This window comes from Ranitomeya imitator, chromosome 10, assembly GCF_032444005.1.
Source record: "Ranitomeya imitator isolate aRanImi1 chromosome 10, aRanImi1.pri, whole genome shotgun sequence".
Taxonomy (NCBI): domain Eukaryota; kingdom Metazoa; phylum Chordata; class Amphibia; order Anura; family Dendrobatidae; genus Ranitomeya; species Ranitomeya imitator.
Window position 1 is genome coordinate 117,450,459 of NC_091291.1, and position 144,179 is coordinate 117,594,637.

The 144,179-nt window shown below is 46.7% G+C and overlaps 3 protein-coding genes across 5 annotated transcripts; all 3 read right to left on the reverse strand.

Annotated features, from left to right (window-relative positions):
• Positions 1 to 9,088: 9,088 nt before the first annotated feature.
• Positions 9,089 to 23,550, reverse strand: CCNL2 (cyclin L2). 3 transcript variants are annotated; one of them, XM_069741583.1, is made up of 11 exons: positions 23,247 to 23,550; positions 14,334 to 14,408; positions 14,101 to 14,210; positions 13,897 to 14,017; positions 13,699 to 13,763; positions 12,099 to 12,198; positions 11,316 to 11,420; positions 11,080 to 11,221; positions 10,562 to 10,679; positions 10,211 to 10,291; positions 9,089 to 10,043 (listed from the first exon to the last, which is right to left on the reverse strand). In XM_069741583.1, exons 1-11 carry the CDS (start codon positions 23,463 to 23,465, stop codon positions 9,698 to 9,700), a joined length of 1,482 nt encoding a protein of 493 aa, XP_069597684.1. In that variant the 5' UTR covers positions 23,466 to 23,550; the 3' UTR covers positions 9,089 to 9,697. The 3 variants fall into 3 exon arrangements, with proteins under 3 accessions (XP_069597684.1, XP_069597685.1, XP_069597686.1); XM_069741584.1 differs by lacking the exons at positions 14,101 to 14,210; positions 14,334 to 14,408; positions 23,247 to 23,550 and adding an exon at positions 12,900 to 12,913 and having other exon boundaries at positions 13,897 to 13,915; XM_069741585.1 differs by lacking the exons at positions 9,089 to 10,043; positions 10,211 to 10,291; positions 10,562 to 10,679; ... (1 more) ...; positions 11,316 to 11,420; positions 12,099 to 12,198 and adding an exon at positions 12,756 to 12,913.
• A 17,845-nt stretch (positions 23,551 to 41,395) lies between these two features.
• Positions 41,396 to 50,037, reverse strand: MRPL20 (mitochondrial ribosomal protein L20). The gene is made up of 4 exons (XM_069741185.1): positions 49,881 to 50,037; positions 43,505 to 43,615; positions 42,000 to 42,077; positions 41,396 to 41,850 (listed from the first exon to the last, which is right to left on the reverse strand). The coding sequence occupies exons 1-4, from the start codon at positions 49,965 to 49,967 to the stop codon at positions 41,677 to 41,679; spliced, it is 450 nt and encodes a 149-aa protein (XP_069597286.1). The 5' UTR covers positions 49,968 to 50,037; the 3' UTR covers positions 41,396 to 41,676.
• Positions 50,038 to 57,733: 7,696 nt separating this feature from the next.
• Positions 57,734 to 79,628, reverse strand: ANKRD65 (ankyrin repeat domain 65). Its single transcript, XM_069740935.1, has 4 exons — positions 78,385 to 79,628; positions 65,472 to 65,670; positions 60,796 to 61,345; positions 57,734 to 58,597 (listed from the first exon to the last, which is right to left on the reverse strand). Exons 1-4 carry the CDS (start codon positions 78,470 to 78,472, stop codon positions 58,349 to 58,351), a joined length of 1,086 nt encoding a protein of 361 aa, XP_069597036.1. The 5' UTR covers positions 78,473 to 79,628; the 3' UTR covers positions 57,734 to 58,348.
• Positions 79,629 to 144,179: the final 64,551 nt, after the last annotated feature.

Consider the following 144,179-nt stretch of genomic DNA (forward strand, 5'->3'; position numbering starts at 1 on the left):
TGGGAGTTGTATTCAGCACCCACTGTGTACAATAAAGAATTATTAAAAAAAAAAGCATTTGCCCCGGCTTAATTTTCATAACCAGCAGAGGGAAAGCTCATAGCCAGGGACTGGTATTAATAATCTGGGAAAGGGGACAATATCCTAAAGGGTTCCCAGGCTATTAATAACAGCTCACGGCTGTTTGCTTAGCCTTTACTGGTTAGTTTAAAAGGGGACCCCAGAAAAAAAAAAAAAAAAAAAAAAAAATATATATATATATATATATATATATATAGCATCCCCCTATACATTCAAACCGCTAAAAAGACAGTTGTTGGTTGATATTAAAAGTCTGGGAAGGGGCCACAGATATTGTACCCTCCCACCCCCAGGCTACCAACATCAGCCCTCAGCCGCCTCAGAAATGGCTCATCTGTAAGAGGCGCCAAACCTGGTGCTTAGCCGTGCGCCCTGCGGCGGTGACACGGTGGGGTAATAGTATTGGGGTTGATGTCATCTTTGTATTGCCCGGTGACATCAATCCCAGGGGTTGGTAATGGAGAGGCGTCAATAAGATACCCCCATAACTAACCCCATAGTAAGTTTTGAAATAAACACACTGCAAGAATAAAATCCTTTATTTGAAATCAAACAAATGGCTTGTTTTTTATTTTTAAATAAATGTGTAAAAGTTACACTCACCTTTATGGCTATAATCTATCAAAGCCCACGTCCCCCGTAAAAGACCAAAAACAATAAACAACCATATTCCTCACCTGTTAGACGTGATGATAAGCCATACTGTCCCCCGCCGTAATCCATCTCTGCGACATCTGATTTTCAAAATGAAAGGCGGCATGAGGCGACCGTTCACGCTGAAAACCAGGAGACACTGACCTGCTGAGAACGCAGCTTCAGTGACGAGCGGTGATGTCATATAGAGGTTACTGCCGGTCACTGATGCTGTGCTCCCACGCTCAGTCCGCCTGTGAGCAGCCGGATGAACTGTGCTGACCTCAATGAGATCACTGAAAGCAGTGAACGATGGCGCTGATCTCATTGAGGTCACTGCAGTTCATTGGGCAGCTCACAGTGAACTGAGCGTGGGAGCACAGCGTCAGTGACAGGCTCATTATGTCCAGGTTTTCATGAACGGTCGCATCATGCCACCGTCCATTCTGAAAATCAGATCTCGCAGAGGTGGATTAGGGCACGGGACAGTATGGATTATCTGTTAGGTAAAAGCTGTGAGCTGTTATTAATAGCCTGGGAACCTTATACGATATCGTCCCATGTCCCAGATTATTAACGTCAGTCCCCAGCTATGAGCTTTCCCTCTGCTGGTTATGAAAGTTACACAGAAGCCCACATACGTTTTTATTTTAAATCCTTTATTTTAAACAGGATGTACACAGCAGGTGCTGAATAGAACTCCCATCATTGGCTCCTTGTCAATCAGGGAGAGCCACCTTCAGAAGCCGGCGCCTGGGAATAGCGCAAACTGCACTGATTTTCCCCAAGCGCCAGTACGTGTCACACGGATGTCACATACGGACCACCGATCTCACAGTACTGGTTTTTCCTGTACAGAAATCACCAGGACATGTGAAGGAAGTCTTAAGGTACCTTCACACTTAACGATTTCGTTAACGATATCGTTGCAACGTCACGCTTTTTGTGACGTAGCAACGATCCCGCTAACGATCTCGTTATGTGTGACAGCGACCAACGATCAGGCCCCTGCTAGATTGTTGGTCGCTGGGGAATGATCAGGACCTTTTTTTGGTCGCTGATCACCCGCTGTCATCGCTGGATCGGCGTGTGTGACGCCGATCCAGCGATGTGTTCACTTGTAACCAGGGTAAATATCGGGTTACTAAGCGCAGGGCCGCACTTAGTAACCCGATATTTACCCTGGTTACCATTGTAAAAGTAAAAAAAAAAAAAAAAAAACCTACATACTCACATTCCGATGTCTGTCACGTCCCCCGCCGTCAGCTTCCCGCACTGACTGTCAGCGCTGGCCGGCCGTAAAGCAGAGCACAGCGGTGACGTCACCGCTCTGCTTTACGGCCGGCGCTGACAGTCAGTGCAGGGAAGCTGACGGCGGGGGACGTGACAGACATCGGAATGTGAGTATGTAGTGTTTTTTTATTTTACTTTTACAATGGTAACCAGGGTAAATATCGGGTTACTAAGCGCAGCCCTGCACTTAGTAACCCGATGTTTACCCTGGTTACCCGGGGACTTCGGCATCGTTAAAGACAGTTTCAACGATGCCGAAGTCTTTCCCCGGATCGTTGGTCGCTGGAGAGAGCTGTCTGTGTGACAGCTCCCCAGCGACCACACAACGACTTACCAACGATCACGGCCAGGTCGTATCGCTGGTCGTGATAGTTGGTAAGTTGTTTAGTGTAACGTTACCTTTAGGCAGCAGGGATCTGTCTGGCAATCAGCACGACCTCGGCAATCATCACAAGGAGAAGTTGACGAATCGCCATCAGGAGCCGTCTGTGACCTCTGTGCCGACAGATATCAGCAATGGGCACTACAGGCAGGAAGTTTGAAGCAGAAAATGCCCAATTTGATTACCTTGGCTTATCTATGGACTCATCACACTTCCCACCCCCTAACAAATTTCTTAAGGCCCCTTCACATTAAGCGACGCTGCAGTGATACCGACAACGATCCGGATCGCTGCAGCGTCGCTGTTTGGTCGCTGGAGAGCTGTCACACAGACCGCTCTCCAGCGACCAACGATGCCGGTAACCAGGGTAAACATCGGGTTACTAAGCGCAGGGCCGCGCTTAGTAACCCGATGTTTACCCTGGTTACCAGCGTAAAAGTAAACAAACACTACATACTTACCTACCGCTGTCTGTCCCCGGCGCTCAGTTTCTCTGCACTCCTCCTGTACTGGCTGTGAGCACAGCGGCCGGAAAGCAGAGCGGTGACGTCACCGCTCTGCTTTCCGGCTGACCGACGCTCACAGCCAATACAGGAGGAGTGCAGAGAAGCTGAGCGCCGGGGACAGACAGCGGTAGGTAAGTATGTAGTGTTTGTTTACTTTTACGCTGGTAACCAGGGTAAACATCGGGTTACTAAGCGCGGCCCTGCGCTTAGTAACCCGATGTTTACCTGGTTACCAGTGAAGACATCGCTGGATCGGTGTCACACGCCGATCCAGCGATGTCCACGGGTGATCCAGCGACGAAATAAAGTTCTGGACTTTGTTCAGCGACCAACGATCTCCCAGCAGGGGCCTGATCGTTGGTCGCTGTCACACATAACGATTTCCTTAACGATATCGTTGCTACGTCACAAAAAGCAACGATATCGTTAACATATCGTTATGTGTGAAGGTACCTTAACTGTACTATTCTTTAAATGTGCTCGTTTCTTATTAATCTATTTGTAATCTTAAATACAACTGCACAATCAATAGGATATAAATATAACAGGTATCACCCCATGTAACTAAATACCTCCTCCTCAAACAGAAAGGGTGAAAAAACAAAATTACAAAACCAATATGGTAAAAATATGTAAATTTTATCTAATAATATTAAAATACACATTAAAAAAGGGGAAGAAAAACAACAGAATACAAAAAACTCCTAGTGCAATAATTGGAGTGGGCTTATAGACAAAATAGTAAACATAATAATGCAAAAAATATATCCCATATTATAGCCTACATCTGTTTTGCAAACCTGCATTCAGAAAATCAAAAAGGCAGAGGGGTATGGGACAGAACAAGTATCCTATAACATTAAAAAGTTTACAAGACTGCTGCTATCATCCGGTTTTGTTGCTTTATTTCACTTTTTTTTTTCCACCGTTCGCACGTGTGTTCACAGCACTTTTATTTATATATTATATTAAGTACATGTTTATTATATATACGTCCTTGGATGTCTTTTATAAGCTGTTATTTATGTGTCTTGTGTAGTTTCTTAATAACTATATATTCACTTGTAATTATATTACAAAACTACTACCCTCATCCACAAAGCACTCCATGGCTCAGCACCACCCTACATCTCCTCCCTGGTATCAGTCTACCACCCTACCCGTGCCCTCCGCTCCGCTAATGACCTCAGGTTAGCATCCTCAATAATCAGAACCTCCCACTCCCGTCTCCAAGACTTTACACGTGCTGCGCCGATTCTTTGGAATGCACTACCCAGGTTAATACGATTAATCCCCAATCCCCACAGTTTTAAGCGTGCCCTAAAAACGCATTTGTTCAGACTGGCCTACCGCCTCAATGCATTAACCTAACGATCCCTGTGTGGCCTATTTATAAAAAAAAAAAAAAGGTTCCTCGCATCATGTTCTCATTCACTTTATGCAGTATTAGCCCTCTGTGTCTGTACTGCTACATACTTAGGCAGGTAACTGGTTCATGCAGCTTTACATGAACACCCGAGCCTTACACTATGGCCGGTCCGAATAACTATAGCAATTGTTACCATCCACCTCTCGTGTCTCCCCTTTTCCCCATAGTTTGTAGCTTGCGAGCAGGGCCCTCATTCCTCTTGGTATCTGTTTTGAACTGTATTTCTGTTATGCTGTAATGTCTATTGTCTGTACAATTCCCCTCTATAATTTGTAAAGCGCTGCGGAATATGTTGGCGCTATATAAATAAAATTATTATTATATTATGAGAATGTATGTATATTGTCATTCCATTGTTCACACTGTAATTATATATTTGCGAGTGGATGGTTATCCATTGATTTTATTATTTTATATTTTGTGGATTTGTAAACTGTTCTGTACACACTTGTCATTTCTGGTGTGTGACGTTACCGTGATTTCCTTTGGTATCCTGATGCGGCCAGCGCTTTATTTCAGAGCGCGCAGGACACTTCCGGTTGAGACTATTCCACCTTAGACATGGCGTCTTCACTCTTCCATTGGCACATATTATTTCCGGGTCATGGGCCGGCGATGCTCCGCTATGGAGCGCATTATACTGATGACTCGTGATTGAATATTTTGATGTTATAATAATAGGATATACCTTCACTGCTGTTACATGTAATTACACACCTTTTATTGGTTTATGGCTATTTTTAATTTAAACAGTGTCAGTATATTTTTTGTTATTTCCGGTTCGTAGGTCGGATGCGTCCCGTTCGGCTTTCGTACCACGGGTTTTTGATTCATTTTTTGATGACTCAGTTTACTTTTAGGTATGGTCACAGCGGTTATTTGCTTCTATTATTCTTATTTTTGCACTAAGTTTTATGGAGTTAGGCTACGTTCACATTTGCGTTGTCGGCGACGCAACACACAACGCATGCAAAAACGCATGGTTTTGTGACGCATGCGTCCATTTTTGGCTTGCTTTTGGACGCAAAAAAATGCAACTTGCTGCGTCGTCCTCTGCACCCTGATGCTTGCGGCAAAAATGACGCATGCGCCACAAAACGCAAGACAACGCATGTCCATGCGCCCCCATGTTAAATATAGGGGCGTATGACGCATGCGTCGCCGCGGCTGCGCCCGACGCAACGCTAATGTGAACGTAGCCTTATCAGCAGGGTATCCTGCGTTCGGTCACTTCCGGTTTTGATGAGTGCAGGACGTATAATACAGTTTACCAACTTTATTCAACGCGCGATTTCACATTCATGCTCTTGTGATGGGATTCGGGTCTATTCCCTTATTCTTTTATTTGGGAGGTTAGTTATTTTCATTTTTATTCAGATGACGATTACACTAATTATGTTACAGGTGTTTTGTTGTTACCTTGGCCTCTTATTGGTCGGCTTCGTATATAAATCTTTCCCCTTCACTCCTTGAAAAAGCCACGTCCAGGCGAAACGTGCGTTGGAGCTAGCAGGATACTATTGGGCATGGACGGTTTAATGTTATAGGATACTTGTTCTGTCCCATACCCCTCTGCCTTTTTGATTTTCTGAATGCATGTTTGCAAAACAGATGTAGGCTATGTAATATGGGATATATTTTTTGCATTATTATGTTAACTATTTTGTCTATAAGCCCACTCCAATTATTGCACTAGGGGTTTTTTGTATTGTTCTGTTGTTCTTCCCCTTTTTTAATGTGTATTTTATTATTATTAAATAAAATTTACATATTTTTACCATATTGGTTTTGTAATTTTGTTTTTTCACCCTTTCCGTTTGAGGAGGTGGTATTGGTAATCTTGCCTGAAGAAGGAGCCTCTGTGCTCTGAAAGCTGCAAACATTTTCTGGTTAGCCAATAAAGGTATCACTCCTAGAATACTTCTGTCATCATTGGGCAGAAAAATATTCACATTGATTTTTCTGGCTAACACGGTACCACAATATTTTGTTATTGTACATCAAGCAGAAACCTGGAATCACCTAATGTATGACTCATTTGACTTGTTAGAAACTAAAAAAAAAAAGTGCAACCAAGAAACATTGTTGCTACAAAACACACACCAAACCTGCTACAAAATGGCCCCCAAAAATTCTGGCACTTATACCCTGCCCATCTATTTTATACATGCCCCCAACAGATGGATTATAGTAAAGTTGATTATCTTCCCCAGATATTGGGAGACCGGATCACCTGGCTACAGTAGGGTGGAAGTCTAGGCGTTGGACCCCCCCATCTACCACTTTTTATGGGGATGCCATAGAGCAGGAAAAGCCTTCTAATAAATATGCACCATTGTAAGTAACCCTTTCACAGCCATGTGTAAATGATTGCGAAGAAAGATTATGAGGGGGTTACAATTTGGAGTTACATAGTAACATAGTTCGTAACATAGTAAAAAAGACATTTGTCCATCCAGTTCAGCCTATATTCCATCATAATAAATCCCCAGATCTACGTCCTTCTACAGAACCTAATAATTGTATGATACAATATTGTTCTGCTCCAGGAAGACATCCAGGCCTCTCTTGAACCCCTCGACTGAGTTCGCCATCACCACCTCCTCAGGCAAGCAATTCCAGATTCTCACTGCCCTAACAGTAAAGAATCCTCTTCTATGTTGGTGGAAAAACCTTCTCTCCTCCAGACGCAAAGAATGCCCCCTTGTGCCCGTCACCTTCCTTGGTATAAACAGATCCTCAGCGAGATATTTGTATTGTCCCCTTATATACTTATACATGGTTATTAGATCGCCCCGCAGTCGTCTTTTTTCTAGACTAAATAATCCTAATTTTGCTAATCTATCTGGGTATTGTAGTTCTCCCATCCCCTTTATTAATTTTGTTGCCCTCCTTTGTACTCTCTCTAGTTCCATTATATCCTTCCTGAGCACCGGTGCCCAAAACTGGACTTAGTACTCCATGTGCGGTCTAACTAGGGATTTGTACAGAGGCAGTATAATGCTCTCATCATGTGTATCCAGACCTCTTTTAATACACCCCATGATCCTGTTTGCCTTGGCAGCTGCTGCCTGGCACTGGCTGCTCCAGGTAAGTTTATCATTAACTAGGATCCCCAAGTCCTTCTCCCTGTCAGATTTACCCAGTGGTTTCCCGTTCAGTGTGTAATGGTGATATTGATTCCTTCTTCCCATGTGTATAACCTTACATCATTCTATAAATGAGAAAGATTGTTCAGGTGTATAAAACATTCAAGACAATATATAATCTTCCCAGGAGTGAACGTCTCAGCAAAGACACCCAAGAGCTACAGCTCAGGACACTAAAGGCCTGTTCACACGTTATATGTTCATGACAGAACCATAAGACTGACTGGAGCGGAGGACTGTACGGAGAGAGAGGCCGCGCCCTCTGGCTGGGGAGTATTTGTAATGCATGCATACCCATGGGTCCCGGGTCTGAAAATGTTGAATCCCCGCAGTGCACAGTGCGTGTGTTGGGGGGGATTCATAAGTCTGCAGTCACAGTGGCTGCACTTATTTAGACCTTTAATCATGAACTCCACTATATACCCAAGTATTCCATAATAAAAATCCAAAGACTAAAGCAAGGTCAGAAAGGGGCTCATGTAACAGGACACTGATCCCAAGCAACAGTACCTACATCAAAAATGTAAGAAAAAGTTGTAGTGGATCAGGCAAAATCCAGACCTTGACCTAATTGAAATGCGCGGTGGGATATTAAACTGTTGTCTGGGCTCAGGCGAGAGATCTACAGTTACTCTTTGTGACTGTAGACTTCAAAATCCTCACATCATGCGCACTGAGCCTGAGGATTCTCCAGTGCTGGGAGCGGGCAGTCACATTCTAACTAGACTTGTCCTGCCTTGCTCAATACACTTGTATAGAGAGAAGCTACGCACGACTAGTTTGCATGTGACCGTATGTTTTCAAGTCACATATTTGTGACATGTGTTTGCTGATCTCAGCACCAGAGAATCATCACAATGCAGCGTACATGATTGGAGGACTTACAAGTTAGCAGTCAGAATTGACAGCATACTTGTAGCCTAAACAATGGAGCATGAACAAATGCCCACAAACCAACTTAAAGGGTTTATCTACTCAAAGTGTCATAGCGCCATCAGAATGGATCTTACCCATATAAGTCCAACCCCAACGCGCGTTTCACGTAGGCTTCCTCAGGAGGTCCCCTGATGAAGCCCACGCGAAATGCACGTGGGGCTGCGTGGTACATTGGCGCATAAGGACTTATATGGGTAAGATCCATTCTGATGACACTATTGATTCACAGTGATTTGCAGTGTCCCAATTACAAATATAGCACTAATGGCAACTTTAATTTTATGAAATGTATTTATTTGATCGTTTTTACTATAGTTGCTATTGTGCAGTGGGACCTGAATTGTATAATATTTATTGGTGTCCATTTGTGGACCAGGAAATTAACCCCTGATGATTTGTGTTTGCTTTTGACCTTAGACTGTTCGTTTCTTTCACTGTTTGAATTCTTGGGTCCATATAATTGTTTTCTTTTTGAATGTGACGTAATTAAAATTATTTTGATACTTTAGACGGGTTTTTTTTGTACTCTCTTTTTCTGTGTATATACAGATCATTTGTATGTTGTGACTATAGTATTCAAAGAGGGTGTACTTAGTTTTTCTGATGACTTTGTACCAGTGGCCAGCTCTTCCCAAGTCCTACATGGCTGTAAGGAATAGAAAGACACGAAGACGACACGTTAAATATAAAATCCAATACTTTATTGAGTAAAGAGGAATACAGCTGGGATATACCAATAAAACTGATACAGCCGGGCTGTGGTTGGTTTCCGTAGACCTGGTAAACAAGCAGAAAGACTAAACCTTCTTAGATATATCTGAGCCATCAAATATCCTGAGTAGAATGTCACGCACGTCCTGTAATCGATAGGGCGGTCCGTGGGTGGGCTGCACGTGTCCAGCACGGGCATGGAAAGATATAAAATAATCTATGGTACAGAAGTGTCCAGGTCCATCACAGATATGTACAAATGTCCAAAATGCTACGGCCGCTCCCATAACGAGAACCCGAAATATTCAGCTCTGACCTAATGTAGGTCTACATAAGAGAACGTCTACATCCATAATGTACTGTTCAAATACATCGCGTTACTATCTATTCAGACTTCAACTTTTGGGAAATGTCGGGTCTTTTTCATAGGTGGGCTATAAACGTTAGCACTCTGCTTTCCAAAGAAATATAAAATAAATGCCCCTTAAAATTCCGGTTTTGGGTTCTCAATTAGCACAAGAATAATCCGTAGTCATGGCCATGGCTCTGATCATTATCCATCCAGCAGACGTTATTTTCATCTTCGGTGATGGCTGTGACCCGGGTATTCGCGGTCGTAATGCCGATGCGGCACTCGCTCATAAGACCGGGAACGCTCTCGCCGCCGGTCGCGGTAGTAGTGACTTTTCTTCTTGTACTTCCTGGAGCCTGGACTTCCACGTGAACGGCTGTGAGGGGAAGAACTTCTGCTGCGGGAGCGTCTTTTCTGCCCCGTGTATTTGAAGTCCTTGTCCTTCCCGTGTAACTGGCTTTTGGAACTTTTGTACGAGCCGTGGTTTGCTTTTCGAGGTGGCGAGTCGCTTCGACTTCTGGAGTGGCTACGAGACTTTGAACCGCTGGAGGTAGAGTAGCTTTCACTTTTCCTGGGGGGGTAAGAGACACCTGGGTTAGCAACAGACTCCTTGCTGGCACAACATGAATATCTGCCTCATTCTACAAAATCTGGCTTGGCACACTACATATTGGAAGTACACGGGCGTACTCCCACCGCAGACGTAGAGAAACCATACAGCGATAGTCATAAACTCACCTTCGTTTTGGAGACCCAGATCGCGAGTGGGAACGGGAGCGGCTTCCACTACCACTGCGGCTTTCTCTCCCTTTTATGACACTGTTACAAGAAACAAAAAAAATGGTCAGAAAAGTCAATAATTGTATAGGACTTTGAGCTGAGTGGGGGGCGTCATCAATTTCTACAAACTACTTATATGAATAGGAACAGAGCTGTAGTTTTATGCAATGGACAGTGTACAGAGCGGATCGTAGGGGTGATGAGTGTCAGACCCCCACTGCTCTGCTATTAATGACCTAACAGGTACCATCATAAATATACAAGTCCCTGACAACCCCTTTAACTGTGCGTTCATGAGTTACTACTCACCCATTCACAGGGCTTGACGACGTGATCCTTTTTGCATCCTCCACTTTTCTTTTGACGTTTTTCAGTGCATGTACAGTGTCGGGTGAAAGTTTGTTCAGTTTTCCTTCCTTAGGAGACACTATAAAAAGAAATAGTGTCATCTCAGTTGTGCAGGAAACAAAATAAGTTAGAAATAGTGATGAGCGAATATACTCGTTACTCGAGATTTCTCGAGCACGCTCGGGGGTCCTCAGTATTTTTTAGTGCTAGATTTCATTTTTCTTCCCGCAGCTGAATGATTTACATTTTACATCTGTTGGCCAGCATAAGTACATGTGGGGGTTGCCTGGTTGCTAGGGAATCCCCACATATACTTATGCTGGCTAAGAGATGTAAATCATTCAGCTGCGTCAAGAAAAACAATCTCCAAACACTAAAAAAAATACTCGGAGGACCCCTGAGCATGCTCGAGAAATCTCGAGTAACGAGTATATTCGCTCATCACTAGTTAGAAAGCTTCTAAGTGCGTGCAAACATACCAGTTTTCACATTAGGTGAGAACTCGGGGGCATTATCGATACGTGGGGTCCCGTCGGGTAGTAACCCTTTCGCCTTGGCTTTAGCCTCCTCCAGCATCAGCCTTTTCTTCTCGACTGTACTGTCCAGAGCAGTCACATCAGCCTGTAGCATAGGAGAAGGGTTTTATCAGGTCTCTGACATACACGGTTAGAAGTCGTGGTGAAGGGGGGGAGGGGGGATTTGACATCCTACATACCTTCTTTCTCGTGTACAGCCTTAAAATCTGAAGACAGATCTCCCGAATGTTTTCTTCGGAAGCACCAAACAGAAGGAACCAGTGAGGACGATTTGGGAGGCAGATCTATATGAAAAGAGAAAAAAAAAAGTTTTCCATAAGATACTTTATCATCTTCACAGCGCCTTCATCCCCCTTTAACAGTAAGGCTTAAAGACCACAATATCCTTACCGGCCACGGCACCTCACTTGTCAGCCCCATGGCCAGTCTGAAAATTGTACTCCATGTGAATTCCGTATTACTCCTGTCATTGAAAGTCATCACCTATGGATTTTGTGGGGGTCCGAACTATGATACCCTTAAATACAGTGGTGGATCCCCACTGATGACTTAATACCATGTTTAAAAGTTAACCCTTTAAAAGGGGGTTTCCAGGATTCAGAAAGCCACTGGTCCCCCAGATGCAATAGGTTTAAAAACCACTGGGCTTTACTCACCCTACCCAGGTCCAGCGCCAAGTCTCCGTTGCAACGGCGGCTGCACAACCAGCGCGCTGCAGCCTATAAGTAGCTCAGAGGCTTTACCCAAGTCGACGGCACGATCCACTGGTCTCAGATTATTAGAGGCAGCGCTGCCGCTAATAGATGCCAGGAGCCGCAGGAGACTCAGCGCTAGAACCAGGGAAGCCAAGTAAAGCACAGGGTTATTTTCAAAGAAACCACAGCCGGGGAATAGACTGGAGTTTTCCCAAAACCAACAAATACTTTTAACCCTACGATGAAAGATTCTTGGCGTATACCAACCTCCAGTGTTCTTGCCGCCAGGTAGATGCAGGCGCACGCAATCGTCTCAGGATCGAACCTCTCGAAGACATCGGTGCGGAGGCTGTCATTCATATAGTTCCTGAAATGGCACAAAAGGAAGCAAAAATATTGTAGCCGCGACATAACGAACAATCATCTGGTCATTAGGTGTTTCAGGCATACAAAAAAAGTGTTCAATTGTGAAGGATGGAGAACATATTTTAACTTCTTCTGGGTGTGCCAAAAAAAGGCTTTGTATATAGATTGTGTGCCAGACTAAAAAAAAAAAAAAAAAAGGCCAATAAAGAGGTCAATGTGGCTTCATCCAGATGGAGAGTCCTAATATCATCCACCGGCGGTGTGCGGCCAGCATTCAACCTCCACGTGGTAGAGACATTCTGCTGCAATGTGCGGCGTGGGGTTCTCACAAGGACGGCAGATCTAGACAAGGCTAATCAAAGTTACAGAAAGAACAGAATAAAAACTATTACAAGTCAGAGGTTAATATACAGTCTATGGAAATATATTGGTACTTCAACTACAAAATAAATGAAAGGCAAATTAAAATAAAAAATAAAAAAAAAAAACTACTGTTCATTGTAAAATAATAGGTCATCAAAGAAAACAAAGAAAGAAAAAGGAAACCATAAGGAGCGGTGAGCCCCCTTACTCCGCGGGATGTATACCACCTGGCCAGAGGCAGCCTTCGTTTCTGGGGAACCTGCTTGGGATTGACTGAAGACGGCAGCCATCCCTGCACCGAAGCGCTTGGACAGCAGAGGAGAAGTCTTAGTCACTTACCCTCAGAGGCTAGCCTTTGATCAAAAGAGTACAGAAAACAAAAGTTAATATAGGTTCTCCATCCATTGAACAAGTAAAACAGCACCAGACATTTGTTAGCATCCCCCCTCCCCCCATAAAACATGATATTCTGATGGAGTATCTCTAGGATGTGCCACCAATATGATCGTGAACCAGAAAAAAGGGGAAGCAGCACTGATTCAGGGCTGGGCTTTTTTTTTTTTTCTTCTGAAAGTTCGGTCGTTTTAGAGGATTGCACTACAACTGCCAGCACGGCGGATGATCCTGGAAGTGACCATTGCTGCATTACCATCACTCTCTCCTAGTGATATTCCATCACTTTGTAAAACAAGAAAACCCCTTTAATACCAACAAAGTACAAGAGACCGAATACATTTTTATGTAAGTGCACTGTAGTCAATCCACACATTTCATTCACCTATGACATTTTTTTATTATTTCCCCTTAAAGAAAAAAAAAAAAAATAGAAAACTAGGATTGAGAGTTTCCGCTTGATCTACAAAACCACGAGAGGAGCCTTGAAAATGGGCCAAGGCAGTCGGCGGCACACAGCAAATGTCTCCCAGCTCTTCGCTCCAAAGAGGGGAAAGCTGAAGCCATTTCCCATGTGTTTCCCCTTCAGATCTTCTACAGGTCAACAGTAGATAACGGCTGCAATTGACTGATCTGTTAAAAATTGCCGTGATTCCCCAGGACGCGTACGGCATCGCTTTGGCAATGCCCTACAGATCCTGCAGCTTACAGGCTACATACGAACTACAGGGAAGGCGACACTCACCATGAAGTCTGGACCAGATGCTTATTGCGTTCACACTCCAAAACTTGTAGGTACATCACAATAATCTGAGAAAAGACAAGAAGCGGGTTATACTTTCATGGCGGCCACCACGGCATCTAGTAAGAGAAGGGATCCCACGTCGGGCTCCTAGGAGTTGGGCATAACGTAATATCTGCAAACAATGCCAAAAGCACTCACTTTATGGGGGTGTTTCACGTGCACACAAAAGCCCAATTCCTTCAGGACCCTCCTCTCCGCTTTTATTATTTGGTTCTTCAAGTTCACGTAGTCCTGATCCAACACCAAAGGTGACGGCTTCCTGAAAAAGAGTCAGACATGGAAGGTTAGATTAAGCTCAGTCTGCGCTAAACCCCGGCCGAGGGCAAAACCCCGAGAACTTACTGCTTCTCCCTTAACTGTCGGAGACGGTGAAACACGTTGATCACATCCCTGATGCGTCTCGGAGCCTCTTCGATCTTGGATGCCAGATGAACGCAGGCCATGGACACGTGCTAAAAAAAAAAAAAAAAAGAAGAGCAAATACGACACCCTGAAGATGACCGGCGACACTGTCCATGAATAAAGAGACCCCCAAAGAACTAAGAATGCAGCAGAACATGGAAGATGACGCTTACCTCCATTGAATGCTTTACAAACGACTTGGAATAGAAGAAACGCTGGAATAATACTTGACCCGAGGCCATCGCGACCTGAAAAGCAAGACGTGACACTAAGCACTGCAGAACTGACAGGTGGAAAGACAGGGACAGACCGTGATCGACACCTCATGTCAAGCGCCGGGATGATCTGGAGGTGACCACACGATAAACTGTAATAATATGGTAATAGAGTAATCACATGGTTCTTCATGACTTATCTAAAGTGAAGACACTGTACAATAAGTCCGCCATGTAACGGCTGCTAGGCTCGCCCATACACGCTTCCAAGTCTCATAACTCCTTGTATACTCATTGCTTTTGCTTAAAAAGGTCAGCGACAGCAAAACTAAAAAATATAAAAAAAAATAAAAAACCCTCCAGATTCTTGATGCGTCTTCTGCTTCAAAACCTTGGGAAAGTTCACCCGAGTAAGCGTCGTGACGTTGGAAACTAGGGCAATCAATTTTAGAACATGAAGCAATAAATCTAATATTACACCCTTCCTTGTGCTGATCCTCAGGCTCAGCCGTGTCCTACTTGTGCAGGGAGGAAATATTGAGTAACAGCAGACGACAAGAGTCAGGTACAGGTGTCCGGTCACATGCGGAAGGCACGGCGCCCCCCGCAGGGCAGATCTGGGCAGGAACGTGACGCCAGCTCCACAGAACAGGACTGCCTGGGGTTCTCAGAAACAGAACAAAGGAGCAGCTGGCTGGGAGCGGACGTCATGTCCCCGAGATCAGCAGGGCGGCCGCCTCTTACGGGACCGCTACGTCAGCTGCGACCTCTCCTATTAACCCCAAAGTGGAAAAACAAAACGTGCAGGTAACCATAGAAAACCAAATACGCAGAGAACCAGACATAAGCAGAGGGGCATATGTCTGACATTGGGGGCAGAATGGAGCAGACCGGTACATGCACGACCACCGCTTCGTACCAATCCTGCACCCACAAATACATTAAGAAGCCAAGTGTCACGTGTTCCCCAAAAATGGCACCAATAAGACCATCAGCTCAAAAACAAAAGCAGATTTCTTTATAAATAAAAAAATACAACTTCTCAAGTTGGGTGCTGCGGTAATTCACTGCCAGGTCACCTGTACTGCAGAATTACAAACAATTTCACAGCTCTTATGGGGTTTTGGGTTTTTTTTCAGTCCCATTTTCAAGAATATTGAAAGAAAAATCAAAACAGCAACAAGTCTAAAAACAAACAAAAACAACAAGACTTTATATGGCTCGGACTCTGGAGAAAAAAAAGTGTCATGGCTCATGGAAGGAGGGAAAAAAATAAAATAGAAAAAGGCAAAAAGCTCAGACAGGAAGGGGTTAGGTGGGAAAACACAGATTGTGTTGGGAGCAGCTGATCAGTGTGAGGCAGCCGGACGGGGAGACTGGATTCACCAGGTCTGATCCTCACTCCCATTGGAGGGGTCCCAGACCCCCATCTCACACATATAGGGGGGAGTGAGTCCCTGGTCAATTTCTGCTGTCACCCCAGAAGACGATGACATGGCCGCCAGTGGCAGGAGTAGGGGGCTCGGGAAGAAATTATTAATCACAGGGGCTGTCAGTGATCGGCACCTCTCGCCCCCATTAGTGTAGAGCGGCCGTGCCCCGTCATTCATTCCCCTGGAGCTTTCTCCATCAGCCCCACTGAGACCAGAGCTGTGGACACCAGACGATCCATTCACACTGAATACAATTCTGAAAACCCCATAAAAGAAAATAAAATGGACTAGAAGTGTATTTTTCCTAAACTTCTCCCTGATCACCCAGAATTCCACAATCCCCCGCACTCCACAGTCCCCTATAGCCCGGCACTTCCCAATCCCCTATAGTCCGGCACTTCCCCGCACTCCACAGTCCCCTATAGTCCGGCACTCCCCCGCACTCCACAGTCCCCTATAGTCCGGCACTCCACAGTCCCCTATAGTCCGGCACTCCCCCGCACTCCACAGTCCCCTATAGTCCGGCACTTCCCCGCACTCCACAGTCCCCTATAGTCCGGCACTTCCCCGCACTCCACAGTCCCCTATAGTCCGGCACTTCCCCGCACTCCACAGTCCCCTATAGTCCGGCACTTCTCCGCACTCCACAGTCCCCTATAGTCCGGCACTTCCCCGCACTCCACAGTCCACTATAGTCCGGCACTTCCCCGCACTCCACAGTCCCCTATAGTCCGGCACTTCTCCGCACTCCACAGTCCCCTATAGTCCGGCACTTCCCCGCACTCCACAGTCCACTATAGTCCGGCACTTCCCCGCACTCCACAGTCCCCTATAGTCCGGCACTTCCCCGCACTCCACAGTCACCTATAGTCCGGCACTCCACAATCCCCTATAGTCCGGCACTCCCCCGCACTCCACAGTCCCCTATAGTCCGGCACTCCCCCGCACTCCACAGTCCCCTATAGTCCGGCACTCCCCCGCACTCCACAGTCCCCTATAGTCCGGCACTTCCCCGCACTCCACAATCACCTATAGTCCGGCACTCCACAATCCCCTATAGTCCGGCACTCCCCCGCACTCCACAGTCCCCTATAGTCCGGCACTCCCCCGCACTCCACAGTCCCCTATAGTCCGGCACTCCCCCGCACTCCACAGTCCCCTATAGTCCGGCACTCCCCCGCACTCCACAGTCCCCTATAGTCCGGCACTCCCCCGCACTCCACAGTCCCCTATAGTCCGGCACTCCCCCGCACTCCACAGTCCCCTATAGTCCGGCACTCCCCCGCACTCCACAGTCCCCTATAGTCCGGCACTCCCCCGCACTCCACAGTCCCCTATAGTCCGGCACTCCCCCGCACTCCACAGTCCCCTATAGTCCGGCACTCCCCCGCACTCCACAGTCCCCTATAGTCCGGCACTCCCCCGCACTCCACAGTCCCCTATAGTCCGGCACTCCCCCGCACTCCACAGTCCCCTATAGTCCGGCACTCCCCCGCACTCCACAGTCCCCTATAGTCCGGCACTCCCCCGCACTCCACAGTCCCCTATAGTCCGGCACTCCCCCGCACTCCACAGTCCCCTATAGTCCGGCACTCCCCCGCACTCCACAGTCCCCTATAGTCCGGCACTCCCCCGCACTCCACAGTCCCCTATAGTCCGGCACTCCCCCGCACTCCACAGTCCCCTATAGTCCGGCACTCCCCCGCACTCCACAGTCCCCTATAGTCCGGCTCTACCCTTATAGTCCGGCACTTCCCCGCACTCCACAATCCCCTATAGTCCGGCACTTCCCCGCACTCCACAATCCCCTATAGTCCGGCACTTCCCCGCACTCCACAATCCCCTATAGTCCGGCACTTCCCCGCACTCCACAATCCCCTATAGTCCGGCACTTCCCCGCACTCCACAATCCCCTATAGTCCGGCACTTCCCCGCACTCCACAATCCCCTATAGTCCGGCACTTCCCCGCACTCCACAATCCCCTATAGTCCGGCACTTCCCCGCACTCCACAATCCCCTATAGTCCGGCACTTCCCCGCACTCCACAATCCCCTATAGTCCGGCACTTCCCCGCACTCCACAATCCCCTATAGTCCGGCACTTCCCCGCACTCCACAATCCCCTATAGTCCGGCACTTCCCCGCACTCCACAATCCCCTATAGTCCGGCACTTCCCCGCACTCCACAATCCCCTATAGTCCGGCACTTCCCCGCACTCCACAATCCCCTATAGTCCGGCACTTCCCCGCACTCCACAATCCCCTATAGTCCGGCACTTCCCCGCACTCCACAATCCCCTATAGTCCGGCACTTCCCCGCACTCCACAATCCCCTATAGTCCGGCACTTCCCCGCACTCCACAATCCCCTATAGTCCGGCACTTCCCCGCACTCCACAATCCCCTATAGTCCGGCACTTCCCCGCACTCCACAATCCCCTATAGTCCGGCACTTCCCCGCACTCCACAATCCCCTATAGTCCGGCACTTCCCCGCACTCCACAATCCCCTATAGTCCGGCACTTCCCCGCACTCCACAATCCCCTATAGTCCGGCACTTCCCCGCACTCCACAATCCCCTATAGTCCGGCACTTCCCCGCACTCCACAATCCCCTATAGTCCGGCACTTCCCCGCACTCCACAATCCCCTATAGTCCGGCACTTCCCCGCACTCCACAATCCCCTATAGTCCGGCACTTCCCCGCACTCCACAATCCCCTATAGTCCGGCACTTCCCCGCACTCCACAATCCCCTATAGTCCGGCACTTCCCCGCACTCCACAATCCCCTATAGTCCGGCACTTCCCCGCACTCCACAATCCCCTATAGTCCGGCACTTCCCCGCACTCCACAATCCCCTATAGTCCGGCACTTCCCCGCACTCCACAATCCCCTATAGTCCGGCACTTCCCCGCACTCCACAATCCCCTATAGTCCGGCACTTCCCTTATAGTCCGGCACTCCCCCGCACTCCACAATCCCCTATAGTCCGGCACTCCCCCGCACGCCACAGTCCCCTATAGTCCGGCTCTTCCCTTATAGTCCGGCACTCCCCCGCACTCCACAATCCCCTATAGTCCGGCACTCCCCCGCACGCCACAGTCCCCTATAGTCCGGCTCTTCCCTTATAGTCCGGCACTTCCCCGCACTCCACAATCCCCTATAGTCCGGCACTTCCCTTATAGTCCGGCTCTTCCCTTATAGTCCGGCTCTTCCCCGCACTCCACAGTCCCCGCACTCCACAATCCCCTATAGTCCGGCACTTCCCCGCACTCCACAATCCCCTATAGTCCGGCACTCCCCCGCACTCCACAGTCCCCTATAGTCCGGCACTTCCCTTATAGTCCGGCACTTCCCCGCACGCCACAATCCCCTATAGTCCGGCACTTCCCCGCACTCCACAATCCCCTATAGTCCGGCACTTCCCCGCACTCCACAATCCCCTATAGTCCGGCACTTCCCCGCACTCCACAATCCCCTATAGTCCGGCACTTCCCTTATAGTCCGGCACTTCCCCGCACGCCACAATCCCCTATAGTCCGGCACTTCCCCGCACTCCACAATCCCCTATAGTCCGGCACTTCCCCGCACTCCACAATCCCCTATAGTCCGGCACTTCCCCGCACTCCACAATCCCCTATAGTCCGGCACTTCCCCGCACTCCACAATCCCCTATAGTCCGGCACTTCCCCGCACTCCACAATCCCCTATAGTCCGGCACTTCCCCGCACTCCACAATCCCCTATAGTCCGGCACTTCCCCGCACTCCACAATCCCCTATAGTCCGGCACTTCCCCGCACTCCACAATCCCCTATAGTCCGGCACTTCCCCGCACTCCACAATCCCCTATAGTCCGGCACTTCCCTTATAGTCCGGCTCTTCCCTTATAGTCCGGCACTCCCCCGCACGCCACAGTCCCCTATAGTCCGGCTCTTCCCTTATAGTCCGGCACTCCCCCGCACTCCACAATCCCCTATAGTCCGGCACTCCCCCGCACGCCACAGTCCCCTATAGTCCGGCTCTTCCCTTATAGTCCGGCACTTCCCCGCACTCCACAATCCCCTATAGTCCGGCACTTCCCTTATAGTCCGGCTCTTCCCCGCACTCCACAATCCCCTATAGTCCGGCACTCCCCCGCACTCCACAGTCCCCTATAGTCCGGCACTTCCCTTATAGTCCGGCACTTCCCCGCACGCCACAATCCCCTATAGTCCGGCACTTCCCCGCACTCCACAATCCCCTATAGTCCGGCACTTCCCTTATAGTCCGGCTCTTCCCCGCACGCCACAGTCCCCTATAGTCCGGCTCTTCCCTTATAGTCCGGCACATCCCCGCACGCCACAATCCCCTATAGTCCGGCACTTCCCCGCACGCCACAATCCCCTATAGTCCGGCACTTCCCTTATAGTCCGGCACTTCCCTTATAGTCCGGCTCTTCCCCGCACGCCACAGTCCCCTATAGTCCGGCTCTTCCCTTATAGTCCGGCTCTTCCCCGCACTCCACAGTCCCCTATAGTCCGGCTCTTCCCTTATAGTCCGGCACTTCCCCGCACTCCACAATCCCCTATAGTCCGGCACTCCCCCTGCACTCCACAGTCCCCTATAGTCCGGCACTTCCCTTATAGTCCGGCACTTCCCCGCACGCCACAATCCCCTATAGTCCGGCACTTCCCCGCACTCCACAATCCCCTATAGTCCGGCACTCCCCCGCACTCCACAATCCCCTATAGTCCGGCACTTCCCCGCACGCCACAATCCCCTATAGTCCGGCACTTCCCCGCACGCCACAATCCCCTATAGTCCGGCACTTCCCCGCACTCCACAATCTCCTATAGTCCGGCACTTCCCTTATAGTCCGGCACTTCCCCGCACGCCACAGTCCCCTATAGTCCGGCTCTTCCCCTATAGTCCGGCACTTCCCCGCACGCCACAATCCCCTATAGTCCGGCACTTCCCCGCACTCCACAATCCCCTATAGTCCGGCTCTTCCCCGCACGCCACAGTCCCCTATAGTCCGGCTCTTCCCTTATAGTCCGGCACTTCCCCGCACTCCACAGTCCCCTATAGTCCGGCACTTCCCTTATAGTCCGGCACTTCCCCGCACGCCACAATCCCCTATAGTCCGGCACTTCCCCGCACTCCACAATCCCCTATAGTCCGGCACTCCCCCGCACTCCACAGTCCCCTATAGTCCGGCACTTCCCCGCACGCCACAATCCCCTATAGTCCGGCACTTCCCCGCACTCCACAATCCCCTATAGTCCGGCACTCCCCCGCACGCCACAGTCCCCTATAGTCCGGCTCTTCCCTTATAGTCCGGCTCTTCCCCGCACGCCACAATCCCCTATAGTCCGGCACTTCCCCGCACTCCACAATCCCCTATAGTCCGGCACTTCCCTTATAGTCCGGCTCTTCCCCGCACGCCACAGTCCCCTATAGTCCGGCACTTCCCCGCACTCCACAATCCCCTATAGTCCGGCACTTCCCCGCACTCCACAATCCCCTATAGTCCGGCACTTCCCTTATAGTCCGGCACTTCCCCGCACGCCACAATCCCCTATAGTCCGGCACTTCCCTTATAGTCCGGCACTTCCCCGCACGCCACAATCCCCTATAGTCCGGTACTTCCCCGCACGCCACAATCCCCTATAGTCCGGCACTTCCCCGCACTCCACAATCCCCTATAGTCCGGCACTTCCCTTATAGTCCGGCACTTCCCGGCACGCCACAGTCCCCTATAGTCCGGCACTTCCCCGCACGCCACAGTCCCCTATAGTCCGGCTCTTCCCCGCACGCCACAGTCCCCTATAGTCCGGCTCTTCCCTTATAGTCCGGCACTTCCCCGCACTCCACAGTCCCCTATAGTCCGGCACTTCCCTTATAGTCCGGCACTTCCCCGCACGCCACAATCCCCTATAGTCCGGCACTTCCCCGCACTCCACAATCCCCTATAGTCCGGCACTCCCCCGCACTCCACAATCCCCTATAGTCCGGCACTCCCCCGCACTCCACAGTCCCCTATAGTCCGGCACTTCCCTTATAGTCCGGCACTTCCCCGCACGCCACAATCCCCTATAGTCCGGCACTTCCCCGCACTCCACAATCCCCTATAGTCCGGCACTCCCCCGCACGCCACAGTCCCCTATAGTCCGGCTCTTCCCTGCACGCCACAATCCCCTATAGTCCGGCACTCCCCCGCACTCCACAATCCCCTATAGTCCGGCACTTCCCCGCACTCCACAATCCCCTATAGTCCGGCACTTCCCTTATAGTCCGGCACTTCCCTTATAGTCCGGCTCTTCCCCGCACGCCACAGTCCCCTATAGTCCGGCACTTCCCCGCACTCCACAATCCCCTATAGTCCGGCACTTCCCCGCACTCCACAATCCCCTATAGTCCGGCACTTTCCCGCACTCCACAATCCCCTATAGTCCGGCACTTCCCCGCACGCCACAGTCCCCTATAGTCCGGCACTTCCCCGCACTCCACAATCCCCTATAGTCCGGCACTTCCCCGCACTCCACAATCCCCTATAGTCCGGCACTTCCCCGCACTCCACAATCCCCTATAGTCCGGCACTTCCCCGCACTCCACAATCCCCTATAGTCCGGCACTTCCCCGCACGCCACAGTCCCCTATAGTCCGGCACTTCCCCGCACTCCACAATCCCCTATAGTCCGGCACTTCCCCGCACTCCACAGTCCCCTATAGTCCGGCTCTTCCCTTATAGTCCGGCACTTCCCCGCACTCCACAATCCCCTATAGTCCGGCACTTCCCCGCACTCCACAATCCCCTATAGTCCGGCACTTTCCCGCACTCCACAATCCCCTATAGTCCGGCACTTCCCCGCACGCCACAGTCCCCTATAGTCCGGCTCTTCCCTTATAGTCCGGCACTTCCCCGCACTCCACAATCCCCTATAGTCCGGCACTTCCCCGCACTCCACAGTCCCCTATAGTCCGGCTCTTCCCTTATAGTCCGGCACTTCCCCGCACTCCACAGTCCCCTATAGTCCGGCACTTCCCCGCACTCCACAGTCCCCTATAGTCCGGCACTTCCCCGCACTCCACAGTCCCCTATAGTCCGGCACTTCCCCGCACTCCACAGTCCCCTATAGTCCGGCTCTTCCCTTATAGTCCGGCACTTCCCCGCACTCCACAGTCCCCTATAGTCCGGCTCTTCCCCGCACGCCACAGTCCCCTATAGTCCGGCTCTTCCCTTATAGTCCGGCACTCCGGCGGGTAGAGGACACGGAGCCGCCCGGATCCGGATTAGCGCAGACTCTTCCCATAATCCGGCTGCCCGCCGCCATTGTCTGCTCACTCCAGGGCAGGCCTCCGGGCCGGTGTAGGCCGCAGCGCGCTCGCCGGTGACACCGCAGCCCCGGGCCCCCGTCCCCACCCCCGGGCTCCGCTCCCGGCTCGGGCCGCTCTTACCTGCGGGAGCCGCAGCAGGATGCCGGCGGACTGGATGAGCTCGCAGCCCACACAGCGCAGGTCGGTCTCCGTGTCCGCTTCCAGGCCGTCCACGATGGAAGGAGTGAGCGCGCACTTGTTCTCCGGCAGCAGGCAGTTCTCCAGAGAGATGAGGACGCCGGAGTACATCTTGTCCCCGATCAGGATGCCCTCGGCAGGGCCGGCAGTCGCGGCGGCCATCTTCTTCTTCTCGTCTTCCTCTCCTCTGAGCTTCCAGCACGGCGCTGCCCTGCGATTTCTTTTTTTTTACAAATTCTTAAGTGCCGAACCCGACCGTTCTGATTGGCTGGCGTCGCCTCGGCTTCAGCTCTGATTGGATACAATGTACGTCATTCAAAGTATGAGCCAATCTTTAGGCTGACGTCAGAGAACGTGCCTGGACGCCCGGGCTGGCCCCGCCCATATCCGGTCGATGACGCAAACCTGGAGTTTTCGAACAAACAAGTCCCAGAATGCAGCTCGGCGGCGGCCATGTTTCTGCCCTATGAATCGGTGTCAGACGGAAAGTGCTGTGTGTTTGTGCTGCTGAGGGCAGGTGGTCTCCTCCCCACAGTGAGGGGCGGCGGGGCAACGTGTATTCATGTACGGTCACATGACACAAATCGCCTACTGTGAGACACAAATAAAGCTCAGTTCACACATTGCGATGTTGTGGATTTCTCCAGTCGCAGCCAGTCCATTATTTAGCACTTCCAGAAACTTAAAGATCTTGCCCTTAAAATCAATGTATTTTTTAATCTGCAATATCTGACATTGGCCGAAAAGGGCAGTGACTACACATGAGAAATGCAGGACCGCGGGCTCATACAGATATTGTACTGCTACTGCACGGACCCGCCACAAATCTACCGCCCTCGAGTGTGCGGGCCGACCCCAAGTATCCCTCCCCGTGAGCGTGCGGGCCGACCCCAAGTATCCCTCCCCGTGAGCGTGCGGGCCGACCCCAAGTATCCCTCCCCGTGAGCGCATGGGCCAACCCCAAGTATCCCTCCCCGTGAGCGCATGGGCCAACCCCAAGTATCCCTCCCCGTGAGCGCATGGGCCGACCCCAAGTATCCCTCCCCGTGAGCGTGCGGGCCGACCCCAAGTATCCCTCCCCGTGAGCGCATGGGCCGACCCCAAGTATCCCTCCCCGTGAGCGCATGGGCCGACCCCAAGTATCCCTCCCCGTGAGCGCATGGGCCGACCCAAAGTATCCCTCCCCGTGAGCGTGCGGGCCGACCCCAAGTATCCCTCCCCGTGAGCGCATGGGCCGACCCCAAGTATCCCTCCCCGTGAGCGCATGGGCCGACCCCAAGTATCCCTCCCCGTGAGCGCACGGGCCGACCCCAAGTATCCCTCCCCGTGAGCGTGCGGGCCGACCCCAAGTATCCCTCCCCGTGAGCGCATGGGCCGACCCCAAGTATCCCTCCCCGTGAGCGTGGGAGCCGACCCCAAGTATCCCTCCCCGTGAGCGCACGGGCCAACCCCAAGTATCCCTCCCCGTGAGCGCATGGGCCGACCCAAGTATCCCTCCCCGTGAGCGCACGGGCCGACCCCAAGTATCCCTCCCCGTGAGCGCACGGGCCGACCCCAAGTATCCCTCCCCGTGAGCGCACGGGCCGACCCCAAGTATCCCTCCCCGTGAGCGTGCGGGCCGACCCCAAGTATCCCTCCCCGTGAGCGCATCCCTCCCCGTGAGCGCACGGGCCGACCCCAAGTATCCCTCCCCGTGAGCGCACGGGCCGACCCCAAGTATCCCTCCCCGTGAGCGTGCGGGCCGACCCCAAGTATCCCTCCCCGTGAGCGCATGGGCCGACCCCAAGTATCCCTCCCCGTGAGCGCATGGGCCGACCCCAAGTATCCCTCCCCGTGAGCGCATGGGCCGACCCCAAGTATCCCTCCCCGTGAGCGCATGGGCCGACCCCAAGTATCCCTCCCCGTGAGCGCACGGGCCGACCCCAAGTATCCCTCCCCGTGAGCGTGCGGGCCGACCCCAAGTATCCCTCCCCGTGAGCGCATGGGCCGACCCCAAGTATCCCTCCCCGTGAGCGCATGGGCCGACCCCAAGTATCCCTCCCCGTGAGCGCACGGGCCGACCCCAAGTATCCCTCCCCGTGAGCGCATGGGCCGACCCCAAGTATCCCTCCCCGTGAGCGCATGGGCCGACCCCAAGTATCCCTCCCCGTGAGCGCACGGGCCGACCCCAAGTATCCCTCCCCGTGAGCGTGCGGGCCGACCCCAAGTATCCCTCCCCGTGAGCGCATGGGCCGACCCCAAGTATCCCTCCCCGTGAGCGCATGGGCCGACCCCAAGTATCCCTCCCCGTGAGCGCATGGGCCGACCCCAAGTATCCCTCCCCGTGAGCGCATGGGCCGACCCCAAGTATCCCTCCCCGTGAGCGCACGGGCCGACCCCAAGTATCCCTCCCCGTGAGCGTGCGGGCCGACCCCAAGTATCCCTCCCCGTGAGCGCATGGGCCGACCCCAAGTATCCCTCCCCGTGAGCGTGCGAGCCGACCCCAAGTATCCCTCCCCGTGAGCGCACGGGCCGACCCCAAGTATCCCTCCCCGTGAGCGCATGGGCCGACCCAAGTATCCCTCCCCGTGAGCGCACGGGCCGACCCCAAGTATCCCTCCCCGTGAGCGCACGGGCCGACCCCAAGTATCCCTCCCCGTGAGCGCACGGGCCGACCCCAAGTATCCCTCCCCGTGAGCGTGCGGGCCGACCCCAAGTATCCCTCCCCGTGAGCGCATCCCTCCCCGTGAGCGCACGGGCCGACCCCAAGTATCCCTCCCCGTGAGCGCACGGGCCGACCCCAAGTATCCCTCCCCGTGAGCGTGCGGGCCGACCCCAAGTATCCCTCCCCGTGAGCGCATGGGCCGACCCCAAGTATCCCTCCCCGTGAGCGCATGGGCCGACCCCAAGTATCCCTCCCCGTGAGCGCATGGGCCGACCCCAAGTATCCCTCCCCGTGAGCGCATGGGCCGACCCAAAGTATCCCTCCCCGTGAGCGTGCGGGCCGACCCAAAGTATCCCTCCCCGTGAGCGCATGGGCCGACCCCAAGTATCCCTCCCCGTGAGCGCATGGGCCGACCCCAAGTATCCCTCCCCGTGAGCGCATGGGCCGACCCCAAGTATCCCTCCCCGTGAGCGCATGGGCCGACCCCAAGTATCCCTCCCCGTGAGCGCATGGGCCGACCCCAAGTATCCCTCCCCGTGAGCCGACCCCAAGTATCCCTCCCCGTGAGCGCATGGGCCGACCCCAAGTATCCCTCCCCGTGAGCCGACCCCAAGTATCCCTCCCCGTGAGCGCATGGGCCGACCCCAAGTATCCCTCCCCGTGAGCGCATGGGCCAATCCCAAGTATCCCTCCCCGTGAGCGCATGGGCCGATCCCAAGTATCCCTCCCCATGAGCGCATGGGCCGACCCCAAGTATCCCTCCCCGTGAGCGCATGGGCCGACCCCAAGTATCCCTCCCCATGAGCGCATGGGCCGACCCCAAGTATCCCTCCCCATGAGCGCATGGGCCGACCCCAAGTATCCCTCCCCGTGAGCGCATGGGCCGACCCCAAGTATCCCTCCCTGTGAGCGCATGGGCCGACCCCAAGTATCCCTCCCCGTGAGCGCATGGGCCGATCCCAAGTATCCCTCCCCGTGAGCGCATGGGCCGACCCCAAGTATCCCTCCCCGTGAGCCGACCCCAAGTATCCCTCCCCGTGAGCGCATGGGCCGACCCCAAGTATCCCTCCCCATGAGCGCATGGGCCGACCCCAAGTATCCCTCCCCGTGAGCGCATGGGCCGATCCCAAGTATCCCTCCCCGTGAGCGCATGGGCCGACCCCAAGTATCCCTCCCCGTGAGCCGACCCCAAGTATCCCTCTGTTATGGCTGGCAATCAGGCAACACAGCGTGCAGTAATCAGCGCACATACAGAGATCTGGCAATAACCAAAAACAATAGGACGAGCTCTGAGACGTGGAATCTCTGTAGACTGCAGTACCTGATCTATCCTCACACAACTGTAAGCAGCAGTGGATTGCGCCTATCAACTACCTATGCAACTCGGCACTGCCTGAGGAGCTGACTAGCCTGAAGATAGAAATACAAGCCTGACTTACCTCAGAGAAATACCCCCCAAGGAATAGGCAGCCCCCACACACAATGACTGTTAGCAAGATGAAAAGACAAACGTAGGAATGAAATAGATTCAGCAAAGTGAGGCCCGATATTCTAGACAGAGCGAGGATAGCAAAGAGAACTATGCAGTCTACAAAAAACCCTAAAACGAAAACCACGCAAAGGGGCAAAAAGACCCACCGTGCCGAACTAACAGCACGGCGGTGCACCCCTTTGCTTCTCAGAGCTTCCAGCAAAAGTTAATAGCAAGCTGGACAGAAAAAACAGAAAACAAACTAGAAGCACTTATCTAGCAGAGCAGCAGGCCCAAGGAAAGATGCAGTAGCTCAGATCCAACACTGGAACATTGACAAGGAGCAAGGAAGACAGACTCAGGTGGAGCTAAATAGCAAGGCAGCCAACGAGCTCACCAAAACACCTGAGGGAGGAAGCCCAGAGACTGCAATACCACTTGTGACCACAGAAGTGAACTCAGCCACAGAATTCACAACAGTACCCCCCCCTTGAGGAGGGGTCACCGAACCCTCACCAGAACCCCCAGGCCGACCAGGATGAGCCACATGAAAGGCACGAACAAGATCTGGGGCATGGACATCAGAGGCAAAAACCCAGGAATTATCTTCCTGAGCATAACCCTTCCATTTGACCAGATACTGGAGTTTCCGTCTAGAGACACGAGAATCCAAAATCTTCTCCACAATATACTCCAATTCCCCCTCCACCAAAACAGGGGCAGGAGGCTCCACAGATGGAACCATAGGTGCCACGTATCTCCTCAACAACGACCTATGGAATACATTATGTATGGAAAAGGAGTCTGGGAGGGTCAGACGAAAAGACACCGGATTGAGAATCTCAGAAATCCTATACGGACCAATAAAACGAGGTTTAAATTTAGGAGAGGAAACCTTCATAGGTATATGACGAGAAGATAACCAAACCAGATCCCCAACACGAAGTCGGGGTCCCACACGGCGTCTGCGATTAGCGAAAAGCTGAGCCTTCTCCTGGGACAAGGTCAAATTGTCCACTACCTGAGTCCAGATCTGCTGCAACCTGTCCACCACATAATCCACACCAGGACAGTCCGAAGACTCAACCTGTCCTGAAGAGAAACGAGGATGGAACCCAGAATTGCAGAAAAATGGAGAGACCAAGGTAGCCGAGCTGGCCCGATTATTAAGGGCGAACTCAGCCAACGGCAAAAATGACACCCAATCATCCTGGTCAGCGGAAACAAAACATCTCAGATATGTTTCCAAGGTCTGATTGGTTCGTTCGGTCTGGCCATTAGTCTGAGGATGGAAGGCCGAGGAAAAAGATAGGTCAATGCCCATCCTACCACAAAAGGCTCGCCAGAACCTCGAGACAAACTGGGAACCTCTGTCAGAAACAATATTCTCAGGAATGCCATGTAAACGAACCACATGCTGGAAGAACAAAGGCACCAAATCAGAGGAGGAAGGCAATTTAACCAAGGGCACCAGATGGACCATTTTAGAAAAGCGATCACAGACCACCCAAATGACCGACATTTTTTGAGAAACGGGAAGGTCAGAAATGAAATCCATCGAAATATGTGTCCAAGGCCTCTTCGGGACCGGCAAGGGCAAAAGCAACCCACTGGCACGTGAACAGCAGGGCTTAGCCCTAGCACAAATTCCACAGGACTGCACAAAAGCACGCACATCCCGTGACAGAGATGGCCACCAGAAGGATCTAGAAACCAACTCCCTGGTACCAAAGATTCCTGGATGACCGGCCAGCACCGAACAATGAAGTTCAGAGATAACTTTACTAGTCCACCTATCAGGGACGAACAGTTTCTCGGCCGGACAACGATCAGGTTTATTAGCCTGAAATTTCTGCAACACTCTCCGCAAATCAGGGGAGATGGCAGACACAATGACTCCTTCCTTGAGGATACTCGCCGGCTCAAATAACCCCGGAGAGTCGGGCACAAAACTCCTAGACAGAGCATCCGCCTTCACATTTTTAGAGCCCGGAAGGTATGAAATCACAAAATCAAAACGAGCAAAAAATAACGACCAACGGGCCTGTCTAGGATTCAAGCGCTTGGCAGACTCAAGATAAGTAAGGTTCTTATGATCAGTCAAAACCACCACGCGATGCTTAGCACCCTCAAGCCAATGACGCCACTCCTCGAATGCCCACTTCATGGCCAACAACTCTCGGTTGCCCACATCATAATTACGCTCAGCAGCAGAAAATTTCCTGGAAAAGAAAGCACATGGTTTGAACACTGAGCAACCAGAACCTCTCTGTGACAAAACCGCCCCTGCACCAATCTCAGAAGCATCAACCTCGACCTGGAACGGAAGAGAAACATCAGGTTGACACAACACAGGGGCACAGCAAAAACGACGCTTCAACTCCTGAAAAGCTTCCACGGCAGCAGAAGACCAATTAACCAAATCAGCACCCTTCTTGGTCAAATCGGTCAATGGTCTGGCAATGCTAGAAAAATTACAGATGAAGCGACGATAAAAATTAGCAAAGCCCAGGAATTTCTGCAAACTTTTTAGAGATGTCGGCTGAGTCCAATCCTGGATGGCCTGAACCTTAACCGGATCCATCTCGATAGTAGAAGGGGAAAAGATGAACCCCAAAAATGAAACTTTCTGCACACCGAAGAGACACTTTGATCCCTTCACGAACAAGGAATTAGCACGCAGTACCTGGAAAACCATTCTGACTTGCTTCACATGAGACTCCCAATCATCTGAGAAGATCAAAATGTCATCCAAGTAAACAATCAAGAATTTATCCAGATACTCACGGAAAATGTCATGCATAAAAGACTGAAAAACAGATGGAGCATTGGCAAGTCCGAACGGCATCACCAGATACTCAAAATGACCCTCGGGCGTATTAAATGCCGTTTTCCATTCATCTCCCTGCCTGATTCTCACCAGATTATACGCACCACGAAGATCAATCTTAGTAAACCAACTAGCCCCCTTAATCCGAGCAAACAAGTCAGAAATCAATGGCAAGGGATACTGAAACTTAACAGTGATCTTATTAAGAAGGCGGTAATCAATACACGGTCTTAGCGAACCATCCTTCTTGGCTACAAAAAAGAACCCTGCTCCCAATGGTGACGACGATGGGCGAATATGTCCCTTCTCCAGGGACTCCTTCACATAACTGCGCATAGCGGTGTGTTCAGGTACGGACAAATTAAATAAACGACCCTTAGGGAATTTACTACCAGGAATCAAATCGATAGCACAATCACAATTCCTATGCGGAGGTAGGGCATCAGACTTGGACTCTTCAAATACATCCTGAAAGTCCGACAAGAACTCTGGGATGTCAGAAGGAATGGATGACGAAATAGACAAAAATGGAACATCACCATGTACTCCCTGACAACCCCAGCTGGTTACCGACATAGAGTTCCAATCTAATACTGGATTATGGACTTGTAGCCATGGCAACCCCAACACGACCACATCATGCAAATTATGCAGTACCAAAAAGCGAATAACTTCCTGATGTGCAGGAGCCATGCACATGGTCAGCTGGGCCCAGTACTGAGGCTTATTCTTCGCCAAAGGTGTAGCATCAATTCCTCTCAACGGAATAGGACACCGCAAAGGCTCCAAGAAAAATCCACAACGTTTAGCATAATCCAAATCCATCAGATTCAGGGCAGCGCCTGAATCCACAAACGCCATGACAGAATATGATGACAAAGAGCACATTAAGGTAATGGACAAAAGGAATTTGGACTGTACAGTACCAATAACGGCAGAGCTATCGAACCGCCTAGTGCGTTTAGGACAATTAGAAATAGCATGAGTAGAATCACCACAATAGAAACACAGTCTGTTCAGACGTCTGTGTTCGTGCCGTTCTACTTTAGTCATAGTCCTGTCGCACTGCATAGGCTCAGGCTTACTCTCAGACAATACCGCCAGATGGTGCACAGATTTACGCTCGCGCAAGCGACGACCGATCTGAATGGCCAAGGACATAGACTCATTCAAACCAGCAGGCATAGGAAATCCCACCATTACATCCTTAAGAGCTTCAGAGAGACCCTTTCTGAACAAAGCCGCTAGTGCAGATTCATTCCACAGAGTGAGTACTGACCATTTTCTAAATTTCTGACAATATACTTCTACATCATCCTGACCCTGGCATAAAGCCAGCAGATTTTTCTCAGCTTGATCCACTGAATTAGGCTCATCGTAAAGCAATCCCAGCGCCTGGAAAAATGCATCAACATTACTCAATGCAGAATCTCCTGGTGCAAGAGAAAACGCCCAGTCCTGTGGGTCGCCGCGCAAAAAAGAAATAATAATCAAAACCTGTTGAATAGGATTACCAGAAGAATAAGGTTTCAAGGCCAAAAATAGCTTACAATTATTTCTGAAGCTCAGGAACTTAGTTCTGTCACCAAAAAACAAATCAGGAATCGGAATTCTTGGTTCTAGCATCGATTTCTGATCAATAGTATCTTGAATCTTTTGTACATTTACAACGAGATTATCCATTGAGGAGCACAGAGCCTGAATATCCATGTCCACAGCTGTGTCCTGAAGCACTCTAATGTCTAGGGGAAAAAAAAGACTGAAGACAGAGCTAAGAAAAAAAAATGATGTCAGGATTTCTTTGTTCCCTCTATTGGAAATCATTGAAGGGCTCCTTGTACTGTTCTGGCTGGCAATCAGGCAACACAGCGTGCAGTAATCAGCGCACATACAGAGATCTGGCAATAACCAAAAACAATAGGACGAGCTCTGAGACGTGGAATCTCTGTAGACTGCAGTACCTGATCTATCCTCACACAACTGTAAGCAGCAGTGGATTGCGCCTAACAACTACCTATGCAACTCGGCACTGCCTGAGGAGCTGACTAGCCTGAAGATAGAAATACAAGCCTGACTTACCTCAGAGAAATACCCCCCAAGGAATAGGCAGCCCCCACACACAATGACTGTTAGCAAGATGAAAAGACAAACGTAGGAATGAAATAGATTCAGCAAAGTGAGGCCCGATATTCTAGACAGAGCGAGGATAGCAAAGAGAACTATGCAGTCTACAAAAAACCCTAAAACGAAAACCACGCAAAGGGGCAAAAAGACCCACCGTGCCGAACTAACAGCACGGCGGTGCACCCCTTTGCTTCTCAGAGCTTCCAGCAAAAGTTAATAGCAAGCTGGACAGAAAAAACAGAAAACAAACTAGAAGCACTTATCTAGCAGAGCAGCAGGCCCAAGGAAAGATGCAGTAGCTCAGATCCAACACTGGAACATTGACAAGGAGCAAGGAAGACAGACTCAGGTGGAGCTAAATAGCAAGGCAGCCAACGAGCTCACCAAAACACCTGAGGGAGGAAGCCCAGAGACTGCAATACCACTTGTGACCACAGAAGTGAACTCAGCCACAGAATTCACAACATCCCTCCCCGTGAGCGCATGGGCCGACCCCAAGTATCCCTCCCCGTGAGCCGACCCCAAGTATCCCTCCCCGTGAGCGCATGGGCCGACCCCAAGTATCCCTCCCCGTGAGCCGACCCCAAGTATCCCTCCCCGTGAGCGCATGGGCCGACCCCAAGTATCCCTCCCCGTGAGCGCATGGGCCGACCCCAAGTATCCCTCCCCGTGAGCGCATGAGCCGACCCCAAGTATCCCTCCCCGTGAGCGCATGGGCCGACCCCAAGTATCCCTCCCCGTGAGCGCATGGGCCGACCCCAAGTATCCCTCCCCGTGAGCGCATGGGCCGACCCGAAGTATCCCTCCCCGTGAGCGCATGGGCCGACCCCAAGTATCCCTCCCCGTGAGCGCATGGGCCGATCCCAAGTATCCCTCCCCGTGAGCGCATGGGCCGATCCCAAGTATCCCTCCCCGTGAGCGCATGGGCCGACCCCAAGTATCCCTCCCCGTGAGCGCCAGGGCCGACCCCAAGTATCCCTCCCCGTGAGCGCATGGGCCGACCCCAAGTATCCCTCCCCGTGAGCGCCAGGGCCGACCCCACGTATCCCTCCCCGTGAGCGCCAGGGCCGACCCCAAGTATCCCTCCCCGTGAGCGCATGGGCCGACCCCAAGTATCCCTCCCCGTGAGCGCATGGGCCGACCCCAAGTATCCCTCCCCGTGAGCGCATGGGCCGAGCCCAGGTCTCCCGCTCCAAGTACGCAGGCTGGCCCTAGGTTTCCTGCCCCCTGAGTACGTGGACCCACCCTAAGTCTCCTGCCCTCAGGGCGACCCCCATCTCCCTCCCCAAGAGCACGGGCTGACCCTACGTCTCCCATCCCATGTGAGCAGACCCGCCCTAGGTCTCCCACTCCGAGTGCACTGACCCACCCTAGGTCTCCCACCCCGATTGCGCGGACCGTGGCTGCACCTCTGACTTAAGTGTGACCAGCTTCACAGAAGTAGGAGCCCTGCGGCCAGTCCCTGCATTAGCAGTCCAATATCAGACCAAAATCTACAGCTATCTACATGAGCCCTAAGACGCAGTTCACATGCAGCATTTAGGCTCGTAAGAAGCTGCATTTAAAAGTATCTGCAAAAACTCGTTGAGTTTTCAGAAATCTCATGTACACACTTTTTTTTTTGTTCCTGACAATTTGAGAAAGCAGCGTTTTTGAAATCCGCAGTGTGTGAATTCAGGCTGCATTTTTTTCACCCACAGAAAATAATGAGAAAGCAAAGAAACACTTAAGAACAATGCAGCAAACAGGTTGTGATGTGTTTTATGGGGTATATAAAACATGTGCTGAGAACAAAACACATGTTAGGCTACTTTCACACTTCCGTCGTTTGGCCAATGTCGTAATGCATCGTTTTGGAGAAAAAATGCATCCTGCAAAGTTGTCCGCAGGATGCGTTTTTCTCCATAGACTTGCATTAGCGACGCATGGCCATATGTTGCATGCGTCGTGCACTGGATGCGTCTGGTTTTGGCGGACCGTCGTCTCGGAAAAACGTTCAAGGGAACTTTTTCCGTACGTCGCATCCATTGTTTCACACTGCGCATGGCCAGCAGGAAATCTGCTCCTTTTCCCAATTTTTTCCTCGGACCGAGTGGTTGGCAGTAAATATTGGAGACATGTCTGATTTTGTTCCGAGGGTTGGATCAAAGCTGGCAATGCAAGTCTATGGGAAAGCACTCGGATGCCATCAAAGTGCAGTCTGATTTTCATGGAGAGTCAGAAAAGAAGGTTGAGAACTAGCCATGAGCGAATGTGCTGGAATAAGGTGTCATCTGAGCATGCTCGACTACTAACCAAGTGACTTTGGTGTGCTTGAATACTATGTTCAAGTCCCCAGCGGCTGCATGTATCGCATTTATTCGACAGCCACCATACATACAAGGATTGTTGGACAATCCCTGCATGTGTTGCAGCTGTCGAACAGCCACAAGACATGCAGCCTCAGAACATATTTTTCAAGCACACTGAAGGCACTCGGTCAGCATCCGAGCATGCTCAGATGACACCTTATCCCAGCACATTCGCTCATCACTATTGAGAACCTTTTCTCTCTCCACGTACAAGAATCAAACCCTGTTCAAACTCCTTGGTCTGTTTTTCTTAGGGCTCATCTCCACTTGTGAGGAAAATGGACGAGTGCAATCCGATAAAAAAATCGGATTGCACTCGGACCAATGTTAATCAATATGTGACACTCCATTTGCGATTTTTTTTCCCAGCCGAAATCGGACTGAGAAAAATCTGTGTCGGCTGAGAAAAAAAATCGCAGCATGCTGCGTATTGCTGAGATTCTCGTACGAGACTCGCCAATGCAAGTCAATGGGTGCGAGAAAAAAAACGCACAGCACTCGCACCATGCGAGTGCTGTCCGATTTTTACGCACCCGTGTCCTTAGAAAAGCCGGCAATTCAGCGCAGAGTACAGTAAAATCACACTGACAGGTTAGATGAGAGTAGATATATACACATAGAATAGGTATATATACACATATATACAGGTCCTTCTCAAAAAATTAGCATATAGTGTTAAATTTCATTATTTACCATAATGTAATGATTACAATTAAACTTTCATATATTATAGATTCATTATCCACCAACTGAAATTTGTCAGGTCTTTTATTGTTTTAATACTGATGATTTTGGCATACAACTCCTGATAACCCAAAAAACCTGTCTCAATAAATTAGCATATCAAGAAAAGGTTCTCTAAACCAGGGGTCCCCAACTCCAGTCCTCAAGGCCCACCAACAGGTCATGTTTTCAGGATTTCCTTTGCATTGCACAGGTGATGCAATTATTACCTGGGCAAGACTAAGGAAATCCTGAAAACATGACATGTTGGTGGGCCTTGAGGACTGGAGTTGGGGACCCCTGCTCTAAACGACCTATTACCCTAATCTTCTGAATCAACTAATTAACTCTAAACACATGCAAAAGATACCTGAGGCTTTTATAAACTCCCTGCCTGGTTCATTACTCAAAACCCCCATCATGGGTAAGACTAGCGACCTGACAGATGTCAAGAAGGCCATCATTGACACCCTCAAGCAAGAGGGTAAGACCCAGAAAGAAATTTCTCAACAAATAGGCTGTTCCCAGAGTGCTGTATCAAGGCACCTCAATGGTAAGTCTGTTGGAAGGAAACAATGTGGCAGAAAACGCTGTACAACGAGAAGAGGAGACCGGACCCTGAGGAAGATTGTGGAGAAGGACCGATTCCAGACCTTGGGGAACCTGAGGAAGCAGTGGACTGAGTCTGGTGTGGAAACATCCAGAGCCACCGTGCACAGGCGTGTGCAGGAAATGGGCTACAGGTGCCGCATTCCCCAGGTAAAGCCACTTTTGAACCATAAACAGCGGCAGAGGCGCCTGACCTGGGCTACAGAGAAGCAGCACTGGACTGTTGCTAAGTGGTCCCAAGTACTTTTTTCTGATGAAAGCAAATTTTGCATGTCATTCGGAAATCAAGGTGCCAGAGTCTGGAGGAAGACTGGGGAGAAGGAAATGCCAAAATGCCTGAAGTCCAGTGTCAAGTACCCACAGTCAGTGATGGTGTGGGGTGCCATGTCAGCTGCTGGTGTTGGTCCACTGTGTTTCATCAAGGGCAGGGTCAATGCAGCTAGCTATCAGGAGATTTTGGAGCACTTCATGCTTCCATCGGCTGAAATGCTTTATGGAGATGAAGATTTCATTTTTCAGCACGACCTGGCACCTGCTCACAGTGCCAAAACCACTGGTAAATGGTTTACTGACCATGGTATTACTGTGCTCAATTGGCCTGCCAACTCTCCTGACCTGAACCCCATAGAGAATCTGTGGGATATTGTGAAGAGAAAGTTGAGAGACGCAAGACCCAACACTCTGGATGAGCTTAAGGCCGCTATTGAAGCATCCTGGGCCTCCATAACATCTCAGCAGTGTCACAGGCTGATTGCCTCCATGCCACGCCGCATTGAAGCAGTCATTTCTGCCAAAGGATTCCCGACCAAGTATTGAGTGCATAACTGAACATTATTATTTGATGGTTTTTTTGTTTGTTATTTAAAAACACTTTTATTTGATTGGATGGGTGAAATATGCTAATTTATTGAGACAGGTTTTTTGGGTTATCAGGAGTTGTATGCCAAAATCATCAGTATTAAAACAATAAAAGACCTGACAAATTTCAGTTGGTGGATAATGAATCTATAATATATGAAAGTTTAATTGTAATCATTACATTATGGTAAATAATGAAATTTAACACTATATGCTAATTTTTTGAGAAGGACCTGTATATGTCAGGGAGACACATATATATATATATATATATATATATATATATATATATATATATATATATATATATATATATATATATATATATATATATACATACAGTGGGGCAAAAAAGTATTTAGTCAGTCAGCAATAGTGCAAGTTCCACCACTTAAAAAGATGAGAGGCGTCTGTAATTTACATCATAGGTAGACCTCAACTATGGGAGACAAACTGAGAAAAAAAAATCCAGAAAATCACATTGTCTGTTTTTTTATCATTTTTTTTGCATATTATGGTGGAAAATAAGTATTTGGTCAGAAACAAACAATCAAGATTTCTGGCTCTCACAGACCTGTAACGTCTTCTTTAAGAGTCTCCTCTTTCCTCCACTCATTACCTGTAGTAATGGCACCTGTTTAAACTTGTTATCAGTATAAAAAGACATCTGTGCACACCCTCAAACAGTCTGACTCCAAACTCCACTATGGTGAAGACCAAAGCGCTGTCAAAGGACACCAGAAAAAAAATTGTAGCCCTGCACCAGGCTGGGAAGACTGAATCTGCAATAGCCAACCAGCTTGGAGTGAAGAAATCAACAGTGGGAGCAATAATTAGAAAATGGAAGACATACAAGACCACTGATAATCTCCCTCGATCTGGGGCTCCACGCAAAATCCCACCCCGTGGGGTCAGAATGATCACAAGAACGGTGAGCAAAAATCCCAGAACCACGCGGGGGGACCTAGTGAATGAACTGCAGAGAGCTGGGACCAATGTAACAAGGCCTACCATAAGTAACACACTACGCCACCATGGACTCAGATCCTGCAGTGCCAGACATGTCCCACTGCTTAAGCCAGTACATGTCCGGGCCCGTCTGAAGTTTGCTAGTGAGCATTTGAATGATCCAGAGGAGTTTTGGGAGAATGTCCTATGGTCTGATGAAACCAAACTGGAACTGTTTGGTAGAAACACAACTTGTCGCGTTTGGAGGAAAAAGAATACTGAGTTGCATCCATCAAACACCATACCTACTGTAAAGCATGGTGGTGGAAACATCATGCTTTGGGGCTGTTTCTCTGCAAAGGGGCCAGGACGACTGATCCGGGTACATGAAAGAATGAATGGGGCCATGTATCGTGAGATTTTGAGTGCAAACCTCCTTCCATCAGCAAGGGCATTGAAGATGAAACGTGGCTGGGTCTTTCAACATGACAATGATCCAAAGCACACCGCCAGGGCAACGAAGGAGTGGCTTCGTAAGAAGCATTTCAAGGTCCTGGAGTGGCCTAGCCAGTCTCCAGATCTCAACCCTATAGAAAACCTTTGGAGGGAGTTGAAAGTCCGTGTTGCCAAGCGAAAAGCCAAAAACATCACTGCTCTAGAGGAGATCTGCATGGAGGAATGGGCCAACATACCAACAACAGTGTTTGGCAACCTTGTGAAGACTTACAGAAAACGTTTGAGCTCTGTCATTGCCAACAAAGGATATATTACAAAGTATTGAGATGAAATTTTGTTTCTGACCAAATACTTATTTTCCACCATAATATGCAAATAAAATGTTAAAAAACAGACAATGTGATTTTCTGGATTTTTTTTTTCTCAGTTTGTCTCCCATAGTTGAGGTCTACCTATGATGTAAATTACAGACGCCTCTCATCTTTTTAAGTGGTGGAACTTGCACTATTGCTGACTGACTAAATACTTTTTTGCCCCACTGTATATATATATATATATATATATATATATATATATATATATATATATTTAATGCAGCGCTAGATAGCTTTAAAGCTGGTAATTCAATTACCGGCTTTTGCTTTCTCCTTCACAAACCCGACATGATATGAGACCTGGTTTACATACAGTAAACCATCTCATATTACCATTTTTTTTGCATATTCCACACTACTAATGTTAGTAGTGTGTATATGCAAAATTTGGGTGTTCTAGCTATTATATTTAAGGGTTAAATGGCGGAAAAAATTGGCGTGGGCTCCCGCACAATTTTCTCCGCCAGAGTAGTAAAGCCAGTGACTGAGGGCAGATATTAATTGCCTGGAGAGGGTCCATGGTTATTGCCCCCCCCCCCCTGGCTAAAAACACCTGCCCCCAGCCACCCCAGAAAAGGCACATCTGGAAGATGCGCCTATTCTGGCACTTGGCCACTCTCTTCCCATTCCCGTGTAGCGGTGGGATATGGGGTAATGAAGGGTTAATGCCACCTTGCAATTGTAAGGTGACATTAAGCCAGATTAATAATAGAGAGGCGTCAATTATGACACCTATCCATTATTAATCCAATTGAAAGAAAGGGTTAAAAAAATACACACACACATTATTAAAAATTATTTTAATGAAATAAAAACAAAGGTTGTTGTAATTTTTTATTTAACGCCCAATCCACTCAGTGAAGACCCTCGTTCTGTGACAAAAAAAATAATAATAAACCAACAATATACTTACCTTCCACAGATCTGTAAAGTCCAACGATGTAAATCCTTCTGAAGGGGTTAAAACATTTTGCAGCCAGGAGCTTTGCTAATGCAATGCTACTCCTCGCTGCAAAACCCCGGGGAATGAGTCTAAATATAGATCAATGAGCTATATTTAGCTTCATTTGCGGTGAGGCGCCCTCTGCTGGCTGTTCATAGATCGTGGGAACTTTCCTAGAAAGCCTGGGAGCTTTCAAGGAAAGTTCCCACGATCTATGAACAGCCAGCAGAGGGCGCCTCACCGCAAATGAAGCTAAATATAGCTCATTGATCTATATTTAGACTCATTCCCCGGGGTTTTGCAGCGAGGAGTAGCATTGCATTAGCAAAGCTCCTGGCTGCAAAATGTTTTAACCCCTTCAGAAGGATTTACATCGTTGGACGTTACAGATCTGTGGAAGGTAAGTATATTGTTGGTTTATTATTTTTTTGTCACAGAACGAGGGTCTTCACTGAGTGGATTGGGCGTTAAATAAAATATTACAACAACCTTTGTTTTTATTTCATTAAAATAATTTTTAATAATGTGTGTGTGTATTTTTTTAACCCTTTCTTTCAATTGGATTAATAATGGATAGGTGTCATAATTGACGCCTCTCCATTATTAATTAGGCTTAATGTCACCTTACAATTGCAAGGTGGCATTAACCCTTCATTACCCCATATCCCACCGCTACACGGGAATGGGAAGAGAGTGGCCAAGTGCCAGAATAGGCGCATCTTCCAGATGTGCCTTTTCTGGGGTGGCTGGGGGCAGATATTTGTAGCCAGGGGGGGGGGCAATAACCATGGACCCTCTCCAGGCTATTAATATCTGCCCTCAGTCACTGGCTTTACTACTCTGGCGGAGAAAATTGTGCGGGAGCCCACGCCAATTTTTTCCGCCATTTAACCTTTAAATATAATAGCTAGAACGCCCAAATTTTGCATATACACACTACTAACATTAGTAGTGTGGAATATGCAAAAAAAAATGGTGATCTGAGATGGTTTACTGTATGTAAACCAGGTCTCATATCATGTTGGGTTTGTGAAGGAGAAAGCAAAAGCCGGTAATTGAATTACCAGCTTTAAAGCTGTCTAGCGCTGCATTATATATATATATATATATATATATATATATATATATATATATATATATATATATATATATATATATGTGTCTCCCTGACATATATATATGTATATATACCTATTCTATGTGTATATATCTACTCTAATCTAACCTGTCACTGTGATTTTACTGTACTCTGCGCTGAATTACCGGCTTTTCAAAGGAGACCCGTGCGTAAAAATCGGACAGCAATACGGATGTCATACGGATGTTGCGATAAAAAAAAAAAAAAAAAAAAAAAAAAAAAATCGCATGACACTCGCAGACGTTACATCAGTTTTTTCGGTCCGTAAATCGGACCGTTTTTTTCTCACACAAGTGGAGATGAGCCCTTATACGTGGGAAAAAACGGACTTCTGAACAAACCCTTCGGCTGGGCGTATTTCATGGTCTGTTTATGGACCCCGATACCTGGACTAACCGTGGATCTCCCAACCGAAAACTTCGAGCTTCCAAGAACATATATGAGGCTGTACATTCGGGTAGCCAGACCGGGCATTGGCTCAGTATATAGATCATGAAATACACACGTACTGGTAAAAAAACGGTGGTTGCAATCAATCTAAAGAGAGTCCCATGTGCAAATGCCTTCAGGAAGAAAGTCTAGATTCCAGTGTTCCCCTGCATATAACCACCACCGAGGCCGTCAAAAATCACAGAATCTTTTTAATGGTCATAGAAAAGTTATAGGATGTCAAGTAACTAAACCGGACATATACAACATGCAAAAAAAAAGTCTCACTGCTGATGTAACATGTAGGACACACAGGTGTCCTGGGATCTATCCATCTATGGTCCAAGATGGTGAATACCCAACAACCAACCACCTCGGAAAGTGTGTAAAGTTTAGTTGCACATAAGCGAGGCGACAACTTTTATGACTTTGTACAGTTCAGTCAGTTCTCGGCTGCAGATTTGTTTTTTGGGAACTAGTGATAATGAACCACCCGAGAAAATATTCCTTCCGATTCCTTCCCATCTCCAAGTGCCGACACCAAACCTTCTTCTCCCCTCCTCTTAGCCAGAGAAGCCAGCGCTTTGAACGTCTTGGGTTCACAGATGGCCAAATCGGACATCACCTTCCTGTTAAGAGCCACCTGACACTGAGAAATGATTAAAAAAGAAATTAAAAATATGAAAAGGATTAAATATGGCTCTAGATGAGACAACTCACATTATACAGGAGGCATCAAATCTGGAGCTCGAGTTTTATAATAAAAAAAAACAAAAAAAAAAAAAACAGAAAACTTACTTTGGCAAGATTGGAAACAAGGTGCGGATACTTCATGCCGTGTTCCTGGACAGCGGCGGTCATGCGGGCTACCCATAGCTAGAAGGAAGAGAGCACAAATAATATGACCGGAGGGAAGTATGCTCAGTGTCCGCCAGCAGCACGGCCAGCTTCAACCCCTAAAGGACACAGACTTTCTTTTTTTTTCTTTTTTTTTTTTAATTATTATTATTATTATTCCTGCTTTTAGGTTTTTTTTTTCTTCCTGAAATCAAAACTTTTTTTTGCTATTATTTTTCTGTCGCTATTTTTCTACCATTTTTGCAGGACGACTTCTAGGTATGAATGACACCATTTACTTTACCATACTGTAAAAAAAAAGGCTAAAAAAATTCCAAGTGGGGTCATTTTGATGTAAAAAAAAAAAAAAACGAAAAAGTTTCTTCAGATCGGTACAATTAGGGCAATACCAAACATGGATCAGTTTTTTCAGATTTTATTGATTAAAAATAAAATCAACTAGAAAAAAAAACAACAAATTTGATTTGTCGCCATATTCTGAGACCAGTAACTTTATTTTGCCTTCTGTAGAGCGGTGTGAGGATTTTTTTTTTTTCACATATACAATGATCAGTTTTTGGGGGAAGTTGTAGTGACTGGAAAATGACAATTCTGCCTTTTCAAAACATTTTTTAATTTTTGTTTCTTTTACCCTATTGGTTCATTTATTTTAGATTTTCATAGATTAAACTTTTTCCTGTGCAGCAATGCAAAATGTTTATAGCTGGAATGTTTTTTTTCTTTAAAAAAAAAAACAAAAAAACAAAACTATAGCTATGTATATTTTACAAGCTAATTAACATTATCTTTGCACATCTTGAACAATTAAAAATAAGTAATTTCTTGAATAAATTGCATTGCAGTACGTGTCACACGGATGTCATCTGTGTGCGGTACGTGTTTTACGAGGATCTATAGACATGCAAAAAACGGATATGTCTGTGTGTAGGAAACATCAAACTGCACTCAGATGACATCTAAGTGCAGTGTGATTTATGAGGACTGACAGAATGGAGAAGATGGAGAATTTGTTTTCTCAATCTTTTCCTCATCTGGACCACACTCCCGCTTAATTGATCCAATTTTCTCAGATGAAAAAAGTAAATAAAATAAAAACCTTGCACTGCACCTAAGCCCGTTATCCCACCTTTACCATGAAATGATATGAAACAGGTTATGTAGTGTATGAAGAAGGTAACACCCGCGCCCCTGCTGTTCTATTCCATGGGCCTTTGGTTTGGTTTTCACTCAATACAAAGGGGGTCTGCGGCAGCCACAGGTGGTCTGCGAGTGTGAATGGGGCAGGGAGGATGTTTATTGTGGCAACTCAAGTTTTCGGCACCTTTCAGTGATGAAAGTGAATTGATGAATGCACGCATTTTTGGCTTTTGTGATTCGGGAAGGACTTCGTAAATGTCATCCTAGACTAGATGTCTTTACAGATTTTTTTTTTTTTTAAATCTTACCGTTCTCATAATGCGCGTCTTAGTTTTCCTGGCTTTCGTCGAATACACAAAGGCTCGGCGGACAGCTCGTATCGCCAAGCTGAAGCAGCGATTTTTTCTTCCTCGGAAATGCTATTAAAAAAAAAAAAAAAAAAGCAAAATATAACAAAAAAAGAGCAGTGGTCCATGCAAGACATTTAAAAGTATAAACACCACCGATATATAAAGAGGCAAAAAAATAAATAAAAGTCAACAAGTCTTTATAGGGCATGTCTATCTTTGAAACCATTATTTTTATTTTATTTATAACCTATTCTGATCGTGCAGTCGTAGATATACAGGAGGGTATGGAGTAGGGAAGACACTATGCAGACACACAGATATGTATAGGAGATGGATGCACGGAATGGTAAGGTTACGTTCCTGTGATGAGCTTTCGCATACTTTGGCTGCGAAAAAAAATACGGCATCTTAGGGTATGTGCACACGTAGAAAAATCCGCTGCGGATTTGATAAATCCGCAGTGCAAAACCGCTGCAGTTTTTACTGCGGTTTTTAATGCGGATTCTGCTGCGGTTTTCCATCTGCAGTTTTCTATTGGAGCAGATGGAAAACCGCTGCGGATTCCGAACAAAGAATTGACATGCTGCGGAAAATAATCCGCTGCGTTTCCACACGGCTTTTTCCGCAGCATGGGCACAGTGTTTTTGGTTTCCCATAAGTTTACATTGTACTGTAAACTCATGAGAAACTGCTGCAGATCCGCAGCTGCGGAAACGCTGCGGATCCGCAGCAAAATCCGCAACGTGTGCACATAGCCTTAAAGTTCCAGCAAAGTGCATAATATTTACACAAATCTCATGGCAACTTTTTTTTTTTTTTTTTTTTTAATGTAGCGAGGAAATGACACACATCGGACCGGGCTAAAAGTGTTTATATACAGCAAAGTATTTTTGGTGGTATACAGGGGGACAGGAGGAATTAACGTTCCTTGCTGCATTTCATTCACTAATCTGTCTTTAGGGATCGAGTCACTTGTGAGCTACGCGTTTTGATTAATAAAAATAATCTAGAGCTTTTAGAGGTCATTTACACCGGCTAATATGCTTTAGACCCAATTTTCCATTTTTTTTTTACTTTCACATGGGTAACAGGAGAAAATTGACCGCAAAATTGGTTGTGCAATTTCTCCTTAGTACACTGATACCCCACATGTGGGGGAAATCTACTGTTTGGGCGCATGGCAGGGCTCAGAAAGGAAGGAGCGGAGATTGACTTTTTGAATGTAAAACTTACTGGAATAATTAGCGAACGCCATGTCGCGTTTGGAGAGCCCCTGATGTGCCTAAACAGTGGAAACCCCCCACAAGTGACCCCATTTTGGAATCTAGACCCCTCGGAGAACTTATCTAGATGTGTGGTGAGCAATCCGAACCCCCTAGTGCTTCACAGAAGTTTATAACATTGAGCCGTGAAAATAAAAGATCACATCTTTCCCACAAAAAAATGTATTTTAGCCCCAAATCTTGCATTTTCATAAGGGTAACAGGAGAAAATGGACCTCAAAATCGAGTTCACTGATACCCCATATGTGGGCAACAACTACTTTTGAGGCACAGTGCAAAGCTCAGAAGGGAAGTAGCGCCATATTACAGGGCAGATTTTGCTGCACTGGTCACATTGAAAGAGCCCCCGAGGTGCCTGAACAGCAGAACCCGCCCATAAGTGATCCCATATTACAAACTAAACCACTCAAATTAATCTAGGGGTGCATTGATTATATTGACACAAGTGTGTCACAGAATCTTATACCACTGGGAGGCAATAAAAAATAATTTACAATTTTACCACCAAAACTGTGTGTTAGCCCCAAATATTACATTTTCATACTGGGAAATGGGTCAAAATGGCACCAAAATGTGTCCCACAATTTCTGCTGAATGTAAAAATACGCAATATGTTCTGGACAGTACGGCTTAGCCATATGGCGAGACTCTGGAGGAAAGGAGCGCTATTTGCCTCCTGGAGTGCATTTTACTACAATACTTTGCGGACCCCATATACAGACCCCCCAAGTGCCAGAAAAGCAGAATCCCCCTTCAAGTGACCCAAATATGGTGGAGATTCAAAGATCACTTGTGGTTGTTTTGCGGCCTCTGACACTTGGTGCCTTGGCTGTGTGCAAGACATCATGAAATCTGAAGATTACTAAAGGATTTTAGGTCTCAATGTAGGACCCAATGTCAGGAAGCTGGGTCTGCGTCCTATGTCATGGGTCTTCCAGCAGGAGAATGACCCCAAACATACTTCAACAAGCCCCCAGAAATGGATGGAAACAAAGCGCTGGAGAGTTCTGAAGTGGCAGCAATGAGTCCGGATCTAAATCCCATTGAACACCTATTGGCGAGACCCATTGCTGCTGAAAGAAGGAGTCTTCAAATATGAGACCTGGAGCAGTTTTCAAAAGAAGAGGGATACAAAATTCCAGTTGAGAGGAGTAAGAAGCTTGGTGATGGTTAGTAGTGATGAGCGAATATACTCGTTGCTCGGGTTTTCCAGAGCACGCTCGGGTGGTCAACGAGTATTTTTTAGTGCTCGGAGATTTAGTTTTCATCACCGCAGCTGAATGATTTACAGCTACTAGACAGCCTGAGTACATGTGGGGGTTTCCTGGTTGCTAGGGAATCCCCACATGTGTTCAAGCTGTCTAGTAGCTGTAAATCATTCAGCTGCCAGATTGAAAACTAAATCTCTGAGCACTAAAAAAATACTCGGAGGTCACCTGAGCAACGAGAATACTCGCTCATCACTAATGGTTATAGGAAGCGATTGATTGCAGTTATTTATTCCAAAAGATGCAATCAAATATTAAGTTGAGGGCGCCAACAATTTTGTCTGTCTCATTTTTCGGGTTTTCGGTTATGTCCAATTTGCCTTTTTTTTCCCTCTGTTTTGCGTACTTCCAATAAACACAAAGGAAATAAACGTTTGTATAACAAAAGATGTAATTGCATTAATTTTCTGGGAGAAATACTTCATTTTCTGGACCAATTTCAATGGTGCCTATACTTTCGGCCATGACTGTATATCCCACGGATATCTATCTTTACACATCTACAGGTAAACATGCACACCATTCCAGTAGGTGTCACACTATGCCATCCGTGTGCATGTGTGTGTGCGATATGCATTGTCATCCGTGCTGCTGGAAAAAAAACGGACATGTGCGCAGCCCCGTAGATTATAATGGCTGTGTGTGTGAAGGCGACCTAACAATGTCACTCATACTGGTAATATAAATGGAGACACTGAAAGACGGCTCAGTTCGCGTCGTTCTCAGGCGCCGGGTGCTGAAGACCGCTCACATCATTGTCGCCTGCCCTCCCTGCGATCAGCGCGAGCAGGGGACAATGTTGAGAGTTGTATTCAGCCCTCTGCTGTCTACATCGAGTACAAAATGAAGAATAATATAAAAAACCTGTAAAAATAAATTAAAAAAACACAACACTATCCCTCGCCTGTCCGAAGCTGTAAGAATCCATAGTGTCCCACATACAGTAATCCTTCTGTGCGACATTTGCTTATCAGTATGAGCGGTGGCCGGAGGCGACCATGAGATGCTGAAGAGCAGGGGACAAGGACTCGCTGCAGCGAGAGCGGGCCCATGAATTTCGCTGACCTCAGTGGGGTCAACGCAGTTGGCAGCCGGGGATCCGCACGAACAGTACGGCTGATTCCCAGGCACCGGTACGTGTCACGCTGATGTAAATCGTGTGTCATCCATGTGCGGGGCATTTTGCGGCCCGTACTGTTGTTAAAAAACAGACATATCAGGGTATTTTGCCCACGGACGCAGGGTCCGTGGAAACAATAACATGTGCAGAGACCCATTCAATTGAATGGATCTAAGTGTGTAAGTGTCTCCAGTATGTGTGAAAACCGTCACCACATGTACCCGACACACTGACATGTAAAGGGGGCCTAATGCTATATATCTGCCCCCAACCCAACCTGCAAGACAAGAAGAAGAGCTTTTATTATACTCACCTGAGGGATGGTCCGGTCCGAGGGGTGTTGCTGGTCTTGGTTCGGCACCCCCCTTCTTCTTGCATCCCTACATCATCCACATAGTGTTCCCCAGTATCGCACTCCTGCGCAATCGCACTTCTCTACCCTGACTAGTGCAGAGTAAAGAACTGGAGTAAAGCCCCACATAGTACTCCATGCAGTATAACAGCCCCACATAGTGCTCCATACAGTATTACAGCCCCACATAGTGCTCCATACAGTATAACAGCCCCACATAGTGCTCCATACAGTATAACAGCCCCACATAGTGCTCCATACAGTATTACAGCCCCACATAGTGCTCCATGCGGTATAACAGCCCCACATAGTGCTCCATGCGGTATAACAGCCCCACAGTGCTCCATACAGTATAATCTGCCCCATATATTGCTCCATATAGTATAATGGCCCCAAATAGTGCTCCATACAGTATTACAGCCCCACAATACTCCATATAGTATAACAGCCCCATAGTGCTCTATACAGTATAATCTGCCCCATATATTGTCCATATAGTATAATGGCCCCACATAGTGCCCCATACAGTATAATGACCCCCACATAGTGCTCCATACAGTATAACAGCCTCACATAGTGCTCCATACAGTATAATGACCCCACATAGTGCTCCATACAGTATAATGACCCCACATAGTGCTCCATACAGTATAATGACCCCCACATAGTGCTCCATACAGTATAACAGCCTCACATAGTGCTCCATACAGTATAATGACCCCACATAGTGCTCCATACAGTATAATGACCCCACATAGTGCTCCATACAGTATAATGACCCCACATAGTGCTCCATACAGTATAATCTGCCCCATATATTGCTCCATATACTATAATGGCCCCATTTAGTGCTCCATACAGTATAATCTGCCCCATATATTGCTCCATATAGTATAATGGCCCCATATGGTGCTCCATGCAGTATTACAGCCCCACAAAATACTCCATACAGTATAACAGCTCCACATAGTGCTCTATACAGTATAATGTGCCCCATATATTGCTCCATATAGTATAATGGCCCCACATAGTGCCCCATACAGTATAATGACCCCACATAGTGCTCCATACAGTATAATCTGCCCCATATATTGCTCAGCATAGTATAATGGCCCATATAATACTCCATAAAGTAGAATGTGCCCCAAATATTGCTCCATACAGTATAACAGCCCCACAAAATACTCCATACAGTATAACAGCCCCACATAGTGCTCTAAACAGTAAAATGTGCCCCATATATTGCTCCATATGGTATAATGTGCCCCATGTATTGCTCCATACAGTATAATGGCCCCATAGTCCTCCATACAGTATAATGGGCCCTGCATAGTACATTATACAGTATAAAGGACACACACAGTGCTCCATACAGTTTAATGACCTCAAAACCCATCCTCCCACTTTGGTTAATGTGGATTATGTGTCCAGCCGAAAAATCTTGTGCCTGCGCTTTAGCACCTTCGGCTCGCACAGTGCAGGCAGAGCACAAAACATAAGTGTGCCGGGGAAACGTTTCCTGGGCGCAGTTATGTTTTGTGCTCTGCCTGCACTGTGCGAGTAGACGATGCTAAAGCGCAGGCACAAGATTTTTCGGCTGGACACATAATCCACATTAACCAAAGTGGGAGGACGGGTTTTTGGGGAATAAGAGGCACAGATGACGAGGAAACGACAGCCATCAGATGGGACCAAAAGTATTTACATACAGCGCGGGGGTGGGGGGTAATAAAAAGGTATATTTGGTGGTATACAGGGGGGATGATGGACACGTTTGTAGGACAGGCGCTCAGAAAGGTGATGGCAATGGATCACACACTATAGAGCTGCTGACAGCTCCCTGTAACCTGCGCTCATACCCGAACAGCAGAGACTGGAGCGAGCTCTGATCGCTGATCAATCACGGACAGCGGCTACACGTGTTCTGGCGCCAATCTCGTCCCATCCCCCACCTGTCAGAGCACCGATGGAAAATGGCAGCTAGGGGTCTAATGAAGACCCCCATCACTGCCATCTTGGTCTGTGGCCAGGCTTCACAGATGTCCTGGAATTTCCAATATATACTGGAATCCTGCACACTGGAATATACGGCGGGTTCAAGATTTGTGGTGTTTGTCCACCAGAAAAGGGGTGAAGTCCTATGTGTGTGGTCCCTAATGCAACAGCAGGAAGCCATACTGTGCATGCTGGGACTTGTAGTGCAGCTATAACACCAATGCCCCCCACACAATGGAGCGTCAGTGATCCATGGCTGCAGCATGCTGGGACTGTCAGGGCAGACAACCATGACCTCGGACTTTCCTCCACTCACCCTGGCATGTTGCAGCACCTCCTGCACCCGCCAGTAACGAGGAGGCCCCCGGTTCCGGATCCACCGCGACAGGCTCAGGAACACCATGTTGTGCCCTCTATGAAGTTCCCCGGCTGCCCTTAACCAGCATGGACGCCTCTGACAACTCCGTCCTGTGTAATTTACGTCACAACCTTTTTTTTCCCCCGAACTTTATTGACACATAAACAAACAACTTTCACAGACAGTGCTCTGAAAATGGCGCCGTCTGCTCAGTTTTGGCTGCATTACCTCACAAACATGGGGCAATGGAGGTGAAACTGTTGTAAAAGAAATGTGGGATGTTGTCAATGTTTCATGGTTCGCTGACACTGAGAAATGTGTGGTATATATGGCTGTCAAAATGAATAAAATCCATATTATTAGTAATAAAAGGAGCTAAATCTGTGATTATACGGAGACGTCAGCCGTATAAGATTGCAGGTTGCACCCGCGATGGCCCTATGTCTCTCCTTTATCACAGCGCCGTATAAGTGATTGGGGTCGCGGTGCGACATTTTGTTTGCTCCGGCTGGGACAAGTAAGCTACTTTCACACTGGCGTTGTTTTCAATACGTCGCAATGTGTCGTTTAGGGGAAAAAACGCATCCTGCAAAGTTGTTTGCAGGATGCGTTTTTGCCCCATAGAGTAACATTACCGACGCATTGCGACGTATTGACACGGCGCAACCGTCGTTCGACGATTGCGCCGTGTTGTGGCGGACCGCCGGGAGCAAAAAACGTTAAATGTAAAGTTTTTTGCTGCCGACGCACCGCTTTTTCCGACGGCGCATGCGCGGCCGGAACTCCGCCCCACCTCCCCGCACCTCACAATGGGGCAGCGGATGCGCCGGAGAAATGCATCCGCTGCCTCCGTTGTGCGGCGCATCAAACGCTAGCGTCGGAATCTCGGCCCAACGCACTGCGACGGGCCGAATGCGACGCTAGTGTGAAAGTAGCCTAAATTGATTTTTTTGTAGCTCGATTGTTGAAGTCGCTGTACCATAGGGGTCACAATGTGACCCCAATCACTTGCATGTAGCAGCGGCACATAGAAATCATTGGCCACACGACCCCTGCCACCGCCAATGGCACCATATAGAGCCGTACGTATGGTTAGGCCACGTTCACACGTTCAGTATTTGGTCAGTATTTTACATCAGTATTTATAAGCCAAAACCAGCAGTGGGTGATAAATCCAGAAGTGATGCATATGTTTCCATTAGGGCTCATTTCCACTTGTGTGAGAAAAAAACGGTCCGATTTACGGACCGAAAAAACTGATGTAACGTGTGCGATTGTCATGCGAGTGTCATGCGAGTGTAATGCGATTTTTAATCGCATCATCCGTTTTTACATCCGTATGACATCCGTATTTTTTCTCTGCAAATATTTTTATACAGTCATTTACAGGACTATTTACAGTATTCTGTGCCACAGAATGGTAAGGTATCCGTAAAAGACGGATGGAATACGGATGGTCCGTATTCCATGCGTTTTTTTTCTCGCACCCATTGACTTTCATTGGCGAGTCTCGTCCGAGACTCGCAGCAAATCGCAGCATGCTGCGATTTTTTTCTCAGCCGACACAGATTTTTCTCAGTCCGATTTCGGCTGAGAAAAAAATCGCAAATGGAATGTCACCTATTGATTAACATTGGTCCGAGTGCAATCCGATTTTTTATCGGATTGCACTCGTCCGTTTTTCTCACAAGTGGAAATGAGCCCTTATACTTTTCCTCTGATTGTTCCTCTTCTGGTTTTGCCTTACAAATACTGAGGTAAAATACTGACCAAATACTGAGCGTGTAAACGTGGCCTAAGATCAAGACTTCCCTGTTCTACAGTAGTGTTGTGATGCTTCTATGTGACGTGACCAGTAGGCTAATGAGGGATGTTCTGACTTAAATCTAGGTATTTTACTCCAATATAAGCTGCAAAAATAAGTCCAAGTTCACACACGTTTTTTTTTTTAGATGGAAATATCTGATATGTTTTACAACAGGAACTCACTTCAGGAATCATTGATTTTATTTTTATTGTTTTTTTTTTCAAGGTGTTATTTTTCCTGAAGTGTTCTTTTTTAACTTTTCTACCCCACACTTTTTTTTTTTGCAGTGTTTTGACTTGTTTTACTGCATGCCAAAGTAAAAATTGATGCCATTGACATTCTGATCACTTCTTATTGCATTTTTTTTTTGCTATGCTGCAAAATAAAAAAATGTGATTCTGGCATTTTGACTTTTTTTTTTTTTTTTCAATCTTCACAGCGTTTAGCAATCAGGTTAATTTATTTTTATATTTTGATCAATCTGTTTTTTACCGATGGGCAGTGCCAAATATATTTATTTTTTATTTTTAATGAAAAGTGGAAGGGAAAATTCAAGTAAAAAAAAAAACAAGAACTTTATTTTGTAGCCCCCTTAAAGGTCCTGAACCTGCAATCATCTAATCTCTTCTTCTATGTAATGTAATATCTCAGTCCTGCAGTTTATAGTGAATATCACGGTTATCTAATGGCAAAGGGGTCTTCAGCAGACTCTCATCGGCTACAGCATTCTTCCTGATGTCCCAAACAGTCTGATGCGGGCTTCATTAGCGAAAATAACTTTGCAGGTAGTACAGGGATTGGACTGCAGAGGACTGGCAGAAAAATTATTTTCTCTGATGAAGCCCCCTTCAGACTGTTTCTGTAAGAATGGTTGTCTGGAGAAGTAGAGGTGAGCGCTACCATGAGTTCTGTGTCTGCCAACAGCGAAGCCGCCTGACTAGGGCTGGGCGAACCTGAACGGTAAAGTTTGAGGCCTTTACCGTATACCTAGTGTCCGTGCACTGACCCCGAACACAGACCTCTCAAGGAAGTCCGTGCTACTGTTCGGATTCGACAGCCCGAACAAAGGTTGTTGAACAAGCATTGCCGGTGTGGGCTTCCGGCAAATACTTGTCATGTCTGTGATTGAGCCGGAAGTCTATGACAACGAATCTGTTAAATAACCATCCGATTTACATTCATTTGCGAAGGATTCACTTTTCGCTGAAAGGATCTGTTTCAAATGAAAAATAGTGGACGGCTTTTTATTGACGTTTTCATTGTCGTAGACTTCAATTTAAAAAAACGGAACCAACTGAAATCAGTTTTTGTTTTTAAACAAAAAAGTTGTGTTTGAACAGGTTTTTTACCAACGTTTTGCTGCTGGATCCCTTATGACGGATGATTACTGGACATGTGAACTAAGTTTTTACTTTCACGTTGTTCTCCCAGAGATCAGTCGGCAGCTTTCTCATAGAGAGCATAAGAGCGCTCGGCTGAACGAGAGCTCCTGTGTATGGGAGAGTCGGCCTAGATGGCTGTTGGCGGAACGATCGTCCATTGCAAGGTTCGTCTAACACCATAAAGATGTAACAACGCCTAAAGAGTGTGACTTATGTGCATTTTAGAGAGGCATAATAAATATATAGCGGGTGTTTGTTAAAGTTTATTTTTCACCCCTCAACAGACTAAATCTGTTCTCTGTGGTTATTTGCAAGTCAGGAAGGATTATGTACATAAAAATGACATGTAATAATAAAAGAAGACGCAGAAAACAAAAATATTTTTAATGTAGTGTAAATATGTTACATTTACAGTAAAGAATCACATCCTTTTATGCCTGTCTCTTTATACCTTCATTTCTTTTTTGCTTGTATTGATACTTTTATTACTCAGGTCTGACAAATGCCTAATGGAAATAAAATGCAAATACCAACACTAGTGAGCCGGTAAACCGTAGCCAGCCTAGACAGAGAAGGACAGCACTTTGTTTTCTTTCACGCTTTTTCGGATGGGTTTAAATGGCCATAATAATAATCTTTATTTTTATGTAGCACTAACATATTCTCAGCGCTTTCCAGTTTTTACACACATTATCATCACTGTCCCCAATGGGGCTCACAATCTAAATTCCCTATCAGTATGTCTTTGGAGTGTGGGAGGAAACCGGAGAACCCGGAGGAAACCCACGCAAACACGGAGAGAACATACAAACTCCTTGCAGGTGTTGTCCAAGGTGGGATTAGGACCCAGGACTCCAGCGCTGCAAGGCTGCAGTGCTATCCACTGAGCCACCGTGGCCATAGTTAACCGTACACAAACAGACTGCAATGCACCGACTGACCGCAGATATACTGACCTAAACATACAGCCCACCCATGAGACAGTACGATCAGATGTGAAGCCCTACAGTCTGAGCATTGTAATCCATAATACGTGGACTATGTGTCACACTGTTACGATGTTCGGTAAGGAGGAGGGGCCTCAACCTTCCCTGGATCTGGGACCCTAGCTATCCCTGTCTCGGGGGTACTCTTGATGGTGGAGTGGCATGAGTCTCTGACCTTAGCATGCTCCTGATATGACCTAAGCTGTCCCCTCCCCTTCCCCCTAGGAGGCCTTTGACAGATATGTTAGTGTATAAACACATAAGACTATCAGGGATAACAAAAAGCAACTTGCATACAAAAACACTCACCAAGGGTAGGAAGGAATATAAAGAAGGATAGGAAGGTACTAACCAAATGGGAATAGGATAATGGAGAAAGCATACACCTAAAAAACAGCACACAACAATCTCCAGCAGCAACTACGAACTCCAACTTCAGCACCCCAACTCCGGCAACCAGGAATTAAACTTTCACAGGTAGGGATAAGAAGATCTGGCCAGGTTTCATAGAGGGAGAAAATGAGCAGGTCAGGATCAGCTGTGAGATGGAGCTGCATATCTCTAACCAGCATAGAAAGAGTCGTTAACCTCTTCAGCGCCAAAGGGCACAAAGTACATTTAATATGAGCAACAAAAGACACAGGCTAAATTGGAAGACCTGCGATTCACAGTACATAAAGATCGCCTAACCCCAGATCTCCCAGGAAGACGTGACACACTCGTGACACTATGAGCTACGTGCATCTGAGCCCAGCCTTACCTTGTGATGTACTGTGATTAGAATCTGAAATAATTGGCAGAAATGAATAAATAGGCCCCTCTTGATTTGAGTGATACAGATTAGTCACAGACAAGGAGAAACATAAAATCTAGCGACGTCAAATCCCAAACTGTTCTAGGCCCCCTCCTATTTGGTGCCTCTTTTGTTGTTGGTGTCTACGAGCGTGACTCCAACCTCTGTACCCCCTATTGAAATCCAGCTGGGGGATTCACCGACAGGAGAGTGAAGTCAATAGGAGAGCAAAATGTGAGGATCGGCAGATGGGGCTCAGTGGGGGCCAACAGCGGTCAAGACACCGAGAAGGCGGTTCGGCCAAAAGTGTTAGGCTAAGGTCGCACAACCATTTTTCTCTCATTTGATAAAATAAGTTTGATTCATTCTCTGATCAGACTTCAGAGTTTAATCCGATATTCTCAAATGTGGAGAATAAAAAAGAAAACTTGCTTCAGGACAGATAGGGCACACAATTCGGTAACGAAGAAGGCCCAGCAGGGGTCAGGAGACTTCTCTGTGACTCCGGCATGTTCCCTGTAAAATCCTTCAGACCCTGAGTCATTCCCATTTCCCGGAAAGTGACAGAACTCGGTATTCCCACACGGGAACAATGGATGCCGGATTGTCATGGGAAAGACAGGAGGAATGCACATGGACATTACAGGTGCACTGTGACTTTCATACATTTTAATTAGTCGCTTTATAAGATAATGAAGTTTAATTGTAATCCTTGTAAACAACAATCAAGTCAATTACAGCAGTAAGTGACACAGACTCTGATTCTATTCATACAGAGATTTATTGTTTTTTTATTGTGAGCAACAAGTCATTATTCACAGAGACATCGCTTAAAAAAAATACGAAAAAATATGACAACTGTGAGAAGTACCAAACTATACGAGACAAGAGGAGACAACGGGCTGGGAATGCAATTTATTATAGCGATATAATGGATGAGTATTAAACGGCTGTCATACAGTTAGGCTATGTTCACACTGAGTTTACGCAAACAGAGCACAAACTCTCCCAAATCCTCCTCCAAAACTTGGAGTTTCTGCTTAGTTTTCGCTCCAAAAACTCAGCAAAAAGACTCCAAAAGGCTACGCTCACACAATGTCTTTTTTTCAGGAGGATTTCGCCTGAACAAGTGCTGCTATAGTGCCCCTTAAAATCAACATGATGCACAGTGGATGTCAAAGCAACATTGCCGTGATCACGTTCCATCTTGTGTTACAGGATTGGAAACCCTGAAAGAAGTGTGACATGTTCATCCTTTGGAAACCGCCTGTTCTCTACTCTTCACAGCATAGAGTAAGGCGACATTCCCACTATGAACTTTTGGTGAGTTTTTGACCATTTTTGCACCCACTATATACTTGTATTCTTTTCAAAAATAAGTAGTGTAAAAAATTCAACAAAAACTCATCGTGGGAACTCTAAACTTAAGAACGATGGTGATACTGCTGATGTAGCCACTTTAGGAAAACAACACCAGGGGTCTTTCTGAAGCAACTTCACTTGGGAAAACTCGTCAACTATGCCGACATCTAAAAGACTCCTGTGCGCATAGCCAAAGAGTTTATTGACTTTTCAGGAGCAGATCTTCTGCCAAATCCTCAACAAATACTGCTTCAAAAACCGTGGGAAATCATTTCTATGAGACGTTTCTTGCTGTTCGTATGAGAAGTTTCTTGAGCTAGTTTTATTCCTGAAGAGGTTTAGAAAAAAATGGTGAAAAATAAAAAGTGCACGTTGCTTCTTTGAAACGGATTCTGATGGAATCTACGTCAAACTAAGCGCTACCCAATTAAAAAGCTGTAAAAAAAACATTTCAGAAAAAAAACTCTTCCAAAAACGCAAACATCCTCCAAAAAAGGAAGTGGTTTATGCTTGAAAAATGTGTCATTTTTGAAGGCCTCAAAAAACGTCATGTGAATGACCAAGGAAAATGACCACGTATACTACCAGACTGCATAACATAATGCAACTGTTATTATAGACCCTAAAGCATATTACCAAAAAATTGGATGAACCCGCTAAAATTTTGGTGGGACTGGGTGACCACGTAATGTATATAGGGGTCTCCCGAGAAGAATCAAAGATATATAAAACGACACTCAATACTTTTGTTCTCCTGGGAGATAACCTGGTGCCAGTGTTGTCGGGCAATGGCTGAAAACACATGCATGCTCAGCCGAGCATGCATGTTTTATAAGGGTGACGATAGATGGCTGCCAGACATCTAAGGTATGACAGTGAAAATTCTGATATAATTATTACTAAACCCCTTAATACCCCACCCCACCAGCGCTGGGGCTTTTGTATTCCTCCCTTGTCCTGCAGCGATGATGTCATGTACATCATTCACATGACTGCTGCATAATTTTGTGGCTTTTTTTATGCGTTTGTGCATTTAAGCATTTTTTTTACTTTATATTTTTAACACAACATGCTCTAGATATGGCTTTTTGTGTTCAGGCATTTTTTCCATCGTTTTCTGTATAGGAAAAACATGCTTAAAATACTTGTAAAAAGCTTGGAATTTTTGCTTTATTTTCTACAAGCACTAAAAAAAGGTTAAAGGGAACCTGTCACCTGAATTTGGCGGGACTGGTTTTGGGTCATATGGGCGGAGTTTTCAGGTGTTTGATTCACCCTTTCCTTACCTGCTGGCTGCATGCAGGCTGCAATATTGGATTGAAGTTCATTCTCTGTCCTCCATAGTACACGACTGCACAAGGCAAGATTGCTTTGCGCAGGCGTGTACTATGGAGGACAGAGAATGAACTTCAATCCAATATTGCAGCCAGCATGCAGCCAGCGGGTAAGGAAAGGGTGAATCAAACACCTGAAAACTCCGCCCATATGACCCAAAACCAGTCCCGCCAAATTCAGGTGACAGGTTCCCTTTAAAAAGAAAGTTAAAATGAATGTAAAGGGTGTGTTTATAGACTTTGTCACACGTCTTGTGATAATCCTGGGTTACAGCCTGCATTACCATCCAGACCTATAATAATAATTCTGCTGGTTCTTTCTGGAAACAGAGCCACTTTAATAAGCTCATCAGCTGTTACCAAATTTCACATGCAAATGATATACATTAATAAATAAATCTCTTAAACCTGATGAGGCGGTTGTACATACTTTAAAAATGCAAAATGGCTGTATATGCCTGATATTATGATGAGCAGCTAGGCTAAAAAGAAATGTTCTTGTGAGAAAACTGTCAGAAAGAATCATACAGTCATTCTAACCTGGATTTTAATAATAAGGACACTAGCATCATCAGGCCTAACAGTTCTATTTAATGACGTTTTATATCATGTCCTATAAAATATATATATATATTTTTTTCTGCAGATTACTGTACGGTTCCTGGTGCAAAGACGGCACCTCCGAGGCCTCTAATAAGCCATTTTTCGAGCAGACCTTGAACAATCAGATTTGATACCAGTTTCTTCACCAGATCAGCAGGATTAAAGCACGGTATGGACTGTGGGGAGTGCTCCTTGCAGATAGGTGGATACGTGACTGTGTCCCATCATGGCCGCTCTCTGCATTGGCGTGAGGCTCAGACTGTCCTTTATATTCAATGAGGCCCCGTTCTGGACGAGCGTCTGTACCACGTCCAGATGTCCTGCTGCTGCTGCTTTGTGTAGGGCGGTGCGTCCATGATTGTCCACAATGTTCAACTGAGCTTTAGTACCCAAAAGTGAATGAACAACCTGCCCAATAAAGGAAAAAAAATGGAAAGAAAATCACAAAATACCAAAAATAATGAGTAAATCTCTTTTGAATCCCGTCACCTTTTATCTTTTACCGACACCTATCTAGAGTGCCGCTCACATCTTATTTTGGCCACACCAAAGGTCTACGTTGGGGGTCCTACCTGGTAGAAACCGGTGACATATCCATCGGCTCCCATGCACCTAGTGCACCCCAAAAGAGGGTCCTCTTGGATATGCCAACTAAATTCTTAATTTACTGTACGTAGTCCCAACTAGCATCTGCCGATAATTTGATCTCTAAGCCTCCCCCAATGGTCCACCTGGGTCATATCAATCACAACCATGGACTGAATAGGTTGAACTTGGCAGTTCCTTATCTCCTTTTACAGCAACGTGGGGGAAGTACAGGTCCTCCTTAAGGAGACCAGCTAGTATGGAGACCTACAGGCAATGCTCCATGGGAGAAAAGGATGCAAATTAACTTTCTTGAAGAATTAACTTTGTCCTAGAAGTCAAATGTTTGACCTCTTTAATGAGCCTTGTAAAATGACCAAAGATAAATGCCAATATTCTCATCTACCTTTGCCCCTCACCAGTGTAGACAAGAGTCCTGGCTGGGTAAGGAGAACCAATACGACCCCCATGTTGCCTGGAGGGCACCGCCTTCAGCCAGCGAGACTTTTCTCTACACTGATGAGGGGCAAATACTCAGAAACAGGCTATCTATAGATGAGTCAGGTGTTAAGGTTAGAGATATTTTTCTAAAATATGTAAAATTTTCCATATTCCAGGGGCTTAACGATCACAGTCACAGAGGGTGCAACCGTGCCTGTGCGGAGGTTGGGCCTGCCGATGACAGTGCCTACTTCAGGAAAGTGAGAAGAATAGTTTAGTTTTTTTTATGTTTTGGAACAGAGAATGGAAATTATACCAGGAAGGGGCAAAGGATGGGGGCCATTATACAAGGAAAGGGCGAAGGATGGGGGCCATTATACAAGGAAGGGGCGAAGGATGGGGGCCATTATACAAGGAAGGGGCGAAGGATGGGGGTCATTATACCAGAATTGGGTTCAGAAAGGCGCTTGTTATACCAGAGTGGGGTTTAGAATGAGGATTATTATACCTTGAAGAGGCCCATGATAAGGGATATTATAACAGGAAGGGGCCTAGGATGAGACACATTAACAGGATGGGGGCCAGAACGGGGGGCATTATTACAGGAATGTGCCCTGATGGGGACACTATTACATATATGTCTTTATAGGATCTAGAACGCTACAAAGGCCCTTACAATATGATCAACATGGAGGTAGGAGCCCAGGTCTAAATTTTGCAGCAGGGCCCATGGAATTCCAGTTATTCCACTGAGCATATTATTTTTTTTATTTAATAAAATAATAAATCTGGTAATTTGTACACCAGTCACTAATTCTGATAGTAGTCTCATACTTTGTGTTCTGCACAGCTACTACATGGACAAAGGCAGCAATAGTCTGACTCTGACTCACGGACTTATACAGAAGTTTTTTCTGAACATGGTCTAATCTGCACACAGGTTATTGTGAAGGAAGGGGAGAAGGTGAGCTGTGACATCACCTATTGGGATCAGTGGTTTGTGTGTTATCAGCTGTGCATACAGGTGTTACATTCTTTATCATCCTGTCTGTAATGATAATGAAACTTTGAAAAGTAATTCATACATAACAAGAAGCGTGAGTCTAACATTATGCTTAGTGGTCAGTGTGAAAATTGCAAAATTTCTGCATTTTTTTTTATGTTGGAAACATATGGAAGAAAAAATTAGCATGAAAATATGAATTAAACACTAGGTTGTTTACTGGTGACACATTCCCATGATGAGCTTTTGGTGAGTTTTTTTATGTTGAAGATTTTCTGCACCCTTGAAATAAAATAGGTTATTTGCATTTTTTTTTTTTTTAAATATACAGAAAAAATTCACCAAAAACTAATTGTGGGAATGTAGCCTAAGAGTCATTGCCCTTCTACAGTATGTACTATGTGTTAACTAAATCCAAGCCCATTTCTATTTTACTGCCAGATCAAAGGCTTATTCTAAAATAGGACAAGACCACCATGAACCTGTCCCATTCCCTCCATTCCCTGGGGCCCCACATTAATTACAAGGCCCGTCTCTATGGCACATATAAGTTTGCATAGTGTTCTGCAATACATACCTCTAGGCTACCATTACTGGCTGCGATGGCCAAAGCTGTTCTGCCCAACAAGTCTTGGACATTGACATCAACTCCTTTTTCCAGGAGATAGTTCAGAGCCTCCAATTTTCCAGTCTCAGCAGCAACATGTAGAGGGGTCAAATTTCCTGAAGCCATCAGTTCGATGGAGATATTGTGCTCGCTCAGAATTTCCATGATATGGACCTGATTGCTCACGGTCGCCCAATGAAATGGGCTCCACTTGTTGTTGTCACCAATACACGGGTCTATATTTTGCTTCAGTAATAACTGTGCAATTAGTGTATGGCCGTTAGCTGCAGCTAAATGTAAGGCCGTTAGACCGCCTATTGTAGGGGAAATAGCACTGGACCCACGGTTTAGTAGCATCTCGGACAAGTGGGTATGGCCGCTCCATGCTGCATGGTGGAGAGGGATACAACCTGAAGCATCCTGGGCATCCATTGAAGCTCCTCTCTGGATCAGGAGCTTTGCTGTAGCTAAGTGACCATTGGATGCCGCACAGTGAAGAGGAGTCCAGCCGAGATCATCCCTAAAGAAGAGAAAAAAAATACGTTTTATCCTCATATAAAAAAAGTTGAAAAAAAAGTTGAAAACACAGCTAGTATCTCGTGTAGTTCAGGAGTTGACTCAACTACAAAATGCATCAACCCAATAAACAAGTACGTTTTAGCATCCTTGTGTGAGTATACATTTCTACTACCAGCAGTGCAGCTCCACAGCCAAGGACATGCACAATATCTCCTCCAAAAAAATAAGTTTTATCATCGTATTGAAAAAAAATAAATTTAAGCACAGCCATTGTTTCATGTAGTTTTTATCTTGAAGAAGATGGTACAACTCCGAAATGCGTCAACCCAATAAACTTCTACCTTTTATCATCCTCCACTTGTGTGAGTATATATTCCTACCAGCAACGTGGCACCATATCCATGGACAACCACAATATCTTCTCGAAAAAAATATTTTTTACCATTATATGATAAAAAAATTTGAAAGCACAGCCATTTAGATGTCTCCGTGATAGTGGAGGATGTCAAGCAAAGTTGTGTCAAGTCAAATTTGCCCCCCATGCCCTTTGTGGGTTCATTCCAATGCACAACCTCATTTTGATAGAGGAGGGTCCATTGTTTGGTTATCTGAGAGTTTGCTGTAGGAGAGAAGCTTCTCATGGGCAGTGCCTACGGAGAGGAGGAGTTCTGAGCAGCACCACCCACGAGGAAGCTGGGTGGAGGATCCATACCTCACATTAACTGTAAAAAATAAGGGGACACTAAGCCTAAAAATGTACACTTGGCTATTTGAAGGACATTCTACTTATAACTGAAACTAGAAATGTTGAATATATCAAAACAATCATCAACTTCTTCTCTGACTGGAAAATGGCTTAGTCTATGGACAGATTAAAATGCATTGGGCTTATATTGAAGGTAGAAGAGAAAGAGGCTAAATTGATTCTTATAAACTTACTTCGGTCAGTAAGTATTTCCAATTCTAGGAATTCAATACCAGGAAAATAAATAATTTGGATGGGCACAATGTCTTTTTCTGCAAATGGAATGTAGCTGCCAGCAGCGGATCTTGATGATTTGGCCAAGGCACAACATTCCTTAGACAACCATTAATAGCAGCCAAGGCGTGTAAGTACGGGAAATTCTCGATACTGCGTTCATACTCGATACTGACTAAATCGAGAGCTTTTGAAGATTTTGTTTCCATTTTCTCATCTGTAACATGTCTATCCATCATGTGATTTCCACCATTTCATGACTTCTTACAGTTGCTATTTAATGTTAAGGAGTGTATACTGTATATACGTCAACCGTTACAATCAGGTATATTTCTGCATGTCGTGGAGACATAAAAACACTTGTTATGTCAATGGTTTGTAGACGTCTGTTGACAAATCAACTAGATCAACAAATGCCTGAGGCTCTTTTGTGAGTGGAAATGAATCATCTAAAAGGATTAAGAAATAGTGTAATTGTTTAGTTAAGTCTCAGTGCAGTGACCATAATGTAGCTCTAATGACACAAATGTTCCCATATATGAATGGTCATCTGATTGAAATCACATCTATTGTCCTTTCTAGATTAATTAAAGATATCTCCTTTCCGTTGGCAGTCACCTAGGAAAGCCTTAAGGTACCGTCACACTTAGCGACGCTGCAGCGATACCGACAACGATCCGGATCGCTGCAGCGTCGCTGTTTGGTCGCTGGAGAGCTGTCACACAGACCGCTCTCCAGCGACCAACGATGCCGGTAACCAGGGTAAACATCGGGTAACTAAGCGCAGGGCCGCGCTTAGTAACCCGATGTTTACCCTGGTTACCATCCTAAAAGTAAAAAAAAACAAACACTACATACTTACCTACCGCCGTCTGTCCTCCAGCGCTGTGCTCTGCACTCCTCCTGTACTGTCTGTGTGAGCACAGCGGCCGGAAAGCAGAGCGGTGACGTCACCGCTCTGCTTTCCGGCTGACCGACGCTCACAGCCAGTACAGGAGGAGAGCAGAGCACAGCGCTGGAGGACAGACGGCGGTAGGTAAGTATGTAGTGTTTGTTTTTTTTTACTTTTAGGATGGTAACCAGGGTAAACATCGGGTTACTAAGCGCGGCCCTGCGCTTAGTTACCCGATGTTTACCCTGGTTACCAGTGAAGACATCGCTGGATCGGTGTCACACACGCCGATTCAGCGATGTCTGCGGGGAGTCCAGCGACGAAATAAAGTTCTGGACTTTCTTCCCCGACCAGCGACAGCACAGCAGGGGCCTGATCGCTGCTGCCTGTCACACTGGACGATATCGCTAGCCAGGACGCTGCAACGTCACGGATCGCTAGCGATATCGTCTAGTGTGACAGTACCTTTAGTCAGTAATCACCAGCATGTGAACACTCTTGGTGGACACCATTGGTGGGAAAGAATTAACACCATGAAAGGACACTAAAACCCAACAAAGCCCCGAGGTCTGGAGATGGATATACAGTGGGGCAAAAAAGTATTTAGTCAGTCAGCAATAGTGCAAGTTCCACCACCTAAAAAGATGAGAGGCGTCTGTAATTTACATCATAGGTAGACCTCAACTATGGGAGACAAACTGAGAAAAAAAAATCCAGAAAATCACATTGTCTGTTTTTTTAACATTTTATTTGCATATTATGGTGGAAAATAAGTATTTGGTCAGAAACAAACAATCAAGATTTCTGGCTCTCACAGACCTGTAACTTCTTCTTTAAGAGTCTCCTCTTTCCTCCACTCATTACCTGTAGTAATGGCACCTGTTTAAACTTGTTATCAGTATAAAAAGACACCTGTGCACACCCTCAAACAGTCTGACTCCAAACTCCACTATGGTGAAGACCAAAGAGCTGTCAAAGGACACCAGAAACAAAATTGTAGCCCTGCACCAGGCTGGGAAGACTGAATCTGCAATAGCCAACCAGCTTGGAGTGAAGAAATCAACAGTGGGAGCAATAATTAGAAAATGGAAGACATACAAGACCACTGATAATCTCCCTCGATCTGGGGCTCCACGCAAAATCCCACCCCGTGGGGTCAGAATGATCACAAGAACGGTGAGCAAAAATCCCAGAACCACGCGGGGGGACCTAGTGAATGAACTGCAGAGAGCTGGGACCAATGTAACAAGGCCTACCATAAGTAACACACTACGGCACCATGGACTCAGATCCTGCAGTGCCAGACGTGTCCCACTGCTTAAGCCAGTACATGTCCGGGCCCGTCTGAAGTTTGCTAGAGAGCATTTGGATGATCCAGAGGAGTTTTGGGAGAATGTCCTATGGTCTGATGAAACCAAACTGGAACTGTTTGGTAGAAACACAACTTGTCGTGTTTGGAGGAAAAAGAATACTGAGTTGCATCCATCAAACACCATACCTACTGTAAAGCATGGTGGTGGAAACATCATGCTTTGGGGCTGTTTCTCCGCAAAGGGGCCAGGACGACTGATCCGGGTACATGAAAGAATGAATGGGGCCATGTATCGTGAGATTTTGAGTGCAAACCTCCTTCCGTCAGCAAGGGCATTGAAGATGAAACGTGGCTGGGTCTTTCAAGATGACAATGATCCAAAGCACACCGCCAGGGCAACGAAGGAGTGGCTTCGTAGGAAGCATTTCAAAGTCCTGGAGTGGCCTAGCCAGTCTCCAGATCTCAACCCTATAGAAAACCTTTGGAGGGAGTTGAAAGTCCGTGTTGCCAAGCGAAAAGCCAAAAACATCACTGCTCTAGAGGAGATCTGCATGGAGGAATGGGCCAACATACCAACAACAGTGTGTGGCAACCTTGTGAAGACTTACAGAAAACGTTTGACCTCTGTCATTGCCAACCAAGGATATATTACAAAGTATTGAGATGAAATTTTGTTTCTGACCAAATACTTATTTTCCACCATAATATGCAAATAAATTGTTAAAAAAACAGACAATGTGATTTTCTGGATTTTTTTTTCTCAGTTTGTCTCCCATAGTTGAGGTCTACCTATGATGTAAATTACAGACGCCGCTCATCTTTTTAAGTGGTGGAACTTGCACTATTGCTGACTGACTAAATACTTTTTTGCCCCACTGTATGTCTGCAAATAATCTTAGCTATTGAGGTGTGAGGGGAGGACATTGGTGGATATTTACACATACCGGTCATCAATCATTTCTCCTTGTTGTAGAAGCTGTTTAACAAGACGAGTGTTCCCGTTCCAGGAAGCCAAATGGAGGGCTTTCCATTCATAGGTGGCATAGCCCAACTTTTCCGGCAGACCACGTTCTTCACTCAGTTGTAAGCATCTTCTCGCCAGTTCAGCCTCTGGAGTTAGTCTGCCTACTTTCTGCTGCATGTCTTACAAGAAGAGAACATTGCTATAAGGTTACTCTTAAAAAAACAAGTGAATATAATGCTTAAAACAAGAACAATCACATAATACTGCAGGCAAGTCCTAAAAATATGAGAACATTTGAGCATTTGCTAATAGGCCAGCAACTAAGGGCTTACAGGTCATATGGGCAGCCGAGGTAGCTGCTATGAGGGTAAAGGTCCTCACACAAAGTGGAGGAAAGTTGGCCGAGCTGGTTAATTTTGCTGACCTAATGATGGCCTCCTCCATGGGCAATGTGGGCCTGCACAAGGCACCTTCACCAGAACATTTGACTGGGTTGACCTTCATGGCCTGAGTATGGACCACAATATATGGACAGATTGGCTGCAGGTCTCCTAACCCAAACCCAACAGCCTCATAGTCATAAAGGAAGCTGTGTAGTTTGGGTCAGGAGACTGCTGACAGTCCATACATCACAGTCCGTACTTAGGTCATGAACCTGAAATGTGTGAAACCAAACTTTGTTGATTATTATCTATTAAGCCATATAGATATCAAAGAAGGAGCAAGAACATAGAGCTTCATTGTAACAGCTGAACAGCCACCATGTAATTCTACATTTCATCTTATAAGCAAAGAAGACCACCGGCAAACAAACCTCTAAAAAACTGCTGAATTTGCCGGTGGCCTTCTTTGCTCAGAAATTGAAAAGTAGACCCATGATGATCAGCTGGCCACCGCCATGGCTTCAGTCTGAGAAGAGTTGTATCTAATTATGCATTTAGTAACTCATGGACATTTATGGCATTTCCATGGTATATAAGAATCCCATCTATCCTATAGGACCCACAACTACTTCTAGAACAAGAGTCCCCTGATTCTCTGTTCTCACTGGGGCCATGGCCATTGTGACTGGAGAGGCCATGGCCATTGTGACTGGAGAGGAGGTTGCACATGAGCTGCTCTGTCCATTTCCTTCTTTGTGAGATCCTAAATCTGATAACGAAATGCACTTGGATGTCTTCAGAACTCTGTAGATGTCCTATGGATGTGCGACAAAAGTTTCTGGTATAATTCTGTCTACTAAACTGTATTTACTGAAATCAGGTTCCTACATGGACCCAAGGGTAAAGATCTAATGGGGTCTCCATGGTGGTCCAAAGTGAATCAGACCAGCCGGCGTTAGACCCGTATCTCTCCAAGTATCTCCTAGAAGTCACCAAACCACTAGAGTCCGGGAGGCTCCTTTAAAGATAGACATCTTCCAAGAAGACAAGAAGTCTCACATGTGAATAGCAAATGATGAATCAATCTTCTCCAAACTGGTTGATAAGAAGACACTTATCAGTAGTGCACCATTATGATTATCGGGTGACTCGTAATCTCAGCGCTTTATGCTAATTACAGTGTGCAGTAGATGTATAATGATGGAGGAGTAGAAAGATCTAAACAATAAGCAATAAATACCACGTACACATCCGTCCTTAGGACATGTATGGAATATAGTAACATGCAATTACATGTCATTTACAAACCCATGAAACGAGAACAGGGTGTCCACAAGTTAAAGGGATTTTTCGGGCCAAACTTCAAGTTCAACAATCACTCTGTGTGTCTGCCGAATTGCCAAATCGTGACAGTGTGCAATGTACACACTGTCCAGATTGCCCTCTATTTCCAATCAGTAACATCATGTATGCAGTTATCTTGTAAGTGCTGCGCTCCTTATCTAGGATAGACTGCAGAAATGTGGCAGGAAGTGTGCAAATCGGCTGCACCATAGAATCCTCACAGTGTGCAGTGCCCGTGGTGCGAGGCTTCACAAGTTTACAGTCATGTAGAGTGACTGCAGACATGTAGCCTAAGGCCGGATAACCCCTTTAAACAGTAATGTTGTCCCCTGAGTGCACTCTTTATAAATAACATCACCTTCTACGGAAAAATAAGGTTTATGCTAATCCGAGTGGCTGAGTCATCCCTTTAAATTACACACAAGTATGCAAACTTGTAGTAGTGATCAGCTGCAGCTTCAATTTTATTGCCCCATCTGTTTGCATTCCTAGGAAATAAAGCTTCCGCCAAAGGCTTTCTCTTCTCTCCACTTTGAAAACGCATGAACGCTCGACTGAGCTGATCTTCAATGTATATGTGGGAGTTATTTGTGAGACCCTTTTATGGTTTATCATTTGTATTCTCCTAGGTTCCTCTAAATTTGTCACTTTCAACTCAGTATAGAGAGACTTGTCGTATGTAGAGTGTTTGGAATACCCCAAAGAAACAGGAGCCATCTTCTGGAGGATGAGGCGCTGGGGTATGAGCTTTCGCACCAGGTGAATGTTGGAGGAACCCTCTTGAGTCACTAGGACAGGTGAAGATGTTGGGAAAGATTGCGTTTGGCTTCAGTGGTTTTTTTTTTTCCGACAAGTTGTCCAATCTTTTGCCTATTTTGTTTTGGCTGATTCACACAAACAACTTTCGGTTATGAAGGTTTTTTTCATTTTGGGAAAAAGAAAACATCGTAAACAGTGGTCATGCTACAAACGGTCTACAAAGAAGCTGCCGAGCGAAAAACACAAGCTTCTGAATGGTTCTCCCAAGGTGAAATGTAAATTTATGATCAACTTCGTTTCAGGCGTCCTTTTAACCTTAACCCTCGTACTGAGAAAAATGTGCCAAAAATTCGTCAAGACGTTCTGGAAGATCGCCGTTGGATCGTTGATGAACTTGTGGAATTTACTGGTACTTTATAGAGTTCAAAATGGAGGAATTGGGCATGAAACGAGTTGAAGCAAAGTTTGTCCCTCGCAACAACCAAAGGAAACAAAAACTTCATAGCTACCACGTTGTTTGCGTGAATCAGCCACCACAAAATAGTCGAAATGTTGAACAACGCATAGAAAAAAAAAATCATTCGAGTCAAACGCAACCTTCCCCAAAGAAGTTGTCCAGCATACTGACTCAAGAGGGTTCCGCGAATATTCACTTGGTGACACTTCAAGCTCTCCGCCCTCCAGAAGACAACTCATGTTTCTTTTCGGCACCCCTCTCATACATTCCCTTGGTAGACACAATCAAAACTGGACCATCTTCAGGATCAATTGGAGCTCTAGCTGCCTGACTTTTCCTATAGAATAAAACATGGTGTGAGTGTATTGTATCACATAACAGCAGACGTGCCGTCATTCATCCAAGCTCAAGTTATGAAATTTCTTTTGTGCCGGAGAATTTTGTAATACCCCTCCCAGTGAAACAGTTCAAAGCTGTCCATACATGATAGATAATTGCATGTGCATTCGGCCGTAAGCAATTCCAGCTCCTCTGTAGACATGCATGCTCGGCTGAGCATGCATGTTTATCATTAATTGGAGTGTACGGTAGAAGGTTGCATCCAGTCCTTAGCAACAAAGTGCTTGGCATATTGGATTTCAAGAACTGGCGCCAAGGGAGAGTCAAGTGGCATCTGAACATAATAGATCGTTAGCCAATCCCACCTGAATTGGCAGTGTCAACCATATTTTGGATTTGGGGAATTCCTACGAACACTCCTTTCAAAATAATCATGCAGTATAAACAGGCTGCGATTACCTGACGGACGAGCAAAACACTCATTCATCGTTTGAAATAATCTTTTAGCTGGTTTAAAAAAAATAATTGTTCTCGGCAGCACATCGTCCTGTGTAAACAGCACATGTGCTGCCGAGAAGAATGACAGTCTATATACATAAAATGAAATGTTACTGAAGTACGGACTGCCTGTCTAAACAAGCTATTAAACAATCACCGACTGTCAGATTTGTAGCTGATCAGCGGTTGTTGAAATCTGCGGTCAGTTGGTGTAAAACCGGGTTTGAAGTTACGTGCACACAAAGCTTTTTTGGAGGCTGTCAAAAACTATGAATTTTCTACTAAAAATAACTTCAGAAAACTCTTAGGATATGTCTATGAAGAGTTATTGGAAGAGTATTTGGAGCAGAAACTTTCCAAATTTTCCTCCAAATATTAAAACTTCTCAAAAATGTTGAGTTTCTGCTCTGAAAACTCAGCAAAATGATTCCGTGTGTACATAGACTTTGGGAAGTTTTTTTTGGTTCTCTGAAGAAAATTTGAAGAGTTTTTCAACCATTTTTGGAGCGTTTCTTTCCCTGAAGCATTGGGGTATGTGCACATGATGTCTGTTTTAAGATTACACCTGGAATTCATCTGAAAATTCACCGCCAAAAATAAGCATATTACGCAGCAATGTAAAAAAAACGATATTGCTGTGCACGTTTCCCATCTAATGTCTCTTTTTTTAACTGCTCCATTGTTCGGAAACCTTGAACTGGTTAAAAGAAGTAGCATGCTCATCTTTCGGGGGCTTAGTTTAGAAGCCGTCCGCTCTATCAACAATCGTAGCGTAAAGACATTGGCTTTGGAGCTGCTGCAAATATGATGGCAAAACCAACGGCGTAGCTGCTTAAGGAAGAAGACCTCCAGCTTTTACCTGGACTGGCTGTACGTCTGCTGACCAGAGATTTTACCTGGACTGGCTGTACGTCTGCTGACCAGAGGTTTTACCTGGACTGGTTGTACGTCTGCTGACCAGAGGTTTTACCTGGACTGGCTGTACGTCTGCTGACCAGAGGTTTTACCTGGACTGGTTGTACGTCTGCTGACCAGAGCTTTTACCTGGACTGGCTGTACGTCTGCTGACCAGAGGTTTTACCTCGACTGGCTGTATGTCTGCTGACCAGAGCTTTTACCTGGACTGGCTGTACGTCTGCTGACCAGAGCTTTTACCTGGACTGGCTGTTATGGCTGGCAATCAGGCAACACAGCGTGCAGTAATCAGCGCACATACAGAGATCTGGCAATAACCAAAAACAATAGGACGAGCTCTGAGACGTGGAATCTCTGTAGACTGCAGTACCTGATCTATCCTCACACAACTATAAGCAGCAGTGGATTGCGCCTAACAACTACCTATGCAACTCGGCACTGCCTGAGGAGCTGACTAGCCTGAAGATAGAAATACAAGCCTGACTTACCTCAGAGAAATACCCCAAAGGAATAGGCAGCCCCCCACATATAATGACTGTTAGCAAGATGAAAAGACAAACGTAGGAATGAAATAGATTCAGCAAAGTGAGGCCCGATATTCTAGACAGAGCGAGGATAGCAAAGAGAACTATGCAGTCTACAAAAAACCCTAAAACGAAAACCACGCAAAGGGGCAAAAAGACCCACCGTGCCGAACTAACAGCACGGCGGTGCACCCCTCTGCTTCTCAGAGCTTCCAGCAAAAGACAATAGCAAGCTGGACAGAAAAAAACAGAAAACAAACTAGAAGCACTTATCTAGCAGAGCAGCAGGCCCAAGGAAAGATGCAGTAGCTCAGATCCAACACTGGAACATTGACAAGGAGCAAGGAAGACAGACTCAGGTGGAGCTAAATAGCAAGGCAGCCAACGAGCTCACCAAAACACCTGAGGGAGGAAGCCCAGAGACTGCAATACCACTTGTGACCACAGAAGTGAACTCAGCCACAGAATTCACAACAGTACCCCCCCCTTGAGGAGGGGTCACCGAACCCTCACCAGAACCCCCAGGCCGACCAGGATGAGCCACATGAAAGGCACGAACAAGATCTGGGGCATGGACATCAGAGGCAAAAACCCAGGAATTATCTTCCTGAGCATAACCCTTCCATTTGACCAGATACTGGAGTTTCCGTCTAGAGACACGAGAATCCAAAATCTTCTCCACAATATACTCCAATTCCCCCTCCACCAAAACAGGGGGAGGAGGCTCCACAGATGGAACCATAGGTGCCACGTATCTCCTCAACAACGACCTATGGAATACATTATGTATGGAAAAGGAGTCTGGGAGGGTCAGACGAAAAGACACCGGATTGAGAATCTCAGAAATCCTATACGGACCAATAAAACGAGGTTTAAATTTAGGAGAGGAAACCTTCATAGGAATATGACGAGAAGATAACCAAACCAAATCCCCAACACGAAGTCGGGGTCCCACACGGCGTCTGCGATTAGCGAAAAGCTGAGCCTTCTCCTGGGACAAGGTCAAATTGTCCACTACCTGAGTCCAGATCTGCTGCAACCTGTCCACCACAGAATCCACACCAGGACAGTCCGAAGACTCAACCTGTCCTGAAGAGAAACGAGGATGGAACCCAGAATTGCAGAAAAATGGAGAGACCAAGGTAGCCGAGCTGGCCCGATTATTAAGGGCGAACTCAGCCAACGGCAAAAATGACACCCAATCATCCTGGTCAGCGGAAACAAAACATCTCAGATATGTTTCCAAGGTCTGATTGGTTCGTTCGGTCTGGCCATTAGTCTGAGGATGGAAGGCCGAGGAGAAAGATAGGTCAATGCCCATCCTACCACAAAAGGCTCGCCAGAACCTCGAGACAAACTGGGAACCTCTGTCAGAAACAATATTCTCAGGAATGCCATGTAAACGAACCACATGCTGGAAGAACAAAGGCACCAAATCAGAGGAGGAAGGCAATTTAACCAAGGGCACCAGATGGACCATTTTAGAAAAGCGATCACAGACCACCCAAATGACCGACATTTTTTGAGAAACGGGAAGGTCAGAAATGAAATCCATCGAAATATGTGTCCAAGGCCTCTTCGGGACCGGCAAGGGCAAAAGCAACCCACTGGCACGTGAACAGCAGGGCTTAGCCCTAGCACAAATTCCACAGGACTGCACAAAAGCACGCACATCCCGTGACAGAGATGGCCACCAGAAGGATCTAGCAACCAACTCCCTGGTACCAAAGATTCCTGGATGACCGGCCAGCACCGAACAATGAAGTTCAGAGATAACTTTACTAGTCCACCTATCAGGGACGAACAGTTTCTCGGCCGGACAACGATCAGGTTTATTAGCCTGAAATTTCTGCAACACTCTCCGCAAATCAGGGGAGATGGCAGACACAATGACTCCTTCCTTGAGGATACTCGCCGGCTCAGATAACCCCGGAGAGTCGGGCACAAAACTCCTAGACAGAGCATCCGCCTTCACATTTTTAGAGCCCGGAAGGTATGAAATCACAAAATCAAAACGAGCAAAAAATAACGACCAACGGGCCTGTCTAGGATTCAAGCGCTTGGCAGACTCAAGATAAGTAAGGTTCTTATGATCAGTCAAAACCACCACGCGATGCTTAGCACCCTCAAGCCAATGACGCCACTCCTCGAATGCCCACTTCATGGCCAGCAACTCTCGGTTGCCCACATCATAATTACGCTCAGCAGCAGAAAATTTCCTGGAAAAGAAAGCACATGGTTTGAACACTGAGCAACCAGAACCTCTCTGTGACAAAACCGCCCCTGCACCAATCTCAGAAGCATCAACCTTGACCTGGAACGGAAGAGAAACATCAGGTTGACACAACACAGGGGCACAGCAAAAACGACGCTTCAACTCCTGAAAAGCTTCCACGGCAGCAGAAGACCAATTAACCAAATCAGCACCCTTCTTGGTCAAATCGGTCAATGGTCTGGCAATGCTAGAAAAATTACAGATGAAGCGACGATAAAAATTAGCAAAGCCCAGGAATTTCTGCAGACTTTTTAGAGATGTCGGCTGAGTCCAATCCTGGATGGCCTGAACCTTAACCGGATCCATCTCGATAGTAGAAGGGGAAAAGATGAACCCCAAAAATGAAACTTTCTGCACACCGAAGAGACACTTTGATCCCTTCACGAACAAGGAATTAGCACGCAGTACCTGGAAAACCATTCTGACTTGCTTCACATGAGACTCCCAATCATCTGAGAAGATCAAAATGTCATCCAAGTAAACAATCAAGAATTTATCCAGATACTCACGGAAAATGTCATGCATAAAAGACTGAAAAACAGATGGAGCATTGGCAAGTCCGAACGGCATCATCAGATACTCAAAATGACCCTCGGGCGTATTAAATGCCGTTTTCCATTCATCTCCCTGCCTGATTCTCACCAGATTATACGCACCACGAAGATCAATCTTAGTAAACCAACTAGCCCCCTTAATCCGAGCAAACAAGTCAGAAATCAATGGCAAGGGATACTGAAACTTAACAGTGATCTTATTAAGAAGGCGGTAATCAATACACGGTCTTAGCGAACCATCCTTCTTGGCTACAAAAAAGAACCCTGCTCCCAATGGTGACGACGATGGGCGAATATGTCCCTTCTCCAGGGACTCCTTCACATAACTGCGCATAGCGGTGTGTTCAGGTACGGACAAATTAAATAAACGACCCTTAGGGAATTTACTACCAGGAATCAAATCGATAGCACAATCACAATTCCTATGCGGAGGTAGGGCATCAGACTTGGACTCTTCAAATACATCCTGAAAGTCCGACAAGAACTCTGGGATGTCAGAAGGAATGGATGACGAAATAGACAAAAATGGAACATCACCATGTACTCCCTGACAACCCCAGCTGGTTACCGACATAGAGTTCCAATCCAATACTGGATTATGGGTTTGTAGCCATGGCAACCCCAACACGACCACATCATGCAAATTATGCAGTACCAGAAAGCGAATAACTTCCTGATGTGCAGGAGCCATGCACATGGTCAGCTGGGCCCAGTACTGAGGCTTATTCTTGGCCAAAGGTGTAGCATCAATTCCTCTCAACGGAATAGGACACCGCAAAGGCTCCAAGAAAAATCCACAACGTTTAGCATAATCCAAATCCATCAGATTCAGGGCAGCGCCTGAATCCACAAACGCCATGACAGAATACGATGACAAAGAGCACATTAAGGTAATGGACAAAAGGAATTTGGACTGTACAGTACCAATAACGGCAGAGCTATCGAACCGCCTAGTGCGTTTAGGACAATTAGAAATAGCATGAGTAGAATCACCACAATAGAAACACAGTCTGTTCAGACGTCTGTGTTCTTGCCGTTCTACTTTAGTCATAGTCCTGTCGCACTGCATAGGCTCAGGTTTACTCTCAGGCAGTACCGCCAGATGGTGCACAGATTTACGCTCGCGCAAGCGACGACCGATCTGAATGGCCAAGGACATAGACTCATTCAAACCAGCAGGCATAGGAAATCCCACCATTACATCCTTAAGAGCTTCAGAGAGACCCTTTCTGAACAAAGCCGCTAGTGCAGATTCATTCCACAGAGTGAGTACTGACCATTTCCTAAATTTCTGACAATATACTTCTACATCATCCTGACCCTGGCATAAAGCCAGCAGATTTTGCTCAGCCTGATCCACTGAATTAGGCTCATCGTAAAGCAATCCGAGCGCCAGGAAAAATGCATCAACATTACTCAATGCAGAATCTCCTGGTGCAAGAGAAAACGCCCAGTCCTGTGGGTCGCCGCGCAAAAAAGAAATAATAATCAAAACCTGTTGAATAGGATTACCAGAAGAATGAGGTTTCAAGGCCAAAAATAGCTTACAATTATTTCTGAAGCTCAGGAACTTAGTTCTGTCACCAAAAAACAAATCAGGAATCGGAATTCTTGGTTCTAGCATCGATTTCTGATCAATAGTATCTTGAATCTTTTGTACATTTACAACGAGATTATCCATTGAGGAGCACAGAGCCTGAATATCCATGTCCACAGCTGTGTCCTGAAGCACTCTAATGTCTAGGGGAAAAAAAAGACTGAAGACAGAGCTAAGAAAAAAAAATGCTGTCAGGATTTCTTTTTTCCCTCTATTGGGAATCATTGGTGAGGCTCCTTGTACTGTTATGGCTGGCAATCAGGCAACACAGCGTGCAGTAATCAGCGCACATACAGAGATCTGGCAATAACCAAAAACAATAGGACGAGCTCTGAGACGTGGAATCTCTGTAGACTGCAGTACCTGATCTATCCTCACACAACTATAAGCAGCAGTGGATTGCGCCTAACAACTACCTATGCAACTCGGCACTGCCTGAGGAGCTGACTAGCCTGAAGATAGAAATACAAGCCTGACTTACCTCAGAGAAATACCCCAAAGGAATAGGCAGCCCCCCACATATAATGACTGTTAGCAAGATGAAAAGACAAACGTAGGAATGAAATAGATTCAGCAAAGTGAGGCCCGATATTCTAGACAGAGCGAGGATAGCAAAGAGAACTATGCAGTCTACAAAAAACCCTAAAACGAAAACCACGCAAAGGGGCAAAAAGACCCACCGTGCCGAACTAACAGCACGGCGGTGCACCCCTCTGCTTCTCAGAGCTTCCAGCAAAAGACAATAGCAAGCTGGACAGAAAAAAACAGAAAACAAACTAGAAGCACTTATCTAGCAGAGCAGCAGGCCCAAGGAAAGATGCAGTAGCTCAGATCCAACACTGGAACATTGACAAGGAGCAAGGAAGACAGACTCAGGTGGAGCTAAATAGCAAGGCAGCCAACGAGCTCACCAAAACACCTGAGGGAGGAAGCCCAGAGACTGCAATACCACTTGTGACCACAGAAGTGAACTCAGCCACAGAATTCACAACAACTGGCTGTACGTCTGCTGACCAGAGCTTTTACCTGGACTGGCTGTACGTCTGCTGACCAGAGCTTTTACCTGGACTGGTTGTACGTCTGCTGACCAGAGCTTTTACCTGGACTGGCTGTACGTCTGCTGACCAGAGCTTTTACCTGGACTGGCTGTATGTCTGCTGACCAGAGGTTTTACCTGGACTGGTTGTACGTCTGCTGACCAGAGCTTTTACCTGGACTGGCTGTACGTCTGCTGACCAGAGCTTTTACCTGGACTGGCTGTACATCTGCTGACCAGAGCTTTTACCTGGACTGGCTGTACGTCTGCTGACCAGAGCTTTTACCTGGACTGGCTGTACATCTGCTGACCAGAGCTTTTACCTGGACTTGCTGTACGTCTGCTGACCAGAGCTTTTACCTGGACTGGTTGTACGTCTGCTGACCAGAGCTTTTACCTGGACTGGCTGTACGTCTGCTGACCAGAGGTTTTACCTGGACTGGCTGTACGTCTGCTGACCAGATGTTAGGATCAGGAAACCCATGGCGGGACAATGTATCGCAATTTGTACTTGTACATGATATACGGATGTATGTACAGTATTTGGTGTAAAGGCGCAATTTTTACATGGGGTATATAATACTTAGGTTCTACATATGATACCTCCGAGTGTTTAGTTGTGCGTTACCAATTAGGTCATATCTTGGGACCACATATAACAGTATTTTCTGTCCAAAACGGAATGCAAGGCAAAGCTCACACGAGCATATAAAACATCATCCTATTTTCATCTGTAAAAAAAATGGATGATTCTTCATCCAGAAAAAAAGGACGATTCTTCATCCAGAAAAATGGATGAATTTTGTTCTGTATTGTTATGCGTATGATATTCGTTTTTTTTTTCTTTTACATCAGCAGTGAATAAAAATTACAAGATCAAATTCAGTTTCCTTTGTCAAGAATTGCATGAAGTGTTTTCGTTATGTATGACCACCGAACTGAGCTGTAAGGAAGATCTATGGGGCAGTAAAGTCTGTATGGCTACTTTCACACTAGCGTTTTCTGCAATCCGTCACAATGCGTCGTTTTGCAGAAAAAACGCATCCTGCAAAAGTGCTTGCAGGATGCGTTTTTTCCCCATAGACTTGTATTGACGACGCATTGCGACGGATTGCCACACGTCGCATCCGTCGTGCGACGGATGCGTCGTGCTTTGGCGGACCGTCGGGAGCAAAATACGCTACATGTAACGTTTTTTGCTCCTGACGGACCGCTTTTTCCGACCGCGCATGCGCGGCCGGAACTCCGCCCCCACCTCCCCGCACCTCACAATGGGGCAGCGGATGCGCCGGAGAAATGCATCCGCTGCCTAAGTTGTGCAGTCCGTTAAACGCTAGCGTCGGAATCTCTGCCCGACGCATTGCGACGGGGAGATTCCGACGCTAGCGTGAAAGTAGCCTGAGGCTGAGTAATGTGTACCTGTAGGCATTGAGTGCGCTCCCTTAAGGCAGCTTCATGCAAATGCTTCTGGAGGAAGATTATCTCCGTAATTTAGCATCTAACATGCCTTTGTATGGGTGTGTTCACACTGTGCTTTTTGCTTTGTTTTGGCAGGAAAAATACTACATACATTACATGTGTTTTTGATACTTTTTACAAAAATGTTATTCCTTTTTTTTATGTTTTTTATATATATGAATGAGCGTTGCCAGGTAAAACGCTGAGCACATTACGCACATTTTTTATGCAGTTTTTTTTAATGTGTTTCTTATGTATTTGTTTGGTAAAAAAAAACTCAGAAAAAACTCCCACTATGAGCTTTCGGTGAGTTTTTGATTTTGCAGATTTTCTTCATCCATAGGATACTTGAATTTTTTCGAAAATATGTAGCGTAAAAAACTCTCTAAAAACGCATTGCGGGAACATAGCCTAAGAATTTACATTTTAAAAAAATGCACCACAGTTTAAAAATAACATAACATCAAGGAAAATAATGCACAATGAGAATGAGTTTTTAGAAATTGCATGTTTTTGCTGCCACTGTAAAATGCACGTAAAAAAAATAAAAAAAATGCTACTTGTGAACCACCAGCACTATGAAATAATAGGCACACGGAGGTACGGTAGATTTATATGACCGCTGTACAACAGACCTACAATATAAAATTCTTAGCCATTTTCTATAGGTTGAAGTAACATCTGGATTCTGCATTGCAAAAAAAAAAAAATAATAATAATTTAGTGACGTTATAAAGTGGTTCCTGGGATTTACCTGGAGAATGTTGGTGGCTGCTCAGCGCAGAGTCACTCCACTTTGGCTGTTGGGTTCCACTCTGAGGAGTCCAGCCGTCTAGGATCATCACCTGGCGCAACCACTACACCCCACTACACCCCGTGCGTCCACTACACCCCACGCGTCCACTACACCTCATTCATCCACTAAGCTTTGCACGTCCTCTACACTCCACGTGCCTATTTCACCCCACATGTCGACTAAACCCCATGTGTCCAGTACATCCCACTTGTGCGTCCACTACACCCCACGCGTCCTCTACACCCTGCGCGTCCACTACACCTCACTCGTCCACTACACCCTGCACGTCCACATCTCACTCGTTCACTACGCTTCGCACGTCCACAACACTCCACGTGCCCACTACACACTGCGCGTCCACTACACCCCACTTTTTCACTACACCCCACGCATCCACTACACCCCACACATCTTCTATACCTCCTACATCCCACTTGTCCACTACACCTCACTCGTCCACTACACCTCACTCGTACACTACACCTCACTCGTACACTACACCTCACTCGTCCACTACACCTCACTCGTCCACTACACCTCACTCGTCCACTACACCTCACTCGTCCACTACACCTCACTCGTCCACTACACCTCACTCGTCCACTACACCTCACTCTCGTCCACTACACCTCACTCGTCCACTACACCTCACTCGTCCACTACACCTCACTCGTACACTACACCTCACTCGTACACTACACCTCACTCGTCCACTACACCTCACTCGTCCACTACACCTCACTCGTACACTACACCTCACTCGTACACTACACCTCACTCGTACACTACACCTCACTCGTCCACTACACCTCACTCGTCCACTACACCTCACTCGTCCACTACACCTCACTCGTCCACTACACCTCACTCTCGTACACTACACCTCACTCGTACACTACACCTCACTCGTCCACTACACCTCACTCGTCCACTACACCTCACTCGTCCACTACACCTCACTCGTCCACTACACCTCACTCGTCCACTACACCTCACTCGTCCACTACACCTCACTCTCGTACACTACACCTCACTCGTACACTACACCTCACTCGTACACTACACCTCACTCGTACACTACACCTCACTCGTACACTACACCTCACTCGTCCACTACATCCCACTCGTCCACTACACCCGGCGCTTACACTACACCCCGCTGCTCCGGACCCTGCTGCACACTCAGCGCTCAGCAGGTTGACATGAAGTGAAATCGAGAGGAAGATTAAACAAAACAGACCTTGTGCAATTACACTCGCTGGATACCTCTGCAAGTAAAAACTTGTTCCCCTACATGGCTTCCCTCTGTTAAAGGATAATCTGCTAATGACACCAGTGAACTTTACAAAGCACTGAGGGACCGGGGGAGGAGGGGCGCGGATGGCGGTCAAACACAATGGCTGTAAGAGACACATGAGGACAATGACAGGCTCTGGGATAAATCATTAGGCTCGGCTCCTTGGCTAGTGTTGCCATGCACTATAATCCTTATGTCGTACAATGCATCCTGCTAATATTTACTAAAAAGTAAAATGATGATAAAAAAAATAAAATATTGTCTTTGTGTTATTTGTTAATTGTCTTAACTTTAAATAGAATCTGTCATCAGATTTTACAAGACAAACTGCACACGTGATTAAATAGATCTCGGGGGTCTGGTGAGACTGTCATGGCGGCCATATTAGTTGTCATAATCAAGAAATGGACCACCTAGTGAACTGCAGGCTGTTGTCTGCAAATAATGGGTTAAGAGTTCCCACCAGAAGCCAGAATCTGGCCTGCAGCAGGTTATAACAGCTAGAAAGGCTCTAAAGGTACCTTCACACATAACGATTTCGTTAACGATATCGTTGCAACGTCACGCTTTTTGTGACGTAGCAACGATCCCGCTAACGATCTCGTTATGTGTGACAGTGACCAACGATCAGGCCCCTGCTGGGAGATCGTTGGTCGTGCGGAATGATCAGGACCTTTTTTTGGTCGCTGATCACCCGCTGTCATCGCTGGATCGGCGTGTGTGACGCCGATCCCGCGATGTGTTCACTGGTAACCAGGGCAAATATCGGGTTACTAAGCGCAGGGCCGCGCTTAGTAACCCGATATTTACCCTGGTTACCATTGTAAAAGTTAAAAAAAAAAAAACACTACATACTGGGAAAAGCGAAGAGTCTCCCTAAGCTAGAAGATCGTTGGGTACAGCCGGGACCAGCTGCTTGGAAAGCATCACCAAACCAGGGATTCAAGCTTGAGGAGGCTAATTTGCATATTCCAGGTGCCTTCTGGGAAAAGCGAAGAGTCTCCCTAAGCTAGAAGATCGTTGGGTACAGCCGGGACCAGCTGCTTGGAAAGCATCACCAAACCAGGAATTCAAGCTTGAGGAGGCTAATTTGCATATTCCAGGTGCCTTCTGGGAAAAGCGAAGAGTCTCCCTAAGCTAGAAGATCGTTGGGTACAGCCGGGACCAGCTGCTTGGAAAGAATCACCAAACCGCGCGCCGTAATTTTTGCCTGTAGGACATTATTGCAAGAGAGCTTGGCTGAGTAGATTACACAAGAAGGAAAACACACAGCAAGTCAGCAGGATCTAGGAGCAACATGGCAGATGTGACAACCTACATGGTGAGCTGCAGCATGTGCTACATGTTCACAGATCGACCAGAAGAAGAATCCAATTTCACCTGTCAGAAGTGTAGACTAGTGGCCCTTTTAGAAGAAAAGGTGCGGGGTCTGGAAGAAAGAATAGCAACTTTGAAACTCATCAAAGAGAATGAAGACTTTCTAGACAGAACAGAAGCATCTCTACTGGTCACAGAAGGTGAAAAAAGTGTCAGAGAACCTCCAAAAGCAGATGAGTGGAAGCATGTGACCAAAAGAAGCAAGAAGACCGTGGAGAAATCACCAACCACACAACTGAAGAACCGATATCAAATCTTTGTAGAGGATGAAGATGGCACACCTAAGGATGAAGCAATACCAGCAAGCAAAAAAGAAAAGGGCACACAGCAACAAATGACAGCAAAAAGTACAGCCAAGAAGCAACGAAGAGTGGTGGTGGTGGGAGACTCACTACTGAGAGGCACAGAAGCAGCCATCTGCAGACCGGACATAACCGCAAGAGAAGTATGCTGCCTTCCAGGTGCGATGATCAAGGATGTGACCGATAGGATACCAAAGCTCTTCAGCTCCAAGGACTTCCACCCATTTCTTCTGATACATGTTGGCACCAATGACACGGCAAAGAAGGACCTACCGACAATCTGCAAAGACTTTGAAGAGTTGGGGAAGAAAGTAAAGGAACTGGATGCACAGGTAGTTTTTTCTTCTATCCTTCCAGTAGACGGGCATGGCACCAGGAGATGGAACAGGATCCTTGATGCAAACAACTGGCTAAGACGATGGTGCAGACAACAAGGATTCGGATTCCTGGACCATGGTGTGAATTACTTGTACGATGGACTCCTCGCCAGAGACGGACTACACCTCAACAAACCTGGGAAACACACATTCGCCAGAAGACTCGCTACACTCATCAGGAGGGCGTTAAACTAGAAGAAGAGGGGACGGGAAGAAAAACATTAGACTTGAACAAAGAAGACCCAGGAAAACATACTCAGAAGGGAGGTAAGAACATTTCTAAAACAATCCACAGCGAGGAGATTGGAACAAAACAAAATCCTCTAAACTGCATGCTCGCGAACGCCAGAAGCCTGACAAACAAGATGGAAGAACTAGAAGCAGAAATATCTACAGGTAACTTTGACATAGTGGGAATAACCGAGACATGGTTAGATGAAAGCTATGACTGGGCAGTTAACTTACAGGGTTACAGTCTGTTTAGAAAGTATCGTAAAAATCGGAGAGGAGGAGGGGTTTGTCTCTATGTAAAGTCTTGTCTAAAATCCACTTTAAGGGAGGATATTAGCGAAGGAAATGAGGATGTCGAGTCCATATGGGTCGAAATTCATGGAGGGAAAAATGGTAACAAAATTCTCATTGGGGTCTGTTACAAACCCCCAAATATAACAGAAACCATGGAAAGTCTACTTCTAAAGCAGATAGATGAAGCTGCAACCCATAATGAGGTCCTGGTTATGGGGGACTTTAACTACCCGGATATTAACTGGGAAACAGAAACCTGTGAAACCCATAAAGGCAACAGGTTTCTGCTAATAACCAAGAAAAAATATCTTTCACAAATGGTGCAGAATCCAACCAGAGGAGCAGCACTTTTAGACCTAATACTATCTAATAGACCTGACAGAATAACAAATCTACAGGTGGTTGGGCATCTAGGAAATAGCGACCACAATATTGTGCAGTTTCACCTGTCTTTCACTAGGGGGACTTGTCAGGGAGTCACAAAAACACTGAACTTTAGGTAGGCAAAGTTTGACCAGCTTAGAGATGCCCTTAATCTGGTAGACTGGGACAATATCCTCAGAAATAAGAATACAGATAATAAATGGGAAATGTTTAAGAACATCCTAAATTGGCAGTGTAAGCGGTTTATACCTTGTGGGAATAAAAGGACTAGAAATAGGAAAAACCCAATGTGGCTAAACAAAGAAGTAAGACAGGCAATTAACAGTAAAAAGAAAGCATTTGCACTACTAAAGCAGGATGGCACCATTGAAGCTCTAAAAAACTATAGGGAGAAAAATACTTTATCTAAAAAACTAATTAAAACTGCCAAAAAGGAAGCAGAGAAGCACATTGCTAAGGAGAGTAAAACTAATCCCAAACTGTTCTTCAACTATATCAATAGTAAAAGAATAAAAACTGAAAATGTAGGCCCCTTAAAAAATAGTGAGGAAAGAATGGTTGTAGATGACGAGGAAAAAGCTAACATATTAAACACCTTCTTCTCCACGGTATTCACGGTGGAAAATGAAATGCTAGGTGAAATCCCAAGAAACAATGAAAACCCTATATTAACCCCTCTGTGACCTTAGACGTACTATCACGTCGAGGTGCCCTGGGCTTATCTGACCCTGGACGGGATAGTACGTCATAGCCGATCGGCCGCGCTCACGGGGGGAGCGCGGCCGATCGCGGCCGGGTGTCAGCTGCTTATCGCAGCTGACATCCGGCACTATGTGCCAGGAGCGGTCACGGACCGCCCCCGGCACATTAACCCCTAGCACACCGCGATCAAAGATGATCGCGATGTGCCGGCGGTGCAGGGAAGCACCGCGCAGGGAGGGGGCTCCCTGCGGGCTTCCCTGAGACCCCCGGAGCAACGCGATGTGATCGCGTTGCTGCGAGGGTCTCACCTCCCTCCCTGCTCCCTCCAGCCCCGGATCCAAGATGGCCGCGGATCCGGGTCCTGCAGGGAGGGAGGTGGCTTCACAGAGCCTGCTCAGAGCAGGCACTGTGAAGCCTGCAGCGCTGCATGTCAGATCAGTGATCTGACAGAGTGCTGTGCAAACTGTCAGATCACTGATCTGTGATGTCCCCCCTGGGACAAAGTAAAAAAGTTAAAAAAAAATTTTCCAAATGTGTAAAAAAAATAAAAAAAAATATTCCAAAATAATGAAAAAAAAAAAAAATATTATTCCCATAAATACATTTCTTCATCTAAATAAAAAAAACAAAACAATAAAAGTACACATATTTAGTATCGCCGCGTCCGTAACGACCCGACCTATAAAACTGTCCCACTAGTTAACCCCTTCAGTAAACACCGTAAGAAAAAAAAAAAAAAAAACGAGGCAAAAAACAACGCTTTATTATCATACCGCCGAACAAAAAGTGGAATAACACGCGATCAAAAGGACAGATATAAATAACCATGGTACCGCTGAAAGCGTCATATTGTCCCGCAAAAAAAGAGCCACCATACAGCATCATCAGCAAAAAAATAAAAAAGTTATAGTCCTGAGAATAAAGCGATGCAAAAATAATTATTTTTTCTGTAAAATAGTTTTTATTGTATAAAAGCGCCAAACCATAAAAAAATGATATAAATGAGGTATCGCTGTAATCGTACTGACCCGAGGAATAAAACTGATTTATCAATTTTACCAAACGCGGAACGGTATAAACGCCTCCCCCAATAGAAATTCATGAATAGCTGGCTTTTGGTCATTCTTCCTCACAAAAATCGGAATAAAAAGCGATCAAAAAATGTCACGTGCCCAAAAATGTTTTCAATAAAAACGTCAACTCGTCCCGCAAAAAACAAGACCTCACATGACTCTGTGGACCAAAATATGGAAAAATTATAGCTCTCAAAATGTGGTATTGCAAAAAATATTTTTTGCAATAAAAAGGGTCTTTCAGTGTGTGACGGCTGCCAATCATAAAAATCCGCTAAAAAACTCGCTATAAAAGTAAATCAAACCCCCCTTCATCACCCCCTTAGTTAGGGAAAAATAAAAAAAAATGTATTTATTTCCATTTTCCCATTAGGGCTAGGGTTAGGGCTAGGGCTAGGGCTAGGGTTAGGGCTAGGGTTAGGGCTAGGGTTAGGGCTAGGGTTAGGGCCAGGGTTAGGGCTAGGGCTAGGGTTAGGGCTAGGGTTAGGGCTAGGGTTAGGGTTAGGGCTAGGGTTAGGGCTAGGGTTAGGGCTAGGGTTAGGGCGAGGGTTAGGGCTAGGGTTAGGGCTAGGGTTAGGGCTAGGGTTAGGGTTGGGGCTACAGTTAGGGTTGGGGCTAAAGTTAGGGTTAGGGTTTAGATTACATTTACAGTTGGGAATAGGGTTGGGATTAGGGTTAGGGGTGTGTCAGGGTTAGAGGTGTGGTTAGGGTTACCGTTGGAATTAGGGTTAGGGGTGTGTTTAGATTAGGGTTTCAGTTATAATTGGGGGGTTTCCACTGTTTCGGCACATCAGGGGCTCTCCAAACACGACATGGCGTCCGATCTCAATTCCAGCCAATTCTGCGTTGAAAAAGTAAAACAGTGCTCCTTCCCTTCCGAGCTCTCCTGTGTGCCCAAACAGGGGTTTACCCCAACATATGGGGTATCAGCGTACTCAGGACAAATTGGACAACAACTTTTGTGGACCAATTTCTCCTGTTACCCTTGGGAAAATACAAAACTGGGGGCTAAAAAATAATTTTTGTGGGAAAACAAAAAGATTTTTTATTTTCACGGCTCTGCGTTATAAACTGTAGTGAAACACTTGGGGGTTCAAAGTTCTCACAACACATCTAGATAAGTTCATTGAGGGGTCTAGTTTCCAATATGGGGTCACTTGTAGGGGGTTTCTACTGTTTAGGTACATTAGGGGCTCTGCAAACGCAATGTGACGCCTGCAGACCAATCCATCTAAGTCTGCATTCCAAATGATGCTCCTTCCCTTCCGAGCCCTCCCATGCGCCCAAACGGTGGTTCCCCCCCACATATCGGGTATCAGCGTACTCAGGACAAATTGGACAACAACATTTAGGGTCCAATTTCTCCTGCTAACCTTGGAAAAATACAAAACTGGGGGCTAAAATATAATTTTTGTGGAAAAAAAAATATTTTTTATTTGCATGGCTCTGCGTTATAAACTGTAGTGAAATACTTGGGGGTTCAAAGCTCTCACAACACATCAAGATGAGTTCCTTAGGGGGTCTACTTTCCAAAATGGTGTCACTTGTGGGGGGTTTCTACTGTTTAGGTACATTAGGGGCTCTGCAAACGCAATGTGACGCCTGCAGACCATTCCATCTAAGTCTGCATTCCAAATGGCGCTCCTTCCCTTCCGAGCCCTCCCATGCGCCCAAACGGTGGTTCCCCCCCACATATGGGGTATCAGCGTACTCAGGACAAATTGGACAACAACTTTTGGGGTCCAATTTCTCCTGTTACCCTAGGGAAAATACAAAACTGGGGGCTAAAAAATAATTTTTGTGGGAAAAAAATTTTGTTTTATTTTTATGGCTCTGCATTATAAACTTCTGTGAAGCCCTTGGTGGGTCAAAGTGCTCACCACACATCCAGATAAGTTCCTTAGGGGGTCTACTTTCCAAAATGGTGTCACTTGTGGGGGGTTTCAATGTTTAGGCACATCAGTGGCTCTCCAAACGCAACATGGCGTCCCATCTCAATTCCTGTCAATTTTGCATTGAAAAGTCAAACGGCGCTCCTTCCCTTCCGAGCTCTCCCATGCGCCCAAACAGTGGTTTACTGCCACATATGGGGTATCAGCGTACTCGGGACAAATTGGACAACAACTTTTGAGGTCCAATTTCTTCTCTTACCCTTGGAAAAATAAAAAATTGGGGGCAAAAATATAATTTTTGTGAAAAAATATGATTTTTTATTTTTACGGTTCTGCATTATAAACTTCTGTGAAGCACTTGGTGGGTCAAAGTGCTCACCACACCTCTAGATAAGTTCCTTAGGGGGTCTACTTTCCAAAATGGTGTCACTTGTGGGGGGTTTCAATGTTTAGGCACATCAGTGGCTCTCCAAACGCAACATGGCGTCCCATCTCAATTTCTGTCAATTTTGCATTGAAAAGTCAAACTGCGCTCCTTCCCTTCCGAGCTCTCCCATGCGCCCAAACAGTGGTTTACTGCCACATATGGGGTATCAGCGTACTCAGGACAAATTGGACAACAACTTTTGAGGTCCAATTTCTTCTCTTACCCTTGGAAAAATAAAAAATTGGGGGCAAAAATATAATTTTTGTGAAAAAATATGATTTTTTATTTTTACGGTTCTGCATTATAAACTTCTGTGAAGCACTTGGTGGGTCAAAGTGCTCACCACACATCCAGATAAGTTCCTTAGGGGGTCTACTTTCCAAAATGGTGTCACTTGTGGGGGGTTTCAATGTTTAGGCACATCAGTGGCTCTCCAAACGCAACATGGCGTCCCATCTCAATTCCTGTCAATTTTGCATTGAAAAGTCAAATAGCGCTCCTTCCCTTCCGAGCTCTCCCATGCGCCCAAACAGTGGTTTACTGCCACATATGGGGTATCAGCGTACTCAGGACAAATTGGACAACAACTTTTTGGGTCCAATGTCTCCTGTTACCCTTGGTAAAATAAAACAAATTGGAGCTGAAGTAAATTTTTTGTGTAAAAAAGTTAAATGTTCATTTTTATTTAAACATTCCAAAAATTCCTATTAAACACCTGAAGGGTTAATAAACTTCTTGAATGTGGTTTTGAGCACCTTGAGGGGTGCAGTTTTTAGAATGGTGTCACACTTGGGCATTTTCTATCATATAGACGCCTCAAAATGACTTCAAATGAGACGTGGTCCCAAAAAAAAAATGGTGTTGTAAAAATGAGAAATTGCTGGTCAACTTTTAACCCTTATAACTCCCTAACAAAAAAAAAAATTGGTTCCAAAATTATGCTGATGTAAAGGAGACATGTGGGAAATGTTACTTATTAAGTATTTTGTGTGACATATCTCTGTGATTTAATTGCATAAAAATTCAAAGTTTGAAAATTGCGAAATTTTCAAAATTTTCGCCAAATTTCCGTTTTTTTCACAAATAAACGCAGGTACTATCAAAGAAATTTTACCACTATCATGAAGTACAATATGTCACGAGAAAACAATGTCAGAATCACCAGGATCCGTTGAAGCGTTTCGGAGTTATAACCTCATAAAGGGACAGTGGTCAGAATTGTAAAAATTGGCCTGGTCATTGACGTGCAAACCACCCTTGGGGGTAAAGGGGTTAAGGGTCACCAATCTAACCCAAGAAGAGGTGTGGCTAAATAAGATTAAAATAGATAAATCTCCGGGTCCGGATGGCATACACCCACGAGTACTAAGAGAACTAAGTAATGTAATAGATAAACCATTATTTCTTATTTTTAGGGACTCTATAGCGACAGGGTCTGTTCCGCAGGATTGGCGCATAGCAAATGTGGTGCCAATATTCAAAAAGGGCTCTAAAAGTGAACCTGGAAATTATAGGCCAGTAAGTCTAACCTCTATTGTTGGTAAAATATTTGAAGGGTTTCTGAGGGATGTTATTCTGGATTATTTCAATGAGAATAACTGTTTAACTCCATATCAGCATGGGTTTATGAGAAATCGCTCCTGTCAAACCAATCAAATCAGTTTTTATGAAGAGGTAAGCTATAGGCTGGACCACGGTGAGTCATTGGACGTGGTATATCTCGATTTTTCCAAAGCGTTTGATACCGTGCCGCACAAGAGGTTGGTACACAAAATGAGAATGCTTGGTCTGGGGGAAATTGTGTGTAAATGGGTTAGTAACTGGCTTAGTGATAGAAAGCAGAGGGTGGTTATAAATGGTATAGTCTCTAACTGGGTCGCTGTGACCAGTGGGGTACCGCAGGGGTCGGTATTGGGACCTGTTCTCTTCAACATATTCATTAATGATCTGGTAGAAGGTTTACACAGTAAAATATCGATATTTGCAGATGATACAAAACTATGTAAAGCAGTTAATACAAGAGAAGATAGTATTCTGCTACAGATGGATCTGGATAAGTTGGAAACTTGGGCTGAAAGGTGGCAGATGAGGTTTAACAATGATAAATGTAAGGTTATACACATGGGAAGAAGGAATCAATATCACCATTACACACTGAATGGGAAACCACTGGGTAAATCTGACAGGGAGAAGGACTTGGGGATCCTAGCTAATGATAAACTTACCTGGAGCAGCCAGTGCCAGGCAGCAGCTGCCAAGGCAAACAGGATCATGGGGTGCATTAAAAGAGGTCTGGATACACATGATGAGAGCATTATACTGCCTCTGTACAAATCCCTAGTTAGACCGCACATGGAGTACTGTGTCCAGTTTTGGGCACCGGTGCTCAGGAAGGATATAATGGAACTAGAGAGAGTACAAAGGAGGGCAACAAAATTAATAAAGGGGATGGGAGAACTACAATACCCAGATAGATTAGCGAAATTAGGATTATTTAGTCTAGAAAAAAGACGACTGAGGGGCGATCTAATAACCATGTATAAGTATATAAGGGGACAATACAAATATCTCGCTGAGGATCTGTTTATACCAAGGAAGGTGATGGTCACAAGGGGGCATTCTTTGCGTCTGGAGGAGAGAAGGTTTTTCCACCAACATAGAATAGGTTAGGGCAGTGAGAATCTGGAATTGCTTGCCTGAGGAGGTGGTGATGGCGAACTCAGTCGAGGGGTTCAAGAGAGGCCTGGATGTCTTCCTGGAGCAGAACAATATTGTATCATACAATTATTAGGTTCTGTAGAAGGACGTAGATCTGGGTATTTATTATGATGGAATATAGGCTGAACTGGATGGACAAATGTCTTTTTTCGGCCTTACTAACTACGTTACTATGTTACTATGTTACTCACATTCCGATGTCTGTCACATCCCCCGCCGTCAGCTTCCCTGCACTGACTGTCAGCACCGGCCGTAAAGCAGAGCACAGTGGTGACGTCACCGCTGTGCTCTGCTTTACGGCCGGCGCTGACACAGTCAGTGCGGGAAGCTGACGCCGGGGGACGTGACAGACATCGGAATGTGAGTATGTACTGTTTTTTTTTTTTTAACTTTTACAATAGTAACCAGGGTAAATATCGGGTTACTAAGCGCGACCCTGCACTTCCTAACCCGATGTTTACCCTGGTTACCCGGGGACTTCGGCATCGTTGAAGACAGTTTCAACGATGCCGAAGTCCTTCCTCTGATCGTTGGTCGCTGGAGAGCTGTCTGTGTGACAGCTCCCCAGCGACCACACAACGACTTACCAACGATCACGGCCAGGTCGTATCGCTGGTCGTGATCGTTGGTAAGTCGTTTAGCGTAACGGTACCTTAAGAAGTAGCTATGAAGGGGTTGAATAATTCTGAGACTGCATTAGTGTAAAAGTGTCGTCTCCCTGACTCTGGTGCAGACTCGGCTTGCATTGACAGGGGCATTTTCATCATGCCGGCAGGGGGGCTCGTGATTCTATGCCCTTGACGTGATCGCAGGGCACTGATGGGTTGTCATGACAGTCAGGGGTCTGCTGAAGACCCCTGTGTCTGTCACAATGGTTCTCCTGTGAAAGTCAGCCTGTAGCTGGCGTTCATAGCAGACTGTGATTTCTGCTATATACAGCAATGCTGTATGAAAGATCAGATGAATTTTTTTTCACCACTTAAATAAACTACGCATGTTCAGTATCAGCATAATCAGACTCAACTGAAAAAATCATATTGCCACATCAGTTTTACTGTAAAATAAATGCTTTAAATAAAAAAAAGCAAATAAAAATTGCGGAATTGCATTTTTTTTTTCGCCACACTTGGAATTTTTTTCCTGCTTTCTAATACATTCCATGATAAAATGGATGGTGTCATTCAAAAGTACAACTTGTCCCGCAAAAAAAGTCATCACACAACTATATCTAAGGAAAAATAAAAAAGTTATGGCTCTTGCAATAAGAGGAGGAAAAAATAAAGGAGCAAAAAAAAAATATGTTTAGGAGGCTTGAGGAAGAGAAGTGGCTCATAAGTGGAGAAAGAAGCAGATTTCTGTAATAAGAAATGTTAGAAAAGTTTCTTATGGTCTCTTACACTATTGATTTGATAAACAAAGTTTGTTGAAAGTACAGTTCCCGTAAAGGACCTCGAGGTCCAGCAGAAAAGCGCTGTATTTATTTGCTTACCTTGAGGTCCAGTAGAAGAGCGCTGTATTTATTCGCTTACCTTGAGGTCCAGTGAAGAGCGCTGTATTTATTCACTTACCTTGAGGTCCAGTGAAGAGCGCTGTATTTATTCGCTTACCTTGAGGTCCAGAAGAAGAGCGCTGTATTTATTCGCTTACCTTGAGGTCCAGTGAAGAGCGCTGTATTTATTCGCTTACCTCGAGGTCCAGTAGAAGATCGTAGTATTTATTCGCTTGCCTCGAGTTCCAGCAGAAGAGCGCTGTATTTATTCGCTTACCTCGAGGTCCAGTAGAAGAGCGCAGTATTTATTCGCTTGCCTCGAGGTCCAGTAGAAGAGCGCTGTATTTATTCGCTTACCTTGAGGTCCAGTGAAGAGCGCTGTATTTATTCGCTTACCTTGAGGTCCAGCAGAAGAGCGCTGTATTTATTCGCTTACCTTGAGGTCCAGCAGAAGAGCGCTGTATTTATTCGCTTACCTTGAGGTCCAGCAGAAGAACGCAGTATTTATTCGCTTACCTTGAGGTCCAGTAGAAGAGCGCTGTATTTATTTGCTTACCTCGAGGTCCAGCAGAAGAGAGCTGTATTTATTCACTTACCTCGAGGTCCAGCAGAAGAGCGCTGTATTTATTCGCTTGCCTCGAGGTCCAGCAGAAGAGAGCTGTATTTATTCGCTTACCTTGAGGTCCAGTAGAAGAGCGCTGTATTTATTCCCTTACCTCGAGGTCCAGTAGAAGAGCGCTGTATTTATTCGCTTACCTCGAGGTCCAGTAGAAGAGCGCTGTATTTATTCGCTTACCTCGAGGTCCAGCAGAAGAGCGCTGTATTTATTCGCTTACCTTGAGGTCCAGTAGAAGAGCTCTGTATTTATTCGCTTACCTCGAGGTCCAGCAGAAGAGCGCTGTATTTATTCGCTTACCTTGAGGTCCAGTAGAAGAGAGCTGTATTTATTCGCTTACCTTGAGGTCCAGTAGAAGAGCGCTGTATTTATTCGCTTGCCTCGAGGTCCAGCAGAAGAGCGCTGTATTTATTCGCTTGCCTCGAGGTCCAGCAGAAGAGCGCTGTATTTATTCCCTTACCTTGAGATCCAGTAGAAGAGCGCTGTATTTATTTGCTTACCTCGAGGTTCAGTGAAGAGCGCTGTATTTATTCGCTTACCTTGAGGTCCAGTAGAAGAGCGCTGTATTTATTCGCTTACCTCGTGGTCCAGCAGAAGAGCGCTGTATTTATTCGCTTGCCTTGAGGTCCAGTAGAAGAGCTCTGTATTTATTCGCTTACCTTGAGGTCCAGTAGAAGAGCGCTGTATTTATTCGCTTACCTCGAGGTCCAGTAGAAGAGCGCTGTATTTATTCGCTTACCTTGACGTCCAGTGAAGAGCGCTGTATTTATTCGCTTACCTCGAGGTCCAGCAGAAGAGCGCTGTATTTATTCGCTTACCTTGAGGTCCAGCAGAAGAGCGCTGTATTTATTCGCTTACCTTGAGGTCCAGCAGAAGAGCGCTGTATTTATTCGCTTACCTCGAGGTCCAGTAGAAGAGCGCAGTATTTATTCGCTTGCCTCGAGGTCCAGCAGAAGAGCGCTGTATTTATTTGCTTGCCTCGAGGTCCATCAGAAGAGCGCTGTATTTATTCGCTTACCTTGAGGTCCAGTAGAAGAGCGCTGTATTTATTCACTTACCTCGAGGTCCAGCAGAAGAGCGCTGTATTTATTTGCTTGCCTCGAGGTCCATCAGAAGAGAGCTGTATTTATTCGCTTACCTTGAGGTCCAGTAGAAGAGCGCTGTATTTATTCGCTTACCTTGAGGTCCAGTGAAGAGCGCTGTATTTATTCGCTTACCTTGAGGTCCAGTAGAAGAGCGCTGTATTTATTCACTTACCTCGAGGTCCAGCAGAAGAGCGCTGTATTTATTCGCTTGCCTCGAGGTCCAGCAGAAGAGAGCTGTATTTATTCGCTTACCTCGAGGTCCAGTAGAAGAGCGCAGTATTTATTCGCTTGCCTCGAGGTCCAGCAGAAGAGCGCTGTATTTATTTGCTTACCTTGAGGTCCAGCAGAAGAGCGCTGTATTTATTCGCTTGCCTCGAGGTCCAGCAGAAGAGCGCTGTATTTATTCGCTTACCTTGAGGTCCAGTAGAAGAGCGCTGTATTTATTCACTTACCTCGAGGTCCAGTGAAGAGCGCTGTATTTATTCGCTTACCTCAAGGTCCAGTAGAAGAGCGCTGTATTTATTCGCTTACCTCGAGGTCCAGCAGAAGAGCGCTATATTTATTCACTTACCTTGAGGTCCAGCAGAAGAGAGCTGTATTTATTCGCTTACCTTGAGGTCCAGCAAAAGAGCGCTGTATTTATTCGCTTACCTCGAGGTCCAGTAGAAGAGCGCTGTATTTATTCGCTTACCTCGAGGTCCAGTAGAAGAGCGCTGTATTTATTCGCTTACCTCAAGGTCCAGCAGAAGAGCGCTGTATTTATTCGCTTACCTCGAGGTCCAGTAGAAGAGCGCTGTATTTATTCGCTTACCTCGAGGTCCAGTGAAGAGCGCTGTATTTATTCGCTTGCCTCGAGGTCCAGCAGAAGAGCGCTGTATTTATTTGCTTACCTTGAGGTCCAGCAGAAGAGCGCTGTATTTATTCACTTACCTTGAGGTCCAGCAGAAGAGCGCTGTATTTATTCACTTACCTCGAGGTCTAGCAGAAGAGCGCTGTATTTATTCGCTCACCTTGAGGTCCAGCAGAAGAGCGCTGTATTTATTCGCTTACCTCGAGGTCCAGCAGAAGAGCGCTGTATTTATTCGCTTACCTCGAGGTCCAGCAGAAGAGCGCTGTATTTATTCACTTACCTTGAGGTCCAGCAGAAGAGCATTGTATTTATTCCCTTACCTCAAGGTCCAGTAGAAGAGCGCTGTATTTATTCACTTACCTTAAAAAATAGTGAGGAAAGAATGGTTGTAGATGACGAGGAAAAAGCTAACATATTAAACACCTTCTTCTCCACGGTATTCACGGTGGAAAATGAAATGCTAGGTGAAATCCCAAGAAACAATGAAAACCCTATATTAAGGGTCACCAATCTAACCCAAGAAGAGGTGCGAAACCGGCTAAATAAGATTAAAATAGATAAATCTCCGGGTCCGGATGGCATACACCCACGAGTACTAAGAGAACTAAGTAATGTAATAGATAAACCATTATTTCTTATTTTTAGGGACTCTATAGCGACAGGGTCTGTTCCGCAGGACTGGCGCATAGCAAATGTGGTGCCAATATTCAAAAAGGGCTCTAAAAGTGAACCTGGAAATTATAGGCCAGTAAGTCTAACCTCTATTGTTGGTAAAATATTTGAAGGGTTTCTGAGGGATGTTATTCTGGATTATCTCAATGAGAATAACTGTTTAACTCCATATCAGCATGGGTTTATGAGAAATCGCTCCTGTCAAACCAATCTAATCAGTTTTTATGAAGAGGTAAGCTATAGACTGGACCACGGTGAGTCATTGGACGTGGTATATCTCGATTTTTCCAAAGCGTTTGATACCGTGCCGCACAAGAGGTTGGTACACAAAATGAGAATGCTTGGTCTGGGGGAAAATGTGTGTAAATGGGTTAGTAACTGGCTTAGTGATAGAAAGCAGAGGGTGGTTATAAATGGTATAGTCTCTAACTGGGTCGCTGTGACCAGTGGGGTACCGCAGGGGTCAGTATTGGGACCTGTTCTCTTTAACATATTCATTAATGATCTGGTAGAAGGTTTACACAGTAAAATATCGATATTTGCAGATGATACAAAACTATGTAAAGCAGTTAATACAAGAGAAGATAGTATTCTGCTACAGATGGATCTGGATAAGTTGGAAACTTGGGCTGAAAGGTGGCAGATGAGGTTTAACAATGATAAATGTAAGGTTATACACATGGGAAGAGGGAATCAATATCACCATTACACACTGAACGGGAAACCACTGGGTAAATCTGACAGGGAGAAGGACTTGGGGATCCTAGTTAATGATAAACTTACCTGGAGCAGCCAGTGCCAGGCAGCAGCTGCCAAGGCAAACAGGATCATGGGGTGCATTAAAAGAGGTCTGGATACACATGATGAGAGCATTATACTGCCTCTGTACAAATCCCTAGTTAGACCGCACATGGAGTACTGTGTCCAGTTTTGGGCACCGGTGCTCAGGAAGGATATAATGGAACTAGAGAGAGTACAAAGGAGGGCAACAAAATTAATAAAGGGGATGGGAGAACTACAATACCCAGATAGATTAGCGAAATTAGGATTATTTAGTCTAGAAAAAAGACGACTGAGGGGCGATCTAATAACCATGTATAAGTATATAAGGGGACAATACAAATATCTCGCTGAGGATCTGTTTATACCAAGGAAGGTGACGGGCACAAGGGGGCATTCTTTGCGTCTGGAGGAGAGAAGGTTTTTCCACCAACATAGAAGAGGATTCTTTACTGTTAGGGCAGTGAGAATCTGGAATTGCTTGCCTGGGGAGGTGGTGATGGCGAACTCAGTCGAGGGGTTCAAGAGAGGCCTGGATGTCTTCCTGGAGCAGAAGAATATTGTATCATACAATTATTAGGTTCTGTAAAAGGACGTAGATCTGGGGATTTATTATGACGGAATATAGGCTGAACTGGATGGACAAATGTCTTTTTTCGGCCTTACTAACTATGTTACTATGTTACTATGTTACTATGTTACCTTGAGGTCCAGTGAAGAGCGCTGTATTTATTCGCTTACCTCGAGGTCCAGTAGAAGAGCGCTGTATTTATTCGCTTACCTTGAGGTCCAGCAGAAGAGCGCTGTATTTATTCCCTTACCTTGAGGTCCAGTAGAAGAGCGCTGTATTTATTCACTTACCTCGAGGTCCAGCAGAAGAGCGCTCTATTTATTCGCTTACCTCGAGGTCCAGTAGAAGAGCGCTGTATTTATTCGCTTACCTTTAGGTCCAGTGAAAAGCGCTGTATTTATTCGCTTACCTCGAGGTCCAGTAGAAGAGCGCTGTATTTATTCACTTACCTTGAGGTCCAGCAGAAGAGCGCTGTATTTATTCACTTACCTCGAGGTCCAGCAGAAGAGCGCTATATTTATTCGCTTACCTCGAGGTCCAGCAGAAGAGCGCTGTATTTATTCACTTACCTCGAGGTCCAGCAGAAGAGCGCTGTATTTATTTGCTTGCCTCGAGGTCCATCAGAAGAGAGCTGTATTTATTCGCTTACCTTGAGGTCCAGTGAAGAGCGCTGTATTTATTCGCTTACCTTGAGGTCCAGTGAAGAGCGCTGTATTTATTCGCTTACCTCGAGGTCCAGTAGAAGAGCGCTGTGTTTATTCACTTACCTTGAGGTCCAGCAGAAGAGCGCTGTATTTATTCACTTACCTTGAGGTCCAGCAGAAGAGCGCTGTATTTATTCGCTTACCTCGAAGTCCAGTGAAGAGCGCTGTATTTATTCACTTACCTTGAGGTCCAGCAGAAGAGCGCTATATTTATTCACTTACCTCGAGGTCCAGCAGAAGAGCGCTATATTTATTCACTTACCTCGAGGTCCAGCAGAAGAGTGCTATATTTATTCACTTACCTCGAGGTCCAGCAGAAGAGTGCTATATTTATTCGCTTACCTCGAGGTCCAGCAGAAGAGAGCTGTATTTATTCGCTTACCTTGAGGTCCAGTGAAGAGCGCTGTATTTATTCACTTACCTTGAGGTCCAGCAGAAGAGCGCTGTATTTATTCGCTTACCTCGAGGTCCAGTAGAAGAGCGCTGTATTTATTCGCTTACCTCGAGGTCCAGCAGAAGAGCGCTGTATTTATTCGCTTACCTCGAGGTCCAGTAGAAGAGCGCTGTATTTATTCACTTACCTCGAGGTCCAGCAGAAGAGCACTGTGTTTATTCACTTACCTCGAGGTCCAGCAGAAGAGCGCTGTATTTATTCGCTTACCTTTAGGTCCAGTGAAGAGCGCTGTATTTATTCGCTTACCTTGAGGTTCAGCAGAAGAGCACTGTATTTATTCGCTTACCTCGAGGTCCAGCAGAAGAGCGCTGTATTTATTCGCTTACCTTGAGGTCCAGTGAAGAGCGCTGTATTTATTCGCTTACCTTGATGTCCAGCAGAAGAGCGCTGTATTTATTTGCTTACCTCGAGGTCCAGTGAAGAGCGCTGTATTTATTCGCTTACCTCGAGGTCCAGTGAAGAGCGCTGTATTTATTCGCTTACCTCGAGGTCCAGTGAAGAGCGCTGTATTTATTCGCTTACCTCGAGGTCCAGTAGAAGAGCGCTGTATTTATTCACTTACCTTGAGGTCCAGCAGAAAAGCGCTGTATTTATTCCCTTACCTCGAGGTCCAGTAGAAGAGCGCTGTATTTATTCACTTACCTTGAGGTCCAGCAGAAGAGCGCTTCATTTATTCACTTACCTCGAGGTCCAGCAGAAGAGTGCTATATTTATTCGCTTACCTCGAGGTCCAGCAGAAGAGCGCTGTATTTATTCGCTTACCTTGAGGTCCAGTGAAGAGCGCTGTATTTATTCGCTTACCTTGAGGTCCAGTAGAAGAGCTCTGTATTTATTCGCTTACCTTGAGGTCCAGTAGAAGAGCGCTGTATTTATTCGCTTACCTCGAGGTCCAGTAGAAGAGCGCTGTATTTATTCGCTTACCTTGAGGTCCAGCAGAAGAGCGCTGTATTTATTCCCTTACCTTGAGGTCCAGTAGAAGAGCGCTGTATTTATTCACTTACCTCGAGGTCCAGCAGAAGAGCGCTCTATTTATTCGCTTACCTCGAGGTCCAGTAGAAGAGCGCTGTATTTATTCGCTTACCTTTAGGTCCAGTGAAAAGCGCTGTATTTATTCGCTTACCTCGAGGTCCAGTAGAAGAGCGCTGTATTTATTCACTTACCTTGAGGTCCAGCAGAAGAGCGCTGTATTTATTCACTTACCTCGAGGTCCAGCAGAAGAGCGCTATATTTATTCGCTTACCTCGAGGTCCAGCAGAAGAGCGCTGTATTTATTCACTTACCTCGAGGTCCAGCAGAAGAGCGCTGTATTTATTTGCTTGCCTCGAGGTCCATCAGAAGAGAGCTGTATTTATTCGCTTACCTTGAGGTCCAGTGAAGAGCGCTGTATTTATTCGCTTACCTTGAGGTCCAGTGAAGAGCACTGTATTTATTCGCTTACCTCGAGGTCCAGCAGAAGAGCGCTGTATTTATTCGCTTACCTCGAGGTCCAGTAGAAGAGCGCTGTGTTTATTCACTTACCTTGAGGTCCAGCAGAAGAGCGCTGTATTTATTCACTTACCTTGAGGTCCAGCAGAAGAGCGCTGTATTTATTCGCTTACCTCGAAGTCCAGTGAAGAGCGCTGTATTTATTCACTTACCTTGAGGTCCAGCAGAAGAGCGCTATATTTATTCACTTACCTCGAGGTCCAGCAGAAGAGCGCTATATTTATTCACTTACCTCGAGGTCCAGCAGAAGAGTGCTATATTTATTCACTTACCTCGAGGTCCAGCAGAAGAGTGCTATATTTATTCGCTTACCTCGAGGTCCAGCAGAAGAGAGCTGTATTTATTCGCTTACCTTGAGGTCCAGTGAAGAGCGCTGTATTTATTCACTTACCTTGAGGTCCAGCAGAAGAGCGCTGTATTTATTCGCTTACCTCGAGGTCCAGTAGAAGAGCGCTGTATTTATTCGCTTACCTCGAGGTCCAGCAGAAGAGCGCTGTATTTATTCGCTTACCTCGAGGTCCAGTAGAAGAGCGCTGTATTTATTCACTTACCTCGAGGTCCAGCAGAAGAGCACTGTGTTTATTCACTTACCTCGAGGTCCAGCAGAAGAGCGCTGTATTTATTCGCTTACCTTTAGGTCCAGTGAAGAGCGCTGTATTTATTCGCTTACCTTGAGGTTCAGCAGAAGAGCACTGTATTTATTCGCTTACCTCGAGGTCCAGCAGAAGAGCGCTGTATTTATTCGCTTACCTTGAGGTCCAGTGAAGAGCGCTGTATTTATTCGCTTACCTTGATGTCCAGCAGAAGAGCGCTGTATTTATTTGCTTACCTCGAGGTCCAGTGAAGAGCGCTGTATTTATTCGCTTACCTCGAGGTCCAGTGAAGAGCGCTGTATTTATTCGCTTACCTCGAGGTCCAGTGAAGAGCGCTGTATTTATTCGCTTACCTCGAGGTCCAGTAGAAGAGCGCTGTATTTATTCACTTACCTTGAGGTCCAGCAGAAAAGCGCTGTATTTATTCCCTTACCTCGAGGTCCAGTAGAAGAGCGCTGTATTTATTCACTTACCTTGAGGTCCAGCAGAAGAGCGCTTCATTTATTCACTTACCTCGAGGTCCAGCAGAAGAGTGCTATATTTATTCGCTTACCTCGAGGTCCAGCAGAAGAGCGCTGTATTTATTCGCTTACCTTGAGGTCCAGTGAAGAGCGCTGTATTTATTCGCTTACCTTGAGGTCCAGTAGAAGAGCTCTGTATTTATTCGCTTACCTTGAGGTCCAGTAGAAGAGCGCTGTATTTATTCGCTTACCTCGAGGTCCAGTAGAAGAGCGCTGTATTTATTTGCTTACCTTGAGGTCCAGCAGAAGAGCGCTGTATTTGTTCGCTTACCTCGAGGTCCAGTGAAGAGCGCTGTATTTATTCGCTTACCTCGAGGTCCAGTAGAAGAGTGCTGTATTTATTCGCTTACCTTGAGGTCCAGCAGAAGAGCGCTGTATTTATTCAATTACCTCGAGGTCCAGTAGAAGAGCGCTGTATTTATTCGCTAGCCTCGAGGTCCAGCAGAAGAGGGCTGTATTTATTCGCTTACCTTGAGGTCCAGTAGAAGAGCGCTGTATTTATTCACTTACCTCGAGGTCCAGCAGAAGAGTGCTGTATTTATTTGCTTGCCTCGAGGTCCATCAGAAGAGAGCTGTATTTATTCGCTTACCTTGAGGTCCAGTAGAAGATCGCTGTATTTATTCGCTTACCTCGAGGTCCAGCAGAAGAGCGCTGTATTTATTCGCTTACCTCGAGGTCCAGTAGAAGAGCGCTGTATTTATTCGCTTACCTTGAGGTCCAGTGAAGAGCGCTGTATTTATTCGCTTACCTTGAGGTCCAGTAGAAGACCGCTGTATTTATTCACTTACCTCGAGGTACAGCAGAAGAGCGCTGTATTTATTCGCTTACCTCGAGGTCCAGTGAAGAGCGCTGTATTTATTCGCTTACCTCGAGGTCCAGTAGAAGAGCGCAGTATTTATTCGCTTGCCTCGAGGTCCAGCAGAAGAGCGCTGTATTTATTCGCTTACCTCGAGGTCCAGCAGAAGAGCGCTGTATTTATTCCCTTACCTTGAGGTCCAGTAGAAGAGCGCTGTATTTATTCGCTTACCTTGAGGTCCAGTAGAAGAGCGCTGTATTTATTCGCTTACCTCGATGTCCAGCAGAAGAGCGCTGTGTTTATTCACTTACCTTGAGGTCCAGCAGAAGAGCGCTGTATTTATTCACTTACCACGAGGTCCAGCAGAAGAGCACTGTATTTATTCACTTACCTCGAGGTCCAGTGAAGAGCGCTGTATTTATTCCCTTACCTTGAGGTTCAGCAGAAGAGCGCTGTATTTATTCGCTTACCACGAGGTCCAGCAGAAGAGCGCTGTATTTATTCGCTTACCTCGAGGTCCAGCAGAAGAGCGCTGTATTTATTCTCTTACCTTTAGGTCCAGTGAAGAGCGCTGTATTTATTCGCTTACCTTGAGGTTCAGCAGAAGAGCGCTGAATTTATTCGCTTACCTTGAGGTCCAGCAGAAGAGCGCTGTATTTATTCGCTTACCTCGAGGTCCAGTGAAGAGCGCTGTATTTATTCGCTTAACTTGAGGTCCAGCAGAAGAGCGCTGTATTTATTTGCTTACCTCGAGGTCCAGTGAAGAGCGCTGTATTTATTCGCTTACCTCGAGGTCCAGTGAAGAGTGCTGTATTTATTCGCTTACCTCGAGGTCCAGTGAAGAGCGCTGTATTTATTCGCTTACCTCGAGGTCCAGCAGAAGAGCGCTGTATTTATTCGCTTACCTTGAGGTCCAGTGAAGAGCGCTGTATTTATTCGCTTACCTCGAGGTCCAGCAGAAGAGCGCTGTATTTATTCGCTTACCTCGAGGTCCAGCAGAAGAGCGCTGTATTTATTCGCTTACCTTGACGTCCAGTGAAGAGCGCTGTATTTATTCGCTTACCTTGAGGTCCAGTGAAGAGCGCTGTATTTATTCACTTACCTCGATGTCCAGCAGAAGAGCGCTGTATTTATTCACTTACCTCGAGGTTCAGTGAAGAGCGCTGTATTTATTCGCTTACCTCGAGGTTCAGCAGAAGAGCGCTGTATTTATTCGCTTACCTCGAGGTCCAGTAGAAGAGCTCTGTATTTATTCGCTTACCTTGAGGTCCAGTAGAAGAGCGCTGTATTTATTCACTTACCTCGAGGTCCAGCAGAAGAGCGCTGTATTTATTTGCTTGCCTCGAGGTCCATCAGAAGAGAGCTGTATTTATTCGCTTACCTTGAGGTCCAGTAGAAGAGCGCTGTATTTATTCGCTTACCTTGAGGTCCAGTGAAGAGCGCTGTATTTATTCGCTTACCTTGAGGTCCAGTAGAAGAGCGCTGTATTTATTCACTTACCTCGAGGTCCAGCAGAAGAGCGCTGTATTTATTCGCTTGCCTCGAGGTCCAGCAGAAGAGAGCTGTATTTATTCGCTTACCTCGAGGTCCAGTAGAAGAGCGCAGTATTTATTCGCTTGCCTCGAGGTCCAGCAGAAGAGCGCTGTATTTATTTGCTTACCTTGAGGTCCAGCAGAAGAGCGCTGTATTTATTCGCTTGCCTCAAGGTCCAGCAGAAGAGCGCTGTATTTATTCGCTTACCTTGAGGTCCAGTAGAAGAGCGCTGTATTTATTCACTTACCTCGAGGTCCAGTGAAGAGCGCTGTATTTATTCGCTTACCTCAAGGTCCAGTAGAAGAGCGCTGTATTTATTCGCTTACCTCGAGGTCCAGCAGAAGAGCGCTATATTTATTCACTTACCTTGAGGTCCAGCAGAAGAGAGCTGTATTTATTCGCTTACCTTGAGGTCCAGCAAAAGAGCGCTGTATTTATTCGCTTACCTCGAGGTCCAGTAGAAGAGCGCTGTATTTATTCGCTTACCTCGAGGTCCAGTAGAAGAGCGCTGTATTTATTCGCTTACCTCAAGGTCCAGCAGAAGAGCGCTGTATTTATTCGCTTACCTCGAGGTCCAGTAGAAGAGCGCTGTATTTATTCGCTTACCTCGAGGTCCAGTGAAGAGCGCTGTATTTATTCGCTTGCCTCGAGGTCCAGCAGAAGAGCGCTGTATATATTTGCTTACCTTGAGGTCCAGCAGAAGAGCGCTGTATTTATTCACTTACCTTGAGGTCCAGCAGAAGAGCGCTGTATTTATTCACTTACCTCGAGGTCTAGCAGAAGAGCGCTGTATTTATTCGCTCACCTTGAGGTCCAGCAGAAGAGCGCTGTATTTATTCGCTTACCTCGAGGTCCAGCAGAAGAGCGCTGTATTTATTCGCTTACCTCGAGGTCCAGCAGAAGAGCGCTGTATTTATTCACTTACCTTGAGGTCCAGCAGAAGAGCATTGTATTTATTCCCTTACCTCAAGGTCCAGTAGAAGAGCGCTGTATTTATTCACTTACCTTAAAAAATAGTGAGGAAAGAATGGTTGTAGATGACGAGGAAAAAGCTAACATATTAAACACCTTCTTCTCCACGGTATTCACGGTGGAAAATGAAATGCTAGGTGAAATCCCAAGAAACAATGAAAACCCTATATTAAGGGTCACCAATCTAACCCAAGAAGAGGTGCGAAACCGGCTAAATAAGATTAAAATAGATAAATCTCCGGGTCCGGATGGCATACACCCACGAGTACTAAGAGAACTAAGTAATGTAATAGATAAACCATTATTTCTTATTTTTAGGGACTCTATAGCGACAGGGTCTGTTCCGCAGGACTGGCGCATAGCAAATGTGGTGCCAATATTCAAAAAGGGCTCTAAAAGTGAACCTGGAAATTATAGGCCAGTAAGTCTAACCTCTATTGTTGGTAAAATATTTGAAGGGTTTCTGAGGGATGTTATTCTGGATTATCTCAATGAGAATAACTGTTTAACTCCATATCAGCATGGGTTTATGAGAAATCGCTCCTGTCAAACCAATCTAATCAGTTTTTATGAAGAGGTAAGCTATAGGCTGGACCACGGTGAGTCATTGGACGTGGTATATCTCGATTTTTCCAAAGCGTTTGATACCGTGCCGCACAAGAGGTTGGTACACAAAATGAGAATGCTTGGTCTGGGGGAAAATGTGTGTAAATGGGTTAGTAACTGGCTTAGTGATAGAAAGCAGAGGGTGGTTATAAATGGTATAGTCTCTAACTGGGTCGCTGTGACCAGTGGGGTACCGCAGGGGTCAGTATTGGGACCTGTTCTCTTTAACATATTCATTAATGATCTGGTAGAAGGTTTACACAGTAAAATATCGATATTTGCAGATGATACAAAACTATGTAAAGCAGTTAATACAAGAGAAGATAGTATTCTGCTACAGATGGATCTGGATAAGTTGGAAACTTGGGCTGAAAGGTGGCAGATGAGGTTTAACAATGATAAATGTAAGGTTATACACATGGGAAGAGGGAATCAATATCACCATTACACACTGAACGGGAAACCACTGGGTAAATCTGACAGGGAGAAGGACTTGGGGATCCTAGTTAATGATAAACTTACCTGGAGCAGCCAGTGCCAGGCAGCAGCTGCCAAGGCAAACAGGATCATGGGGTGCATTAAAAGAGGTCTGGATACACATGATGAGAGCATTATACTGCCTCTGTACAAATCCCTAGTTAGACCGCACATGGAGTACTGTGTCCAGTTTTGGGCACCGGTGCTCAGGAAGGATATAATGGAACTAGAGAGAGTACAAAGGAGGGCAACAAAATTAATAAAGGGGATGGGAGAACTACAATACCCAGATAGATTAGCGAAATTAGGATTATTTAGTCTAGAAAAAAGACGACTGAGGGGCGATCTAATAACCATGTATAAGTATATAAGGGGACAATACAAATATCTCGCTGAGGATCTGTTTATACCAAGGAAGGTGACGGGCACAAGGGGGCATTCTTTGCGTCTGGAGGAGAGAAGGTTTTTCCACCAACATAGAAGAGGATTCTTTACTGTTAGGGCAGTGAGAATCTGGAATTGCTTGCCTGGGGAGGTGGTGATGGCGAACTCAGTCGAGGGGTTCAAGAGAGGCCTGGATGTCTTCCTGGAGCAGAAGAATATTGTATCATACAATTATTAGGTTCTGTAAAAGGACGTAGATCTGGGGATTTATTATGACGGAATATAGGCTGAACTGGATGGACAAATGTCTTTTTTCGGCCTTACTAACTATGTTACTATGTTACTATGTTACTATGTTACCTTGAGGTCCAGTGAAGAGCGCTGTATTTATTCGCTTACCTCGAGGTCCAGTAGAAGAGCGCTGTATTTATTCGCTTACCTTGAGGTCCAGCAGAAGAGCGCTGTATTTATTCCCTTACCTTGAGGTCCAGTAGAAGAGCGCTGTATTTATTCACTTACCTCGAGGTCCAGCAGAAGAGCGCTCTATTTATTCGCTTACCTCGAGGTCCAGTAGAAGAGCGCTGTATTTATTCGCTTACCTTTAGGTCCAGTGAAAAGCGCTGTATTTATTCGCTTACCTCGAGGTCCAGTAGAAGAGCGCTGTATTTATTCACTTACCTTGAGGTCCAGCAGAAGAGCGCTGTATTTATTCACTTACCTCGAGGTCCAGCAGAAGAGCGCTATATTTATTCGCTTACCTCGAGGTCCAGCAGAAGAGCGCTGTATTTATTCACTTACCTCGAGGTCCAGCAGAAGAGCGCTGTATTTATTTGCTTGCCTCGAGGTCCATCAGAAGAGAGCTGTATTTATTCGCTTACCTTGAGGTCCAGTGAAGAGCGCTGTATTTATTCGCTTACCTTGAGGTCCAGTGAAGAGCGCTGTATTTATTCGCTTACCTCGAGGTCCAGTAGAAGAGCGCTGTGTTTATTCACTTACCTTGAGGTCCAGCAGAAGAGCGCTGTATTTATTCACTTACCTTGAGGTCCAGCAGAAGAGCGCTGTATTTATTCGCTTACCTCGAAGTCCAGTGAAGAGCGCTGTATTTATTCACTTACCTTGAGGTCCAGCAGAAGAGCGCTATATTTATTCACTTACCTCGAGGTCCAGCAGAAGAGCGCTATATTTATTCACTTACCTCGAGGTCCAGCAGAAGAGTGCTATATTTATTCACTTACCTCGAGGTCCAGCAGAAGAGTGCTATATTTATTCGCTTACCTCGAGGTCCAGCAGAAGAGAGCTGTATTTATTCGCTTACCTTGAGGTCCAGTGAAGAGCGCTGTATTTATTCACTTACCTTGAGGTCCAGCAGAAGAGCGCTGTATTTATTCGCTTACCTCGAGGTCCAGTAGAAGAGCGCTGTATTTATTCGCTTACCTCGAGGTCCAGCAGAAGAGCGCTGTATTTATTCGCTTACCTCGAGGTCCAGTAGAAGAGCGCTGTATTTATTCACTTACCTCGAGGTCCAGCAGAAGAGCACTGTGTTTATTCACTTACCTCGAGGTCCAGCAGAAGAGCGCTGTATTTATTCGCTTACCTTTAGGTCCAGTGAAGAGCGCTGTATTTATTCGCTTACCTTGAGGTTCAGCAGAAGAGCACTGTATTTATTCGCTTACCTCGAGGTCCAGCAGAAGAGCGCTGTATTTATTCGCTTACCTTGAGGTCCAGTGAAGAGCGCTGTATTTATTCGCTTACCTTGATGTCCATCAGAAGAGCGCTGTATTTATTTGCTTACCTCGAGGTCCAGTGAAGAGCGCTGTATTTATTCGCTTACCTCGAGGTCCAGTGAAGAGCGCTGTATTTATTCGCTTACCTCGAGGTCCAGTGAAGAGCGCTGTATTTATTCGCTTACCTCGAGGTCCAGTAGAAGAGCGCTGTATTTATTCACTTACCTTGAGGTCCAGCAGAAAAGCGCTGTATTTATTCCCTTACCTCGAGGTCCAGTAGAAGAGCGCTGTATTTATTCACTTACCTTGAGGTCCAGCAGAAGAGCGCTTCATTTATTCACTTACCTCGAGGTCCAGCAGAAGAGTGCTATATTTATTCGCTTACCTCGAGGTCCAGCAGAAGAGCGCTGTATTTATTCGCTTACCTTGAGGTCCAGTGAAGAGCGCTGTATTTATTCGCTTACCTTGAGGTCCAGTAGAAGAGCTCTGTATTTATTCGCTTACCTTGAGGTCCAGTAGAAGAGCGCTGTATTTATTCGCTTACCTCGAGGTCCAGTAGAAGAGCGCTGTATTTATTCGCTTACCTTGAGGTCCAGCAGAAGAGCGCTGTATTTATTCCCTTACCTTGAGGTCCAGTAGAAGAGCGCTGTATTTATTCACTTACCTCGAGGTCCAGCAGAAGAGCGCTCTATTTATTCGCTTACCTCGAGGTCCAGTAGAAGAGCGCTGTATTTATTCGCTTACCTTTAGGTCCAGTGAAAAGCGCTGTATTTATTCGCTTACCTCGAGGTCCAGTAGAAGAGCGCTGTATTTATTCACTTACCTTGAGGTCCAGCAGAAGAGCGCTGTATTTATTCACTTACCTCGAGGTCCAGCAGAAGAGCGCTATATTTATTCGCTTACCTCGAGGTCCAGCAGAAGAGCGCTGTATTTATTCACTTACCTCGAGGTCCAGCAGAAGAGCGCTGTATTTATTTGCTTGCCTCGAGGTCCATCAGAAGAGAGCTGTATTTATTCGCTTACCTTGAGGTCCAGTGAAGAGCGCTGTATTTATTCGCTTACCTTGAGGTCCAGTGAAGAGCACTGTATTTATTCGCTTACCTCGAGGTCCAGCAGAAGAGCGCTGTATTTATTCGCTTACCTCGAGGTCCAGTAGAAGAGCGCTGTGTTTATTCACTTACCTTGAGGTCCAGCAGAAGAGCGCTGTATTTATTCACTTACCTTGAGGTCCAGCAGAAGAGCGCTGTATTTATTCGCTTACCTCGAAGTCCAGTGAAGAGCGCTGTATTTATTCACTTACCTTGAGGTCCAGCAGAAGAGCGCTATATTTATTCACTTACCTCGAGGTCCAGCAGAAGAGCGCTATATTTATTCACTTACCTCGAGGTCCAGCAGAAGAGTGCTATATTTATTCACTTACCTCGAGGTCCAGCAGAAGAGTGCTATATTTATTCGCTTACCTCGAGGTCCAGCAGAAGAGAGCTGTATTTATTCGCTTACCTTGAGGTCCAGTGAAGAGCGCTGTATTTATTCACTTACCTTGAGGTCCAGCAGAAGAGCGCTGTATTTATTCGCTTACCTCGAGGTCCAGTAGAAGAGCGCTGTATTTATTCGCTTACCTCGAGGTCCAGCAGAAGAGCGCTGTATTTATTCGCTTACCTCGAGGTCCAGTAGAAGAGCGCTGTATTTATTCACTTACCTCGAGGTCCAGCAGAAGAGCACTGTGTTTATTCACTTACCTCGAGGTCCAGCAGAAGAGCGCTGTATTTATTCGCTTACCTTTAGGTCCAGTGAAGAGCGCTGTATTTATTCGCTTACCTTGAGGTTCAGCAGAAGAGCACTGTATTTATTCGCTTACCTCGAGGTCCAGCAGAAGAGCGCTGTATTTATTCGCTTACCTTGAGGTCCAGTGAAGAGCGCTGTATTTATTCGCTTACCTTGATGTCCAGCAGAAGAGCGCTGTATTTATTTGCTTACCTCGAGGTCCAGTGAAGAGCGCTGTATTTATTCGCTTACCTCGAGGTCCAGTGAAGAGCGCTGTATTTATTCGCTTACCTCGAGGTCCAGTGAAGAGCGCTGTATTTATTCGCTTACCTCGAGGTCCAGTAGAAGAGCGCTGTATTTATTCACTTACCTTGAGGTCCAGCAGAAAAGCGCTGTATTTATTCCCTTACCTCGAGGTCCAGTAGAAGAGCGCTGTATTTATTCACTTACCTTGAGGTCCAGCAGAAGAGCGCTTCATTTATTCACTTACCTCGAGGTCCAGCAGAAGAGTGCTATATTTATTCGCTTACCTCGAGGTCCAGCAGAAGAGCGCTGTATTTATTCGCTTACCTTGAGGTCCAGTGAAGAGCGCTGTATTTATTCGCTTACCTTGAGGTCCAGTAGAAGAGCTCTGTATTTATTCGCTTACCTTGAGGTCCAGTAGAAGAGCGCTGTATTTATTCGCTTACCTCGAGGTCCAGTAGAAGAGCGCTGTATTTATTTGCTTACCTTGAGGTCCAGCAGAAGAGCGCTGTATTTGTTCGCTTACCTCGAGGTCCAGTGAAGAGCGCTGTATTTATTCGCTTACCTCGAGGTCCAGTAGAAGAGTGCTGTATTTATTCGCTTACCTTGAGGTCCAGCAGAAGAGCGCTGTATTTATTCAATTACCTCGAGGTCCAGTAGAAGAGCGCTGTATTTATTCGCTAGCCTCGAGGTCCAGCAGAAGAGGGCTGTATTTATTCGCTTACCTTGAGGTCCAGTAGAAGAGCGCTGTATTTATTCACTTACCTCGAGGTCCAGCAGAAGAGTGCTGTATTTATTTGCTTGCCTCGAGGTCCATCAGAAGAGAGCTGTATTTATTCGCTTACCTTGAGGTCCAGTAGAAGATCGCTGTATTTATTCGCTTACCTCGAGGTCCAGCAGAAGAGCGCTGTATTTATTCGCTTACCTCGAGGTCCAGTAGAAGAGCGCTGTATTTATTCGCTTACCTTGAGGTCCAGTGAAGAGCGCTGTATTTATTCGCTTACCTTGAGGTCCAGTAGAAGACCGCTGTATTTATTCACTTACCTCGAGGTACAGCAGAAGAGCGCTGTATTTATTCGCTTACCTCGAGGTCCAGTGAAGAGCGCTGTATTTATTCGCTTACCTCGAGGTCCAGTAGAAGAGCGCAGTATTTATTCGCTTGCCTCGAGGTCCAGCAGAAGAGCGCTGTATTTATTCGCTTACCTCGAGGTCCAGCAGAAGAGCGCTGTATTTATTCCCTTACCTTGAGGTCCAGTAGAAGAGCGCTGTATTTATTCGCTTACCTTGAGGTCCAGTAGAAGAGCGCTGTATTTATTCGCTTACCTCGATGTCCAGCAGAAGAGCGCTGTGTTTATTCACTTACCTTGAGGTCCAGCAGAAGAGCGCTGTATTTATTCACTTACCACGAGGTCCAGCAGAAGAGCACTGTATTTATTCACTTACCTCGAGGTCCAGTGAAGAGCGCTGTATTTATTCCCTTACCTTGAGGTTCAGCAGAAGAGCGCTGTATTTATTCGCTTACCACGAGGTCCAGCAGAAGAGCGCTGTATTTATTCGCTTACCTCGAGGTCCAGCAGAAGAGCGCTGTATTTATTCTCTTACCTTTAGGTCCAGTGAAGAGCGCTGTATTTATTCGCTTACCTTGAGGTTCAGCAGAAGAGCGCTGAATTTATTCGCTTACCTCGAGGTCCAGCAGAAGAGCGCTGTATTTATTCGCTTACCTCGAGGTCCAGTGAAGAGCGCTGTATTTATTCGCTTAACTTGAGGTCCAGCAGAAGAGCGCTGTATTTATTTGCTTACCTCGAGGTCCAGTGAAGAGCGCTGTATTTATTCGCTTACCTCGAGGTCCAGTGAAGAGTGCTGTATTTATTCGCTTACCTCGAGGTCCAGTGAAGAGCGCTGTATTTATTCGCTTACCTCGAGGTCCAGCAGAAGAGCGCTGTATTTATTCGCTTACCTTGAGGTCCAGTGAAGAGCGCTGTATTTATTCGCTTACCTCGAGGTCCAGCAGAAGAGCGCTGTATTTATTCGCTTACCTCGAGGTCCAGCAGAAGAGCGCTGTATTTATTCGCTTACCTTGACGTCCAGTGAAGAGCGCTGTATTTATTCGCTTACCTTGAGGTCCAGTGAAGAGCGCTGTATTTATTCACTTACCTCGATGTCCAGCAGAAGAGCGCTGTATTTATTCACTTACCTCGAGGTTCAGTGAAGAGCGCTGTATTTATTCGCTTACCTCGAGGTTCAGCAGAAGAGCGCTGTATTTATTCGCTTACCTCGAGGTCCAGTGAAGAGCGCTGTATTTATTCGCTTACCTCGAGGTCCAGTGAAGAGCGCTGTATTTATTCACTTACCTTGAGGTCCAGTAGAAGAGCGCTGTATTTATTCACTTACCTCGAGGTCCAGTGAAGAGCGCTGTATTTATTCGCTTACCTCGAGGTCCAGTGAAGAGCGCTGTATTTATTCACTTACCTTGAGGTCCAGTGAAGAGTGCTGTATTTATTCGCTTACCTAGAGGTCCAGTGAAGAGCGCTGTATTTATTCGCTTACCTCGAGGTCCAGCAGAAGAGCGCTGTATTTATTCGCTTACCTTGAGGTCCAGTGAAGAGCGCTGTATTTATTCGCTTACCTTGAGGTCCAGTGAAGAGCGCTGTATTTATCTGCTTTAGAACAAATTTCTTAGCACTAGGATGGATTTCTTGTGAATAGATTGGGAAATAATGGAGACAAAGGAAATCTGCCACACACAGAGAATTAAGGGGGTTGACGAGAAACTGCGGGGTCCGCCTTTTTATCTTGATACAACAGTGTAGTAGACTGCTCTATTGTGTCTTTTCTAAATGATGGACACCACTAGGAAAGAGGTCAGGCAGAGTGTAACCTGCAGTCGCAGACTTTGGACTTCGTCTGCCTCCTTATGCTTTATGTCTGGGAATCCGCAGAGTCAGGAACGTGCAGCAGAAACCTAACAAGATGCCAGCGTAAGATGTGGCTCTGACATGACGTCGGAAGCACTGCAGCCAATCACTGAGGTCAGCGCCTCTATTTAGCGTTGGACCTGGGGAGTGTGAGCAAAGGACAATTTTTATCTATTTTTTAATAACTGTTCTTACTCACCCTCCCTGGACCCAACGCTAAATCTCCACCAATGCCCCTGGCATGTTATTGTATGCAGCGCCAATCAATGAGCTCAGTGGCTATGAACAGCTTGTGACGTGAATTCAGGTAGAGGCGCTGAGAATAACAGACAAGAAATGGACCTGGGGAGGGTGAGTAAATGATTGTGTTTTGTTTGTTTCTTATCTGGAGCGCAGAGGTTTTTCAAAATTGGAAAAACCCTATAAAGACTATGGGCCTTAGGCGCTGTTCACATCACATTTTTGCACCAGTTTAATACATACCTTGGGGGAAGCTCCTGACACGATGAATGGAGGCTGTGAAGGATTCTGTCTGCTACTCAGACACCAAAACGCTAATGTGAACAGCCCCCTACCCAGGTAGCCCACGGTTTCTGTAGCTCCCGCATAGCGGCACTTGCCCGGTTGTGCTCACCCGCTGTCCTCTCCGGTGATCCTCCTATTGAGCGTTTCCTTTCTCCTCTGATGTCCACATTCTGGTAAATCCCTCTGGTGTGTACACAGCCGGCACATCACATTAATAATGCTGTATCTTAGTAATACCATGTTTCTCAAACAAAGGAGCTTGTTCTCTCTTATATCCAGCCATGTCACAGGCACAAAAAGGCGATTACTACACGTCTTATTCCCGGTAATCACCAGTAACAATAATGGAAGATGCCACCAAGTTACATCAAACTGCAAGACGTGAGCCCAAATGTTTCCAGCTGGCTAAAGATGAAATGATTATGAGAATATTATCAAGGTTTAGCAGCATAAAGGGAAGACAGAGACCCTGATTCCAGCAATGTGTTACTTACTGGGCTTCTGACCCTGATTTATCTGCAGCTCTGCTAGTCTTCTCTCTAATGAGCTCCTGCTACATAGTCCTCCATATTCATGACCTCGGTATAATCCCGCCCCCCTCCATTGATTGGCAGTTTTCTGCCTATGCAAAGTGTACAGAGAAAGCTGCCAATTATCTATCTATTATCTATCATCAATCTATTATCTATCTATTATCTTTCTATCTATTATCTATCTATCTATAAACTATATATCTATTATCTATTTATCTATCTATCATTTATCTATCTATCTATCCATCTATCTATAATCTATCTATTATCTATTTATCTATCATCTATCTATCTATCTATCTATCTATCTATCTATCTATCTATCTATCTATCATCTATCTATCTATCTAACATAGTAACATAGTTAGTAAGGCCGAAAAAAGACATTTGTCCATCCAGTTCAGCCTATATTCCATCATAATAAATACCCAGATCTACGTCCTTCTACAGAACCTAATAATTGTATGATACAATATTGTTCTGCTCCAGGAAGACATCCAGGCCTCTCTTGAACCCCTCGACTGAGTTCGCCATCACCACCTCCTCAGGCAAGCAATTCCAGATTCTCACTGCCCTAACAGTAAAGAATCCTCTTCTATGTTGGTGGAAAAACCTTCTCTCCTCCAGACGCAAAGAATGCCCCCTTGTGCCCGTCACCTTCCTTGGTATAAACAGATCCTCAGCGAGATATTTGTATTGTCCCCTTATATACTTATACATGGTTATTAGATCGCCCCTCAGTCGTCTTTTTTCTAGACTAAATAATCCTAATTTCGCTAATCTATCTGGGTATTGTAGTTCTCCCATCCCCTTTATTAATTTTGTTGCCCTCCTTTGTACTCTCTCTAGTTCCATTATATCCTTCCTGAGCACCGGTGCCCAAAACTGGACACAGTACTCCATGTGCGGTCTAACTAGGGATTTGTACAGAGGCAGTATAATGCTCTCATCATGTGTATCCAGACCTCTTTTAATGCACCCCATGATCCTGTTTGCCTTGACAGCTGCTGCCTGGCACTGGCTGCTCCAGGTAAGTTTATCATTAACTAGGATCCCCAAGTCCTTCTCCCTGTCAGATTTACCCAGTGGTTTCCCGTTCAGTGTGTAATGGTGATATTGATTCCTTCTTCCCATGTGTATAACCTTACATTTATCATTGTTAAACCTCATCTGCCACCTTTCAGCCCAAGTTTCCAACTTATCCAGATCCATCTGTAGCAGAATACTATCTTCTCTTGTATTAACTGCTTTACATAGTTTTGTATCATCTGCAAATATCGATATTTTACTGTGTAAACCTTCTACCAGATCATTAATGAATATGTTGAAGAGAACAGGTCCCAATACTGACCCCTGCGGTACCCCACTGGTCACAGCGACCCAGTTAGAGACTATACCATTTATAACCACCCTCTGCTTTCTATCACTAAGCCAGTTACTAACCCATTTACACACATTTTCCCCCAGACCAAGCATTCTCATTTTGTGTACCAACCTCTTGTGCGGCACGGTATCAAACGCTTTGGAAAAATCGAGATATACCACGTCCAATGACTCACCGTGGTCCAGCCTATAGCTTACCTCTTCATAAAAACTGATTAGATTGGTTTGACAGGAGCGATTTCTCATAAACCCATGCTGATATGGAGTTAAACAGTTATTCTCATTGAGATAATCCAGAATAACATCCCTCAGAAACCCTTCAAATATTTTACCAACAATAGAGGTTAGACTTACTGGCCTATAATTTCCAGGTTCACTTTTAGAGCCCTTTTTGAATATTGGCACCACATTTGTTATGCGCCAGTCCTGCGGAACAGACCCTGTCGCTATAGAGTCACTAAAAATAAGAAATAATGGTTTATCTATTACATTACTTAGTTCTCTTAGTACTCGTGGGTGTATGCCATCTGGACCCGGAGATTTATCTATTTTAATCTTATTTAGCCGGTTTCGCACCTCTTCTTGGGTTAGATTGGTGACCCTTAATATAGGGTTTTGATTGTTTCTTGGGATTTCACCTAGCATTTCATTTTCCACCGTGAATACCGTGGAGAAGAAGGTGTTTAATATGTTAGCTTTTTCCTCGTCATCTACAACCATTCTTTCCTCACTATTTTTTAAGGGGCCTACATTTTCAGTTTTTATTCTTTTACTATTGATATAGTTGAAGAACAGTTTGGGATTAGTTTTACTCTCCTTAGCAATGTGCTTCTCTGTTTCCTTTTTGGCAGCTTTAATTAGTTTTTTAGATAAAGTATTTTTCTCCCTATAGTTTTTTAGAGCTTCAATGGTGCCATCCTGCTTTAGTAGTGCAAATGCTTTCTTTTTACTGTTAATTGCCTGTCTTACTTCTTTGTTTAGCCACATTGGGTTTTTCCTATTTCTAGTCCTTTTATTCCCACAAGGTATAAACCGCTTACACTGCCTATTTAGGATGTTCTTAAACATTTCCCATTTATTATCTGTATTCTCATTTCTGAGGATATTGTCCCAGTCTACCAGATTAAGGGCATCTCTAAGCTGTTCAAACTTTGCCTTCCTAAAGTTCAATGTTTTTGTGACTCCCTGACAAGTCCCCCTAGTGAAAGACAGGTGAAACTGCACAATATTGTGGTCGCTATTTCCTAAATGCCCAACCACCTGCAGATTTGTTATTCTGTCAGGTCTATTAGATAGTATTAGGTCTAAAAGTGCTGCTCCTCTGGTTGGATTCTGCACCAATTGTGAAAGATAATTTTTCTTGGTTATTAGCAGAAACCTGTTGCCTTTATGGGTTTCACAGGTTTCTGTTTCCCAGTTAATATCCGGGTAGTTAAAGTCCCCCATAACCAGGACCTCATTATGGGTTGCAGCTTCATCTATCTGCTTTAGAAGTAGACTTTCCATGCTTTCTGTTATATTTGGGGGTTTGTAACAGACCCCAATGAGAATTTTGTTACCATTTTTCCCTCCATGAATTTCAACCCATATGGACTCGACATCCTCATTCCCTTCGCTAATATCCTCCCTTAAAGTGGACTTTAGACAAGACTTTACATAGAGACAAACCCCTCCTCCTCTCCGATTTTTACGATCCTTTCTAAACAGACTGTAACCCTGTAAGTTAACTGCCCAGTCATAGCTTTCATCTAACCATGTCTCGGTTATTCCCACTATGTCAAAGTTACCTGTAGATATTTCTGCTTCTAGTTCTTCCATCTTGTTTGTCAGGCTTCTGGCGTTTGCGAGCATGCAGTTTAGAGGATTTTGTTTTGTTCCAATCTCCTCACTGTGGATTGTTTTAGAAATGTTCTTACCTCCCTTCTGAGTATGTTTTCCTGGGTCGTCTTTGTTCGAGTCTAATGTTTTTCTTCCCGTCCCCTCTTCTTCTAGTTTCTAGTATCTATCATCTATCATCTATCTATCTAGTATCTATCTATCTAGTAACTATCTAGTAACTATCTAGTATCTATCATCTATCATCTATCTATCATCTATCTATTATCTATATATTATCTATTTATTTATCTATCTCATCTATTATCTATCTATGTATTATCTATCTATCTATCATCTATCTATTATCTATATATTATCTATTTATCTATCTCATCTATTATCTATCTATGTATTATCTATCTATCTATCTATCTATCCATCCATCCATCTTTCTATCCATCCTTTTGATTTATGAATTGCCCAAGCACTATATCTGTAATAGTTGTTCTCACATTGTATGGAAAGGTTTTTCTTCTAACTGATATCTTTAATGTCGTCCTGCTCCTTTTACTTTGTGGTCTTGAGGTCGTTGCGTTGTGGTGGATGGAGCGTTCCCTGAGCTCTGACATTTTCTCTCTCAGTGATGTGCCACCTATTATGTGTCCTTTCCGAAGCCATCAAACAACTCGGGCAGCACAAGTGTCAGCATGGCGGCGGGCAGCGCACACAGGCTCCTGGGTGATTCTACGCTTACAATGTCTACAGCTGTCCTAGCAGCACATCGCAAGGATAATGAGCGAAGGAGACCGTGATTTACGGAGATCACCGGACGGTATTGTCCGCTGATTGTATCAGGGTTAATACTGGAAATCTGAGGAGTAAGAGCAGATCTGGCCTTAGTGTAACTCCAACAAGAAGAGTCTGTCCCGCCCCATTAGGAGGCCTATTCTGGTGATTAAAGAGGTATCCCCAAATTTGAAAGTTATCTCCTAACCTTCGGATGGGGATAACGTCCCGATCTTTGGTGGTCTGTCAGCTAGGACCCCGGGTGACCGGAGCGGTGGTCAATCATGCGCACTGCCAATTGCTAAATGCACTCCCTCCTGTAGTTCTTGCACTATAACCAAAGCCTTAAAGGGGTTGGGTGTGATATGATGTCCTGCCTTTAAGATTGCCCCCCACCCCCGTGTATGATCACATAGGTGTGAATTCCTAGCTCTCAAGATCAGCAGGACGAAAGATAAACTATTTATCCAGGCACCTGCATGGCCCCGCGATGTCACCCAACCGTTTATTAATGATGGGTGATAGGCTGAGACCCTTAAAGGGTTTGTCCAGGCTTGGGTTTTAAGTCTTCAGGCACTTTATGTAACGGCAGACTTGTCAATCTTCACAGTGCGCACCCTGCACACTGTCAGGATCATCCGGTGCCAGCGGCTGCAACAGGCTTCAATTTTCAAGCATGTGGTCATGTATCGACTAGACATGAATGGCCTCATTCCGACATGTCTAGTCGGAATGTGGCCGTAAGTATACATATCACATATTTGTGATCACATGACCCCCTGCTCCTGGCGCCGGCACCAGAGAATCCTCACAGTGTGCGCACTGTGAGGATTCATAAGTCTGCAGTCACAGAGTGACGGCAGACTTTATCCACATGCCTGGACAACCCCTTTAACAGCAACTTGACTCTACAACTGGAAGAGCACTTTACTCTCTATAACACTGCGTTTAACTCAGCAAAAAATGCTATATTTACCTTATGGACTAATGATCTGATGGAGTACTGAAGGCTGCAGCCAATCAGCAGCTGCTGATAGGCTGCAGTGATCACTTGACATAACAAAGTCATGTGACCGCGGGGGGAACACAGCGCTGACATTGGAGGAGTATCGTCTGTTTGGGAAGTTAGTATGGCTTTTTTATTTTTATGATGCACCTTGGCATAACTCAGTAGGGAATGTCCAGTACACAACCCCTTAGTCATCTGCTGCTCCCCTAGTCTAGGCCTGAGCAGTGCGGTCCATTTGGTGACGATATTGTGCAGAGGTGTACTGTTGCCTCCACATCTCTTAGCTTTTCTGTCTGTAGCCTGCCCTGACCTGCCCATCTACCATTGTGAAAGTTCTCCGCCTGTCCCAACCTTCACCTATCTAACTACTACAAAAAAAGTTGTCAGAAAATCTTGACTCAATGTAAGTTTTTTAGCGCCACTCTTGACCATGCAACGTGTCTGATATTGCAACCGCAGTAGGTGTTCCCTCACTATAAGAACGTAAAACAGGAAAAACTATGTAAAGCTGCAAGATATGAGTATAGCTTTATTATGGGACTGTATTGTGCAAAAATGAAAATATTACACTTCATGCCAGGGATAGAACAAATTAAGCTATTGATTCTGTGCTGTCGGCTGCACTATTATTCCGCAGACTTTACCGAGAACTCCACATTTTATTTAATATTGATTCATCCAGCAGCATGAAAGGTCTATGACAGCAGCAGCTGCATTAATGTCTTACTGCACAATCTATAAAACCAACGCCACCTCTCGCTCATAATTCACCGTATTGCGAGTCATCAGTGGCCCTGACAGTAATAAATGGCATCAGTTATGTGAATGATAGCACTGTATTTGTGTAATAATGAACATGACAAGTAAAACTTCTGTAGTGTGACATTAGTAGGACCTCGGGACCTAAGGAGTAGTCTGGCAAGCAGAAGCGTAGCTACCGGGGTGCAATGATACTATATGGAGGACTTTGGGGAGTGCAGTATACTGTATTGAGGACTATGGTGAGTGCATTATACTATATGGAGGAATATGGTGAGTGCATTATACTGTATTAAGAACTATGGGGAGTGCATTATACTATATAGATGACTATGGTGAGTACATTATACTATATGGAGAACTATGGGGAGTGCATTATACTATATGGAGGACTATGGTGAGTGCATTATACTGTATTGAGGAGTATGGGGAGTGCATTATACTATATGGAGGAATATGGTGAGTGCATTATACTGTATTGAGAACTATGGGGAGTGCATTATACTATATGGAGGACTATGAGGAGTGCATTATACTGTATTGAGGACTATGGTGAGTGCATTATACTATATGGAGGAATATGGTGAGTGCATTATACTGTATTGAGAACTATGGGGAGTGCATTATATTATATAGATGACTATGGTGAGTACATTATACTATATGGAGAACTATGGGGAGTGCATTATACTATATAGACGACTATGGTGAGTACATTATACTATATGGAGAACTATGGGAAGTGCATTATACTATATGGAGGACTATGGTGAGTGCATTATACTGTATTGAGGAGTATGGGGAGTGCATTATACTATATGGAGGAATATGGTGAGTGCATTATACTGTATTGAGAACTATGGGGAGTGCATTATACTATATGGAGGACTATGAGGAGTGCATTATACTGTATTGAGGACTATGGTGAGTGCATTATACTATATGGAGGAATATGGTGAGTGCATTATACTGTATTGAGAACTATGGGGAGTGCATTATATTATATAGATGACTATGGTGAGTACATTATACTATATGGAGAACTATGGGGAGTGCATTATACTATATAGACGACTATGGTGAGTACATTATACTATATGGAGAACTATGGGAAGTGCATTATACTATATGGAGGACTATGGTGAGTACATTATACTATATGGATAACTATGAGGAGTGCATTATACTATATGGAGGACTATGGGGAGTGCATTATACTGTATTGAGGAGTATGGTGAGTGCATTATACTATATGGAGGAATATGGTGAGTGCATTATACTGTATTGAGAACTATGGGGAATGCATTATACTATATAGATGACTATGGTGAGTACATTATACTATATGGAGAACTATGGGGAGTGCATTATACTGTATTGAGGACTATGGGGAGTGCATTATACTTTATGGATGACTATGGTGAGTGGATTATACTACAGTGTATGGAGGAATATGGTGAGTGTATCAGACTGTATTGAGAACTATGGGGAGAGCATTATAGTATATAGATTACTATGGTGAGTGCATTATACTATATGGAGCACTATGGGGAGTACATTAAACTATATGGAGGACCATGGGGGTGCATTATACTTTATAGATGTCTATGGTGAGTGTGTTGTACTATATGGATAAGACTATGGGGAGTGAGTTATAGTATATAGAGGACTATGAGGAGAGCATTATACTATATGGACGACTTTTGGGAGTGCATTTTACTATATGGAGGACTTTTGGGAGTGCATTATACTATATGAAGGACTATGCGGAGTGCATTATACTATATGATGGACTATGGACTGCATTATGGTTTTGGAATGCTATGTGTGGGTTATTATAATATTGTTATTGTTATTGTTATATGGAAGCCCTTATACTGTATGCAAGCAACTGTACAGTGTGAAGATTTATGTGGGGTCCATCATACTGTGTGGAGGGCTATGTGGGACCATTATACAGTGTGGAGAGGTGTGGGGCCATTATACTGTATGTAGGCCCAAAATATTGCATGGAGGGCTGTGTGGGGATCACAGTTGGGGAATGATACTGTGCTGGAGTCACCATACCTTTCCGTGGGAGTTGAGGGGTGGGGTTCAGTAGGGTCATCATACTGTGTATGTGGAGGGTACTGTGGAGGAATTCACTGTGGGTGTATCTTACAGTGTTTGTGGGGCACTTTCGTTGACATCTTACTTTGAGTGCAATGAAAGGGGAATCTAGGGCTCCAATAGGAGGAAAATTAGAAAGCATACAGTACCACACAGCAGGTGCAGTAATAGGGACACATACAGCAGCAACTCAGCATAGGGCTGTCAGCAGGATAAGCAGTTTGTGCAGGTTGGGGATAGATGGGGACGGTGCTGGAAATGTGAGAAGTCATATGTGTCTTTATTGTAATCTCTGCAGACGAGACCTGGCTGGAAGAAGTTGTCATGTCGGTCTGGGCCAGATGGAAAAGACGGGAAAAGTGAACGATTCCATCAGAAAGAACGTCAGCGGTAAGTCACCATCTGTAACTGTGCTGTGATTATATGTTCTGCAGGACTGATATCTACCACTATATGGTCTCCATGTGGCAGTAATATTAGTGTTGGTCTTGGTATAGAGATTTGTTTTAGTAACAGCGCGGTCATCTGCTGAGGTTCTCCTACATCAACGATCCACTGTAGATGTAATCAAGGTAACCTGGTTAGGGGCCAAGTCATAAGTTTTTCCTCTTTGAATCAAACCCCTAGCTACTCCTCTGTAGTGCATGTAGTGAGTACATCAGGACAGAGTTCACTAAGACTCTTGAATATTCTGTAATATAGGCTTGGTAACTGCACGTTTGTTAGCTGTTCCCTCTATCTCTTGATAGCACACATAGTCTTTCTCCAGATGGGGTGCGTCCTGAGGATGCTCCACTATTCTCGATGCCCCCGAGTCCCATCAATGGTCACTTCTATCTTGTGGACTCCATCACTCAATAGTGCATCTAAGTCTGTCAAGTTTAGTACCTCTTCCTCTTCTTTCTCAGTTCTAGAACCCTTCACACTCCCGATGTCCAGAGGGGCTGGCTTCTTTTTACAGCATTTCAGCAGGAGGCCTCGGAATAAGTAGCCTTTGGCCACCCCATGCATGGTGTCAGCCCCAACCCTGAAGAGCAGGAGAGTTCTTGGATTTTGGTTCGAAGGACTAAGCTGTTAGAAAATGTATCTCCAGAGGCATGGTCACATCCGGAACCAGTAAATATTTTTTATTTATTGTAAAAGTTAAAAAAAACAAACACTACATACTTACATTCCGGTGTCTGTCCCCCTGCCTCAGCTTCCCTGCACTGTCAGCGCCGGCCGGCAGTAAAGCAGAGCGGTGACGTCACCGCTCTGCTCTGCTTTACGGCCGGCCGGCGCTGACAGTGCAGGGAAGCTGAGGCCGGGGAACAGACACCGGAATGTAAGTATGTAGTGTTTGTTTTTTTAACTTTTACAATGGTAACCAGGGTAAACATCGGGTTACTAAGCCGGCCCTGCGCTTAGTAACCCGATGTTTACCCTGGTTACCCGGGGACTTCGGCATCGTTGGTCGCTGGAGAGCTGTCTGTATGACAGCTCTCCAGCGACCACACAACAACGAAACAGCGACGCTGCAGCGATCGGCATCGTTGTCTATATCGCTGCAGCGTCGCTTAATGTGACAGTACCTTAACTTATTGTACACTACTGGACTTCTCAGACTCTTACAACAGCGTCACTTAGAGATACAGTGCTTGTCCATTTCTTATTGGTTAATATCTATTTGCGTAATTAACTTCTTGGAATGCTAGTTATCAAACCAAAGATACTCGAAGCGATGAGGCTGTCTTGGACTGTCTCCCCCGAATACAACACAAGTCCTGTATAAATCCAAGGTCACATTCTACCTCTATCCCAGAAACAGGTGGTAGATAAGTACAAATCTACAAAAATTCTTTTGTCCCTGACATGAGAACATCTTTTGGATGGAAATACATTTTGTTATAACTTTTAAAGGGAACCCTTCACCAGAAAAAAAAAACGCTAATAACCTGCATATATAGGGTTAATATACAGGTTAATAGCATTATTAACCTGCCCGGTGCCCGCACTTAGCCCAACGTTGCGGGGAGGAAATCAATCTTATTCCCCCAACAGCGATCCGATTTAGGTCATCGCTCTGATAGTATACAGAGCGGCGGCTGTAACCGCTCCCCGACCCTGAGTGACACTGGCTCAATATTAGACCCGGCAGTCCATCAGGGCCGGGGGGAGGCACGATTATAGCCACCACTCTCTATACTTAGAGCTGTGACCGAACAAATGCCGGCGTCGCCCATATGACTGAAACCGGAACGCTGCGAGGGGAAGTAAAGTTAATTTTCTCACCATAGCGTTCAGCTAAGTGCGGGTTAACGCTATTAACCTGCAGATTAACCCCCATATCTGCAGGTTAATAGTGTTTTTTTTCTGGTGGCAGGTTCCCTTTAACTCTTAATTTTCCTAACACCTTGACTGTCAGGAATCCTTTGTAGATCTAAACGACATGATATTACACTGTAAGCCTTCACCCCCTTAATGACTAGACATTCATTTTTCCCTTTTCAGCTTTCAACTATGACATTTCTACCCTTCATTTTTTTTCCTAGAGTAGATTTTCTTTTGGGCAGATCATTTTTTTTAAATAATATTTATTTGTACCTATAAATACTGTCATAAATCATTAAGAGGTACAGACAGTATTCCTAGATTGTCAGTTCATCGGAACCAGCTTGTTTGGATCCAAAATGAATTTCTATTAAATATGTGTTCGCTGCAGGTTAAAGTGAAATCAATGTGTAATGCCTGCTGCAGTGTAGTAACACCCAACCTCCACCAGGGGGTGCGAGTGAAGGAAAGAGTAGTCAGAAAGAGTAGTCAGAAAAAGCCGGGTCGGCAACAGAGAGGGAACGAAGTACCAGAGGTCACAGCAATACATGTGGTCAGAAACAAGCCAAAAGTCAGAGCAGAAAAGCCAGAGACGCAAGACAGTCAAACAGGTCAGAGGACAAGCCGAGTCAAATATCAAAGGGTCATTTACAGTCTCTGAATAGCTCTCAGTGGTAAAATGATGGTGTTCAAAGTCCGAAACCCCATTCACCCAGCATTCTCAATGCCTTGCTGCAGGTGGTCTGGACTTCAGCCCCAGATCCGAGGTTTCAACTGCATTGTGTCATGATCCAGTCTGGGATTTGTTTCTGATTATTCTCTCCCTGGGATGGTCATATGAGGGTTAATCTTCCTGGCCTTGTTTTGGGATCTGTCTGGCTATTTCAGTCCACTGTTACCTGCAAGCAGTGTCAGTTAGGCTGCCGTCACACTATCAGTATTTGGTCAGTATTTTACATCAGTATTTCTCAGCCAAAACCAGGAGTGGGTGATAAATACAGAAGTGATGCATGTGTTTCTATTATACTTTTCCAATTGTTCCACTCCTGGTTTTGGCTGAGAAATACTGATGTAAAATACTGACCAAATACTGAACGTATGACGGCAGCCTTATAGTTCCTGTCTCTGGCTTGAGCAGCTGACCGGTTATGCCCTGATTTGTCCTCTGCCCGTTTACCTAGGTCCTGTTCCTGTGTTCCCCTGTGACTTGGCTCGTTGGAGTACTTGCTCGCCGTGTTGTGACCCTTTGATATTTCCTTCTATTCTTCCGACCATGAGGTCCTTGCTCTCTTCATCCATAGGCAGGGCTGCCACTAGAAATTTCGGGGCCCCATACTGGCAAAATTTTCGGGGCCCCCTTGAAACTCCGCCCAGGCTCCACCCCAGCCCCGCCTCCAGGCTCCACCCCACGAACTGTCCACAGTCCCACCGCTCTCTCTTGGAAAATCTCCACTTCTCACCTATCACACATTAACAGTTCCCATCACCAGATCACACATATAGCCGGCAGCTTTTGTTTTGGCCAAAAGATTTTTTAAGCCGCCACCACAACAAGGTAGACACTTTTGGCCGGGCCCTACTCTACTGTAACCTACTAAATATTTGTTAAAATATGCAATACAATTTAGGTATATTTTTATTTATTTTTCAATTTTTAAAATGACCTATAATACTACATACAAGGAACAAATACCACAGCACTATGACCAGATGACATATTACCACCACAGTGATCGAATAATATAAAATACAAGGAACAAATACCGCTACACCATGACCAGACCACATATTACCAACAATGACTGAATACTACAATACTGATCAGTAATAAAAAAAAACCCACAATACTATCACCATCAGTGCCATTATGCACAGGAGATCTGTAATTAGTAAGCAGTGTCTGTGTACAGGTAATACAGTGATCACTGGTGACATTACACACAGGAGCTCTGTATATAATGTATAGATAATACAGTCATCACTGGTGACATTGTACACAGGACCTCTGTATATAGTATACAGTGTATAGTGTCAGTGTATAGGTAACACTGACTCACCAGTGACGTCTCTAGGTGAAGTCCTTCATCTTTCATCCAGCACAGACCGCCATCACTTTATCCAGCCAGGACTCGTCTCTGCAGGAAATAAAACAGTTATCTCGAGTTCCGCTTGTAGAACACATTACTTAATTTTCCCAACTTCTACATTACACCACATGAAGAAGGCAACATAGTATCACTCTACACGGTAACAGGACCGCCCCCCCATTTAAAACAGTATACTCAAAAAATAAAATAAATACATCACTGCAATAATAATATCCCTTAATTAGCCCCTATGGTAATATTCGCCATCCTAGCCCCCGTGTGTCTCATTCCAGGCTCCAGCCATATGTTCTCCCATCCTGCCCTCATGAGTATCCATTCTGCACCATATGATCTCCCCATCCTGCCCCATCTGTCTCCATCCTGCCCCATCTGTCTCCAATCTTGCCCCATCTGTTTCCAATCCTGCACCATCTCTGTCCAGCACTCTGCACCATCTCTGTCCAGCACTCTGCCCCATCTCTGTCCAGCACTCTGCCCCATCTCTGTCCAGCACTCTGCCCCATCTCTGTCCAGCACTCTGCCCCATCTCTGTCCAGCACTCTGCCCCATCTCTGTCCAGCACTCTGCCCCATCTCTGTCCAGCACTCTGCCCCATCTCTGTCCAGCACTCTGCCCCATCTCTGTCCAGCACTCTGCCCCATCTCTGTCCAGCACTCTGCCCCATCTCTGTCCAGCACTCTGCCCCATCTCTGTCCAGCACTCTGCCCCATCTCTGTCCAGCACTCTGCCCCATCTCTGTCCAATCCTGCCCCATCTCTGTCCAGCACTCTGCCCCATCTCTGTCCAGCACTCTGCCCCATCTCTGTCCAGCACTCTGCCCCATCTCTGTCCAGCACTCTGCCCCATCTCTGTCCAGCACTCTGCCCCATCTCTGTCCAGCACTCTGCCCCATCTCTGTCCAGCACTCTGCCCCGTGTCCAGCTTTCTGCCCCCCATGTGTCCAGCTTTCTGCCCCCCATGTGTCCAGCTTTCTGCCCCCCCCGTGTCCAGCTTTCTGCCCCCCCCTGTCCAGCTTTCTGCCCCCCGTGTCCAGCTTTCTGCCCCCTCTGTGTCCAGCTTTCTGCCCCCCCCCCCGTGTCCAGCTTTACTGCCCCCTCTGTGTCCAGATTTACTGCCCCCTCTGTGTCCAGATTTACTGCCCCCTGTGTCCAGCTTTACTGCCCACTGTGTCCAGCTTTACTGCCCCCTGTGTCCAGCTTTACTGCCCCCTCTGTGTCCAGCCTTCTGCCCCCCCTGTGTCCAGCTTTACTGCCCCCTCTGTGTCCAGCCTTCTGCCCCCCGTGTTCAGCTTTACTGCCCTTCTGTGTCCAGCGGCCTTCTGCCCCCGTGTCCAGCTTTACTGCCCCCTCTGTGTCCAGCTTTACTGCCCCCTCTGTGTCCAGCCTTCTGCCCCCCTGTGTCCAGCTTTACTGCCCCCCTGTGTCCAGCCTTCTGCCCCCCCTGTGTCCAGCTTTACTGCCCTTCTGTGTCCAGCGGCCTTCTGCCCCCCTGTGTCCAGCTTTACTGCCCCCTCTGTGTCCAGCTTTACTGCCCCCTCTGTGTCCAGCCTTCTGCCCCCCTGTGTCCAGCTTTACTGCCCCCCTATGTCCAGCCTTCTGCCCCCCTGTGTCCAGCTTTACTGCCCCCTGTGTCCAGCCTTCTGCCCCCCGTGTCCAGCTTTACTGCCCCCCTGTGTCCAGCGGCCCTCTGCCCCCCTGTGTCCAGCTTTACTGCCCCCTCTGTGTCCAGCCTTCTGCCCCCCCTGTGTCCAGCTTTACTGCCCCGTGTCCAGCTTTACTGCCCCCTCTGTGTCCAGCCTTCTGCCCCCCCTGTGTCCAGCCTTCTGCCCCCCCTGTGTCCAGCCTTCTGCCCCCCCTGTATCCAGCGGCCTTCTGCCCCCCCTGTGTCCAGCTTTACTGCCCCCCTGTGTCCAGCGGCCTTCTGCCCCCCTGTGTCCAGCGGCCTTCTGCCCCCTCTGTGTCCAGCCTTCTGACCAAACCCCCCCCCCCCCCCCCGATCGACTTACCTGCCGCGCTCCTGATCTCTCCACGCAGCTGCACTGTGCACTCGCCGGCGACTGACAATGACGTCAGACGCCGGCGACCTGCACGCTGCGGCTGGCGGCTGTTAACTATTGACGTGCGGGTGCGGGCCCGCATGTCAATAGCGTACAGCTGCAGCGCCGGCCGCCGCTAAGGGCCCGGTTCAGCCTGCGGCTGCCGGTAGGGGCCCGGTGAGCAGGTAAGAGGGCCCCCTCTGCTCACCGGGCCCCTTATGCCAGTCACGGCTGTAATGCCCTGATGGCGGCCCTGTCCATAGGTCATAAACATCAGCTCAGTGGGGTCCCAGGACCTTAACCGTTCAGCTGTGGTTAGAGCTGGTCTGATGCAATTAATTATGCTAATAGTTTAGGATCTGTACGACTGTGCATTCACTAGATGACGGCCAAAAGTTTGTTCTTTCGCCTCTTACTGGCCACTGTGCACTTACAGTCTGCACTTTCTTATGAAGGAAAGCCTTAGTTACAATGGCTTCCTATGGTGGAAGGAGGCCATGGTATCCACCGTGACTGTGACCGCTGTGGGGTGTAAACCTCCTGAGTGTATGCACCCGGCAGTGAGCACAAATGCAGCGTGTACTTAGCCTTAGATCTTCAGACTTCCAACTTTCTCATGCACGATAAAAAAACAAACTGATTACTTTTATCAGACTTCGTTTGAGTATCACAGGTATTTTTAGTACATAAAAAAAAAACTCATTTGTCCATTTTCATTTCTGACAGTCCGTGAAAATCAGACCGCACTTGGATGTCTTCCGAATGCAGTCCTATTTTTTTCATGGACCCATAGACTTACATTGCTGATTTTGATCTGATCCTCTGTCCAAAATCAGACATGTCTCTGTGGTCTTCCGTGAACTGCTCAGTCCGCAAAAAAATGTATCTCAGGTACGAGTCTTTTCATTGAAAATCATGGACAGCACTCGTACGTGAAAAAACGATGTCTGAATGAAGGATTAGGAACAAAGGCTCAGAATCTGTTTCCATTAAAAAAAAACTCTAATTTTGATCAAAGCTGAACGTTGCTACATATATAAGAAACTTAAACATATTAGAATTACATTATATTGTGCAACAGCTCTGTTTTCATAAAGTTGTCTACTGAAAAAAAAGATCTAAAAAAGTAGAAAAGTACTTAACATGTCCAGAAGGTGGCACTATTGCTACAGAAAACGTGCCTGCCAGAGAGGAGACCACCAACATCTGAATAAGCCATGTGAGGGACCTGGCAGGGTGCACGAGATTTATCCATTTCTGAACCTAACACACTTATAATAACTGGCGGTTTATGATGGACAGGAGCTGTAACTTCCAGCAGTGCGTCAGGTTCCTTGATTGCTTGATGCAATATGGGGCTGCATTATACTGTACGGGTTCTGCATATATGGGACAGTTAGTTGGAATGGCCAAGGAAAGGATGGACCTTGACAAGTGGAGGTAGGTGCAGGCAGGTACGGCTGGTATACAGACTGGCACGGCAGGTGCAGGTAGGTACGGCTGGTATACAGACTAGCACGGCAGGTGCAGGTAGGTACGGCTGTTATTCAGACTAACACGGCAGGTGCAGACAGGTACGGCTGGTATACAGACTGGCATGGCAGGTGCAGGTAGGTACGGCTGGTATACAGACTGGCATGGCAGGTGCAGGTAGGTACGGCTGGTATACAGAGTGGCACGGCAGGTGCAGGTAGGTACGGCTGGTATACAGAGTGGCCTGGCAGGTGCAGGTAGGTACAGCTGGTATACAGACTAGCACAGCAGGTGCAGGCAGGTACGGCTGGTATACAGACTGGCACGGCAGGTGCAGGTAGGTACGGCTGGTATACAGACTGGCATGGCAGGTGCAGGTAGGTACGGCTGGTATACAGAGTGGCACGGCAGGTGCAGGTAGGTACGGCTGGTATACAGACTGGCACGGCAGGTGCAGGCAGGTACGGCTGTTATTCAGACTAACACGGCAGGTGCAGACAGGTACGGCTGGTATAGAGACTGGCACGGCAGGTGCAGGTAGGTACGGCTGGTATACAGACTGGCACGGCAGGTGCAGGTAGGTACGGCTGGTATACAGACTGGCACGGCAGGTGCAGGTAGGTACGGCTGGTATACAGACTGGCACGGCAGGTGCAGGTAGGTACGGCTGGTATACAGAGTGGCACGGCAGGTGCAGGTAGGTACGGCTGGTATACAGACTGGCACGGCAGGTGCAGGCAGGTACGGCTGTTATTCAGACTAACACGGCAGGTGCAGACAGGTACGGCTGGTATAGAGACTGGCACGGCAGGTGCAGGCAGGTACGGCTGGTATACAGACTGGCATGGCAGGTGCAGGTAGGTACGGCTGGTATACAGACTGGCACGGCAGGTGCAGGTAGGTACGGCTGGTATACAGACTGGCACGGCAGGTGCAGGTAGGTACGGCTGGTATACAGAGTGGCACGGCAGGTGCAGGCAGGTACGGCTGTTATTCAGACTAACACGGCAGGTGCAGACAGGTACGGCTGGTATACAGACTGGCATGGCAGGTGCAGGTAGGTACGGCTGGTATACAGACTGGCATGGCAGGTGCAGGTAGGTACGGCTGGTATACAGAGTGGCCTGGCAGGTGCAGGTAGGTACAGCTGGTATACAGACTAGCACGGCAGGTGCAGGTAGGTACGGCTGGTATACAGACTAGCACAGCAGGTGCAGGCAGGTACGGCTGGTATACAGACTGGCCTGGCAGGTGCAGGTAGGTACGGCTGGTATACAGACTAGCACGGCAGGTGCAGGTAGGTACGGCTGGTATACAGACTGGCCTGGCAGGTGCAGGTAGGTACGGCTGGTATACAGACTAGCACGGCAGGTGCAGGTAGGTACGGCTGGTATACAGAGTGGCACGGCAGGTGCAGGCAGGTACGGCTGTTATTCAGACTAACACGGCAGGTGCAGACAGGTACGGCTGGTATAGAGACTGGCCTGGCAGGTGCAGACAGGTACGGCTGGTATACAGACTGGCATGGCAGGTGCAGGTAGGTACGGCTGGTATACAGAGTGGCACGGCAGGTGCAGGCAGGTACGGCTGTTATTCAGACTAACACGGCAGGTGCAGACAGGTACGGCTGGTATAGAGACTGGCCTGGCAGGTGCAGACAGGTACGGCTGGTATACAGACTGGCATGGCAGGTACAGGTAGGTACGGCTGGTATACAGAGTGGCACGGCAGGTGCAGGTAGGTACGGCTGGTATACAGAGTGGCCTGGCAGGTGCAGGTAGGTACAGCTGGTATACAGACTAGCACGGCAGGTGCAGGTAGGTACGGCTGGTATACAGACTGGCCTGGCAGGTGCAGGTAGGTACGGCTGGTATACAGACTAGCATGGCAGGTGCAGGTAGGTACGGCTGGAATACAGAGTGGCCTGGCAGGTGCAGGCAGGTACGGCTGGTATACAGACTAGCACGGCAGGTGCAGGTAGGTACGGCTGGTATACAGACTGGCCTGGCAGGTGCAGGCAGGTACGGCTGGTATACAGACTAACACGGCAGGTGCAGACAGGTACGGCTGGTATAGAGACTGGCCTGGCAGGTGCAGACAGGTACGGCTGGTATACAGACTGGCATGGCAGGTGCAGGTAGGTACGGCTGGTATACAGACTGGCATGGCAGGTGCAGGTAGGTACGGCTGGTATACAGACTAGCACGGCAGGTGCAGGTAGGTACGGCTGGTATACAGAGTGGCACGGCAGGTGCAGGCAGGTACGGCTGTTATTCAGACTAGCACGGCAGGTGCAGGTAGGTACGGCTGGTATACAGAGTGGCACGGCAGGTGCAGACAGGTACGGCTGGTATAGAGACTGGCCTGGCAGGTGCAGACAGGTACGGCTGGTATACAGACTGGCATGGCAGGTGCAGGTAGGTACGGCTGGTATACAGACTGGCATGGCAGGTGCAGGTAGGTACGGCTGGTATACAGTGTGGCACGGCAGGTGCAGGTAGGTACGGCTGGTATACAGAGTGGCCTGGCAGGTGCAGGTAGGTACAGCTGGTATACAGACTAGCACGGCAGGTGCAGGTAGGTACGGCTGGTATACAGACTAGCACAGCAGGTGCAGGCAGGTACGGCTGGTATACAGACTGGCCTGGCAGGTGCAGGTAGGTACGGCTGGTATACAGACTAGCACGGCAGGTGCAGGTAGGTACGGCTGGTATACAGAGTGGCACGGCAGGTGCAGGCAGGTACGGCTGTTATTCAGACTAACACGGCAGGTGCAGACAGGTACGGCTGGTATAGGGACTGGCCTGGCAGGTGCAGACAGGTACGGCTGGTATACAGACTGGCATGGCAGGTGCAGGTAGGTACGGCTGGTATACAGAGTGGCACGGCAGGTGCAGGCAGGTACGGCTGTTATTCAGACTAACACGGCAGGTGCAGACAGGTACGGCTGGTATACAGACTGGCATGGCAGGTGCAGGTAGGTACAGCTGGTATACAGACTAGCACGGCAGGTGCAGGTAGGTACGGCTGGTATACAGACTAGCACAGCAGGTGCAGGCAGGTACGGCTGGTATACAGACTGGCCTGGCAGGTGCAGGTAGGTACGGCTGGTATACAGACTAGCACGGCAGGTGCAGGTAGGTACGGCTGGTATACAGAGTGGCACGGCAGGTGCAGGCAGGTACGGCTGTTATTCAGACTAACACGGCAGGTGCAGACAGGTACGGCTGGTATAGGGACTGGCCTGGCAGGTGCAGACAGGTACGGCTGGTATACAGACTGGCATGGCAGGTGCAGGTAGGTACGGCTGGTATACAGAGTGGCACGGCAGGTGCAGGCAGGTACGGCTGTTATTCAGACTAACACGGCAGGTGCAGACAGGTACGGCTGGTATAGAGACTGGCCTGGCAGGTGCAGACAGGTACGGCTGGTATACAGACTGGCATGGCAGGTGCAGGTAGGTACGGCTGGTATACAGAGTGGCACGGCAGGTGCAGGTAGGTACAGCTGGTATACAGACTGGCCTGGCAGGTGCAGGTAGGTACGGCTGGTATACAGACTAGCATGGCAGGTGCAGGTAGGTACGGCTGGAATACAGAGTGGCACGGCAGGTGCAGGCAGGTACGGCTGGTATACAGACTAACACGGCAGGTGCAGACAGGTACGGCTGGTTTAGAGACTGGCCTGGCAGGTGCAGACAGGTACGGCTGGTATACAGACTGGCATGGCAGGTGCAGGTAGGTACGGCTGGTATACAGACTGGCATGGCAGGTGCAGGTAGGTACGGCTGGTATACAGACTAGCACGGCAGGTGCAGGTAGGTACGGCTGGTATACAGAGTGGCACGGCAGGTGCAGGCAGGTACGGCTGTTATTCAGACTAACACGGCAGGTGCAGACAGGTACGGCTGGTATAGAGACTGGTCTGGCAGGTGCAGACAGGTACAGCTGGTATACAGACTGGCACGGCAGGTGCAGGCAGGTACGGCTGGTATACAGACTGGCCTGGCAGGTGCAGACAGGTACGGCTGGTATACAGACTGGCACGGCAGGTGCAGGTAGATACGGCTGGTATACAGACTGGCTTGGCAGGTGCAGACAGGTATGGCTGGTATACAGACTGGCACGGCAGGTGCAGGAAGGTACGGCTGGTATACAGACTGGCATGGCAGGTGCAGGCTGGTACGGCTGGTATAGAGGCAGGCACGGCAGGTGCAGGCAGGAACGGCTGGTATAGAGACTGGCCTGGCAGGTGCAGACAGGTACGGCTGGTGTACAGACTGGCACGGCAGGTGCAGGCAGGTACGGCTGGTATACAGACTGGCCTGGCAGAAACTGGCAGGTAAAGCTGGTATACAGGCAGGCACGGCAGGTGCAGGCAGGAACGGCTGGTATACAGACTGGCCTGGCAGAAACTGGCAGGTAAAGCTGGTATACAGGCAGGCACGGCAGGTGCAGGCAGGTACGGCTGGTATACAGACTGGCACGGCAGGTGCAGACAGGTACGCTTGGTATACAGATTGGCACGGCAGGTGCAGGCAGGAACGGCTGGTATACAGACTGGTCCTGCAGAAACTGGCAAGTAAAGCTGGTATACAGGCAGGCACGGCAGGTGCAGGCAGGTACGGCTGGTATACAGACTGGCACGGCAGGTGCAGACAGGTACGGCTGGTATACAGACTGGCACGGCAGGTGCAGGCAGGTACGGCTGGTATGCAGGCTGGCACGGCAGGTGCAGGCAGGAACGGCTGGTATAGAGACTGGCCTGGTAGGTGTAGACAGGTACGGCTGTTATTCAGACTAACACGGCAGGTGCAGGCAGGTACGGCTGGTATACAGACGGGCACGGCAGGTGCAGACAGGTACGGCTGGTATACAGACTGACACGGCAGGTGCAAGAAGGTACGGCTGGTATACAGACTGGCCTGGCAGGTGCGCGGCAGGTGCAGGCAGGTACGGCTGGTATACAGACTGGCATGGCAGGTGCAGGCAGGAACGGCTGGTATACAGACTGGCATGGCAGGTGCAGGCAGGAACGGCTGGAATACAGACTGGCACCGTAGGTGCAGGCAGGTACAGCTGGTATACAGACTGGCAGGCAGGTGCAGGCAGGAACGGCTGGTATACAGACTGGCATGGCAGGTGCAGGCAGGAACGGCTGGCATACAGACTGGCACCGCAGGTGCAGGCAGGTACAGCTGGTATACAGACTGGCACGGCAGGTGCAGGCAGGAACGGCTGGTATACAGACTGGCACGGCAGGTGCAGGCAGGTATGGCTGGTATAAAGACTGGCACGGCAGGTGCAGGCAGGTACGGCTGGTATACAGACTGGCACGGCAGGTGCAGGCAGGTACGGCTGGTATACAGACTGGCACGGCAGGTGCAGACAGGTACAGCTGGTATACAGACTGGCACGGCAGGTGCAGACAGGTACAGCTGGTATACAGACTGACACGGCAGGTGCAAGAAGGTACGGCTGGTATACAGACTGGCCTGGCAGGTGCGCGGCAGGTGCAGGCAGGTACGGCTGGTATACAGACTGGCATGGCAGGTGCAGGCAGGAACGGCTGGTATACAGACTGGCATGGCAGGTGCAGGCAGGAACGGCTGGAATACAGACTGGCACCGTAGGTGCAGGCAGGTACAGCTGGTATACAGACTGGCAGGCAGGTGCAGGCAGGAACGGCTGGTCTACAGACTGGCATGGCAGGTGCAGGCAGGAACGGCTGGCATACAGACTGGCACCGCAGGTGCAGGCAGGTACAGCTGGTATACAGACTGGCACGGCAGGTGCAGGCAGGAACGGCTGGTATACAGACTGGCACGGCAGGTGCAGGCAGGTATGGCTGGTATAAAGACTGGCACGGCAGGTGCAGGCAGGTACGGCTGGTATACAGACTGGCACGGCAGGTGCAGGCAGGTACGGCTGGTATACAGACTGGCACGGCAGGTGCAGACAGGTACAGCTGGTATACAGACTGGCACGGCAGGTGCAGGCAGGTACGGCTGGTATACAGACTGGCACGGCAGGTGCAGGCAGGTACGGCTGGTATACAGACTGGCACGGCAGGTGCAGGCAGATACGGCTGGTATACAGACTGGCATGGCAGGTGCAGGCAGGAACGGCTGGTATACAGACTGACACCGCAGGTGCAGGCAGGTACGACTGGTATAGAGACTGGCAAGGCAGGTGCAGGCAGGAACGGCTGGTATACAGACTGGCACCGCAGGTGCAGGCAGGTACAGCTGGTATACAGACTGGCACGGCAGGTGCAGGCAGGAACGGCTGGTATACAGACTGGCACGACAGGTGCAGGCAGGAACGGCTGGTATACAGACTGGCATGGCAGGTGCAGGCAGGAACGGCTGGTATACAGACTAGCACGGCAGGTGCAGACAGGTACGGCTGGTATACAGACTGGCATGGCAGGTGAAGACAGGTACGGCTGGTATACAGACTGGCATGGCAGGTGAAGACAGGTACGGCTGGTATACAGACTGGCATGGCAGGTGAAGACAGGTACGGCTGGTATACAGACTGGCATGGCAGGTGAAGACAGGTACGGCTGGTATACAGACTGGCATGGCAGGTGCAGGCAGATATGGCTGGTATACAGACTGGCACGGCAGGTGCAGGAAGGTACGACTGGTATAGAGACTGGCACGGCAGGTGCAGGCAGGTACGGCTAGTATACAGACTGGCAAGGCTCGTTGAAGGGTCGTATTGACTTTTAGGATCACCGTTTCCAATAGGTGGCGCTAGAGTTCTAGTCCTCTGCTCTGAAGAGATAATTTGCATATTTCATTTCTCAGAGGAGAATACATGGCCTATAAGTCTCCTCACGCTGACATGTCACTCTCCCCAAGGAGAAATGTTACCCCTTGGAACCTTGGAAGAGGTTATAAAACACATCCCCGTACCCCTCTGTAGTGTAATAGGAGAGTGCCTGCTCTTGATTATCCACAATATCTTCCCCCAGGAGACATTCTGTAGAATAAATCTGAATGATGTGGATGAATAATCTGTACATGGCAGTATAAGCTTTGCCAGGAGGGTATGTTCAGACACTGCTTCAAAATCTCATGGAAACTCTTCCACCTAATTTCTATGGGAAATCCACTTTTTTTGCTCCTAATAGTTTTTTTTTTTAGCTTTTTTTTTTTCCCCTAAAGAAATTTTGAAAAACTCCAGGGTTGGGGGTGGGGTGGGAATGTAAGTCTCTGCTCAGAAGTGGCTCCTAGTGGCACTGTCCAATGAAAATGTTGGAAACAATACTAAAAAAAAAAATAAAAACAAACTTTTTCAAAACGCTTCAAAACTTCTTCAGGAAAAGAAAAATTCCTCCAAAAACTCTCCAGCACTTCAGAGTTCCATGAAGGAGTCTATTCCTGGAACAGACATGTTTCTTCAAATCATCCAGAAACTCAGTGTGAACATAGTCTACCAATCCATACACTCCCTAATCCAGGTATTTAGATATTTAAAGAATCATTCCCGTGAAAGTTTTTATCCTCTTAACATATTGCAGTCATCCTATTGTATGGCACTGTGTACTTACAATTACTCATTTTGCCTTTCTACCCAGATTATTCTCTTTTCTCTGCTCTATGCAGAAACAAGAAGTCATCCTCCTCTTCAACTCCTCCCTGCCAGTGACTTTACAATTGTAGTTCTGATGATGACTCATGCAGGGAAATAGACTTCCTGATTCTACATAGAGCTTAGAAGGATTCAGCTCGTCAGTTTTTAATCACGTGATGTCATAGACTTAATGGAAAAAGAGAAGCATTAGCTGGGTAGAAAGGCAAAATAAGCAATTGTACGTACACAGTTGCGATATGTTCCCGGTGTCGACAGCGGCAGCAACTTAGTGCGCTCACTGTCTGCGTGACATGTGTCACCCAGTAGCCCCCGCCGAGTGTAGAGGGAAAATTCTACCCAAGTGCAGCGCTCTTTTATTGTTTTGATATTTCCTGGCCAGCACCCCGCTGTGCAGCTTAATTGGAAGCAATCAAATCTACAGTGGCTGCACATGAAAGCGGCAAATTATTAGACGCTAAAGTAATTTTTTTTGTGGTGACCGAGGTGTAAATTATTTTCCGGAATATTATTTTTTTTCTTTTAATGTTTTGAGCAGAAAAATGGAGCAATGTTCACATAGTGTCAAATACGTCATCCTTAAAGGGACAGTGTCCTCATTATTGACACATATGTACACTAGTGATGAGCGAATATACTCGTTACTCGAGATTTCCCGAGCACGCTCGGGGGTCCTCCGAGTATTTTTTAGTGCTCGTAGATTTAGTTTTCATCGCCGCAGCTGAATTATTTTAGCCAGCATAAGTACATGTGGGGGTTGCCTGGTTGCTAGGGAACCCCCACATGTACTTATGCTGGCTAACAGATGTAAATCATTCAGCTGCGGCAATAAAAACTAAATTTCCGAGCACTAAAAAATACTCGGAGGACCCCCGAGCGTGCTCGGGAAATTTCGAGTAACGAGTATACAGTATTCGCTCATCACTAACGTACACCCCTTTTTTTGGCATTTTTATTTTTTCTTGTTTTCGATGGCATCACTTTTGAGTCTATTAGTTCACTGATGCAAGCAAAATAAAAAACATTGGAAATCGCAGCATTTCGCCGCCATATTAAAGGGTTTTCTCATCATCATAAACGGCTAAAATTTGAAAGTGCTTTTTAAAACTTTGAAATTTGCTAATAAATATCGTCTCAGTTTTAAAGAATGAAGGCGAGTTATTTTATTATTTACTTCTCATTGCCTAAGTCACCGGCCACCACTGCAATATATCCTCAGTGGCCAGTCTCCTTGGCAAGCAGTGCAGTGCCTGCAAGCTCTTTGCTATGGAGCTTGTAAGCGCTGCTCTGAGGCTTGCCCGATCACTGGAATGGGCTGTAGGTTCCCCGCCAGCTTCATTCTCCCATGAGCTCCTCTGAGGCTGCCTCTGCTTGCAGTATTGAAGATCTTACAGGTTGGTTCGGCAGTTCAAAATGTTAATCAGGATAAGGCAATCCCTTTAAACCAGAAAAACACTTTAATATTGGCTGAATACTGAATATAATAGCATAACCCAGGCAGGAGAAGCACCGTCAGGTGTCCTACCAGTCCGAGTCCTGTAGCGTTCTTCCCGACCTCTATGGTGCATAAATACCCAGTTATTTAATCTAATCCTCCCCGGTCCACGGCACATTACGGCATCGGCAACGTACGCGGCTTATTCAGATTGGTGGCATTGGGATAGAGTGTAATTGGGGGATACGTGAAAAACAGCCAAGGGGAAAGGACTGTAAAGGTTGGCAGAATTCGCACTTTACGGTAGTGCAGCGCCCCAGGGTCCTGGTCGTTGCAGTAATGTCATTCTTCCACCAGGGGGAGTGATGTTACGTCTGATGGCAATAAAGGAGATCACCTTACCAGGTATCACAAACCACACAACACACTTCACACTCCAGTCCACCAGGGGAAGCTATGCTCCTATCTAGTAGGGCACTCCTCACAGTTGGGTAAAACTGGTGGGCTGGATAGGAAGTTAGGCAGAATCTAACTGGGCTTCACCCAGGCAGCACCTGTCAGGCAGACAGGGGAAAGGAGGAACATCAAACAGCTGCAGACAGAGAGGTCCCTGACAGGGGTGGGATCCTGTCAGAGGCCTAGATAGAGGGTTACGGAGCTGCGCCTGCCCCGACGTGCGGCAGCATCCTAAGAAAGGACACGAAGAGAATTGCATTGCTGAGAGTGAGAAACGAAGTCGTAGCACAAGGAGAGGAATCCAGCGGGAGTTCTGCCCTGCAATAGGCTGCCTCCCTCTGAGGAGCAGAAGCCAGTAGCCAGAACACCGAGGGAGTAATGAACTTTATGCTTTCCTTCAGAGACAGGCAGAACAGTTAATTCCAGGTTAGCTGCCCGACCTTACACCCAGGAGGCACGGTGGCAACTTGTGGGGGCTGGGGCGTCTCTAGGGTCCCTGTAAAAAGCCTCAGGCCATCAGTCATACGGGTTTGTCCTATCCTATCCATCAGGGAGAGAGAAAGAGACATAACATCGAGAACACCAGCATCAGTTGTGAGGACCTCACAGAGAAGCTCACCAGGGGGGTACTACAACACTCAGGTGCTAGAGGAAGGCTACTGATTTCCACCTGGATAAGGGGACTCTGGAGTTGCCTTCAGACCGGCCGGACTCTGTGTACCCTGTGATCTGGTGCTCTGGACTGTGGACGCTGAAGCCTTCAGTAAAGGTAAAGAGACTGCAACAACATCGACCATTCTACACATACGCTGCTGCCGTATGTGTCCCTATTACTGCACCTGATGCCCCGATACTGAGCCGCTGCTGCCATATATGTCCAAATTACTGCACCTGATACCCCAATACTGAGCCGCTGCTGCTGTATGTGTCCCTATTACTGCACCTGATACCCCAATACTGAGCCGCTGCTGCCGTATGTGACCCTATTACTGCACCTGATACCCCAATACTGAGCTGCTGCTGCCGTATGTGTCTGGATCTCCCTCACGAGGCCGTGGGGTACTCGGTACCGGGTCCTTCGGTTCACAGGGGGATGTCACGGTGGCTGACCTGGTCCGTGGAAAAGGGAAAGGTCTTTAAGGGGAATGTTCATGATCATGACGCCACCTGTGGTAATCGGTCAGGGTGCCCGACGCTGCTTTAAGGTGTCCGCTGGGGTGATGTTATGGCAGCTAGATGGTATACCTTCCCACAGGTGAAGTGTATCCCCAGGGCTTCCCAGTTTGTAGATGGTGAATGATGAATGGCGCAGTGAAGAACGAGGACACAGGGTTGCAGTCTCTTTACCTTTACTGAAGGCTTCAGCATCCACAGTCCAGGGCACCAGATAACAGGGCAGGCAGAGTCCGGCCGGTTTGGAGGCAAATCCAGAGTCCCCTTGTCCAGGTAGAAATAAAAGCCTTCCTCTAGCGCCGTGGTGTTGTAGTCCCTTACTGCTAAGCTTCTCATAAGGTCCTCACAACTGTTTTAGATGTTCTGACTTTCTCTGTCCCCCGGATAGGATAGGACAAACCCGTATGGCAGGTGGCTTGAGGCGATTTATAGGGACTCTATCATGCTCCAGCCTCTAAGGGGTGCCACCGTGCCTCCTGGGTGTAGGGCGGACAGGTAACGTGAAATTAGCTGTCCTGCCAGTCTCTGGAGCAAAGCATAAAGGTCCTTACTCCCTCGGTGTTCCGGCTACCGGGATCCTGCGCCTCAGAAGGAGGCAGCCTGTATAGGGATGGTCCCCTTCTGGTATCCTCTCCTTTTGCTTCCTCTCCTTACACGCTCGCTGCAATACAATTCTGCCTTCTGAATATCTCTTTCTGGGAGCTGCAGCTCTGATGGCATGCACAACTCCTTTGGACCCTCTGTCCACCTCAGATTCAAGTCTGGAAAGTCTGGAACCTTCTAACTTTCCCTACAGACTACCAGTTATATATATGTGGGGAGTGACCTAATAAATAGGGTCAGGAGCTCCCCCTGGTGGCCTGGAGTGTGAAATGTGTTGCATGTTTGTGGTACCTGGATGCAGTTATCCTTCTTTGCCTCCAAACGTAATATCACTCTCCCTGAGAGGAAAGCAATACCACTGCGACGACCAGGACCCTGGGGCGCCGCATGTCCTTATTACTGCCCCTGATACCCCAATACTGAGCCGCTGCTGCCGTATGTGTCCCTATTATTGTACCTGATACTCCAATACTGAGCTGCTGCTGCCGTATGTGACCCTATTACTGCACCTGATACCCCAATACTGAGCCACTGCTGCCGTATGTGTCCCTATTACTGCCCCTGATACCCCAATACTGAGCCGCTACTGCCGTATGTGTCCCTATTACTGCAACTGATATCCCAATACTGAGCCGCTGCTGCCGTATGTGTCCCTATTACAGCACCTGATACCCCAATACTGAGCCGCTGCTGCCGTATGTGTCCCTATTACTGCACCTGATACCTCAATACTGAGCCTCTGCCGTATGGGTCCCTATTACTGCACCTGATACCCCAATACTGAGCCGCTGCTGCCGTATGTGTCCCTATTACTGCACCTGATACGCCAATACTGAGCCTCTGCCGTATGTGACCCTATTACTGCCCCTGATACCCCAATACTGAGCCGCTGCTGCCGTATGTGTCCCTATTACTGCACCTGATACCCCAATACTGAGCCACAGCTGCCGTATATGTCCCTATTACTGCCCCTGATATCCCAATACTGAGCCGCTGCTGCCGTATGTGTCCCTATTACTGCCCCTGATACCCCAATACTGAGCCGCTGCTGCCATATGTGTCCCTATTACTGCACCTGCTGTGCGGTTCTCTGTGCCCTCTAAATTCTAAAGCACCCCTCTATAATATAGTAATGCTGGGTGAAAGTGCCCTAGAAAACAGTGCCCATATTTTGCCCTTAGAAAGTAATAATGCCCTGTGTGCCCCTTTGATAGCCACAGTAACCTGAGTTCCCCTATAACAATATGAACCCACTTTAAATTTAATAAAGTCCCGAGTCTCCCCCTGTACAGCTCCCCTATACACAGCATGATGCTCTCTTATACAAAGTATAATGCACCCACACAGTATACTGACTCCTTAGTAGCCCTCAAACTGTTTGATGGCTCCAACAATGTATAATGACCCCCACACTGTAATCTCCATACAGTATGATGGCCCCCTAGATAGCCTCCATATACAGTAGTATAATGCACCAAATAGTCCACAATATAGTATAATGCACTCCCCATGGGCAGACTATAGCATAAGGCAGCCCCCATAGGCAGATCCTGTAATAAGGCAGCACCCCCATAGGCAGACTCTGTAGTATAAGGCATCACCCCCGTAGGCAGACCCTGTAATAAGGCAGCACCCCCCCATAGGCAGACCCTGTAATAAGGCAGCACCCCCATAGGCAGACCCTGTAATAAGGCAGCACCCCCATAGGCAGACCCTGTAATAAGGCAGCACCCCTATAGGCAGACCCTGTAATAAGGCAGCACCCCTATAGGCAGACCCTGTAGTAAGGCAGCACCCCCATAGGCAGACCCCGTAATAAGGCAGCCCCCATAGTCAGACCCTGTATTGAGGCAGCACCCATATAGTCAGACCCTGTAATAAGGCAGCACCCACATAGTCAGACCCTGTAAGGAGGCAGCACCCCTATAGTCAGACCCTGTAATGAGGCAGCACCCCTATAGTCAGACCCTGTAATGAGGCAGCACCCCTATAGTCAGACCCTGTATTGAGGCAGCACCCCTATAGGCAGACCCTGTAATGAGGCAGCACCCCTATAGTCAGACCCTGTATTGAGGCAGCACCCCTATAGGCAGACCCTGTAATGAGGCAGCACCCCTATAGTCAGACCCTGTAATAAGGCACCCCTATAGGCAGACCCTGTAATAAGGCAGCACCCCCATAGTCAGACCCTGTAATGAGGCAGCACCCCTATAGTCAGACCCTGTAATGAGGCAGCACCCATAGTTACACCCTGTAATAAGGCAGCACCCCCATAGTCAGACCCTGTAATAAGGCAGCAGCACCCATTAAAAAAATAAATAAATAAATACCTTTCTTCTTCCTGGTTCCTGCGCTGTTCCCGCTGATCTCCTGACAGCGGGCGCCGGGCAGTGACGTCATTGCGCACGCTGTCAGTGTCGGCGACGTCAGACGCCGACACTGAGAGGGGGATGATGAGAGAAGGAGTGCAGCGCTCCTTCTCCCATCATTGCGATTTAGCCGATACAGCTGATCTTCCGATGACGGCGGGGGGTCCACTGCTGGCATGGGGCCCCCCGCCTGCTCAGGGGCCCCATAGCGGCAGAGCAGGGAGATCGATTCTCCCTGCTCTGCCGCAGAAAGTAACTGTATCGGTGCACTGCGCGTGCCAATACAGTTACAGTATCTCGGGGTGCCCAAACCCTCTGCCCCCCGGTAACTATGCTACTGGCCGAATATAATTATTAATTTGACAAAAAACACTGTGATTTATGTTTACTGCAGATTTTTTTCAGGCAAATTCACCAGTCCTCCATAGTAAATTTGACTGCAGAGAACTTGACATGCTTTCATCTGATAATGTATGATGGCGGGCGCCGGCCATGAAGAGCATTGCCGCACATTACATATTATAAGTTATTCATTGCAGATTGATATCTCTTTATTGTTCCTGCTGTGGATAATGAATTTCCCATCACGATTACATTGTCTCTGGCTTTGACATTAAGGAAAGTGATTGCAATTGTCATACTCAGCTCAGCCTTACTAATTTATCACTCTGTAAAACAAGTGCTGGAGTCGGAGGTTATGTTTGGAGGGATTTTCTGTGCATTAATGGAAACGCTTAGGAGCAAGAAAGTAACTGGGATTCGGACTTATCTGACTATGGATGAAAGTCATTTTAGCCTTGACGCCACGTTTAATCAATCTGTAGACACGGAAAAAATAACTAAATCACTTACATTACGGACTGCATGTTAAAGTGAACCTCCGATCAGGAGAAATGATGCCCGAGGTCACCCTACAAAACCTGAAGCCTCCGCCGCATAAAGTATTCACAGATCTTATTGTGCAGGTATATCAATTTGACAAACGTGGAGGTGATTGACTGGTGTCTACCCATTGTGAGAGTATGAAGGGAGATATGTGTCACTGTGCATACTGCGGTCAATGATGTAGAACCAGAATATTTTTACCTCCAGCACGCTACATGCTGATAGGGTTAATCTAAAGTTAGACATGCGCTGGTTTTATGTGAGCACCCATAGGGTGGGATGGTGCTCACCGTAAGCCCTCCTGGAGAGCCGACACCAACATGTGTGCTAGCAGAATCTGCGGTGATGTCACGATCATGTGATCATCACATGGTGCTGGTTAAATACCTGGACCTGAGAGACAGTCTGTGTGGTGTATTGGGAGAGGAAGGACTCCCACGTGGCTCCAGGAGGAGCTGCGGACATTGCAAGGCGTCTGCAGAGAGAGAGAGGACTCTGTTGTACTTTATTTGTTTTGCTTTCCGTTAAGCCGGGAAGGCTCTGCTTTTGTTTTCCTGAACCCTGCCCCAGTGTATGCTGACTTTAATAAACCAGCAGGTGTTTCACCACCAAAGTGTTCCTGTGTCTACCTGTGGAAGCAGCTAGCTGGTCAACCCCTTACACACTGTGCGTGTGAGGGAGAGACCTGTCAATCACATGCAGCAGCGCCGGGAGTAGCCAGCCAGGTGCCGGAGAGCCGGGTTACTCTCATCTCCAGCTTTGGTCTCTGTCCTGGATTTTCTAACTGTACAGATATCGGATTGCTAGAGTGACCGCTAGACAACTGTTCATCTTGCTCCATCTCTGGCACTGGCGCTATCACTGCAGCGATTATAGTCAATGCAGGTAGTACAATAGAACTGCGCCACGAGATCCTCCATTAATTCAATGGTCTTACTCTGCGAGCAGTACTCCGCAAGGAGATACACAAGCAGCGACATTTCACTATGGAGGAACACTAAATATATTGGTGACTTATTAATAAATTACAATATTTAGCTGTAAAGTGTCTCATAGCAGAGCGCCATGTATTAAACATGAGGTCTTTCGTCTCATTTCCCAGTCAGTCACTGTAATTATTATTTCATATGTTGTTGGCATCCATATACATCTGGAATGAAGCATGCTCCAAAACACTAAATGTTTCATGTACTTAGAAACAGAAAGTCGTTTGTCCTTTGGTGCGCTTTCCTTGGTTTTTGTCCCTTTAAATCAGTTTGTTTGCACATTTGCTCTATTGCCGCAGTCACGGAAGACGTAGTAAGGACCGAGCCCCATAAAGCATGTTTACACGTACATGGATAAGGATTGATACTCTATCATTTCCGCTGCTAGATGCAATACAATTTAGGCATGGGGACGTGGTAATAATTATTCCCAGCTTGTGAGTTGTAGTGTGCTGGAATCTGCTGTACACAAGCCAGGACTCCGCAAAATAAATACTATTGGGTATTATTTCTGCTGAATTTTTACCAGTGGCGCATGGATTTATGCATCTAACCGTTGCGTAAAGAGGTACTGACTAGTTTTCTCTTTACTTATAATTTTTGGGGTATAAGGCTACATTTAGACTGGGTTTGGAATCTGCAGACCGGTCAGTTCCAGAAATTGCAGAAGTGATTGGGTGCATGTCCAGCATCGCTGATGGGCGCTGGAATTATCGGCCCTTAAAACTACCTAGCTGCAATGGTCCGTATGGAAAAATCACCTTTGTTCACTAACACATTGACTTTCATTGGTCACCCCACTGACCGAAAATACCTTAAAATAATTATGCACTGCTCAAAAAATAAAGGGAACACTAAAATCCCACACCCTAGATATCACTGAATGGAATATTCCAGTTGAAAATCTTTATTCACTACATAGTGGAGTGTGTTGAGAACAATAAAACATAAAAATTATCAATGTAAATAAAAATTAATATCTCACGGAGGCCTGGACTTGGAACAATACTCAAAATTAAAGTGGAAAATGAAATTACAGGCTGATCCAACTTCAGTGGAAATGCCTCAAAACAAGGAAATGATGCTCA

Coding starts and splice junctions, on each gene's coding strand:
- CCNL2 (XM_069741583.1), bottom strand. CDS start 23,465: ATGGCCGCCGCGACTGCCGGCCCTGCCGAGGGCATCCTGATCGGGGAC. Junction 11,222..11,315: donor GGCTGTACACGAGAAAGAAG/GTATGTAGGATG, acceptor CCTATGCTACAG/GCTGATGTGACTGCTCTGGA. Junction 10,292..10,561: donor TCGTCAAGCCCTGTGAATGG/GTGAGTAGTAAC, acceptor TTCTTGTAACAG/TGTCATAAAAGGGAGAGAAA.
- MRPL20 (XM_069741185.1), bottom strand. CDS start 49,967: ATGGTGTTCCTGAGCCTGTCGCGGTGGATCCGGAACCGGGGGCCTCCT. Junction 43,616..49,880: donor AGGTGCTGCAACATGCCAGG/GTGAGTGGAGGA, acceptor TTTTTTTAATAG/CATTTCCGAGGAAGAAAAAA. Junction 41,851..41,999: donor TTGTTTCCAATCTTGCCAAA/GTAAGTTTTCTG, acceptor ATCATTTCTCAG/TGTCAGGTGGCTCTTAACAG.
- ANKRD65 (XM_069740935.1), bottom strand. CDS start 78,472: ATGATCCTAGACGGCTGGACTCCTCAGAGTGGAACCCAACAGCCAAAG. Junction 61,346..65,471: donor GGAGAAATGATTGATGACCG/GTATGTGTAAAT, acceptor TCTCTTCTTTAG/GGATGATCTCGGCTGGACTC. Junction 58,598..60,795: donor CCAGTAATGGTAGCCTAGAG/GTATGTATTGCA, acceptor TTTATTGGGCAG/GTTGTTCATTCACTTTTGGG.